A 144,179-nucleotide genomic window follows, 5' to 3' on the forward strand; every position below is an offset into this window, starting at 1 on the left:
TATGTGTTGCATAAATGAACAAATAAAGGTAACAGACATTGTAGGTACCATGCCAAACAACAATTTTCCCTTCTCTCTCTCTAAAAGAATCTGGATTTGGTTCAGATATTGGGCGGAGTCAGCTCAGGGTAGAAGGACCCAGTCCAATGGGTGTTGGAGATAATTCATTCTGGCTTGCAGGAGCCTATTGTGCATCACTCTTCCCAACTCTGCTTCAGTGAAGCCACATTGGTAGCCTGAAATCAGCCAGGATGGAAGTGTTTGCACTACAGAAATCAGCCAATACTATGATCAAAGAGTGTCCTTTTTTCCCCCTTTAGAGAACAGATTATTGCACATTTGCCACATACCACTGGCCCAGTCCTAAGTTCATGATTACTCTATGCCAATAATAGCAATCCCAAGTCTCCTTTGTCAGGAATTGGATAAGGAGTGGACCACTGGCTCAGTTCTACCACTGGGACCTGGGGCTTTCTGGAATTTTCTTCCCAAATAAAAAGGGAGGCACCTAAATTTCTTATCTTGGAATATTGTCTATTAAGAGTGTGATACTTGTAGTCAGTTTTCAGTCAGGAGGGGCAAGCTTAAAAATAAAAACTAACAGGCTTGAAACGAATGAAAGAAAATATCAAAGAAACCTAGTTCCTTGACAACACCATTGAATTATTGCACCAAACACGGAGCTTCCCTGCCCCGGGGTATCTTGTTATGAGTCAACAAATGACCATCTCTTAAGGCACTTTTAGGAGAATAATATGTAACTTGCAGCCAAAAGATTCTGATACAAGAGATGGATAAATTGATGGATGAATGGATGGATGAAGGGACAAATGGATGAATGAATGAATGAATGAATAAATGAGGTCATTTATTTAGGTGTGTACTGGGCAAAGAATCCCTGAGACAACTACAAGTATGCAACACAGATTTCTCTGTTGTATTTTTAGTATTGTCAAATATTATAAGCTTTCCTCATTCTTTTAAATCCTGGATGAACAGAGACCTTCCTACTAAAGCATGCACATTGCTCTTTTATATGGCTATATACATTTAGGAACATTATCAATGAAGAATATGTTGTTTTCTGTCACTCAATACACACTAGAAAATATTCTAACTTATTTATTTATTTATTTATTTATTTATTTATTTATTTATTTGAGACAGAGTCTCGCTCTGTCACCCAGGCTGGAGTGCAGTGGTGTGATCTTGACTCACTGCAACCTCCACCTTCCAGGTTCAAGTGATTCTCCTGCTTCAGCCTCCCAAGTAGCTGGGACTACAGGTGCACACCACCATGCCCAGCTAATTTTTATATTTTTAGTAGAAACAGGGTTTCACCATGTTGGCCGGGCTGATCTCAAACTCCTGACCTTGTTGAGAGACAGGACTAGCTGGATTTCCTAGGCCGACTAAGAATCCCTAAGCCTAGCTGGGAAGGTGACCATATCCACCTTTAAACATGGGGCTTGCAACTTAGCTCACACCTGACCAATCAGGTAGTAAAGAGAGCTCACTAAAATGCTAATTAGGCAAAAATAGGAGATAAAGAAATAGCCAATCATCTATTGCCTGAGAGCACAGCAGGAGGGACAATGATCAGGATATAAGCCCAGGCATTCGAGCCGGCAATGGCTACCCTCTTTGGGTCCCCTCCCTTTGTATGGGAGCTCTGTTTCCACTCTTTCACTCTATTAAATCTTGCAGTTGCACTCTTCTGGTCCATGTTTGTTACGGCTCAAACTGAGCTTTCGCCCACCGTCCACCACTGCTGTTTGCCACAGTCGCAGACCTGCTGCTGACTTCCATCCATCTGGATCCAGCAGGGTGTCCCCTGTGCTCCTGATCCAGTGAGGTGCCCATTGCCACTCCTGATCAGGCTAAAGGCTGGCCATTGTTGTTGCATGGCTAAGGGCCTTGGTTCGTCCTAATCGGGCTGAACACTAATCACTGGGTTCCACGGTTCTCTTCTGTGACCTACTGCTTCTAATAGAGCTATCATACTCACTGCATGGCCCAAGATTCTATTCCTTGGAATCTGTGAGGCCAAGAACCCCAGGTCAGAGAATATAAGGCTTGCCATCATCTTGGAAGTTACCTGCCGCCATTTTGGAAACAGCCTGCCACCATCTTGGGAGCTCTGGGAGCAAGGACCCCATGGCAACATTGTGATCCGCCTGCCTCAGCCTCCCAAAGTGCCGGGATTACAGGTGTGGGCCACCACGCCTGGCCTATTCTTTTAAATAAAAAGATATAAAATGTATGAGATCATTAATTTTCTATATTAGCAATTTAAACTCTATGGGACAATTTATGTATGTGTGTGCATGTATGTGCATGCGTGTTTGTTAAGGATGACAATGTTATTTCATTTTATATTCATTACACAATTTCATGTTATTGTAATGGTCAAGATAGAAATAAACATTACATGCATCGAGGATGCGTCATAGCATAATTTTTATTTTGACTTTTTTCTTCCTTTATTTTGAGTCTAAGAGATGGGCTCAGGCAGCACATCTTTGCTACTGGGAAGAGAGTTCACCTGCAAGGAATCATTGTTTTCATCCTATATTCGTGTCAATAAATCCAACTTCTCTCTAGAAACGCTATTGAGTTGTGATTCCAGAGAAGAGGAAAGGTATTCCAATATATACTTGACCAGGAATGTTACCTAAGAGGTGTCTAATGAAAGAAAATACATCAAAGCTGGCCACTTTATTCTTCTAGAAAACAAAACCAAAAAAAAGTCAGGTAGCTGAGGTGAAAGCCTCTTTTACCAAGAGCCATTTTTTTTCAGTCCCCTATTACCCTTCTGATGACTAGCTATATGCATAACAATAGCAAAAATGTTGTTCTGGATGTTACTTCTTTCAGTTTCTATTAACATTGTAATAGTGCCTGCTTCCATTATACATTTCCTTGTGTATTTCAATCAAAATGTCACTTAGCTGCTGTTCCTAGAGTGCACTTAATATTTTCATTAAAATCAATAAAACCAAGAAATGACAAGGGTGCAGGTGGGTGCAAGCAATTAAACTCCTCCTCTATGTATTGTGAAATAGCAGTTGGGGAAAGAAAGAAGCCCCATTGAACACCTGTCCCTTCTCCTGTGAATGGCAGCAAGCAGAAATCCACTTAGCTAGCTATTGTCTGCTTATTTTCCTGACAGATCATGTGAAGAAGCAGGCAGTTATGGGGCCAGTAATTCAGAATTAATTTTCCCTTCACTAAAGTGCTGTGGACACTGAGTGCAGTAATGATGCCCGATCAGGATTCAGGGGAGTAAACAAGACAATTTGAGATGATGGGCAGGAGATAAAAGCCCTGTAAGGGGCTGTTCCTCTTTCCAGTCTTATCTGTGGTTTTTGCTGGCAACTTTTATTATTATTATTTTTTTAAATCTGCCTCAATGAAAGTCTGAAGAGTTAACCATTAAACCATTTGTCTGGTGTGTTTGTGTGTGCGTGTGTGTGTGTGTGTGTTGAAAGATAAGACAAAAGAAAGAAAACTCTTAAGTGTTGCTCTCCATCTTTTCCCACCTTATTAAAAATGTTAGTGGCTGCAAAAGACAGCTGTTAAGCCACACATTGAGATTGTTTACGGAGCTTCCTCCTGTGAGCGTCTACCTCAATTGAGAAAACTACCACATTTCCTCTAATGAACTGAGACCTTTTGCTAACCCACTATTATTGCTTATTTCATTCTGATAGGAAACACCCACCCCTAACATGCACAACAAAAATTTGTTCTCACCAGACGGAATTAAAATTTTCTCTTGCTCATATTCTTTCTGCCTCTTTTCTGTTCCCTCCCTCCGTCTTCTCCATTCTCCCTCACGCTCTCTCCTCGTTTTTCTAACTCCCTGTTTCTGAATAGTAGCCACTCAAGTCATTTCACAGACCAGCTGAAAGCAGCCCCTCTGGGGATGAGCTAACAAGGAGGATTAGATACAACTGTTCTCTGGCCAGGTGTCAAGACCCTGTTGGCAGAGGAACGGCAGACAGATCTTGTGAATTATCTCCCAGTCACTGACGCAAACCACTCAGAATAAATCAGGATTGAAGATTGATTTCTACGAAATTGCTTTATTACTCAGGTAAAATTTATTGACCTGTTATAGAAAGAAAAAAAAAAACATAATCGAAAGAGGATAGTCCATGCCTAAATAGCAAACATAAAACCTCCCATAAATCCTTCCATTTCAGATATTTAGTGCAGAATATGTTCTTGAGGAAGTTCATCTTTGTGTAGATTATCTTGTCTGGGAGGAAACTTACAGAACCCAGGCATCTTAAAACCCATGAGTGAGTTATTAAAATACACACTGATAAGTATGGTGACCCTAATTTCCAAGCCCTAAATCAGGACACATAGTTACAAAACAGTTTTTTTCCCCTTCTCTTCTTAAAAAAATTATTCTGGCAATAGTTTCCCCCATGAAAACATTAAATCAGAATAAAATCACTTAAAGTTATGTCTACCCAGAATATCTGAGTTGTAGACTTTCTACTCATAGGGGCCACTCCACTCATTTCACAAACTTCTCAACACTATTTTTTCATACTCACTCATTTCATAAGCATCTCATTCATTCATTCATTCATTCATCCCCTCAACCTACAATACATGACTACTCAATACACGGACCTATGTTGCTACACTCCCACTTTTATACCCTACAAATCCCCAAATATTTTTAAAAGTTAATTCTGTATATGAATACAGCAGAGGAAAGTTGATGAGTTCTGCACCTGTGCATATCATAAATTCTTCTTCTTGTAACCACCCAGTGGGTTCTTCTTGCCCACTACCCAGATAGGGCCAATTTATCAGGGCAGGGGAATTGCAATAGAGAAAGACTTTTACATATGTAGAGCCAGCTAAATGTGAGACTGGAGTTTTATTATTACTCAAACCAGTCTCTCTGAAAATTCAAAAATTTGAGGGCTAGGGTTTTCCAAAGATAGTCTGGGAGAAGAGGAGGGCATGGCTAGGCAATGGGTGCTTGCTGCTGATCGCCTGGTTGTGCATTCACAGGGGTGTGGGAAATGATCCTTATGCATACTCAGTCACTTCTGGGTGGGGCCACAGGAGCAGTCTGTAGGTGGAACCATCAGTTGTCAGACATGCAAAAAACCTGAAAAGATATATTGAATGACCAATCTTAGGTTCTACAATAGTGATGCTATCTGCAGGAGTAATTGGGGAAGTTGCATACTTTGCAACCTCTGGAATAATGGCTACTAATAGTTTATGTCTACACCTTAGCCAAATTCAACGTGAATTTGGCTAAACTATTCTCATAAGACATAAACTATTCTCATTCTCCTAGTCTGGTGGCCTTTCATTAGCTTTACAAATGCAGTTGAGTTTTGGGTAAGAGCTATTACTACTATGATATTATTTAATATCATTTAAACTATAAACTAAATGTCTCCCAAAGTTAGCTTGGTCCAAGTCTAGGAATAATTAGGAGCAACTTAAAGGTTGAAGATAAGATGGGGGTTGGCCAGAAGAGATCACCCCCACTGTCAAAATTTTCTCACTGTTATAATTTTGGCAAAAGTGGTTTCATTCTTTGTGGTGTTCCTTGCAGAGCCATCCATGGGGCTGGACAATAGGTACTGGATAGATGCAGCTCTTCTTAACTGAATTACCCTAGAGTTCCTATTTTACAGTTGGTACTTTATTTTCTAGTCCCCAAATTAGTCATTGTTTCCTTTCTCCCATATCAAAATAAACCTACGTAGGTTGGTGTTCAAAATATATAGATTATGTCACTATTTAGGAGTATTATTTTATTAGGCTATCTATAGGGTTTTTAAATTTTTAATTCTTAATTTTAATACGTTTTTGGGGAACACATGGTGTTTGGTTACATAATTAAGTTCTTTAGTGGTGATTTCTGAGATTTTAGTGCACCCATCACCTGAGCAGCATACACTGTATCCAATGAATAGTATTTTATCCCCCACCCTGCTCTCACCCTTTTCCTCAAGTCCTTAAAGTCCATTGTATCATTCTTATGGCTTTGTGTTCTCATAGCTTAGCTCCCACTTATGAGTAAGAACATATGATATTTGGTTTTCTATTCCTGAGTTACTTCACTTACAAAAATGGCAACCAATTTCATCCAGGTTGCTGTGAATGCCATTATTTTGTTCCTTTTTATCGCCTAGTATTCCACGGTGTGTGTGTATGTATGTGTGTGAATATATATATATATATATATAACATATATATTATATATATATATTACATTTGCTTTATCCACTCATTGACTGATGGACATATGGGCTGTTTGCATATTTTGGCAATTGTAAATTTTGCTGTTATAAACATGCATGTGCAATTATAATTTTCATATAATGACTTATTTTTCTCTGGGTAGATACCCAGTAGTGAAATTGTGCTGGATCAAATGAAAATCTACTTTTCATTCTTTGAGGAATCTCCACACTTTTTTCCATAGTGGTTGTACTATGTTTTTAAAAATGTACTCGTATAAGTACAGACAGTCCCTGACTCACAATGGTTCAAATTATGATTTTTTTCAACTTTATGATGGTGTAAAGGCAATAGGCATTCATTAATAAGCATACTTTGAATTTTGAATTTTGATCCCTTAGGCTAGAGATATGTGATACAATACTCTCTCCCAATGCCGGGGAGCAGCAAAGAGCCACAGCTTCCAGACATGTGATCACAAAGGTAAACTGATACTTAACAGTGTACTATGCTGCCAGATGATTTTGTCTAACTGTAGGCTAATTTAACTGTTCTGAGCACATTTAAGGTAGGTCAGTAGGTTAGGTTTTCTATTGTTTGTTTTGAGACAGGGTCACACTCCATTGTCCAGGATGGAGTCCAGTGGCACAATCACAGCTCCCTGTAGGCTTGACCTTCTGGGCTCAAGTGATCTTCCCACCTCAGCCTCCCAAGCGGCTGGGACTATAGGCACTTGCCACCACGCCCTGCTAATTTTTGTATTTTTTTGTAGAGATGGGGTTGCCCAGACTGGTCTCGAACTGCAGAGTCCAAGCCATCTGCCCACTTCAGCCTCCCGAAGTGCTGGGATTACAGGTGTGAGCTACCACACCCAGTGAGGTTAGGTATACTTAGTGCATTTTTGACTTATGATATTTTCAATTTACTGTAGGTTTATCAGGATGTAGCCCCATACTAAGTCAAGGAGCATGTGTATAATGTACCTCAGATTTATCAAAGCATTCTTTAATTAGTAGGAGAAATTTTGCATATCAACTAACAGTACTATGAACATTAATGAACAATTGCCAAGTGTGCCCTGCAGACTGGCCAAGCAACGAATGACAGAGTACTCAGATACAGGTATCCAGTGAAAGAGTGGGCTAGGGGACTGCTGGCAATAGGGGCTGAAGAGAGTTAGCAGCCCCCCTAAGCCGGCAACACTCACATTTATTTAGTACAGATTTAATGACAAAGGTGTGGTGCAAACACAATTTGTGGGTAATAAATTTTGTCAACCCCCCAAGTGGAGAGCAGTCCTACATACGAATGATCAAAGGTTGGTTTCTGGAGACAGGAGTAAACAAATTTATCTAGATAAGTTCCTTTACATTCCCTTGTTATCTGCCCTTTGCTCTTAGGCTCCAGATAAGAGAATTTGGCTGCCTTCAGTCAAATTTTCTTTCAAAGCTTTTGCAAAACCTCCTGGCCTTCCAAGAAGGTTTGCATCTTTCCCTATAATTTCTCCCACCACCCTGACCAATGTCCTACAGAACATCACACATTTTTAGCAGTTGGCAATAAAACAGCAGATGTATGATAATGGCTAGTCCAGGGAATGTTTGGGTACTGTTTGCTTCTTAGATGCAAGAAGCTTTAACTTTGGAAAGAATGATGAAGTAGATCCATGAGTCAGTTACCCTCAAGCCTGACATGTTTTAGGATATCATTATCAAATACAAATATGTAAGCAGCTAATTTTATGTGTCATCAAACTGTGATGATATACATGTATCACAGCAATACTGCATAGTCAGTGGGGTATAGTAGATGGCAATCATCATAATGATAGAGATTTTATACCTATACCCCATCAACAACCACTACCCATCACTGATTTATTGATAAAAACTCACTCACCCCCTCATGCTTGCTGATGTATGAATGATATGATAAAAGGTAAAATGAATCAAAATGTTTCTACATAATTGTGATTACTTGTGGTGTTACTTTTATACTCATCATGAGAATCTTAAAATGACAGGTAAATAAAATGTGACATATCCGGATTAGAAGGAAATATATTATAAGGCATATTTCAAAAAGCAGTATCTGTTCCTCATTATTTTTGTTAGTTAAAAAATATACATTGAAGAAAATTCCTAAATGTAGGAAAACAAATTTTACACTCTTAGATAAAATTTATGGTAACATTCATTATTATGTAACATTGTCTGTTATTGGTTTATCACATCACTTTTAGATGTAGTATATAAATGTATTATTATAGAACTTGAAAATTTCTACTATCTGAAATTTTATCTAAAAATGGTAGATGAGAAAACTATACATTGTGAAATACTCATTGATTAAGCATACTTTAAGAAAAATTGCTAAAACATAAATGATATATTTTATGTTAACAGAATACTTTTACAGCTTCCTAAAATTAATGATGATAGAAAACTATCAACTTCTTCAATATGTCCTTCCAAGCATCGCATAGATTTTGGTAAAGAAGAAACAATAGGTTACATATCTTAAGACAATCTATCTTAATATGGGGATGAATCTTAACTTTAATTACACCTTTGTTTATAATATTTGTATGGGGGTTGAGTTTTGATGGACAAAATAAAAACATTCTATGTTAAAATCACTTCAGTTTTTCTTAATGGTCAAATATAATGTCTATGAATATTTAAATTTGTGTTAATCATAAGAAATAACTTTGCTTCCAGTTCTGAGGCCACATGTCTATTTCAAAATAGAGATATCCAAAAACAAAGTATCATACGATAATTGTATCTGATGAAGCTAGGAAAGATAGTAAGAGAATAGTAGAGTGCTGCCCAAAACTCATCATTCTAAGTGCAGTTATAGAAAAGATGTTAATTTGTTTGCTTTCTGTGTACGTGTGTCTGTGTGTGTGTTCATTTATCTGAGGGTATCCATTTGGGCTACTATAACAAAATATTATAGATTTGGTAGCTTGTAAACAACAGAAATTTATTTCCCACAGTTCCGGAAGCTGGGAAGTCTAAGATCAAAGCAAATTTGGTGTCTGGTGAAGGGCCAACTTTCTCACAGAAGGCAACTTTTGCTGTGTCCTCATCTGGTGGAAGGGAGAGGTCTCTGTGAGGCCTCTTTTATAAGGGCACTAATCCCTTACAATCCTCATGACCCAATCATCTCCCAAAGTCCCCACCACCTATTACCGTCATCTTGGGAGTTAAGATTTCAACATATACATTTTGCAGGGAACAAATATTCAGACCATAGCATTCCAAGCTTGTTCCCCCCAGATTCACATCCTTCTCCCACACAAAATACTTCCATTCCATCCCAATAGCCTCAAAAGTTCTAAGTAGTTTCAGCATCAACTCAAAAGTCCAAAGTCTCATTTAAATATCATGTAAATAAGATATGAGTGAGACTCAAATAGGATTCACCTTGAGGTAAATTGCTCTCCAGCTGTGAACCTGTGAAACACAATTCCAGCATCCTTCTCTAATTCATAGAAACCTCCAGAAGAATGGGCTCGATGCCCACTTCCATGTTTCCTTCACAGAGTTAGCAAGTTGCACAGGCAAATCAAAGTTGATCCAAAAGCATTTGGTTTATTTGTACCATTCACAAACATGCCAGTGGTAGAAAAACAAAATAGGCCAAAATATGCCTGTAAGCTTGCAGATTACTGTTTTCTCTTTTACCCCTAATATGCATTCACAATCATGATCGTGGAATTTTGATTATGTCTTCTCCTCAAACACTTCTGACTTGCCTGCCCAGTCCCCTTTCTCATGGCCCCAAGAATTCTCTCTTCTCCTTTCTCATTTTCTGGATCAACTGTCTTTCTCAACAGTGATTTTTCTTCTTATTGACCATGACACGTTTTTCTAAATCTATTGATTTGATGAAGCCTACTTCTACCAGTAAGATATAACATACAAAATATCTTCAAATGAATGATGAAATGCAGAAGCTTTTACTATAAAGGCCATTTCCTATATATGTACATATATATAATATATTTCCAATTTGTTGCATTAGGATATGGAAAACATTAATTACATACATAAATTAAATATATAAATTATATACATAATACATAATCACATACATAAATTAACAATTTTTCCATATTTTAATGCAATAAATTCAAGCTAGCTTTATGGCAAGTCCTCTCATGTATAGCCTTTATCTTTTCTTTTGCCTGAGGTGAAGCCTCCCATCCAGAAGCCCTTCCCATTTACAAAACTTTGATGTCACACTTCCCATTGTTTTAGTCTCACATATGAGTACTTAACCAGGTGTATTATTCAGAGTTGCAAAGGTATTCATCTGAAAGAAAAATAAAACTACCTAATACAACGATTATATATGTTATATTTAATAACATAATAATTATTTTAAAAGTAGAGGAAAGGAATTGAAACAGTGTGGGAGGTAGTAAAAGTAAGCTTAATTGCTCATCTTTTATAGTACAATTCAAAGAAAAATTATAAATGTATACATCAAATAATAGAGCTACATGTAAGCCTATTTTTTACAAGTATGGTGATAACCACCAAATTAACAAAGATAGTTAAAACAGTTAAAGTTTCAAAATAGGAATGAGCACGAGAGTGGGAAATTGAGATGGGGATATAATTAGTTTACATTTTACACCTTTCTGTACTATTTGGACTCTAAAAAGGAAAAAAGTACATATAATTATTCTATGATTCCCCCCCAAATTAAAGAAACGTGTACTCCCTGTAACTAAACTTTGTATTACCTGAAAATAAATCACTCGTCAAGACACACTGACTTCATTACTGATGTAAAGTTTGTCGCTGAATTTGCCTTCACTTTCATGAGTGGAAGGTCACCATATCTGTCGTTTCTGTTACACAGAGGAAAGATGAACCTTTCCACCAGCTTGTCTTGAATATACTTCCCTACCTGGCTTTCAAGGAGAATGAAGAACACACAAGGTTGTATCAGTAGCTGTGGGACAGTGGGAAGACACAAATTACAGATTCAGGTCTTGAACTCAAGCTCTGGCTGTGCTGTGTGATCCTCAGTGGGTCACTAAATGTCTCCTAACTTCAGTTTCTTTTGTGTAAAGCCAAAATAATATCACTCCAAGTTGTTGAGGGGATTAATGGAGGTAATAAGTAGGAGGGTATTTTCTTATTGTACATAATGAAATGCTGTTAAATATAGTGGCTCACATGTCATTTGTTTTCTTTGTAACCCGCCTCTTGGCAATCACTGCAGCTATTTGTTGGTGCCTCTGACCTCTTCCTTTTCCAGTATCAGCCTAACAAGCAGTTTTCTCAGCTTAACTATAGCACAGTTATTCTTTTTGTTTCCGGAATAGTGTAAAAGAAATGACTGCTTTTCTAACACACGCTGGTTCACCTGGGTACAGAGGTAAAATTTCTTTATCATGTTATATTTTCAATCTAAATGATTTACATTTGCCTGGATGAAGCATGGCTATAAGAACATGAAAGGTTAATTCCTTCTCCCTCATAAAGAAAGTTGAACACTGCTTTGAATTATTGACCGAGAATGGCTTCTAAGGGTCATCTAAACAGTAAGTTGTGAATTGTAGCCTCCTTGTCCGAACCTAAAGCCTGGCTGTCTTCTTAAAAGTGGTTAAGTGGAAGTTATTGATGACAGCTCTAGTGAGATTTGGCATTAGGCTTTAATTATACCTTGAAAGGCAAGGAAAATGGAAAATGAAGCCTAATTCAATTGAACAGTTAATCACTAAGCAATAATCACAAAAAAAAATTTCACCCAAGTGCAGCCCACACGGAAGATTGGTATCAGTAATTAGATTTATGCTGCTCTTCTTAAGATTTTTTGGACCAAGAGAGGGATGTTTTATTTAATCTATTTGAAAATCTGTATGCATGGACATATAAACCTGGGACTTCCTTAAAATGCAAAAATGGAACTAAAGATACTCATTATTTTAGGTCTCCTAAGCACGTTAATCTTGAGTTCCTGGTCAGTACCGACCATGTTAGAAATAGTCAAGGTGCAAAGCAGAGAGGCGTTACCAAAGACTCATATTTTGAAAATAACTCATATTAAAACTTTAGAATGTGATTACAATGACTGAACCCACTAAAGATACATTAAAATGTACTTAACACATCAACATTTCTGCAAAATTTTCTGGTGGTTTAGTTTATGCATTTTACTCATTGGGAAACATAGGGGTGTGCAGCTTGTTTATTTCCAGTCTCTGCCATTATCCAGTCAAATGGAGCTACTTACATCAAATATAGCATTGTTCTAAGACATTCCAAAATTCAAGAAACTCTTTGTAAGACTGCCACAACTTTACCATGTTGAACCATATGATATTGCTGATGTCCAAACACTTTTTTTTACCTAAAAATACAGTAGTGTAATACGGTTCAACCTATTAGAAACAGACAAATTATGATCAAGTTTCTCTAATTCTGGAATGGAGTTGGATACAGTTGTAGTCATGCCCTCCGTTGTTTAGGGAAACACTTTCTGGTTGAAAAAACTGAGTGGCACTTATCTTTGCCTATTAAAGTTGAACATTAAAAAGCTTCATTAATTCATGTGACTCTTCTCCTCCTCCTGAAGCAATTTCAAATGAAAAAGCAGTGACACTAAAAGATGTTAACAGAGTTATCTCTGCAAATATAGGTTAATTTTTCCTATTTATAATTTGCCATATTTTCCAAATTTCCATGATGAACAAGTATTTTAAAATCAGAAACATGTTGTTTTTAAAAATTAAAGGAAGTTGAATTTTAAATATCACATTAAAATCTGAAAAGAGCAATTTGTATAATAAATAGGACTATTCCTTTGGAAAAATACCTATGAATAATTCTAAGGAGTGACTTGTTTATTACCATCACCCACAACCCCAATTTCTCTTCCTGTTGACAAGTAGGGTAGTTGACACTTCCAGTTTCACTTGAGCTGATTTGTGACACTTATTAGTCAACCAATTTAGGAGTCCAATGTGCTTTGGTGGTCTAATGTCACCTCTGGTCACGTATTAACCTCATTTTGGCTTAAATGCTCCATTTAAATGGGAAACCCTATCCAGCTGGCAGGGGAATAGCACTTGCTTTAAATTGGATATTATTTTGAATTACAGTCAACTCTGTAATTCAGTGTGATGTGGCTGCTAAAAAGCCAAGGATCTTAGACTGCATTAATAAAAGTGTAATTTCTGGTTTATGGGAAGTAATCGTCTTTCTATATTCTGATCAAACCACATCTGGAGTATTATGTTCAATTACAGGTCAACATTTTAAGTACCATGGCAAATTAGAATATGACCTGAAGAGGAAAATCAGGATGGGAAAGGGTCTGAAAGCCACTGTCATTTTTAAGGAACAGGAAATGGACAGATGACTAGGTGGTATAGAGGATGTAATAGCTGGCTTCATATATTTAAACTGGCTGAATGTAAATGAGAGATGGAATCCTGCATTGTTCAGAAGCAACTTGAATATGGGTTTTACATGAATGCAAGAGGATATTAAAATGGAGCATCTTTTATCCCTCATTTGACTGAGACCACAAAAGGCTGGGGACAAGCCATTAAGTGGCAAGTGTTTCAACAACCTAATGTGAGGTGCCTGATCGTTTGAGCTCCATGTGCAAAAAAGGTGACCAATACAGTTTAATAGGTTACTATTGTAGTATTCAAGAGTGAAAGTTGTCTGAGAGAGTTGTTGGAGAGCAATAGCATTGTCCCTACCCTGAAGGAAGCAGGACCAGGGGTCCCAACCCTTCCCAGAAAGCAGAGTGAGACAGGTGGAAGCACTCAGAGAGCTTGATTCATGCCTCTGGAGTACATGGAGCACAAAGACTAATGCGAGACCCACACCAGCAAAAGCCCAGAGGTAGAGGCTGTGGTTAGCTAGCCACACTGACCTCGGACAATAGAACAAGGAGAGGAATCTCACCAGGAACAACCTGAAGCTGGCCTTCCATGTGTGCTACATAAAGCTGCTCAACTGAGGTGGCAAGTAGAGGCTGAAAGACACCCACTTCTCTGATCCACATGAATGGGGACACATCTACCCACTTGAACGGGATGCATATTCACTGGGCACTTATTTTTTGTCAACTACCGTGGTAGTTACTGGGGATAAACTCCTGAGCAAAACAGATGCAAACCTTGCTATTACAGAGCTTACAGTACAGCTGAAAACACAGACATCAAACAAGGAATCATAAGCATCATGAGGATAACAAGGTTAACTAGGGATTATAATAACACCAGATATCACCTAAAAACTGCTGTGTTCCAACCCTATAACAATACTGGGTGCAGATATGATAAGCAAGAACCCAAAATGAGAGAGAGATTGATGAGCTGTCCTCCTAGGTACTAGCCTGTTTGGACCAGTTTGGCCAACCTATGAAGAAGCAATACAGCAGTAGTGTTAAAAGTTTATAAAGTGAGGCTCACTCCATTACCATGCGTATGTATTTTATTTTATCTAGGTAATTGTAGGGAAGCACTGCAACATTTAACAAGAGATCTGAAAAGCATTCTGTTCCTTTCCTAGAAACTTTTATTGCTGCAAATGTTCGTCATTCTTATAGAAAGGTGAGTGAAGACAGAGGAACAAAATACCACAGACTGGATGACTTAAAGATATTCGTTTTCTCACAGTTCTGGAAGCTGAAAGTGCAAGATGAAGGGGCCAGCATGGTCAATTGCTGGTGAGGGCTCTTTTCCTGCCTTACAGATGGCTGCCTTCTTGCTGTGTTCTTACAGAGTGGAGAGAGAGAGAGAGAGCTCTCTTTTCTGGTATCTCTTTCTTTTCTTCTAAGGGCACCAGCCCTGTTAGGCTAGAGCCTCACCCATATGACCTCATTTAACCTTTATCACCTCCTCACAGGTCCTGTTTCCAAATACAGTCACACTGGTGGTTAGGGCTTCAATATATAAAATTTGGGGAGACACAGTTCAATTCATAGAATGTATTTTTAAAAAGACCAAAAAGACCTGGCTAGAATTTTCTGACAAAGAGCCCAGATAAGCAAACATTAATCAAAACTAAAATAAACAAGTGTCCTTGCCTTGCCCCGAGATATAGAGTGGGGCTGGAAAGCTGCTCTAGTAATCTTTTGTGACAGCAAAATAGAAGCCTTTGAGACCAAATTCAAACATTTGAACAAATGCTCCAGCTTTCACAATGACTTTTTGATGAGAGTATGAGGTGGAGGGAGAAGTTGGGCATAGTATCTCCTGATAAACTTTTTCCAGTCCATACCTGTGGAGACTTACCAGATCTCATTGCAAAGGCCTGGTATATACAGTCCACCTGTACCTCCTGCATTACTACTAGTGAGCTGTGAGTAACAACAGACTTTCTCTTTGAAAATAAGAGCAGAAGCTGAAGATATCTTCTTTTAAGCATGATCAGTGTGTGACAAAGCATTGCATTTCCCCATGAGGTTGGAGTCATTAATGCAAGTAGTGAACTGGGTAATAGACACAATTTGTAGTAAGATGTGTTGTCAACCTCTCCATAAGTGCTGTAAAGCCACTCTGAGTGTTTTTGTGATTGGCCAAATCTGGTGTGTACTAGGTTGGCAATATACAAAGCCATGGAAAGACTAAGAAAGACTCAAAGACTGTGACATTAATCTACAGGGGAATGCAGCATTTGAATGTTAAATAAATAATTTGTCAAGCATGCTTTTTAAAAGGTTTCCTTAAAAAATAATTACACATATAATACTACAACAACAATCAAAAGCAAAAAAAAATTGCTTCCAATCTCAGTCTCATAATACAACAAAACAATTCAGTGTCTCCTTTTCTCCTTGTCCATTTGAACAAGGAAATGTCATATACACAGAACAGAAAAAGGAACATGTTTTGGGACCGACAAAGTAAAGAACATCTGTGTACTGTAAAATAATGTAATAAGGAATTATAACATTGGAAACACAGAGCCAAAGCAGTAGTAGAGTGACTATAGACAGCTTAGTGGAACCACGTGGAAGACTGACTTTCACTTCTTTTAAACCTTAAGAAATTACTGCCAGGAAAGTGCTCTGTTCTCAGTCACTACTGTGTTGTGGCAGTGCATAAATACCGACTGGAGTGCCAGCTGGTTAGCCACATGTCCCCGGGTCACCACGATGCTTCTGCTCATTCAAAAGGACTTTACCAGGCTTCAGCTGACATATGTTCCACAGCGACACCAAATGGTAACAAGAGAAACAACAGCTGCATAAATTGTGACCCTCTTCAGATGATTATATTTCTTGGTTTTATTTCCTCCATGAACTTATCACCAATGAATATTATTCTCTGAACCAGATAAACATATTTGAAATTTTTGAAAGTAACTTACAGGTTGGGATTAAATACAGGAGAAAGATTTTCCTGGGATAAAAGTAATGGGGGAGAGAAGGAGGATAATAATGTTAAGTTGATTTGTTTGAATAAAACAGGGGAAGAAAAATATATAAAGAAGAAAAATAAAATGTGCACAAGATCTCTGCCCACATAAGACTTGTTGACATTTTAACAATTAAGAGTTTTACACATATATGATTGGAAGATTCAAACACTACAGGAAACTCGAATATGAAAATTAAGTGTCTCCTTTACCCTTCTGCTCTGCTAGTGCATTTAACCAAGGAAAGTGGGAAAATTCTGCCACTGTATTTAAACAACGAAAATGGGAAAATTCTGGGTCCTCCCAGAAGCAGACACTGAGCTAGAACTAGATGTGTGAAAAATTTATTAGGGGAAGTACTTGTGAAAGAAAATAGGAAGAGAGTTGAGAGAAGCTTGAAGAGCAGTCAAAACATGATGCAGTTCTGACCTGAGGGAAGGAGGTGTGGAAGGAAAGAGGCTAAGTCACAGCTTCTTAAACTTGTGTACAGTTTTAGGGAAATTATAGTAAGACAATTTAGGAGTCCTAAGTCCAAGATCACTTGTCCAAGAAGACCTCTGTCTCAGGAGCAGGCCTGTCTTAATATCCCTTCTGGGCTCAGTCACTAGCCAGGAGAAACCAGTGAGTGAGAAGCTTGGCCTTTAGCTCAATGCAGCAGTACGTTTTAAACTGCAGTAGTGGGGGTTTCCCGTCAGTTATGCTCTCCGCAGCCAAGATTTGAGGGGGTGCTTTCTCTTGGCTATTCTCTTAAGCATTTTTTGCCATTTCTCCCATAATATTGAAAATAAATATGGTTTCAATCATCAATTTTTTTTTTTTTTTTTGAGACGGAGTCTCGCTCTGTCCCCCAGGCTGGAGTGCAGTGGCCGGATCTCAGCTCACTGCAAGCTCCGCCTCCTGGGTTCACGCCATTCTCCTGCCTCAGCCTCCCGAGTAGCTGGGACTACAGGCGCTCGCCACCTCGCCCGGCTAGTTTTTTGTATTTTTAGTAGAGACGGGGTTTCACCATGTTAGCCAGGATGGTCTCGATCTCCTGACCTCGTGATCCGCCCGTCTCGGCCTCCCAAAGTGCTGGGATTACAGGCTTGAGCCACCGCGCCCGGCCCAATCATCAATTTTTATTTACAAAAATGACTCCAGTCTATAAACGGTTGTGCATTTTACTAACAATATAATACATCTTGATATTTCCCTATGGTTTCACATAGAACTACCTACCTATTTTTATTATTTGCCTAGTATTGTGTCCCATAGTTATAATTTTTATCTAATTCTGGACTGATAACACTTCCTTTTGACACACATTTTGCTACTAAAAACTCCTGTAATAAAAAATTATCAAATTCCACAGTGATAATTTACAATTATATTGATAAGGTATAATGATGGCATCACTGAGTGCCACTGTTGGGTTCCTGCAGACTCTGAGAGAAAAATTCGCATGCAGGAGGTTTATTAAGGAAAGCTCTTAGAATTGGCACCCAAGGAAGTTGGGGAAAGGGCGAAGGATCAGGTGGTAGGAGAAGGTGGCACAGTCTCAGTGACCCTGGGGGACTCTAAATCTGGATGGTCCTTCAGAGATGTCCCAAGTTAAATCAAGGGGATCTTCATATGCCCCAGTTGACTAATTCTTGGATATGAGTTGCTGCGAAAAGAGGCTATGATCTTTAACTAGGCAACTCTCTTCAGTTGGGGTATTTTCTAAGTGTGCTGACACCTGGGAGCTGTTGTCAGCTCTCCCAGCCCCTAGAGAAACAAGTCTTTCTCCACTGAAGGGATTCTGGGCAGCACATCACAGACTCCATCATCCATACACCAGGTTTAAGTGTATATGATTTTTTTTTTTTTAATTGCTAAATTCCCCTTCAGAAAATTCCAATTATAAAGGAATGCTTGCTTATTTCTCCAAATCCTTGGAAAATCAGCATATTATCATACTTTTATTAATAGTTTCACTGGTATAATAGATTAGAACTTGAGTATCATTGCCACCTTCATTTGAAACTTTTCAAAATTTATGAATGATATTGAGCTTCTTCATATTAGACGCTTGCTTTTCCCTTTTCTGTAAACTGCCAGTTCAGATCATTTCTATAGGGTTGTGTTAGTCTTTTTCTAATTGATTTGTAAAAATTCTATGTTAAACTAGCAAAACTGACTTTGTCACCATAAGTTCTGCAAATATGTTTCCTGCTTTATTCATGGTCTTTTTTGCCATCATGAAAATCTTAATTTCTATATGTACCATGTACAACTTTTCTTTATGAATTCTATAATTTTGTGCCTTCCTTTCTGCAAGTTAATATTTACCCAAGCTTTTATCTAGAAATCTCATGTTTTCTGCTTTTAAAACTTTTTTTATTGTAAAATAATATACATAGAAAAGATATAAAAGGCATAATTGTACAGTTTAATGAATTACCACTAAGGAAACATCTTACGTAACCAGATACAGGTCACTCAGAGCATTGTCAGCACCCCAGAAACCTTCTGTGTTTCTCCTTCCAATCATAGCCTCCTCTGCACCCCCAAACCACTACTTTGACTTTTATGATATTTATCCGCTTGTACCTTTAATAAGTTTCATAAACCAAACATGGTCAAAATGGAACCCTTGTCCCACGTCCACTTCCTGTTACCACAAGAAGACCCTGCTCCTTATCTGCTTTTTCCCATCTTAGTAAATAACACGCTGTCTAGCATAGCTCAAGTCATCCCTGATGGCTACCCTTCACTCCCACATTTGATCCTTCGCTTACCCTGGTACCACTACCTGAATACCATAGCCTAATCGGTATATTTCCATGGCTAACTCCCTGCATCAAGCCCCCACATCTCTTTCCTGGAGAATTTCAAAATTCCTTACTTGTCTCCCAGATCCTTTTGTCTGTCTATCAGCCATTTTCAGTAGTGTGCTGGCAAATGTTTACTAGGGAAGAAAACCTTGACTTTCTAGCATTTGCCCATTTCCACATTATAAATACTCCCAACATGGCTGATTTCAAGGATGCACTTGTTAAGCAGAGCGCCTGCAAAATTCCCGCAAATTTAACAATAGTTGCTTGGAGCCTATGAGGTCGGCTCCAGCATATTACTGTCTGGCCTTCATATCATACTCAGAGGGATCTTTGCAAAATGTGAACTAGATCTCCTTCCATGTCTTTCTACAATACTTAGCATGAGGATTTAGGATAGAGATTTACTGATTTTTATTTCTACTTATAAGCTTTCCTTCCATTTTATAATCCATATTAAAATAAATAAAATCTGGAAGAGAACCAAATTACAATTACAAATTATTTTTTACATATATGTGCTCTCTTCAGATTTATTTCGAAATTAAATCATATTTATAATTTTTGTAATTCTATTTTACTAGATTTTATTCCTCACCAGAAAAAAAAAGTATAGCAATACTTCCAGGTTCCTAAATTCTCCACATTGATTCTTCTCTTAATCAAATATTTTTATCTACATATTATAACTTCATAGATCATTTGTGGGTGATATATGGTATGTACACTATTTGCCTACTCCCCTCTGTTCTCACCTATGTCTAAGAATCTTTCTATCTCTTCCTTCCATATGGATAGCATGTGTAAAAAAATCTTGGGTTTGGTAGAGAGGTAGATATTATTGCTAGAGAAGAATGCATTCTAATAATCTTGTAAAATATATTTTCTTTGCAGTAGAAAGATAACCAACAATTTTTCTAGGTTGCATAAATTATAGATCTTGCCTGTTCAGTTCCAGAAATAGGCAGTATACAATTGACAAAAGATCTCCTTGTTGTCTTTCAAGATAGAAACTATGCAGCAGAAACCATCAATGTGTCTGTCAGTTCAGTTCCACAGAACTAGTTACAAGTGGACATCCCTACTACAGTAGGACTGTTGCTCTTAATTACAATAGTGGTGCAAATTTTCTTCTATTTTTCCCCCTGTGTTTTTAGGGGTGTTTTATTTAGAATTTTAGAGACTTTGTATCAATGACTGCTAACCTGGTACTCTTTTTCAATACAGAGTTTTAACCATCTTTGAATTCTGGTTGTCTAGTGGAATACCTGAAACTTCAGCCCTAACCTCCAAAATTGCAGAGGATGACAAAGCACCTACAGTTCTAGGCCTGAGCAATCTGGGTAAAGTGTCAAAGTACTAGATAAAAGGCTAAAATTAGATGTGTTGATTGTTGGTCAGTTTGAACCAGAATCTTTGAGTTAGAGTCAAAAGTTAGGAGTTAGAAGGAGTAAAAAACTTTTAAGATCACAGGGGCTTTTGAAAACTGGAAAGGAAACTGGATTTAAGAAAGACCAGATTAGAAACAAGCAAGTTCTGGGCAGTCTAGAATTATCATCATAAAAGTAATTAGAACTTCCTCATCTTAACTTCACTATTCAGTGGATGTCTGGTAAGTAGTATTTTCAGGTAGAGAGTTGGAGAGAAATTCCTGGCCTATGGCAATGTTTCAGTATTTTAGCTCAAGTTTTTAAATAGCTGTGACGAATGTGCAAGTGGTTTATTAAGCAAGTCACCCCAAGAAGTATCAGTGAGGATATGGAGCAACATTATAGATAGAGAAGCCAAGAAATAATAACTTTGGGTTATCTCCAGACCCAGCCTGATTCCATAAGAGATCTGAACATTCATGACATAACAGAGTTTGTCCTGTCTCAAAGCAAACTGATGGAATTTCAAAGCTGCCCCTAGTTAGTCATTGACTGAAGGCTGCCCCTGTAGGGTTATAAACTCCCCAACATTTTCAGCTCTGTCTGGGGGAAGCTGTCCCTGGGGTTCACAGATAACTTTGGAACAAAGTTGCAGGTACAAGTACTGATAAGTAATATGCAGTCAAGGACTGGGGGACAAGTATAGAGAACTGCAGGCATCTACTCTACTTCTTAAATGTTGGTAATTGTTGAATGGATGATGGATGACCAATCAGAAAACCTCAGGACTTCAAGCAACATGCAGTGTGGTTAGGAGGGAGCAGGCAAGGTTTGGACAGATAATAAAATAAAAAGTGAAAAAAAAGAGGTACAGAGATAAACCTTATCTTTCTCAAAATTATGCCATATCATGTACAAATTTACTTATAATTTACTTATACCTTCAATAGAAACATCCAATATGCTGGTTTCTTTCCTAACTCAAAAACCTGTCCTTGGTTCTTAGAATTCCTTTAAAACATTGTTAATATTGTTATAAAGGGTTTCCTCTGGTGAAATCCATTTCCTGTGTGATTTTTCTCTTCCCTTTTTTTTTTTTTTTTCTTTTCTTGCAAGCTACCCAATCAGAGTCCTTCCTACATAGACTTTTTTTTTCCTCTGTTAGGGCCTTGCATCAGCAAATCCATGTAGAGCAGAATATAGAAAATAATTTTCATTCAATTATTCATTTGCTTACTCACTCATTCAATGGTAAATATGTATTGGGTCCCTACCATAAGACAAGAACTAGGAATGGAACGGTGAATGAGGCAGTTCTTTCTCTCTAGCTTCCAGGGACACACTTGTTTGTCACGACTTTCTTGGTGATGGGCAGAACTTCACAACCTCCTCAACAAGGTAATTTTGTGAATGTATTCAAAACAGTTTATTGAGCATGCACTAGGTGAAGACTACGATACATGTTATGATGAATAAAAAAATCAGTCCTTTGTGGACATGGCTCTTCAGGTGGTTATAGCCACTGTGTAATTAAAGAAAGATCTCCTTGTTGTCTTTCAAGATGAAAACTATGCAGCAGGAGCCATGAATGTGTCTGTCAGTTCAGTTCCATAGACACGATTACAAGTGGACATCCCTACTGTAGTAAGTTGACTCTCATTCTTAATTAGACTAGTTGGAAGTCTGGGAGTGGTGGGTAAGAAGATTATTAGGCAGCCTCAGCTTAGTCTCTAACTAATAGATCAACTGAAAATAAAAGGAAATGGGGTGGCGGAATTGGTGTATCTTGACCATTTATTGTATGTCAGGTTATGTTAAAAAAAAAAGAAAAACCTTTATGTGTGTATTGTCATTTAATATTAAGAAAGTGAATTACATTATTTTTATCCACATTTAGTAAATAAGAGAACAAAAACTGAAAAGTTTTTTTTTGGTCCAACTTTACAATGTAAGTGGCTAAAATTGTCTTCAAACTAGGATATTTGACCATAAGCTCATGTTCTTCTAATACATCATGCTATAGGTATGAGCTGAGTGGAGTATTAAAAAAAAAAAAAAAAAAAAAAAGAAAAATAATACATCACGCTGGACCCTGTAGATTATTTGAAATAATATTTCTTACCCTCCCACACTAAGACAAAAAATCTATTTAAGAACTCTCTAGAACTCATTAGGCTGAAACGTCATAGAAGGGAATTTATAAATAAGCTAATTATGAGATTGTAGCTGGACAGAAGGGCTGGGAGAAAGGAAAACACATATCACGAAGAAAATAATTGAGGTATAAGGAAAAGGTCTTCAGTGCTTTCGCTAGTGAATGAACACTCTGAATGAGCATCTGGACTTCTGAACACTTGGAACACAACCAAAGCCCTGAACTTTCCAAAGCTCAAGCACGACTAATGATTAGTCAGCCTAATAAATATAAGGTTGGATTATCATGCCCCCACTATGTGTGGAAGAAAAATAAATAATATCAGCTTCATATTAAATAAAAGCCTTTTGGTTCTCAAACACAGCCTAAGGGCAGATACATTTATGAACTGAAAGTATGACAAACTCAGTGCTGGTCAAGGGGTCATCGGACTCAAGATATTCCTGAAACACCACATTGTCTATCATTTCTTACTAAGTATATTCTAGGTCATAGGTCATTAAAAAAGTATATCAGCAACAAACAATTTAGCAACTCTTCATGTAGAAATAGGTTAGAACCATGTGTCCTTTAAGTTTTCTGCTTAGCTTTTGAATTTCACATAGGCACATTTGAGTTTATCAAACAGCATTATTGAGCGTCTAATATATGCTCATCTCTGTGCTAAGTACTATGAGAGATAGAATGATGCATTATCATTAGAAGATTATACTATAATTGAGGAGATCAGTGTAAATATCAAATATCTTAGATTTTTCCAAAATAGATCCAATTTCAAGCATTTTACACCATTGGTAAAAATGTGTCTTCCTTTTTGGTTCAGAATATATGGGCAACATAGGAATTATTTCTAGATACATGAATAAAATTCTGAGCAATAGATGTTAAGTGACAAGTGGTCCTACCTGTTAAATACCTTTTGAATCCATCTATTTCTCTCCATCTTGATTGTCAGAATTCAGCCCTGGTCATCATCAATTGTTTCACCTGGATTGCAGTAATAGACATTTTTCTTATCTCCCCCCTCTTAAAAGACCTCAAAACCACTTTTTTCTTCACCCTGCAGAAAGATTTTCTATGAATAATAAATCTTTGCTGAAAAGACTTCCCTTTGCCTTTAGGATGAAGTTTGAACTTCACAGCATATTTTACAAATTATTCAAGAGCCCTGTTGCTTGTTACCCTCTTTAGCCTTACCCAGTAGCAACCTACCTTGCTCAGTGTACTCTCTAGCCTTTCTGAGCTCTTTCAGCTCTTTCATTACTGTCCTTTATGCCATATCTTAGTACCTTCTGTTACCTCTGACACTGTCACCCTCTCTCCTCTTGCCCCAACACACATTTTTCAGATAACGTAGACATTTTCTAGATCATTTCTACTCATCCTTCTAATCTCATCTTAAATGTTGTTTATTCAGGAAGGCCTTCCCTGTTTTCTATACTACATTAAACTACCATCAGTGTGCTTCCATAATACCTCCCTGCTGTCTCCCTGCCCTGCAATCATCATAGTTTATTTTTGTTATTTGTTAATACACTGTTTGCTCTCCACAGCGGTAAGAATCATAGCTATCTCATTCAACATAATAATAACAACACGGTTCATGAAACATTTTAGGAACTAATTCATTAGAGTGTTGATAAGGGTAGAAGATATTCAAAATACTGAATGACTAGTATGGTATATTAGTCCATTCTCACATTGTTATAAAGAAATACCTGAGACTGAGGAATTTATAAAGAAAAGAGATTTAATTGATTCACATTTCGGTACAGCTACAGAGGTGTCAAGAAACTTACAATCATGGCAGAAGGGGAAGCAAACATGTCCTTCTTCATAAGGCAGCAAGAGAGAGAAGTGCAGAATCAAGGGGGAAAAGGCCCTTATAAAACTATCAGATCTCATGAGGAGTCACTAACACAAGAACAGCAAGGGGGAACCACCCCATGATTTAATCACCTCCCATGAGGTCCCTCCCCCAACACATGGGGATTACAATTCAAGATGAGATTTGGGTGGGGACACACAGCCAGAACATGTCATTCTGCCCCTGGATCCTCCCAAATCTCATCCTTCTCACATTTCAAAAGACAATCATGCCTTCCCAACAGTCCCTCAAAGTCTTAACTCATTCCAGCATTAATTCAAAAGTCCACGTGCAAAGTTTCATCTGAGACAGAGCAAGTTCCTTCCATTTAGGAGCCTATAAAATCAAAAGCAAGTTAGTTACTTCCTAAATACAATGGGGATACAGGCATTGGATAAATGCTTCCATTCCAAATGGGAGAATTTGGCCAAAACAAAGGAGCTACAGGCCCCATGCAAGTCTGAAATCCAGTGGGGCAGTTGTTAAGTCTTAAAGCTCCAAAATGATCTCCTTTGACTTCATGTTTCACTCACATCATACTGATACAAGAGGTGGGCTCCCATGGTCTTGGGCAGCTCTGCCCATGTGGCTCTGTAGGGCACAGACCCTGTGGCTGCTTTCATGAACTGGCATTGAGTGTCTGTGATTTTTCCAGGTGCACAGTGCAAGATGTCAGTGGATCTACCATTCTGGGGTCTGGAGAATGGTGGCCCTCTTCTCATAGCTACACTAGGGAGTGCTCCAGCGGAGACTCTGTGTGTGGGCTCCAACCCCACATTTCCCTTCTGAAGTCTCCCAGCAGAGGTTCTCCATGAGGGCTCCATCCCTGCAGCAAACTTCTGCCTGGATAACCAGGTGTTTCCGTACATCATCTGAAATCTAGGCAGAGGTTCCCAAACCTCAATTCTTGATGTCTGTGTACCTGAAGGCCCAATAGCATGTGGAAGCCACCAAGGCTTGGGGCTTGCACCTTCTGAAGTGATGGCCTGAGTTATACATTGGCCCCTTTTAGCCACAGCTGGGTTGCAGGGCACCAAGTCCTGAGACTGTACAAAGCAGCAAGGTCCTGGGCCTGGCCCATGAAACCATTTTTCTCTGCTAGGCCTCTGGGCCTGTGATGGAAGGGGCTGCTGTAAAGCCCTCTGACATGCCCTGGAGACATTTTCCCCATTGTCTTGGTGATTAACATTTAGCTCTTCGTTTTGTACGCAAATTTCTGCAGCTGGCTTTAATTTCTCCCTGGAAAATGGATTTTTCTTTTCTACCACATTGTCAGGCTGTGAAATTTTTAAACTTTTATGCTCTGCTTCCCTTTTAAACATAAGTTCCAATTTCAGATCATCTCTCTCAAGTTTACAGTTCCACAGATCTGTAGCACCAGGGCAAAATGCCACCAGTCTCTTTGCTAAAGCATAGCAAGAGTGACCTTTGCTCCAATTCCCAATAAGTTTCTCATCTCCATCTGAGACCACCTCAGCCTGGACCTCATTGTCCAGATCACTATCAGCATTTTTGTCAAAACCATTCAAGTCTCTAGGAGGTTCCACACTTTCTCACGTCTTCCTGTTGTCTTCTGAGCCCTCCAAACTCTTCCAACTTCTGCCCATTACTCAGTTTCAAAGTGAATTCCACATTTTCAGGTATCTTTATAGCACCTCCCCCCTCCTGGTACCAATTTACTATATTAGTCTGTTTCCACACTGCTATAAAAATTATACCCGAGACTGGGCAATATATAAATATTATATATTGTGAAGTCCAATTAACTCACATTTCTGCATGGCTGGGGAGGCCTCAGGAAACATACAATAATGGTGAAAGGGGAAGCAAATACATCCGTCTTCATAAGGTGGGAGGAGAGAGAAGTGCAGAGCCAAGGGGGAAGATCCCCTTATAAAACCATCAGATCTCACGAGAACTCACTCACTATCATAAGAACAGGATGGGGGAAACCAGCCCCATGATTTCATCACCTCTCACCAGGTCCCACTCTCAACACATGGGGATTATGGGGGATTACAATTCAAGATGAGATTTAGGTGAGGACCCAGAGCCTAACCATATCATTCTGTCCCTGGTCCCTCCCAAATCTCATGTCCTCATATTTCAAAACCCATTATGCCTTCCCACAGTCCCCCAAAGTCTTATTTCAAAGTTCAGAGTCTCATCTGAGACAAGTCAAGTCCCTTCTGCCTAGTAGCCTGTAAAACGAAAGGCAAGTTAGTTGCTTCCAAGATAAAATGGGGGTACAGGCATTGGATAAATGTTACCATTCCAAATGGGAGAAACTGGCCAAAACAAAAGGGCTGCTGGTCCCATGCAAGTCCAAAATCCAATGGGGTAGTTATTAAATCTTAAAGCTCCAAAATAATTTCCTCTGACTCCATGTCTCACATCCAGGTCATGTTGATGTAAGAGGTGGGCTCCCACAGCCTTAGGCAGCTCTGCCCCTGTAGCTTTGCAGGGTACAGTGCCCCCACCTCAGCTGCTTTCATGGGCTGGTATGGAGTGTCTGTGATTTTTCCAGGTGTACAGTGCAAGCTGTCAGTTGATTTATCTGGAGTCTGGAGGATGGTAGCCCTCTTCTCACAGCTCCACTAGGCAGTGCTGCAGTGGAGACTCTGTGTAGGGGCTCCAACTCCACATGTCCCTTCTGCACTGCCCTTGCAGGGGTTCTTCATGAGAGCCTTGCCCCTGCAGCAAACCTCTGCCTGGACATCCAGGTGTTTCTATACATCCTCTGAAATCTAGGCAGAGGTTCCCAAACTTCAATTCTTGACTTCTGCTTGCCCGCAGGACCAACACCATGTGAAGGCCGCCAAGGCCTGGAGCTTGCATCCTCTGAAGCAATGGCCCAAGATGTCCATTGGCCCCTTTTAGTCATAGCTGGAGTGGCTGGGGTGCAGGGCACCAAGTCCCGAGGCTGCATACAGGAGGTGGGCCCTGGACCTGGCCCACGAAAGCATTTTTCCCTCCTAGGCCTCCAGACCTATGATAAGAGGGGCTGCTGAGAAGGTCTCTGAAAAGGTCAGAGACATTTTCCCCATTGTGTTGGTATATTAGTCTGTTTTGAGGCTGCTGACAAAGACATACCTGAGACTGGGAAGAAAAAGAGGTTTAATTCGACTTACAGTTCCACAAGGCTGGGGAGGCCTCAGAATCATGGCAGGAGGCAAAAGCACTTCTTATATGGTGGCAGCAAGAGAAAGGGAAGAAGCAGCAAAAGCAGAAACTCCTGAAAAATCCATCAGATCTCACAAGACTTACTATCAGAAGAATAGCACAGAAAAGACTGGCCCCCATGATGTAATTACCTCCCTCTGGGTCCCTCCCACAACATGTGGGAATTCTGGAAGATACAATTCAAGTTGAGATTTTGGTGGCGACACAGACAAACCATATCACTCAGTGATCAATATTTGGATCCTTGTTACTTACGGAAATTTCTGCAGCTGGCTTGAATTTCTCCCCAGAAAACAGGATTTTCTTTTCTACCACTTTGTCAGGCTGCAAATTTTCCAAACTTTTATGCTTTGTCACCTCTTGAATGCTTTGCTGGTTAGAAATTTCTTCTACCAGATACCCTAAATTATCTCTCTCAAGTTCAAAGTTCCACAGATCTCCAGGGTGGGGACAAAATACCACCAGTCTCTTTGCTAAAGCATAGCAAGAATCACCTTTATTCCAATTCCCAAGAAGTTATGTCAGAGGAGTTTGAACCAGAGCAACTTCATCTTGAATAGGAGCTGGTTAAAATAAGGCTGAAACCTACTGGGCTGCAATCCCAGATAGTTAGGCATTCTAACTCACAGGATGAAATAGGATGTCGGCACAAGATACAGGTCATGAAGACCTTGCTGATAAAAATAGGTTGCGGTAAAGAAGCTGGCTAAAACCTACCACATTCAAGATGGTGATGAGAGTGACTTCTGTTGTCCTCACTGGTACACTCACACAAGCATAGGAGGAGAGAGCCCTATGGAATGACTCTGGGTCACCAAAATTAACTGTAGTATACTCAGAAAACCAAGTATTTTTAATAAGTTTATCCATTAAAGTAATTTATCAGTTTACAAATGCCATGGCAACATTAAGAAGTTACCCTATATGGTGAAAAGGGGAGGCATGAATAATCCACCCTTGTTCAGCATGTAATCATTAAATAACCATAAAAATGGGCAACTATCAGCCCTTGGACTGCTCTGCCTGTAGAGTAGCAATTCTTTATTCTTTTACTTTCTTAATAAACTTTCTTTCACTTTATGGATTCACCTCAAATTTTTTCTTATGTGAGATCCAAGAAACCTCTCTTGGGGTCTGGATCAGGACCCCTTTCTGGTAACAGTTCCTCATCTCCATCTGACACCACTTCCATCTGGTCCTCATCTGGACTTCATTGTCCATATCACTATCAGCATTTTGGTGAAAGCCATTCAACAAGTCTCTAGGAAGTTCCAAACTTTCTCGTGTCTTCCAGTCTTTTTCTGAGCCCTGCAAACTGTTCCATCCTCTGCCCATTACCCAGTTCCAAAGTTGCTTCCACATTCTCAGGTATCTTATAACTATGCCCCACTACCTCGGTAACAATTTACTGTATTAGTTTGTTCGCACATTGCTATAATGAAATACCTGAGACTAGGTAATTTATAAAGGATAGTGGTTTAATTGACTCACAGTTCTGCATGGTGGGGAAGGCCTTAGGAAACTTACAATCATGGCAGAAGAGGAAGAGGCATGTTTTACATGGCAGCACGTGAGAGAATGCACAGTAGGAGGAACTGTCAAGCATGTATAAAACCATCAGATCTCATGAGAGCTACTCAGTATCATGAGAACAGCATGGGAGAAACCACCCCTAAGATTCAATCACCTCTCACCAGGTCCTGCCCTCAACATGTAGAGATTATGAAGATCAAAATTCAAGATGAGATTTGGGTGGGGACACATTGCTTAACCATATCATACGGTGTGGGCACCACCTGTTTGGTGCATGAGTGCATTGCAGTTGAAAGCCTGCCCTGAACACATGACCATAAAGAGTGATGACTACATCACTGCAGTTTAGGGTGGCTCAGCAAGATTTTATGTATAACAAAGAGTGTTTCTACTGCAAAAAATAAAACTGCATGAAAACATGAAAAGTGTGGGCCTTTTTTCCAGGTTATTAGTGCCAGATAAATTGTTTGAATAAGTAAATGATTAAATGCATGGGCTCTGGATACAGAAATATTGCCTGGAGAATAGCAAGGAGTCCATGGACACGGTGAAATATTCAGAGGAGAAACAGACACTTCCAGGAAAGAGGTCTAAGCAACTTTGCCCTGTTGCCTTTTCATCAGCACCTTATCAACTGGTACATACCTCTATCCCACATCCAATAATTTCCTCATCGTCCAGCAGTAAGCACAGAATATCTAGCCAAACTCATGACTACTCAGCTTTAAGAATTTGAAAATGTGGTTTGTATCTAACTTGTGCTGGTATTGAAGCAGCTGGTATACTTTACTGAAGACTTGTAAAAACAGGTTTTTCTCTGGGAGTCCCATTGACAGGTCTGGCTGTGATATCACCATCACTGAGGTGGAAGAGAAATGGGATGTGTGTCTTCAGGGAACTGAGAATGGGCAGACACCAACATTCAAAATAAAAGGTTCCTCCTAAATATTTAGTTATGTCTTGACAGAGTGAATTATGTGTGAATTTTTTTGAATATGAAACAGGAATTGACCCAAGACATCAAATGTTTAAGGGTTAAATAAAGGGCTTGTTATCTAATTATAAAGCTTACTTGATTATAAAAATCTATACAACATTAGGCCTTTAAGTGCAAACACAGAAAACAGTGCTTCTCTCAGTATTCATACAGTATGTCTATTTGCAGATGTTAAAGTGAATTTGACATAATGGTAAGTAGTTCAAACAATCTATATTGCTGGGAGCTTTTTCCTCACAGGAGATTGATTTTCCAGCACCATCAGCAGCAAGTCCAGAAATACCTTCAACTTTTGTTTACCATCCTGTAGGCCTGGGATTTTGTGTTTCACACTGTCTGCAGATATTAAGCAAACTTTTAAACATTTAACTGAAAAAGTTAATGAATTATTTTACTCTTAATTCTGAAATAACTTAAGACTCATTTTCCTAAATAACTGCTTATTAAGAAAAGTTTGTTTTGAGTAACCAGGAAAAGGAGAATAATGGAGATAACTATATTAAATTATCGATAAAAGTCTACTCAGAAAGATAATATATCCCAACAAGAATTTGAGGAGAGGGATTTTACTACTGGGGACTAGTTGCTAAAAAGCCAGGAGGCCCAGAGAGAAGACCTTATGATGAGACAAGTGACAGGATAGCAACAGCAGAAGTCTCTTGCTACCCCTAGGGCTGGAGAGACAACACGAGGAAATGTGGCTACCAGAGTTGATGATTTGAGGCCATCCAGTGGGCACAGGAACCATAGAAGAAAGTACCCAGCGGGAGCTTTGATCTCAAAAAGATGGCAGCCACCTGCAACAGAGAAAGAGAAGTACATATACCCATTCATCCCTTCCTTCAATGTCCTACCTCCTTCTCACATTAATGGATCCCAGATGGAAGCTGTTGACCATGGAGTCTGGCAAATGAAGTGGGCATAGCCCAGTTGTTTGCGATACAAAGTAGAGTGGAGAGATGTTGAGGAATGGATCTGACAGCAAACAAGCAGATGTTCTGTACACCACATGAGAAGAAAAAATGAGAAGACAGTTTCATGCTGGGAATTCAAAGCAGGTCCAAGGTAGTACGGGTCCATGGCTAAGGGGGGCGGTCCGTTAGTCCAGGTGGAACTTGAAGTTAGGCCACTGGTTGCATGCCATTTTGGGTTTGTTACTGATATTGCAGCAGGGTTCTGGATAACAGCCGTGGATAAAGTTCTTAATGAAAAACAGAAGAAAAGACATAAACTGGCTGAGAGTAAGAAGACAGATCCCTACGGAATGACTCAAGGTCTCCAAAATTAGCTGTAGTATATACAGGAAACCAGGTATTTTTAAGAAGTTTATCCATTAAAGTACTTTAACTGGAGAAGGGACATGAACATAGCTGGTTTTGGAAGGACAGTCTGCTGGCATCAATCTTTAGAAGGAAGGGGCCAGGGATTTTTCCAGTAAGAGCAGCTTCAGTATTTCTTCTTTTGAGAGCATATCTTGCTCCAGGTGCTCAGAGAAGAAAACCAGATCTGTTGTTAGTAGTGACAATGGAAAGTCCCATCTTTGATATAATTCCCTTTTTCCCTATAACTGACCCCAAAGTAAGCCCACTTCTAGAACTATCAGACTGGATCCAATAGACCCTTGTCAGTCAATCTCAGAACCTTCACACATTCTGAGGGTGGTTCCATGTAGCAAGGAGGCATTTCTCTGCACACCAGGCTCTGACATCTCTGTCTCATTAGAGAGCCTGTAGATTTAGGTCTTACACTGCATGTCATCTTAGCAAAAGGGCAAAAGAAAGAGCACCTCCAACTTCTACCATTAGACCTTAGAAAATAACTTGGATTTTTACTCAGAGGCACACTGTCTCAGAGTTCAGCCCCTAACTCTGGTCTTGGGACTGGATGATGTTTATCTTGTTTATGTTAGTACGAATTTAAGAAAACGTGTTTTTCTCTCTATGGTATCTGTTTAATAAGCTTTATATCCAATTATGGTGTGATGAATTTTATTTTCTGAGGAATTTTAGGGGTAGAAAGAGGAGACATTTTTGGAGGCAAAAGCTCTCAACGTTTAAGATGAGCTTCTTTCACATTTCCTGGTATGAAATTGCAGAGAACATTTACTGACATAATTTGTGTATTCTCAACTGACATTGTAACGATAATATTATATTAATCCACTCTTAATTCTCTAACTTTATATGAAATATAAATAAAAATGTGATATAATTAAAATTATAAAGAAAAATAAAAATGCATATTCAAAGGAAAGCTTTTTTTCTTAAATACTTTTTTTTATAACCTTGGAAACTTCAAACTATTTGCTGTCAGGATATGAAGACCTTTGGTGGAAGTAACTGATTTGCTGAATGCTGTTGCAGGCTTTTGTAATGGCTCTGAATTCATTTCAGAAAATATAAAAGTAAAAGAAAACCAAAAAAAGGGAAAGAATTTAAATAATAAGTTTGATCTTTTATGGTATTCCCAGGTTTGGGGTAATCACTCAATCTTCCATTGAATGATTCCTTCCAATAACAATACAGTCAAAATGTCCTGCAGACATTTCCAGGAGTGAAGACTGGGTAAAGGAGCTCACATATATACAGATACAGGTATTACTCATTGTTAATAGTACCCTGCACTATAGAGAAATATGATTTATTCACTTTGCTCCTAAGACATTTGGCCATATGGGACTCTACACTTGGACTAATTTCAAGATACTTAAAAGCTTTTCCTCTCCTTCATCTATCTTTCCTCTTTATTTCTCCCCCACCCCATTTCCTTCTTCAACCTTTTTCTTTTATACTTGTCTTCATTCTGAAACATATGTAAAGTGCATTTATAAATACATAATAATACATTCAGTTAGACTGTATATTATTTCAATATTAATACCTTTTAAAACATGAATAATGTAGCAAAACAAAAGGGAAATGGGAGTAAGGAACAAGTAATAGTAATAAATATATGAACTACATATTGAAAAATATTGTTCTTCTGCTAGAAGATGGCCATGAATTTGACTCTAGATTTTCTAGCCATCCATAAAAATGAGAAATCAAAACCACTTCTGAATAAACAGAAACACACAAAATCACAAGGAAATTTCTCTCACTGATTTTATAGGAAGGATGTGAATTTAGGTAATAAAGACAACATTCTTACAACAACCAGAGAAAAAAGAATCATTGAATTATTAGTAATGATATTCCTCAACCTAGGCACAATAGCAAAGACTTATTCTGAAAAGAGCAAATCTATACGAATAGTAAACTCATTAAAAGCATTCACTTTAACTTGAATTAAGCAGAACAAACTTTCCCAGACCTAGATCAGTACATAGTCCTAGAAATTGTTCTATAAAATGAATACTAAATGGTAAGAAAGTAAAAAGATGAATGATTGGAGATCAGCTCTTTCTTCACTTGTCAAATGTATTCAAGTAAGTCCTCAAAATTGAATGTCTCATAATTGCATACCAAAGATTTCAACGCTTTTGTAGACTGTTTATTTTCAGGGAAACATAATCTCATACTTTGCAACTAAAATCTAGATACTTTCATTGGTTTTAAGTGAATTTACATGGCTCTCTTCAGTTTTAGAGGGTCATTTTTACATATTGAAGATAAATATGTACTTATTCCAGTAGAATTGTCAGGCATATGCTGGATATATTATCTGTTTCCCTTCTTTAAAAATGAATATTGCAAACACAAATGAGATCCAAAATAATTAGGCAAATATCAACATCTGAGTAAAGATCCACTCATTCATTTTAACTCTGTTGCAGTGAAATTGCTCCCTTTCCAAGTACTATCACTATATTATATTGAATTTCCACATAAAATGTGATCTCAGTTGAAAAAGAAAATAATATTAATTATATAAAAATAATACTTGCAAACTATTATGTAGCATCTACTGTATGCTAGACACTGTCCTAAAAGATTTACATATATTAACTGCTTTAGTTCTCATGAGAGCCTACGAGGCAGGTATTATTATAATGCCAATTTACAGCTGAAGAAACAAAACCATAAGGCAGTTGAGTAAATTGCCCGGTGTCACATAGTTGGTAAGGACAAAACTGGAATACACGGAAGAATGTTTGATTCCACAGTACACTCATGACTATTGTTATTTACTTACAAAGCAAAATTTGCTAAACTGTTTCTGTCTGATGGCAGTACTAATATTTATGACAAAAACAATACAGGTAACTATAAAATATTCAAAGTGATTTTTATAAATATTTTAAATAACACAACCAAATTAGCATTATCCTTATTCCAACAATGTTATTGTTGAGAGATTTTTCAGAAGTAATTAATCCACAGCTAATTTATTCTGTAAAACCTAGTTACTTTTAGCCACATATGATTTTATTTTACCAAAAATTATTTGACACACTTTATCACCAATGCCATGTGTTAACATTTTTATTTTTTGAATAATTTATAGCTGTTTCCAGAAACATAAACTACCTTCAAAAAAGCAAAGGTTGGCAATTATCAATATCATCCAAAATGATAGCTTCATGTTTCACTCATGAGATATTTACTTAGCTCTTGAGATGTGACAAGACCACGAGGGTGCTGGGGATACTAATATATATAATGAATAATGACTTTCCCAAGTCATTATGTGATTACCACCTCCCTGCCTCCAAAGAGGTCACAGTTTATTGGTCTCAATAGGCCTACATGATTACCGTATATAGTGGAAGTGATATTTAAAAAAAGATAACAGCATGGAGCTATTAACTTAAATTGTGGAACAGAACAAGAACATGAGGAAAGGCTTCCCAGAGAGCTGAATTTTGAATGACACAAGGAAAACAGCTCACTTATCAGGATGCCACATGTACAAGAAGCATGGAGGTTAAAGACAGCTCGATTCTCTCAGGGACTCCTAAAGGGTTAAGGCACAAGACAGAGAGTAATGAGATGAGATGACGATAGGGAAGTGGAGACTGGCCAGATCACAGAAGGCCTCTCTGAGAAAAGTTTCCGCTTCCGAACACTGGAGAGGGTGAGACAGTATGTGAAAGTTGTAGGCAGAGGAATGAGATAAAGAGGCTTGCATTCTATAGAGGTAATTCTGCCAGGAGGATGAAAAAGAGAAAAAGATGGTGGGAAAACAAGACTGGAAAATGGAAGATGTGTTTGGAGGCTATTAAGGCAATCCAGCAAGAAATGATGAGAGTGATTCTGAAGGCACTTCAAAAAGAGCTACAAAGAATGCTTTGAGAAATGGCAGGTCCTGTTGATGCAAGTGTAGAGGCTCCCTGATGAGTACTTTTGAGAATCTGGAACTCATTTAGAAGTGTGTTCAGGCATTTTTGCATGTGTGACAAGGACAGTTTTCCAAACAATAGTCCTTGAATAGAAAATTTACTCCTTGGAATGTGCATGATACTCATCACCATAGAGATTGCTTTCGCTAAACCCTTCAAGAAACAAGCTGCTTCTCCCTGAAAATCCCTTTATAAGCTCTTCTGTCTCTTAACAAGACATGTAGAGCCCCAAAGGTTGGCAGAGAGGAATGTTCTCTTTTATCTCCATCCAGAATTCTCTCGAGTGGCACCTGAGATCGACCCTAGTGCAATGGCAAGAATCGAATTAAATTGACTTCCGCCCCACCCCACAGGACCATTCCAGTCAACCTGCAGCAGAAATTGACACTGCAAATTTACTCAGTTACTGAGATCCCTTGCTTCCAAGAGCTGGAGCTCCTCCAGCAGCTTGGGAGACTCATTAACATTCACATCTTTCCCAGCCTCATTATCTCGCCCAGATGTTTCTGTGACTGCCCCTTTAAAGCATCTCTGTCTATATTTTATTTACATTTGTTCAGCAATATTGATGCTTAATGAATAAATGCACTAAACTGTCAGTACTGGAGACTAATTAAATCTATGTATGAGCCTGAGAAGCTGATTGAAAAATTTGCAAGTAACTAAACTGGGTTTAAATAAACACTTTAGTGTAGTGCTTTAATTACACTTTAGTTTGTAATGTAATTTTTGGCTGTTTAAACTATGATTTAGGCTGAGCTAATTACAAATGATTTTCTACTCTGTAATTAATAATAACAAAATTGTAATTAGACAGCTGCTCTGGATCAGGACGACAGTTTGTATGTGCTGGCTCAGGGTGATGGGTCTGGCAGAGGCACAAAAAGAGCACTTGAGGATTGGGGCAGCCAGCCCCTCTCCAAGGTTCATTATTAAAGAACAAGGCCCGAGCATCTAGGTGAGTTTTATAATCCCAGTTGATGCTAGGGAAAAGGGTTTTTTATTTGTTATACACTAAGTGTCCCCAGACGTTCTCAGTCCTCTGGAAAAGCAATGATGACACCAAATTTCCTTTTATTCCTAACTGTAGCTTCCAACTCACTCACTTTTCCTTTCTGTCAGAGATTAAATCAACTGGTATTAATGTGTCCATCAATAAGTCAATTCATCATCATCATCATAGTAATGATTATCATACCTTAGAATTTTTTTTCTGGTTATGTTTGCTGCATAACACATCATCCCAAATTGTAGGTCATAAAACAGCTATTCCATTATGGTGTAAGATTCTATGGGTCAAGAACTTGGACTGGGTGCAGTCGGTGTGCTTTGTCTTTGCTCCATGAAGTTTGGAGCCTCAGCTGAAAAGACAAGAATGACTGATGAAACTGGAATCATCTAGAGGCATTTTTTAGTCAGCGCTTCCACCCCGACTCTCCATGTGGCCAGTGCTTCCTCGAAGTGTGGCAACCTAGGGGTAGTTGAACTTAGTACATGGGAGCTCAGGGACCTCATGAGTGAATTCTGGAAAACAAGGTGGAATCTGTATTGCCTTTCATGACCTAGCCTTGAAAGTCACATAGCATCACATCCACCATACTTTGTTGTTTGTATCAACAAGCCCCATCCAGATTCTAGGGGTGATATAGCAAGACGGGTGACTAGCAAGGTGCTATAGAATGAATGCTTGTGTCCCCTCAGAATTCCTATGTTAAATGCTAATGCCCAATTGGATGGCGTTATGAGATGGGGCTTTGGGAGGTGGAACCCTCATGAGTGGAATTGGTACTGTTAGAGACTTAAGAAAGCTTCCTTGACTCTTCCATTATGTGAGGGCACAGGAAGAAGATGGTTATCTACAAACCAGGAAGTGAACCCTCACCAGACACCTAATGTGTCAATACCTTGGTCTTGTGCTTCTCAGCCTCCAGAACTGTGAGAAATAAATACAGGTTGTTTACAAGCCCTCCTCCTCCCAGTCCCAGTTTATGATAGTTTGTTATAGCAGCCTGAACAGAGTAAGACACAAGGTCACATTGCCAAAGGGCATGTGGGATGAAGATGCTGCAGCCATCTTTGGAAAATGCCACCTGCTACAGATTTGCAGATTTTGTAGTTTTTGAAGTGCATTTGTCACATAATTGGATATTTAAAACCACATTGATGTAGGCAGGACAGTAAATGCTACCTTCATTTCACAAATTGTGTTCTGTGAAAGATAAATAATTACTCCTTTGGTATGTGGCAAAGGTGGATAAAACCTAAGATTCAAACACTTTATACGTCCAATTGCCAACCAGAATTATGTAAAAAGAAAGACCTGGTTCTTTGTCTCTTATCATAGACTTAATTCTGAACAGCTTACTTCAGCCCATTTGTCTCATTTGAAGCATTTCTGCTTCCATCACCTTGTTTCTTTGTTGTTCACTGCTCCATTTTTGTCCTCTGTCACCCTTTCTACTTGTAACCCATGACATTTTAAAAAGAACATCATCTTTGTCATTCACATAATGTTCTTGTTCAAATGTCAGTTGAGCTGACCAAAGTTAATTTAACAAGTAATCTTTGGAAACTTAATTCTAGGAATTGGGTGCAGTGATAGTCTTACATACAGAAGAAACCAGAACAAAATGTCTAAACCTCTCTGCCTAGCCCCCTTTCTCTCCCAACTCTCTCTGACACACATACACTCTGACACTCACACACACAAAGAACTTCCATAGGGGACGCCTGAAGTTCTCCAAACAGGGAATGAAGCTCGTCATGATGTTATGTTGTAGACCAAAATGGAGGTCCTGTAAGAAACCTAGCCCTTGTTTAGTAAATCTCACCAGCAACATCAGAAAATTTTAAATAATTGAAGGCCATATATAACTAAGCATCAAAATATGCAGGGAAAAATGGCTATGTAAATTCAGGTAGACAGATGTCAACAGGAGAGGAAAATGGACAGGTGTCATGAAGGAGTTAGTTCAGATTTGCATCTTATTCTGCTTTAATCGAATATGGGAGTCGAGGAAAATACTTTTTATGGGTAAGACATCAGCATCAGTAAGAATAAAAAGGAGAGAGTAAGCATGGCCCATGGAGATGAATGTTTTAACAATGTTTATAATGGAAAAAAAAAATGGGAAAAAAGCCCAAATGTTCAACCACGAGGAATTGTTTAAACAAATTAATGTATACCTATTTAATACAATATTTTCTAAATATCTCCTGGATAGAAAGAGGTGAGGTTATGTCATTTAATGAATCAAAAAGGGATGGAATTGAGTGTATACGTGGAAGTGTAGACTTTGGGGAGAATAAAATGTTCAGTTTCCCGAACTGAAAAGGATGGATGAAGGAATGGGTATAGAGAGTTTAGGGACAAAGATAAATATGAAAGAATGCTCCAATGGTTAACTTACCACTGAAATAAGATGAGAGGCCCTCTGCTTACAGAAGAAGGTCTAGAGATGCATTAGCTTTTTGAGAACACCTTTCTCTAAGTTACCTGTACTCATTGGTATACAAGTTTGACTGCCGTACCAAAGCCCTAAATATAAGATATAAATGTATTTCTCTTCCATTAAAGAATGTGAGTGTGTGAATAATTTGCAACTCAAGAATGTTGAGGAACCAGGTTCATACCATCTTATCGCTTTGCTCTCCCACCATGACACTGTCGTCTTCCATTTAGTCCAAGATGATTTACCACCAGGTTCTTGTCTCAATCAGTAGATATAGAAAGAAATTGTAATGGGAGAGCACAACTGTATTTTTCTTTAAAGACATTTTTAAAACCACTTTTACTTAGTTGTAGGACCATGCCTAGGCCTGAAGGAAGCTGGGGAAAGTAGTTTTTAAATGAACATTCATGTAATAAAAATATAATGCTATGGGAAAAGAAGGGAATATATACTGAGAGACAATGAGGAGTTTCTGACACAGTACTATTACCAGATAATTCAGTACAAGGAATAAAAAAAAAATCTATGAGATCCAGCCTCTGTCTAGCATCCAAACACTCATTGGAGTCACTACATAATCAGAATCCTCTCAGAATTAAATGTGAGTAAGACATATTTAATTTTAAAAGAAATATCACACACACACACACACACACACACACACACACACACACCCCTCTAAGAATCACCAAAGTGCTGGTCTAGTTACAGCAGTAAACTGAGTCATGAGAATAGTAAATGCAGAAGCATGTTGAATTATAATTATATAAGTAGCATGAATGACACACTCTAGCTAACGTTTTATGAGTAAAACCTCAGTTGAATATTGTTTACCTTCTACCCTGCAATGTTTACATGTTGCTTTAGAAGTTTCATGTCATTTTCTGAAAGTTCTCATTTTCATTCCTTTATTCCTTCACTCTGCAGCTCATGCAACCCTTTCAAAAATTTAACATTTAATTTTTTTCCTCAAACTTCTCACCTTGTTTTAGTATGCCCATATTTATTGTCTCTCAGCCAAACGCTGGATTTTTTTTTTCCTTTATTTTCTTTCAATATTATTAGTGATATTAGCATATCTCTAGATGTAATATGCCAGCATTTTCATTCAAGTATCATTTTTCACCATTCATAAGTGAACTCTGTTCACTTACCAATTTTGTAACAGAAATATCTTTCGCTTCATCTTGTGTTACAACTTTGGAATTTTTTATTGACTATCTCCTTTGCTTCAAATATATTTTATATGTCTCCAAATCCTATCAAGTCTTAAACTTCTCAGAAAATCATCCCTGCCTTCCTGAAGCTTTTGCTGCCTATTTTATGATTATTCCTAAAATTATAATTTATTTCATGGCAGTTCATCTAAATCCATCGATAACTGCTCCACTGTCTACATTTACAAATCAAACTCTTTGATCTGATCCTCAGTATCCTCCACAATTTGCTCTAACCTTATGTCACTCTAATTCACCATGTTAAGCATTTAGCCCCTCACTACTCAAAGTCTGTATTCTGATCAGAACAGATCCACCTCATCTTGAAGACTCACTGAATCAGAATTTGCCTTTGAACAAAACTCCTCCCTTTTCAGGTGGCAGATTAGCATTGGTTTTAGCATACAATTCTTGGCACAAATTAAGACCTTACTCAATGTTATTACTACAACCTTGTGTTCATTCTCCTGTTCTTTTGTTTTGTTCATGTGCCCTGGATAGACTATAATCCAACTTTGTCACAGGCCCCAGTTTGCTTTTCCTAAAAGCTAATTCAAGTTTTACCTCTAAGACTTTTTAATTTGGTAAATATCTGATTTCTGATGTGACAGTTTTCCAGTGTAATATTCGAGAAAAATGGCAAGCCGGGGTCTCTGGGCTCTCATGAATTTCCAGGTTCCTCCCTCCACACTGGCTCATGAGACCTTCAGGAATTGGGCTTGCCTCTGTGAAAACATTAGCTACAGTGTGTCATTCTAGAGCTGCATCCATTGACTTATAACCTTGAACTCTTGCCTGTCCTTTGCTTTGCTTATTTGCAGATTTGGTTGTAATTCAAAATAAAAACAACATTAATTTCATCCAATTTTTAATTCTATTGTTAGCTACTCATCATTACTCTCATCCTTGTAATTATTGTTATGATGATTATGATTTAAGACCAAGATGTCATCATCTTGAACAAAAGGGTGAAAGCTGACTTTACATCTGATAATTGATGTATCATGGCCAAGGCTGATGATCTGTTGACAATAAGGATCTGGTTTCCATAGTGAATAAGCTTCTTAGAGAGAGCCACTGACTCATTTTACTTGTATTATTTCTACAAGAAACATGGTATATCATCTCATTATAGCTAGATAATGGTGGCTAACTGTCTACCTATAGGAACAATACAGCCACAGAAGAGATGTCCTGCCTTTTTAGCAAAAGCACAAATTAGAATTATACAAGATTTTACCAAGAAGGCTTTGAACTCACAAGTGTACAATATACTTAAGTATTCCTAAGTTTTTTTAAATTAAATGTCACCACCTTTTATGAGTTTGCATGGTAACTTCAGTCCTCAGACTATACTCTCTGGGTCCACTTATTCTTTCTCCATGAGCTCCCACACTCACGCCAGTCATGCTTTCATTCCCAAAACTGCATGGAAACTACTATCACAAGAGTCTGCATATCTTCACATCCAAGATATGCAGACTTTTGTGAAAATTAATCATTAATTCTCATCTACTTGAAATTTGAATGGCAATTGATATCCTTAATCACTCCTTCCTTCCTGAGACTTTTTCCTCTCTTGGCTTTGTAAGATCAGGTTATCCTGATTTTCCTTCTACCCCACTGGCTTCTCCTTTTCAGACTTCTTTGTCAACTCTTTCTACTTTTTCTAACTTCTAAATGTTGATGTTCCTTGGGATTAGTGCTCAATTTATTTCTTCTCTATCAGATAAATTCAGCCAGTCCTATAATTTTCAATACCATTAAAACAAACATTGATAATCATTAATATTTACATTTTTAGCACAGGTATTTCCCATAGACTCTAAATTTTTGTAGCCAATAGCCTATCTGACTTTTACTTGAGTTTCTAACAAACATATTAAACTTCACACATCCAAAACAACTCTTAACTTCCTCCTGCTATGGTTTGAGTGTTTGTTCCCTCAAAAACTCATGTTGAAATGTAACTGTCATAGTATTGGGAGATGAGAACTTTATGCATGATTAGGTCATGAGAGTTCCATCTTCATGAAAGGATTAATGCCTTTATTGTGGGAGTGGGTTCATTATCATAGGAGTGGGCTTGTTACAAAAGGATGAGTTTGGCCCCTTCCCCTCTCTCTCTCACTCTCTTTTTGCCCTTCTGCCTTCCACCATGCTAAAAGGCACTCACCAGGTGCCAGCTCCTTGATCTTAGAATTTCCAGCCTCCAGAACTGTGAGCCAATACATTCTGGTCATTATAAATTACCTAGTCTGGTATTCTGTTACAGCAGTACAACAAAGACTAAGACACCCTCATCAGCTCTTTTAACATTTGCCTACTAAGCAAAAGGCAATACCAATTATCCGACTGTTCAGAGCAAAAACCTTGTAATGATCCTTGGCTCTTCTCTTTTTCACACACCTTGCTTCCCATCCATATGCAAATCCTGTTGGTTCTATATACAAAATATATTTCAATCCAATTACTTCTCACCAAATCCACCACACTACTGTGCAATACCCTCTGCTGAACTTCCACAATTTCTTTTAAATGGTCTTCTCATTTCCACTCTTGCCCTAATATAATCCATCCTCTTCCTGCAGGCAGAGGGATTCTATTAACATGAGTCAGATCCTGTCACACATAGCCTAATACTCTCCAGTGGCTTCTCTTTACACTTACAATAAAATCTAATCTCCTATCTTTACTACCGAGGTGCATTCCCTAAGATATTTCTGTGGTGTATTTCCTGCCTTGCATTGCAATGATGTGCCTAGGTGAGATGGGAGAAATTGTTTAGTGTATCTTAAGCTGGATTTCAGAGCTGGAGTGCTCTTTCTGGGGCAGCTATTAGAAACAATGTATCAGGGTGATCAACTTTTCCTAAGTTGACTGGGAAAATCCTGGTTTTAACATTAAAACCTTTGTATTCTTGGAAAATCCCCTCCGTTCCGGAGAAATTCAGACCATTGGTCACAACACAATGTGTTCACACCTGTGACTACTGAGTCCTTTCTCACAGTCGCTCAATAGAATCACTTTCTCTTATTAATCATGTATTTAAATAGGCTTTTATGGGATCTAATCATAAATTTGCTGTACATTATACACAACTACTCTAGATTGCACACAACCAGTTTTTAAGTTAAGAGAGAGGCTACAAATTGTTTAGAAATTTGTGTGTCTCCTGAATATGCATGAACACATAAAATCAAAAGGTATTTTTTGTATAAATTTATGGGATACGAGTATAATTGTCTCACACGGATACATTGCATAGTGGTGAAGTCAGGGCTTTTAGTGTATCCATCACTGGGGTAATGTACATTGTATCCCTTAAGTAATTCCCCCCTCCCACCCCACCCTTCTGAATATCTCTTGTCTATCATTCCCCACTCTACATCTATGGTATATATGTTATTTAGCTCTCACTTAGAAGTGAGAACACGTGATATTTGTCTTTCAGTATCTGGTTTGTTTCACTTAAGATAATGGCCTCCAGCTCCATCCATGCTGCTATAAAAGACATAATTTTACTCTTTTTTTATGGCTGAATAGTATTCAATCATGTATATATATATTCTACATTTTCTTTATCCAGTCATCCATTGATAGACACAGGTTGGTTCCATATCTTTGCTATTTTTAATAGTGCTATGATCAACATACAAGTGCAGATATATCTTTGATATAATGATTTCTTTTCCTGTGGGTAGATATCCAGTAGTGGATTATTCCATAGGTGTATCTTGCAGGAATCACATTTACTCACTGGGACCCACAAATAAGGAAAGCATACTTTTTAACAATGAGATGAGAAAACACTTTTCCCATTACTGCAATATTTAATATTGTTCTGTCAGTAGGAAGCTAGATATAGACTAAGTACAATAATATACTTTTAATAAATCTCCAAATAAAATAAATATAAAAATACACAAGAATAGAACTGCTATTTTAATTGTTTTCTACACATAAGAAGTACTTTTGTGTTGAAGAAAGCCAAGAAAGAAAAAGAACAGATCCCTTGGAACAGGGTCACCAACCCACAGGCCACTGACCCTTTCCGGGCCACACAGCAGGAGGTGAGTGGCAGATGCGCAAGTGAAGCTTCATTCATATTTATAGCTGCTCCCCATTGCTTGCATTACTGCCCAAGCTCCATCTGCTGGCAGATCAGGTGCAGCATTAGATTCTCACAGAAGCACTAACTCTATTGTGAACTGTGCATGCGAGGGATCTAGGCTGTGAGCTCCTTATGAGAATCTAATGCCAGATGATCTGTCACTGTCTCCTATCATCTCCAGATGAAACAGGAAAACAAGCTCAGGGATCCCACTGATTCTACATTATGGTGAGTTGTATAATTATTTCATTATATATTACAATGTAATAATAGAAATAAAGTGCACAATAAATGTAATGCACTTGAATCATCTGGAAACCATCTCCCCACCGATAGTCAGTGGAAAAATTGCCTTCCATGAAAGCAGTTCCTGGTGCCAAAAAGTTTGGGGACCGCTGCCTTAGAGGGTTGCAATTAAAAGTTTTATTATTTTATTTTTGGCAGCTAAACAACTGAACTGCATAAACACATTGATCCCCTATTTTCAGATTTGTAACAAAATAAAAACAATGCAAATTACATGACAATAGATATCTGTTTCTAATGAAAAGTGTTTCTATATTATTTATATTAAGTATCTACTTATAAAACATTTACTTTATTACCATTACATGTATAAAAATCATTGTTCATGGTCGTGTTCCATTATGCCAAAGCATTTTAAAATTATTCATTTTAAAATACTTTTATTTTAAAAATTTATTAAAAGTAGACTAATGCCTTCATAGCCCTGATTAGACAGTATTTTTATAAATAACATTCTGTTTTCTTTCTAAATATACATAGTATTTTTTCCTTAACTATTTACTGGTTCACAATAATTAAAATTCTTTCATCTTCACTTTTTTGAGGGATGCAACAAACACTTTTGGTTAAAAGTGCCACCTTAAAATATTTATTAAACAAATAATAAATGTCTAATTCCTTCTTCCATTTAAATAAGCAGGAGAAAGAATTAAATAATTCTGATGACACGATCTGTGGTTTTTGCTGATTTTCTCCTTGCCTTAGTGGCTTATCATCTTTAGCCAGTGAATTATTCTTTCATTTTGAGCTCATCTTGTCCCTGATGGCCCAATTATTGCTTCTGGGTAATGACCCAGTCAGATCTTATTTAGAAAGAAACTTACTCTTAAACAGCACACAGTGATGCCTTTTTGACCTCAAAGAAGCCACAAAAGACATCTGCATTATCATACAGAGTAAAATGGGTCCAGTAAAATTAGGTTCCAGCTGAGAAGAAAGCTTCCTGAAGGCATTTGGTGCCTCAGAGTCATGGACTAGATCAAATTTTCCATTAGAAATAGTAATTGGTTTCATTCTTCATTCTCCCAGATGTCATTCATAAAAAATTATTAGGCGGTCATGTTTGACCACAAGGTAGACCCTCTTATGCAATCCTGAATCTGCTGTTACTTAGCTAAACAATCCAGTTCTTTAAACAGTCCTCTTCAGATTTGTTTTCACCCCTTCATCATTACTGCGCATGGTATTTTTAGTCTGTTCTGTTTTTCATGTTTTAAAAAGCAAAGACCAAAACTGGTTATTGCAAAAACTGATTTCTCAGCGCACTAGGGAGAAATGCCCTCTAGTGTAGATGCACAAAGAAGGAAGTGCTTGATTCTTCTTTTTATAGTGAGAAAATCTTAACTGAGAAAGACAGATTACATGGAAACACGTAATTGTTCATTTTATGTTGAGACTTATCCTCTGTTTTTTGAAAATTCAGACAATTCAAAAAAAATTCAAGATAAAGTTGAAAGCAGGAAGCATCTGGTTTTTGGGGACAGCTGATACACTTAGGCTGTGAGGAGCATAGGATGGTAGGAGAGAATGAAGCAGTAACATTGATGGCAGTGGGAAGAAGCAGGGTGTCACACCAAGGCCAGCCAAGATCCATGCAGCATTAAGGCCATGGGCTTCCAAATGGGGACTTCCCTGCCAATCTTTTATTAATGTCACTTGAGTAGTTTTGTGTGTTCCTTGCCCCCTTGGCAAAAACTGAATCTATATCCTCCCCTGTCTTTTAGCTTTCTGCATCACTATTTCCACTCAAATGACAGTGGGATATTCTAAGGAAGTAATCAGTTAATAGCCAGATGTTATCACCAAATTATGAATCTTTCTCTGATGAAAGGTGATTGTAACTAATTTAATGCCAATAATTTTCTTTTTATCTTTTTGGTGCAGTAAGAGGTTGTCTTTTCATCCCTACATCATGAATGAGTAAGTACAAAGTCCCCTAGTTCTCTTTACTGAAGTATGGCTAATTACCCTGAAAGGACGAAACAAATCATAGTTACGAGCAAAGTGAAGACATTTCCCTCCAACTCTGATCAAATTCATTTCTCTTCCTCCTGTAACCTTATAACTCCAACTCAAGGTGTATGTTTCCAAGGAAGGTCATGTTTTAAAATATGACTTTAAGCCCACAGATTTTACGCAACGGTCTCATCCTGAGCAAGCATACTACATAAATCCAGGTATTATTGCTGTTGTCATTAAATCATGTTTGTGGCTTAAAGCAACATTTCTCAAAATGTTGTCACCTGACCAGTGCATTAGCATCATCTGGGAACTTGTTAGAAATGCAAATCCTTGGCCCCACTCAAAACCTGCTGAATTATAAACTCTAGGGGTGAGGCCCAGCAATCTGTTTTCACAAGCCTTCCAGGTGATTCTGATGTACAGTAATATTTTGGCAATCACTGTCTTAAGAAATAACACAAAATATTTGAGTCAGGTAACATAGATCATCGCTAAGAGCTGAAGAATTAACAAAGACCACCCCAATGGGAACAAACAGATGACACATATCAGAGCTTTCTAGGGCAAGGGAGTCAGCTACCACCAGTTGCATTTGGCAGAAACTCAAGGCAGGCAGGGGAGTGGAAAATCTTTATAGTTTAGTTTTTTAAAAAGGCAGGGGGAGGGCTTCAGATATGCTTGGAGAAGTTGAAGTTGGGCTAACTAGTAGTGGAACATCTTATGTGATAGATTTCAGAACATATGTGACTTTACTTGATTTCGAGTTGGAAGCAGGGTCAAAAATAGAGAAGCTGGCAATCATTGACTAAGTTCTGACCATTCTGGGCCAACTGTGGCAAAGGTATAGTCTGGCTTACTAGATTGGATGCTATAGGGGTTTGCGGGTGAGGGTCCTAGTTTACATAAGGAGGTCTGGCCATCGTCTATTGGTATGTTCAGTCTCACAGCCCCTCTTTTGGTCATTCTATCAGTTGAGTGAGGTTGACAAATTCAGAGAAAGCTAACAATCCAGATCTTCATTGCTTAAACATTGTCTGCTTGTCTCCATAGTTAATTGTATCATGAGGTCCTCTTGACCATTTTGTTGTTGCATCATTGTGGCAAGCAATTGCCAAGAAAGTTACTCCTCAGAATCACTTAAGACTCTGACTATAATGTAACAAGCCAGCATCACAACCACTATGACCAAAACAAAAACAAGTAAAAGTCCCTGTAAGATCTTTGGAGAAAAGAACCCCAATTGCTCAACTCAGGCCAAGAGAAGTAATCTTATAAGTCATGAGGACCAACCTTAGAAAGCCATGTAGCTGTATTCATAAGGCAATATATAAATAGCTGTTCTATCTTAGCAGTTTCATTGATCCAAGTTCAGCAAGAAATATCAGCAATGGCAGAAACACCAAAATGATTAGCCAACAAGAAATCTAAAGCAATGCAATTGTCTATCACTACTCATGCCCACAAGACTAATCTGTATTTAGGGCAAGGGGAGTAACATCAATGAAATCTGTTAGTTAGTGATACATTTCTTACTGTCTTTTCTCTTAGTACGATTGCTACCATTGGTAGCACTACTCTGATTGCTTGCATATACAGTGAGTCAGTCATTCTCCCAGGAGAACCACCTCACTAATTGAAGATAATCTCTTTTTGAAGCTCACACATAGTATAGAACTAGGTTCTCTGTGCACAGACAAACCTCAGCATATTATTCCTAAGATGCATGAAGTGCTGGTATGAAGCAAGGAGTACCAGACATCCAGGCCCTCAAGGAAGTAGTATCCAGCAGGAGTACGTGAAGATTTTTTTTTTTAAGGAGTTGTTTGTAACACAAGGTAAGAACCAAGGCCTTACAGTAGCTGGATTTGGAGTGCTATTAATATTTTTCAGGTGTCAGGTATTTAGCTTACTGCCTTATAAAGGTTGTTGAATTCAAATTTGGACTTCCCTAGGGTCCAATCAATAGATTTAAATAATTTGACCTTTTTCTGAAAGGGAGAAACACTAGCAAAGTAACAGTTTTATTTACTTAAGGTCATTGTGCTTAAGGTTGTTTGCTTAAGGTCATTTTCCATGTAGGTTCAAGTGGAAACACTGTCAGGTGTTATTTCCCATAGTTTCAGTTTATGAGACCAGAATTTCTCAGAGATTTTTATCATGGTGATCCAGTGATGGATGGCATGTGCAGCAGTTGGTGAGACTGAAGGCAATGAAAACAGTTTGGAAACCTAAGAAGGGCATTAGAATGAGCATGTTCTGAACTAATAATTATAATAAAAAGGAAAGAAAAGAGAAAAAGATTAGAGTCAACAACAAGAAAGGAAAATGAAAAGAGATATTACTATAAGCAAGCAGATGAAAACAAAACAGGAATTAGACAGGAATCTTGGTCTGATGTCTTGGGCAGAAGCTGCCTGCTTTCTAAAGTCATTGCCTTCCTCCATTGTTCTTACGTCAGCTCTCCTTCTGAAGATCTGAAGATCCTTCATTGGATTCCATTATTAGAGTAGACTCCTGATTGTGAGGAAATCTGTAGTGTTTTTTTCAGTTGTGAAACATGTACCTAGGGATTGACCTTCTAGAGTTTCACTTCTATATTTGTTCTTAATAGTACTTAATGTTTATTTCCTATGAATGTTCAAGAGCAGTTTTTCCATGATAGTTTCTCCAATAGACAAAAATCTCCTGGTTGAAAATTGTTAAGCAGTAAAATTCATAAAGATGTTGTGGGGAGGCAGCCTTAACCTGTTGATAATAAGATTGGGTATAGTGCCTGAGCCCCTTGAAATATTTTGCTATGTCTGTGTGCAGCAGAGTCTAGTATCAGAAGTGAAATCACTAAATGCAAAGGCCTTTCAATGACCAGTTCATAGGCAGACAACTGATGTGTTCCCAAGGGAGTGAACCATGTGGATATAAGGGGTAATGGGAGTACATTTGGCCAAAGAAACTCAAGGGTTCTGGAAAGATTTTCTAAGTGTACTTGACAGATGACATTAGTTCTTTTCATCTTTTCAGAAGATTGTGAGTAGTAAGAGTAGTGTAGTTGTTGAGTAAGGAGTAACACCTTACAGAGTTCTTTTATAATGTTTCCCATAAATTGATGCCTCAGTCATTGAATATAGAAATTGATAAACCTAGGTTGGACACACAAGATCAAACAGCATTTTAGAGAATGTAAAATGTGTACCTTTTGAGCAAAGAAAGGGTTTAACACATCCTAAAAATTGACATTTGATAATGAGAACATATTCAGATCTCATGGAGAATGAAAGCTGGGGGGAAAAAAGCCATCTGAGGTGGCCAAAGGACCCTTTATGCTTTGATTCATGTCCATGCTTTATCTTCAGTTTTTCTAGCATGATATTTTTGACATGACATGATTGGAAAGCAAGCTCTCCTGTTTTTTAAGCTTTCCAACTAATACTGATTTAAGATAATAAGCCATTTGTCTATAGCATGATTAGTAGTTTTATGAGAAAATAGCTAATATCTATTTGAAATAATCTGATGCTACCAACTAGTGACCTTGTGATCATCAGAGATTATTTGGATGAAGGGTAGAACCAGATTTTTTCCACTCTTGCTTTACAAAATAAGGAGCTACACAAAGATATTGCTTACTAGTCTCTTTGAACCCTTCCAGAGGCTTATGCTTTAAGACTCTATATAGGACTACAGTCTTGATTAAAGTTGCTGTTTGGCATAACCAACTTCCAGAGACTTTTCTTTTACCATCCATATTTTAATAGGCAGCTTCCTAGGAAGTAAGAGTTCATTTAAAAGTCCCCCAACTTGTCAATTTTGGTAGGTGTTTCAGTGGATGTAAAGATCCTCTTTTGTTTCCAAAACATCAGAAAGTCATGTATTACTCCAAAAACATGCTTGCTATCTGTATAAATGTTTATGTGCTTTGGCATAGTAAGTTTTAGTAAGTGCAATAAGTTTAGCAATCTAGGTTGATTTTACCCTAGGTAGAGCACAATTTCAATAAGACGAGCTTAATTTAATGAGACCATATCCTCATTGATAACCTCCATTTTCAGCTTTGAGATATGATTCATAAACAAATAATAGGTCTCAGTCATTAATGAGAGATTCTAATAAGTGTAAGCAAGGTACAGAAGTTTTCTTTCTGAGATGATACAGTCACGAGGATCTTTTTTACTGGCAGGGACACAAGAGTAGTGTCAGGATTCAGGGTGTTGCATCAGTGAATAGTAATGCAAGAAGTAGAGAGTAACAGAATTTCAAGAGGCTAATTGGATGACTGAGGGTGTGTGTTCTTAATCAATAGTGATGCTTTACTGTGTGAGAAACTATGAGGTCAAATGGGTTGCTAGAATTAGTTCAGCAAAGCATTAACAAGTTTGAAGTGACAGCTATTGTTCCAAGGCAAGGGAGGTAAGACTTTGCAACCAGGTCAAGGGTGAAACTATTCTAAATGATGGGGTTTTTTAAATGATTCCCACAATGTTGAGTTAAGATCCCAAAGACTTGTCCAGATTGCATGTATATAAACAGAGGGCTTTTTGCAGGTAGGGAAGACTTGTTCATGTTTGAGCTCCTGGAGAAAGGAATTTCTTTCATTGACAGTTTAGTCAATTTATAAACAGGTGTTGCAATCTCAGAAAAATTTGACACCCATTTCCTGCAGTATCCAAATAAGCTCAGAAATCTGCTCAACTGTCATTTTATTAAGAGTCTATGATAAGTTTGGATGCTCTTTAGTCCATTTGAAGAGAAGTTCTCCCTCTTCAAATAGGTCACACCATAAATAATGGACTGTGCTTTGGCAGATTGGTAGTTTATCTTTTGAAACTTTATGTCCATTTTCTGCTAAGACCAGATCAAGTAAATAGAATCTTTTTTTTACACGCTTCCTTGTTCTCTGAACAAAGTATTTTTTCTTTAAATAAATCATCTATGTATTGTTTGAGAACTGAGTCACACAGAAAATTTATGTCTTTTTAGTTTTGAATGAAAACCTAGGATAAATAGAAGAGAGCTTCAGTAAACACCTGGAGCATAACTTTCCACAAATATCATTGTCCTCCATAAGTTTAGGCAAAATGGTATTGATTGTCCTGAGCTAGGGGAATACTGAAATGGACAGAAAAGAAGACCATTATGGTGAAAGAGGGTGCTTTAGGAATTGATGCCAGGATTGTATGTGGGTTAGGTACCACTGGGAAGAAAGAAAGAATTTTGTGAAATAGCTTGATTTCATGAACGAATTGACATCATTGTTCATTTGGTTTATTCGCTGATGGAAGAGTTATAAGGACTACTGCAGACTATGAAATGGCTTTTAGATAGAACATCTTCAACTCTAGCTTTGAGTCTACTTTAACTGGCTTCAAGGGGTATTGTGGAAGTAGACAGTTTGGTAGGACCTTTCTGAACTTTAATAGGTTCTTCACTAATTATTTTTCCTACTTCAATAGAAATTTTCGTCCATAAAGCGTCAAGTATGGTGTCAAGATCTTTAACTGGGGTACACAACAAATATAATGGAGATAGCAAAGGTATATCCAGAGCAGACACACTATGATTCTGAATATTGGAGTTCTCTGGGATCTCAAGAAATAGTCCCTCTGTACACTTAATATTATAATTCCATTTGCAAAGTAAATATCTTTCTTTTAAATTTTCAGGGTGGTGTCACAGAGCAAAAAGTAGTGTTGCTTAATTGAAGGTCTATCGGTTATGTTTAAGGGCCAGAAGATGGGAAATATCTGTGGGTTATTATAAATACCTAGTACCTGTGTGCTATGTTTACTCCAAGGAAGAAGCTGAACAAAGACAAGAAAGTTTAATGAAGGAAGAACAGTGCCCATAGCTACCAGGAATTGATGAGGTTGACCACCTATATTAATAGATAATTCACCTTGACTTTTTAAAGTTAAGGCATGATACTGGGTGCTTTTTTCGTTCCCTGGAGTTACTCCCTTTGATCTGAGTTGAGATATGTCTTTTGTCTTGGTGTATATTTTGTAAGATTGAAAACTATTTTGCTTAAACTATCTCTTCTATTTAAAATATCTACAAGTAACTGAGCATGGTAGCTCATGCCTGTAATCCCAGCACTTTAGGAGACTCAGGTAGGAGGATCACTTGAGGTCAGAAGTTTGAGGCCAGCCTGGGCAACATAGTAAGATCCTGTCTCTACGATTTTTTTTAATTAGCCAGGCATGCTGGCACATGCCTGTAGACACAGCTACTCAGAAGGCTGAGGAAGGAGGATCCCTTGAGGCCAGGAGTTCGAGGCTGCAGTGAGCCATGATTGTGCCACTGCACTACAGACTGGGTGACAAAGCAAAACCCTGTCTGTAAAAATACATATATACAGAAAGAATTATATCATATATATCTCTATCTATCTACCTACATAGATATTGTTACAGATAGATAAATCTGTATATAGAGATATCTATATCTTGTGTGTCTGTGTGTGTACATATATATAGAGAGAGGTAGAATTATGTCATATGTATCTACCTACCTATCTACCTATATAGATATTGCTATAGATAGATCTGTATATAGAGATATCTGTATCTTGTATATACATACATATGTGTGTATATATGTGTGTGTATATATAAAGAGAGAGCGAGAGAGAGATCTATATATAGCCATAAGTGTCTTTGTCAATGGTGATCTGTTGGGAAATGTGCCACCAGCTCTTCAATCTACAGAGTCAGAAGTTTATTTTGACTTCTGTGTCATAGTGTTCAAGAACAATTTGTAGAACAAAATGTTCTACAAACTGTTAAAACACTTGTAATTCAGGTACAAGGGTTACTTTCCATTCATATTTCATCTTTTCTCTAGTTACATGATGCAATTATGGCCTGATTTATTTTTATTGGAAATGTTTCAATTATGGCTTTTAGAAAATGTTCTCCTGCTTTTGGACCTTTAAAAAAAACTTTGGGTTTATTGTAGAAAAGAAATATCTCTAGGTTAGTTCAATCACCTGTAGCCATCCAAGATTCCACATCTGACCTTCTGATCAGTATGTGTATAAGCTGATACAGGTCAGGCAACTCTGGGTCATATGGATAAAAAAACATTTAAGTTCTTATACAAGTAATTTATGGTTTCCTTTGAGTTTAGGGAAAATTTTTGAATTTATATACAGCTTTTTATGTAGCATGGGTAAGGCTTAAATTCTACAGCTGCGTATAAACTTAACTCATGGGAAAGATGGATCTTTAGAGGCAACTGATATTCTTGAGTCTTAGAAGAAGCGTTGGGAAAAGGTAAAGGGTCTGGACAAGAAGGGAAAGGAGTCAGTGGAGGTATAGATGGAGAGAAATTAGAAGGACAAGGGGAAGAAGAGCGTCAGACACAAGGAATCAAATGAAGAATAAGAAGTCTGAAGATTTACTGGAGAAATAAATCTACAAGTGCTGCTTGCTTTACGATGCGGTTACATCCTGATAAACCCATCCTGAGTTTAAAATATTGTAAATCCGGAAAGCACTTAGTACACCTAACCTACCACATTTAGGTCTAGCCTACCTTAAATGTGCTCAGAACAATTATATTAGCCCACAGTTGGGCAATATCATCTAACACTAAGTTTACTTTATAATAAAGTACTAGATATCTCATGTAAGAGTATTGTGCTACATATTGCTAGCACAGGAAAATATCAAAATTCAAAATTTAAAGTTTATTTTCTACTGAATGCTTAATCACTTTCATACCATCATAACATCAGAAAATTTTAAGTTGAAACCATCGTAAGTTGGAGGCTGTCTGTAGTTTGTACTGCCTAAGTTTGTCAAATTGCCCATTGGATTTGGCCAAAGAACCTTTTAGTGAAGAAATCTTTGAATCAGAATTTTATGTGGTGGTCTCTATATACCAATAAAAAAAATGCCGCTCATGTTCTCTTTGTTTTCTAAGGTGTTTCTCAAATAAATAATGTTATTCCAGTTAAATATTCCCCAGCATGGACACTGAAAGCCCAGATTATAACTTGGGAAAAGTTATGCCATTCAGGGAGACACACATAAGAATTAAAATTTTAATGAGAATATATATAAGAGGCAGGAATGTCTGCTGGAGGATGACAGGATTTAGGCTTAGATGGTCTCATAAGATTTGGCAATAGCTGGTCAAAAAGTGATGCTTGTCCATTTCCTGTCTCAGGCACCAAATCTAATAGTTGGCCATTTTTAAATTCAGACTAGACAATCTTCACTCCACATCAGAAAGAAAACCAGAAATATTGTTCTTTCTGTGTCAAAGCCAAAACATCAGGACCGAAAATCTAGATGGAAAAAGAGCTTTGTCTAATATTACTGGTGACCCAGAGCAAAGTTTGTCCAAAATGATGCCTGTCCAGTGAGAACAACACTCACCTGTTTGTGTGGCTGACTTATGTAACAGGGTTATAAGGCATGGTTGTGTTCTAATCTGTGATTCTCCCTTTGACTAACAACAATTTTAGATAGCACAAAACAGAAGCACAAAAGGGAGGCGAACAGGATGAAAATGAATGGCCTGATTCTAACAAGAATGCCAAAATCTGGGAAGCAATAACAAAACCTGGGTGCCAAGCAGAATAAATAGCTGTGGAGCTCAACAAAAAGACAGCAGAGTTCAGACCAGGTGCTGGTTTACTATGTCAGCACAGCCTCCACTCATTGTGATCAACAAGATTCAGGGCACTCCATGGGTAATTTTACACCAAAGTGTGGGCCCCATAGTGATGAACAGTTCAGGTTATATCTTGGTGGATCCTCCAGGAAAACTGCAAAAATACAGGAAGACCACCCAAGTGGGAACAAACAGAGGCTATATGTTTTAGAGCTTTCTATAGTAATGGAGTCACCATGATTTCAATTTGACAGAGATTCAAAGGCAGGCAAAAGAGTGAAAAAGCTTTGTAGTAAAAAAAAATGTGGAGGGAGGATTCAGGTATACGCTAAAGAGGTTGTTGGGATGGAGAAGCTACAGGTGGACTAATTAGAAGTAGGATATCTTATATGATTGCTTTCAGGAACATGCTTGTATTTCTCTGGTTGAGTGAATAAGAAACCGAGAAGTTGGTAGTCATTAGCCAAGTTTTGAGTATTCTGGTATGATTGCTACAGAAGTTGTGGTTTTGATTCATCAGCTGGTTGCTACAGAGGATTTGGATTAGAGTTCTGTTGTCATATATGATCTGGTTTATAACCTAATTTTGTATCTTTGCTTTACTTACCTTTTTTTTTAGGATAGCAGGGGAAATGAGAGCAGGAAGTTGTAATAAAGAAGGATAATCGTTCTATTGCAATAGACTCAGGAGATCATTCAGTGTATGTGCCTGTCTTCTGTTAGAATGGGTAGCTATTAACTAAAAAGAGGAAAAGTGATGAGAGCAATAATTCTAAAGTTAAATAATAAAAACTACAGATTTACTAATGGTTTATCCCTTATTTTGATCTTTGGACCTTCTTTCTGTCATATACCAATAATCTTTGGAACACAGATATACCTTAGAGTGGGAAATATATAAGAGCCCTACTCTTTACCCTTCTGACTCTATTCTTGTTCAGGGGGCTTTGCACCCAACTCATATATTCCACTCAAGTGTGTACACACAAGGACTTGGGCTCATTTACATTCTGATTCCAGCTTTATATCTGTAAATTCCATTTTATTTGGATCTGTTATCTCATGCTTCCACACACTGGGGTCATTATCTTGAAGCATCTAGAATTATTTTGCAAAATGATCTCACGTATTTCTCCAAGAGCCTAAGCAGGTTTTGTTCCCAGGTCAGTCCCCTCAAGGGAGGGTAGGGGTGCAGGTGTGAAGGGTAGCCAGAAGGGTATTTGCATTTGGTAAAAACAGGGATTGTAGGTGCAGGTTAGGATGTCCTCACATGTGCACATAAAGCTTTTTCAGCATGTTAGTGTGAATATGTCTTGCTCTTGTCTCTTACATACTGTTTTAGTCCATCTTTACACCTCTATAAAGAACTACCTGAGACTGGGTAATTTATAAAGAAAAAAAGGTTTAATCATAGTGGAATGTAAAGGGGAAGAAAGGCATGCCTTCCATGGTGGCAGGAGAGAGAGAGAGCAAGGAGAGAACTACCAAACACTTGTAAACCATCAGATCTTCTGAGAACTCACTCACTATCATGAGACCAACATGGGAAAAACCACCTCCATGATCCAATCACCTCCCACCAGGTCTCTTCCTTGACACATGGGGATTACAATTCGAGATGAGATTTAGGTGGGGACACAGAGCCAAAACATACTGGTCCACCCCTGGAACATTTTTACTCCAAATCTCATATCCTTCTCACATTTCAAAACAGAACCATGCCTTCCCAACAGTCCCCCAAAGTCTTAACTCATTCCAGCATTAACTCTAAAGTCCAAGTCCAAAGTCTTATCTGAGACAAGGCAAGTCCTTTCCATCTATGAGCCTGTAAAATCAAAAGTAAGTTAGGTATAATGGGGGTACAGGTATTGGATAAATGCTGCCACTCCAAATTGGAGAAATTGGTCAAAATAAAGGGCCCACAGGCCCCATGCAAGTCCAAAACCTGGCAGGGCATACATTAAATCTTAAAGCTCCAAAATAATCTCCTTTGACCCCGTGTCTCACATCCAGGGCACGCTGATGCAAGAGGTGGGCTCCCATGGTTTGGACAGCTCTGCCTATGTAGGTCTGCAACATACAGCCCCTGTGGCTGCTTTCACAGGCTAGCATTGCATGCCTAGGCTTTTCCAGGCACATGGAACAAGCTGTCAGTGGATCTACCATTCTGGGGTCTGCAGGACAGTGGCCCTCTTCTCACAGCTCCACTAGGCAGTGCCCCAGAGGAGACTCTGTATCTCCAATCCCACATTTTCCCTCTGCATTGCCCTAGTATAGGTTCTTTATGAGGGCTCCACCCCTGCAGAAAACTTCTGCCTAGACATTCAGGCATTTCCATATACCCTCTGAAATCTAGGTGGAGACTCCCAAAGCCTAATTCTTGTCTTCTGCATACCCACAGACCCAACACCATGTGGAAGCCACCAAGGCTTGGGGCTTGCAACCTCTGAAGCAATGGCCCAAGCTGTACAATGTCTCCTCTTAGCCACAGTTGGAGCTGGAGTGGCTGGGATACAGGGCACCATGTTCCAAAGCTGCACAGAACAGCAGGACCCTGTGCCTGGCCCACGAAACCATTTTTCCCTCCTAGACCTCTGGGCCTGTGATGCAAGGGGCTGCCATGATGATCTCTGAAATGCCCTAGAGACATTCTCCCCATTGTCTTGGCTATTAACATTTGGCTCCTTGTTACTTATGCAAATTTCTGCAGCTGGCTTGAATTTCTCCCCCAGAAAATGGGGTTTTCTTTTCTACCACATGGTCAGGCTGCAAATTTTCCAAACTTTTACATTCTGCTTCCCTTTTAAACATGAGTTCCAATTTCAGATCATCTCTCTGTGAATACATATGACTATATGCTTTTAGAAACAGCCAGGTCAAACCTTGAATGCTTTGCTGCCTAGAAATTTTCTTCACCAGACACCCTAAATCATTTGAACTCTCAAGTTCAAAGTTCCACAGATCTCTATGGCAAGGGCAAAATGCTGCCCTTTAGTCTCTTTGCTAAAGTATGACCTTTACTACAAGAGTGACCTTTACTACAGTTCCCAATAAGTTCCTCATCTCCATCTGAGACCACTTCAGCCTGGACTTATTGTCCATATCACGAACAGAATTTTGGTCAAAACCATTCAACAAGTCTTTAGGAAGTTCAAAACTTTCCTACATCTTCCTATCTTCTTCTGAACTCTTCAAACTATTCCAACCTCTGCCCATTACCCAGGTCCCTGGTTGCGTCTACATTTTTAGGTTATCTTTATAGTAGTACCCCACTATCCCAGTACCAATTTTCTGTATTAATCAGTGTTCATACTGCTATAAAGAACTACCTGAGACTGGGCAATTTATAAAGAAAAAAGGTTTAATTGACTCACAGTTCTGCATGACTGCGGAAGCCTCAGGAAACTTAAAATCATGGTAAATGGCAAAGAGCAAGCAAGGCACATCTTCCATGGCAGCAGGAGAGAGAGTGAGGGAGGAATCACCATTTTTAAACCATCAGATCTTGTGAGAACTCACTCATTATAATGAGAACAGCATGAGGGAAACTTCCCCCATGATCAAATCACCTCCCACCACGCCCTTTCCTGGACACATGGGGATTACAACTCAAAATGAGATTTGGAAAGGGACACAAAGCCAAACTTTATCGCGTACATTCAAACAACTGAGTAGTTCAGTTTGGAAATCCACAGGCCTCCTTTTTTCTGTTCTATATGGCCTTGTTATTTGTGGTGTGTTCCAAGAATCATCAGTATCACCTGGGAGCTTGTTAGAAATGCAGAATATTAGTCCCCATTCCAGACATATTTAATCAATTATTTTACCAAGACCACCATGAGTCCAAAGTGACTCATATACTCCTTAAAATGTAAGAAACACTTCTATAATATGTTAGCTTTCTTCTTTCTTATATTCACTTAAGACTTATCCACCCAGGGAGGGCAGGTTCCATGCCAGCTTACTCATTTGTCTTAAATGCTTAGGGCAGTCTGACTCACAGTATGCATTTTGTAATTTAAATGAATTAATTGATGAATTATTGAAGGAGACAGAGAGTGAATGAGTTCCACGTTTTTATAAAGTTGATACACTAATCTTCAAATTTGTTCTGTTAAGAAATGTATAAATTACCCACCTAAATATCAAAATGCAACCATAGCATCATAACTAGACTAAGGGGCTAGACTTGACTACTCCAAGACCCTCCGAATAGTTTTCTGTACAGGATTTGGTGAATTGAGGCCATGTCCAGATTTTTCCTATACTACTCATAATAAAACATGCCTATGAACACCTGCCAGTATTCATAACTGCTTTATGCTTTAAGAACTTCAGTAGGATACTGATATATAAGCAAAATTCACCTGGACATGGTGATAGTGTCTAAGCACTTTTCCCTATAATATCTCCAGTTTTATATAGTTCTCCTGTACTAAATTGGCAATGTAATTTCTTTTATATAATAAATAGTGTTTTTGTCCTTGAGCCTCATGCAGTATTTCAGACAATAACATGATTTGTTTCTTCACACTGGTGTTACTTTATAATCAGATTGCTATAAAGCTAATTAAATGCTCCTCAACTATCTAGTTAGAACTTAGAAGGGGATGCTAATGTCTTCAAGTCCTAAAGTTACATTTAAAAAATCAGGCATATTCAGTCACACATTTGAATTTTTTTTTAAGTAGTGCCCATAACAAAATACTGGTTTGGAAAAATAAGGTAACAAACCTAAAGAATTTCTCGGTTTTAGCATATTTCATTAATTCAGCAATTAATTCATTAATTCATTCAGTGAATATTAACCAAAAGGCTTCTCTTTATAAAACTCAGTTCTAATCAAAGTGAAAAATCGAAAGCAAAATACAATAACTACTACCTTTCAGTGGGTCTCCAACATTTTCCTATACAATTCTTCCAGGATGATGGTAACTTTATTTTTTCATATGTTTAGGAATTCCTAAAAATGATTAAATATATGATGTGGTTTAATATTTTAATGCCTTTACTTCACCATTCCCTAATAATTCATGCATTTATTCATTCAACAAATATTTTTTGGAATACAGCAAATACCAATACGTTGGCCACATAGTGGTGAATGAGAACAACAATATTGCTAACCTCTTGGAACTTATAGTCTAGTGGAGAGAGACAGAAAATAAATAACTAAACTGTATATGAGATCACTGCAGAGAGTGATAAATTCTATTAAAAAAGAAATAAGGACAATATAAATAAAAATAATTGGGGGATATGGGCTCTTTTCGGCAGGGGAGCTAAGCTTTACCAGATGAAGTGATTTAATTAGAGATATAAGTAGTAACAAGGAGCCAGGCATGTGTTCATCCAGGAGAAAGATGATCCAAGCAGAGAAAGCAGCAAATATAAAGATATTAAAGTGAAAACAAGCGTAGTACAAAAATGTTCAAAACTGCATTCCCAAGTGAACTAGTTTCACAATGAAATATACTACAGTCTTTAAATGACAGACTCTGCAGAAATTACTTAAGATTTCTAAAACATAAATGGTCCTTCAATTTATATTATGAAGCTCTTATGATTTATTACCAAACTAGACAAATGAAGTACAAAAAAGATAGAATTATAATCATTATAGAAGAAGATAAAGAAAATTTCTCTGCATTCCAACTATCACATTTACCAACATATTTGCATCTGTATTTGTACACTCACTTTCTCTACCCCAATGTAAATTACTCCACTTACATGCTAATTAGATCTAAAATTTCTTGCTCATTCAATGATTTAGTTCCAGCAACCCTATCTCTCTCTCAATTTCCGACTTTCTCCTGAATTATTCCCAGCCACATACAAAAATGATGTTTTCTTCCATCTTTTAAAAAATGTAAAACCTCTTGATTGCACTCTTATATTTAATTCCTCTCCTATTTTTCTGTTTCCCCTTATGCAAAACTCAGGAAATGTTTTTGCGCTCACCATCTCTAATTCCTCCTCTTCTATTCTTTCTTGAACCCATTCTAATCAGACTTGACATTCATATCACTTCATGAAAATACCTCTTGTCAAGATTGTGAATAGTCCCCCTGACACCATTGTCAAGTCCAATGGCCAATTCTGTGTTCTCATCTTACCTGAGTAGTGGACAGCATGGTGTGATAGCTCACTCCCTTGCTCTTGGAGCATATATTTTACTTGCCCCCCAGAAGAGTGCTCACCCCTGATTCACTTCTAAATGTAGCCTATTTCACCAATTTTTAACTTTTAAATAATTTAATTCTTTTTTCTTTTTTCACCACCCTTACTCCTGAGGTTAATTCAAGTTTTATGGCTTTATATATTATCCACATACCAACAACTCGCTACATGTATCTTCAGCCCACTGAATTTTATACTGACATACGATCAATTCAACTGCATTTGACTCTCATAGGTGTCTCTAACTCAGCATGCTCAGATGGATATCTTGCTTCTCCCCAGTTCAAACCTATTCCTCTTTAGGCCTCCCCATTTCAGTAAAAATGGCAACTGCATTCTTAAAATTTAAAATGTATTTCTCAAAAGATGCTTACTAGCTAATTAGCAGTCATATATAGGCTGAAAATGCCATGAGGCTTTGTATTTGTTTGATTTTTATAACTTACTGAATTTCAGTATACTTATTGAACTTTTGAAACCATAAGAATTGTTACCAAACTAGATGAAAAAAAAAGTATAAGGACTATTAGTTCTTACAGTTTTGTTGATTATTTGGGGTTTTTTAGGTTGACAATCATTTTCTTCCCAAAATTCACATGCTAGTTTTAGTCTTCCTTTCCAATATTAAAACTCATTTCTTTTAAATTTCAAATTATTAAAATAAAACTTTCAGCAATGTTAAACGATAGCACTCCTGTCAACCTTCTAGCTTTTAAAGACAATACTTCCGATGTACTTTAAAATATAATGCTGACTATTAATTGAAGACAAATACTGTTTATTATATTCAAGAAATATTCTATTCTTAGTTTTCTAAGAATTTTATTAGACACAGCTTAATTTTATTAATGGGCATTGTTTCAATGATGATCATGTTAATTTTATTAATGGGTTGAATTTTATAACTGGATTAATTCTTTCTTGGTCACTGTACAGTTTTCTTGTACCAACATGCCTAAATTGATTCAATTTAGGATTTTTTATGCATGTAAGTTGGTTGATAAGTGAATCTTTTATTTATTTATTTAGAGATGGGGTCTTGCTCTCTTGCCCAGGCTGGAGTGCAGTGGCATGATCACAGCTCACTTCATCCTTAAATTCCTGGGCTCAAGGGATCCTCCTGCCTCAGCCTCCCAAGTAGTTGGGACTACAGGCATGCAGCAGCTAAGTTTTAAGAATTATTTTATTTATAGAGATGGCGGGGGGGTCTCACTGTCTTGCCCAGGCTGCTCTTGAACTCCTGGCGTCAAGCAATCCTCCTGTCTTGGCCTCCGAAAACACTGAGATTACAGATGTGAGCAACCATGTGCCCAGCCTATGCACCTTTCGAGCTGTCTTTGTTTTGAGTAGGGTTATATTAGCTTTACAGATTGAATTGAATTAAGCCTTTTTAAATGTGTACAGTGGTGGTGTAAATCTCACCTATAAAATCACATGGGCTGCAGCCTTTGAGGGGAGCTATTTATTGCTAACTTTTTCAATCTCCTATTGTTCTGTTTCTTTTATCTACTTCTTGTTGAGACAATTTGGTTTACTTTATATTATTCCTAAATTTCTTCATTTTATCAAAACTGTTAAACTTATTGATATCAGCTTTAAAAGACATCTTCCTACAAGTATTTCAATGTATCTCCTACATGTGGCTCTATCTTCCCCCCACTTTAATATATTTTTGTTTTCTCACTGTTTCCCCAAGCAAACATCCTGTGAGGTTGAGTATTTTTATTAACTTTTCAATTATTTATCAATGTATGTTTTTCATTTCCTTAATCATTAACTTCTGGTTTTAGGTTTTGCCCACTTTTTCTTTTCCTTTTCAATGTTTCAAAATTTTAGGTATTCTTTTTCTGCCACTTGCACTTGAATGTTTTATTTTCTCCTGTTTTATAATAAAACGATTCCAGACTATGGGTTTATCACTGAGTAGAGCTTAATGTGTTGTTATTCTTTTTTTAATAGTGTACAATTACAGTTTTGATGTCATTTTATTATGAGTTAATCTGGATAGTAACTTTTATTTCTAAATGGTTGTTTTTTATTGTTGTGATTTTTTTCATTTGTGATTTCCAAAGGTAGATCACACAATTATATGTCATTGTAATTGTGAACACACAGACACACACAAACACACATCCCATAGACTTGATCATTAACCTGGGAGTAATTAAGAAGACCACAAGAGAGCTTAACTATGGGCAGAATCAATCATATTTTTACTATAGAAAGCCTTTCTAATTTCCATGTGAAGAAGGAAGTTCAGAAGGGCAGAGAGACTTGTTAGGAATATGTAGAGTAATCCAGGCAAAAGATCATGGTATCCTGAAATAAAGGACTGTGGATATAGAGAAATATGGATACATTTATGAGATATATATCCTGTCAGTAGTATTGGTTAATGAAGGATAGAGAGTAAAAAAAGATGACACTGGGGATCCTGGCTTGAGCAACAGTTGATGCCATCCACTGAGATAAGGAAGAGTGAGGAGGAGCAAAGGTGGAGGGAGGAAAGAGTTGAGACACGTAGTTTCCAATGCCTATAAATCTCTAAATTGAGATGATAATAAAGAAAAAGAAATCTGGCTATTTTATTGCATTTTTTTAAAGGAGAAGAAAGAGATAAAAGGTCTAGGTAAGAGATGAAGATTTGGCGGTCATCATTGTATGTCCGATAATAGAACTCGTTGAATAAGTGAGATTATGTGGAAATAATCTCTAGGCTGAAAGAATAGCCTACAACTGAACCTTGAATTCTGAGAAAAATCTTTATTTCTTCTTTCTCATTTTTAAAAAAGTAAACTCTAAAAATATTAATATATGTAATCTCATACATAATTCTGTTTACTGTATTTCAAAATGGAGTCATTTTATGCATACCTCTCTTAATTTCAACTTTCTTCCTCTAATTCACATCTTGTAATAATCCTTTAAAATGAGTTGGTCTGGCTCCATTTCATTCCTTTTATATTCCATGGGGGAATTATATTCCATAGGGGAGAGAACAATAAATTATTGAACTATTTTCTTAGTTAAGCATTTTCTTTGTGTTCTATTTTGCGCCAAAACAAATAAGACTGCAATAAACATCTTTGAAAATTAGTCCTTATATATTAGTAGTTGGGCATGGTTTGTTAGCAATATCACATGGTGAAAACTTGACTGCAGCCTTTTTTTTTTTTTTCAGCTCTACATTAGCTTAAAAGATAGCAGCTTTTTCCCTGGTGTGATGAGAGTGCTAGCAGCCAAGCTTTATAATTTTGTTTCTAGGATGTGGCAAGTGGGTAACATGACCCCTTTATTCTGCATTCACAATGGGGAAGAGCGTGGTAGATTAGGCCATATTCTGGCTTGACTGAAAAGGCTGAGTTCAAATATTCAGGTTGACCAGGATTAATCGCCTTATGCACTCAGTTGTCACCAGTTTCCAGAGACTTTTCAGGAAACCACCTTCTTTTCTAGGAGGCTGGTCTACAAGAGATCAGTCTTGGGCAGAATAATCCCTAACTCTTAATATCTTTGGCTAGTTTTCTTTTAATTTCTACTCTTTCGCTCCTCTCTCTCTCTCTCTCTCTCTCTCTCTGTCTCTGTCTTCCCTTCTCCATAAATCATTTCAAACACTCATACATAATTGGTAGTTGAAGTGATTCAACCACTTCGGGAAACAGTTTGTCAGTTTCTTTAAAAGCTAAACATATGCTTACTACCCAGCCTGGGAATTTCATCCTAGGCATCTACCCAAGAAAAATAAAAATGTATGCCCACAAAAAGATATTTACATGAAAGTTCAAAGTACATTAATCATGGTAGCCTGAAACTGGAATCAATCCAAATGCCCATAAGGTAGTGAATGAATGAATGAATGAATGAAAAAATATATATAAATATATATATAATGTATCATATATAATATATAATATATATGTATCATATATAATATATATGATACATACTATATATAATATATAAGACCATTAATATGTTTCTACTAGATAGTGCCAGTCTAATTCAAGAATTCCATTTCCTTCTATCTATATATAATGCATGAAATAGGAAACTGCTCAGGAAAAGAAAGAAAGAAACTATGACACACAACACAGATGAACCTCAAAAATATTATACTCTATTTAAAAATATTATACTCCATTTAAAAAGCCAGACATTAGCCACTATAAACTATATTGTTTCTGTTACATAAAATTGTAGAAAAAGCAACATAATAGAAATTGAAAGCAGATCATTGGTTGTCTGACACCCAGGGATGACAGCAGGGATTGACTGCAAAGGGCCCAGACAAACACTTGAGAATTTTATCAGTTTCCTGTAGCTGCCGTAACAAATTACCACAAACTCAGTGGCTTACAACAAACAAACACAGCAATGTTCTTCCAGTTCTAAAGACCAGAAGTCCAAAATGAGTCTTAAAGGGTTAAAATGATGCAGAGCCACGCTCCATTGGAGGCTTAAGGGAGAATGTTTTCTTGCCTTTTCCAGAGTTTAGAGCTGAGTTCCTTGCATCCCTTGGCTCATGGCCCCTTCCACCATCTTCAAAGCTAGTGGCATAAAATTTCTCTCTCTGACTCTGCTTCCATTGTTTCTGTCACATGGTCTTAATCTGTTTTATCAAATCTCCTTATGTCTCCCTTGCCAAATTCAAAACAAACAAGAACCAATAAGGAAGAAGCCAATGTCAGAAAGACCGACAAGAAGAAATATACAATGCTTGCAGTAACACACCAATTAGTTCATAAAAGCTCTTGGATCTGCCAGTCATATGCCACATGACCCCTGACACTCACTATCCATTACATTCTATAAATATATTGACCCAAGGCTCCCTTGAAAGAGAAATACATAAAGAGATTTAATAGACAGAAGGGCTAAAGATGTAAAAGATTTCATAGACAGAAGAGATAAAGTTGTATCTACAGAGGAGATAAACATGTAATAGCATTTGTTACAGTCAGCTGCTATCACAAACCAACCTGAAAATTTAGTGGCTAATGCAGTACATGTTTTTGGTTTTTCTTTTTCTTATCTAGAAGACTATTAATATGTTTCTACTAGATAGCGCCAGTCTAATTCAAGAACTCAATTTCCTTCTGTCTTGAAAAAACACACCTCATAACTATTAGCATCGCCTGGCTCAAAACTGGAAAACTCACTTCTGTTCTCATTCCATTGGTAAGAACTAGACACATGCCCATACTTAGTTTGCAAGAGGTGCTCAGAATTGAAGTCCTTGGATGGAAAGCTGCTCCCCAGGACATTTCAACACTGTGGAGTACAATAGTGCCAGTGCTACATTTAAAGCAAATGAGAACCAGGAAGGAAGAAGCCAAAGTCAGAGAGACCTAAAGAAGAAATATACAATTTTTGCAGTAACACACCAATTAGTCCATAAAAGCTCTTGGATCTGTCAGTCATATTACATATGACCCCTGACATTCACTCTCAATTGCATTTTATAAATATATTGCTCCAAGACTGACTTAGAGCAAGAAAGTTTTACAAAGACCTGACAATCCAATATCTCATCTTAATTTCATGCAGTTCATATTCTTCATCATATGATGGTCCACAGTCCATTACTGAAGGATCAGGTATTCCTAGTCTGTGAACAAGGAGATCAAAAAATATACTCCCAGTCTGTCTTTAATTTCTTCTTCTAGTTCTAAGGTTTTTCTTATACCACTTAGGACGATTTTCCAGTGCCAAATGCATCATGAAGTCATAGCAGAATCTATGTTATCTAAATTTTACTATCAGGGTTCTGATTTTTTTCTATCCAAAGGGTACGCAAAAGCCTGCCCATTCTGCCATATGGAGATAAATCAAGATTTCTAACATGTAATGAAGGAGTGACCAGACTCAAAGCTTTTGCCCATCTGACTTTATTCTAATTCTTGAGGAGAAACATGAATCTTCTACAAACTGAATTTATTAGCACGAAAGACAACAGTAGAATAACAAAAATAAAGGTTTTTGTAATTGTTTCATACCTAAATGGAAGTTACATAAATAGAATGTCATTGTGTACAATTACTCTAGATTTGTGCCCAATTGGGGAGTACAAATCTAAGCTCTCATCTGTTCATACTTTTTCAAGTATGCAGGCACCACAAAAAATGTCCAAGCAGAAAGTGAATTGAGCACTTCTCTGGGATCATGTGGATTTCTTCAATCTGAGATGAAGTATAACTTCTAGAAAACATGCAGAAGGGAGAAGCCAATTTTTAACCTACATTTTAGGCATCACAGGCAGCTTCAAAATTAATTCAGATACATAGCAGGCAAAGTTTTGACTAAATATATCATCACATAAAATGAGTTAAACATACTCTTTGCCTTCAAATATATAGTTTAGCTGTGAGGGGTGGATACTCCAAATATATATATACATACACACACACGTACATATACATGTACATATACACATATATATGTGTATATATATGCACTCACATATACACATATGTGTGTATATACCTTCGAACTAAAAATGTATACATGCTCATTCATAACACATCTTTATGAAAACTGTGAATGGACATTTTGAATATTTATGATTTGAAGATTACCAAAATACATGTTCATTTATGTTAACATACTCTGCAATGTCAAAATGTATACCAATAAATAACTTACAGTTTGATTAGGTCACTCTCCATTACTCCCTTTTTTGTTACTGTTTTTTGGTTTTTGTTTTGTTTTGTTTCTGTTTGTTTGCATCTTTTTTTCTTTCCTTGTTCCCTTTATTCTGTAGTATAGACAGGTCAGAGTGCAAGAAGCGTCATTCTTACCGTATTCTTTGTGATTGGTGCTCCTCAGAGTTGTATAGTCCATCAGTGTCAAGCTCAAGGCCAGCATTGAGCACCATGGTAAGATGGACTGAGAAAGGAAAACTTCCTCTCTGCTACACTCATGATAGCTCATTTATTTATATGGCAACTATGATGTGTTCATTGGGTATTTAGTTAAAACATTTGTGCTCAAACACGTTTTGGCCACAGGCTAGATATTACAAAACTTACTTCAACTCTCTGAAGTTTTAACTCAGTTTTTACACAGGAATAATGATACCTTCCATACACACAGTTATGAGGCTTGGATTAGACTAATGTTGTCAAGCTAACCATGCTCAAGTGCTCAGAATTGATAGAGCCTACTATAGAATTGAGGGTGTATTCTCATGAGAAGAATAGAAACATATGGGATGTCTCAAACAAAAAGGGATGTCTTAAGGTCATTTTTATTTACAGACTAGCCCTGAGGAATGCAATCTCTCATGAATATATTAAGTTTGCAAATCAGCAAGTGAGTGGGAATCTATCCATTCTGATTAGTGTCTCTACCCCCACAGACAGGAGATTTCGAATATCTCAAATGTCAGTGTTCCAGCACTGAGCAAGCTGCTCTCAACTTCTATTCTGTCTGCCTTACTATTAATTAAGGCCTGTCTACTATTAATTAAAAAACCTGTCTCATGTCTTGCTATCCATGCACACATCTTTTGCCTTCCCAGATCGAAAGTGGCTTTCAATCTTTGATCACATCTTTCTTATCTTTGCATGCTTCCAATTTTCAGCACACATCCTGTGAGCATAGTAAGTGCTCAATAAATGTTAGTTGAACTGAGGAGTGCTAAGAAGCAAAGTAAGTAACATGTTGGTGAACGAAATATGTATTATAAGGCATTCTATACTTTGAAGGACTTGGAAGTAAAAAAAAGAATCTAGGGACTTTTAGTAATTGAGTTGGGGCTGTAGCTACGAGAGGGTTGCATACACAGAATCAAATCACATAGGTGAGTGTTGGCAGCAGCCTGGCGGGAAAGAACAGTTTGTGCTCTCCAGATACACACCAAATAAGTTTGGAGAAATATGGTAATTGTGACTAATATGAAATTGACAAAAGAACGGGGAACCAGCTTGCCATCTGATTACTACTTAGTCAATATTCAAGCTTATAAGAAAGTGAACAGATGTTAGCCAAAGCAGATGTGAAAATACACATAATAAAGACTAAAGGGATTTTGCCACCTGCTTATAAAAGTCTATATTTTGGATGAAAAAACATTCAAATTAATTCAACAAAATGAGGTACATTTGGCTCATGTATTCCATTTTTGCTCATTTATTTCGTTTCCAACAAAGTTTATCAAAAGTTTGAGATTAGGCAGTTGACAAAAATCTCTCATCAATTGTGCAGCTCAGCAATCCAAAACCATTCCTCTTTTCCTTGGCAGGGTCCAGCAAAGGACCTGAGTGGGGATTTCTTTCTTATAACAAGGAGTGTTACCAAAACAGGTAGGATCAGAGTTGAAAATACCAAGAACCTGAAGTTCAGAAGTCAGAAGGCTACAAAATCATGTGAGGCCCAAGCGTCAATATTTGTTTTTAAGGATTCAGGTAATTCTAATATATAGCTAATGTTTGAGAAATACTCGGTTAGAGATAAGACAGACCTTCCCAAAAGCTAATAATGGGACTTGACAACCAAATTCTCAGCCATTCTCTGGAACCTAACCTGAGGGGGAAGAAAGTAGCAGCAAATACTTCATGATATCAGCTCCAGTCAAACACATTTGATTTCACAACTCTGGGCAAGAAAGGACAAGAAGAAGTTGTATAACATGGTGATACAGTTAATAACAATGTATTGTATTCTTGAAAATTGCTAAAATTAGATATTAAGTGTTCTCAACACACACAAAAATTATGTCTGTGCAGTAATGCATATGTTAATTAGCTCAATTTAGCCATTCCAGAATGTATACATATTGCAAAACATGTTGTATACTAGATCTATGCAATTTTTATTTATCAATTAAATACATAAGTAAAAAAGGAGAAAAAAGAGGAGGAAGAGGAGGAGGAAGAAAGGGAAAGGGAATGAGAAGTAGGAGGAAGAGAAAGAGCAGGAAGAGAAATAGGAAGAGGAAGAGGAAATATATTAATAACAGCAGCAAACACAAACTCTGTGCCAGGCACTGTGCTAAGTGCTTTGAACTCAAAGCTCAGAATAACCGTGTGTGGTTCATGGCTACACTCTCCGGAAGGAGCTACATTTTCCAATTTTCTCCTTCGCTACATTTGAGATAGATGTTGGTATCCTTGGGAACTGAGCAAATTTTATAACCTGTTTCTTGCCTGTAGGATGTTGGGGCTCCTGAGTCATTTTAAGTTTCCATTGGCCTGAGACACTCGAGTCCTGGCTCGTGGTTTCTTTGACAACACAACAGTCTCAAAAGTTGAGTAGACTTCTTACCTGTTTAATGGTAGTCAACTCATAAGCCAAAAGTCATAGCCATTGATTGTTTTTTTCTAGAGATCATTCTTGATCTGCTCCATTTCTTCACTCTTTCAACCCCTTATTGCTAGACTTAGTGGTGAATAACTTGGGCTCATCTGGCTTCCTGGGTAGACCTGTACTTCCAGCCTTCTTTTCCTAAGAGGCTTTGTCCAATTGATATAATGTGTGGGTCATCACTTAACCCACTCAGAGTTTTGAACAGTGAATGGGACAGCTGTACTCTTGCTTTGATCACTACTATAAGTATTAACTTTAATCCACTTGGTACCTTGAAGAATTTCTAGATCTTATATTTTTATTTGTTGTAAAGAAATAAATAAGAGTGCCTTTCCACTCTACATATTGCCAAATTTGTGGATATTTTCTAATCCCTTTCATTCATGTTTGCAAATCAGGGTGTTCTCTTCTGAGGTCATCTCTTTGACTAATACATTGTGAAATGCAGCCAACATCACCAAACACACTGCTAATATTTATATTTCCAATGTCTTTCCCTGGGACCATATGTTCATTAGTTACCTGATCTGCTTTCCATGTTACCAAAGATTTTACCAAATAACTTTCACTGAAAAGTAATGGAATATCATCCCTCTAAATTCTGATAATAGGCTTGCTGTCTACATCCAATTTTTTAAGGCAATGCCATATATTTACATTGTTACGGCAGCATCTTACTTTGAGTTACCAATTAACCACCTTAAATACTCAGTGCTGTAAAGTAGTATGGTTTATTTCTCACTCTCATTTTATGTCCATTGCAGGTCAGTCAGGGCCTCTGCTCCATGTGGTCTTTACTCCTGATGATAGAGGAGTCACTATCTGGATTCTTGTAAGTTGCTGTGGTGAAGTAAAAATGCAGCTTTTCGTTTCTGTTTCACAACAGAAATCTGATTCTCCATCTGAAAGTGAATGGTGTTCCTATCTTTTATAACCCCTTGGCTAATATTAGTCACACAGTCCCACCTACAGGAGGGCTAGACAACACAATCCTACCATTAGCCGAACAGTACTATTGAGGACCAATCTTGTCTCCACACTATTGCTAGAGTGACCCAAGTAAATTATGTCAGATTGTGCCATTCAGAGCACCTCCAATTGCTTCCCACACCACTCAGCAAAAGAGCCAAAGTTCAAACAATGGCCTCCATAGTCCTCCATCATCTGGCCTCCTGCTACCTTCTGGCTGCATCTCCCATCCTTTCCCCTCCTCTCCGCTCCAGCTGCACCAGTCTTTTTAAAATACAAGGTTCTTAAAAATTACTTTTATCTATTTTATTTACTGGAAGATCTTAAGAGCCTGGTACTACTAGTTGCTCAATGAGTACTTCCTGGACGGAGAAATGAATGAATCCATGAACACAATGCTGGTTCCAGGGCAGCAAAGCACTGACTGGGACACAACATACCAGGAAGAGCCTTGGATTTTTTGGAGGAAAAGAAGAAAAGGAAAAAGAGAAAGATGAAAAGGAAATTAGCAAAAACAAAAAGGAAGTTTTTCTTTTTCCTGATTTTCCCTGTAACTTGTTCACGTTTGTGAAAGGATCAATATTTAAGAGGACACAATATACTGAAGACAATATTTGAACCTAAATTTCTTATTTCTTCACTCCATTTTCCTCCCATGACTCTTGATCTCCCACTGATCTGAAAATCTGTCATGCTTACATTATTAGCACTGAAAAAAATGTGGTTAAGGAAAATAGAAATTTCCCAAAATTGTAAACCAAGGGAAGAGTCTGTGAACTCACAGGAAAGAAAGTGAAATATGAACTTCCTATTTCATATTTCAAAATATGAACTTCCTATTTCATATTTCAAAATATGAACAGGATATACTTTTACCTTGGAGATCTATCATGATACCTCCCACATGTAGGATGGAGAGACCTAGAAGAGTCATAAATCTCCTTGACATAACAGGTGGTCTTTTCTCAGTTCAACAAAATAGAAAACTAAGGCAGAGAGCAGTGTAATGAATTGTCTAGAGTCACAGAAATTATAAGCAGCAGAAGCTAAGCCTCTACTACAATTGCTGAGCCCTGAATTATTTGTTTCTTTTCTGCCCTATAGTGCCCACAAGAAGGTCTTATTCTAAATTCAACGGGAGGCAAGATTCAGTAATTTTTGGTTAGCACAGCAAACCTGAGTCAGATAGCAGAATTTGAATTTGAGAAATTAACCTCACATTCTGAAATAATAGATTAAAATATTTAACATAAATCTTTGCAAAAATTTACATATGAGAGAAGTTTGATGGACGTTTGTGAATAAATAGTTTTATATCTTTTTTTCCTAAGAGAGTAAAAACAGCTATGATTTTGTGTATTGCTCATCTTCGTTTTACAACTCCTGGAACATAGGCTAAGTTTTCTGCTGAGCCAAAAACTGGCCCTAAGTATACACCCACATAAAGACTTAGAGACTGCCTGGCCCAGTATTTTCTGGACATTTTTGACTTGCAAACCCCGTTCACATAACCTTTCAAAACATGAATTTTAAGTTATTTCAATTGTTTTTGTATCCAAAAAGATGCAAATTTAGGTTAGAAATTTCACTTTGTATATCAGTAAAAGTTCTTTCACTTAATATATTATTCAGTAGTAGTAACAATATATCATAGAGGCCCAACAACATCAGAATACACATTCTTGAATACACATTCTTCTTAGAGCATTTGCAAAGATTGGCCATAGGCCATAAGACAAGCCCTAATATAAATAAAATAATTAAAATTATACAAAGTAAGACCACAATAAAATTAAAAATGAAATAAATAACAGAAGGATTTGAGAAAGTCACAATTATTTAGAAAGTAAATGATGCATTCCTAATAACCAATGGGTCACGAAGAAATCACACGGGTAATTAGAAAATACCTTGAGATGAAAGAAAATAAAAGCACAACATACCAAAACTTGTAGCTATAGAAAAATCAGTACTCAGATGTCACATATGCAGTGGCAGAAATTTTGAGCTACTGATGAACTAAGTCATGAGCACACCTAATTAAGTGCAACTAACTATTCCCAGAACGTGCACATGAACAGTATCAGACTGCCCTATTTAAAAGGAGCCTATCATCAACTTTGACTTGAACTACTTCTTACCTTCATCTTCTAAGCATTTGCAAGCAGTTGATTTTGGCCAACCAAGCTGTTATGCAGATAAAGAATCTGAGTTCTAGAAAGGATGACATTTGTTCACTGTCACACAGACAAGTAGTGACAGAGCCAGTAGGTAAAGAGAGTCTTTTGGTGACTTTTGCATCCAACCATGCTGACACCAGCCACTTTTCACACATCCATGGCTGCCAACTCATGAGTTTGGTGCTGTTATTAATAAAGCAAGATGGCATATGTTTTGTTTCCATGCCACATCATAAACAAACCATACCATGAAGGCACTCAAATTACATATAAATCATGTTTATCTTTCTGAGGTTAGTAAGTCACAATTTGTTTTCTTCTTGTATGATGAAATCATCTTCTTGATTTTAGAAATTGCTTTGCTTTGGTCCAGCCTCTTGGGGTAAATACTTGCATAATTGTATGCAGTGGTACAGATAAAATACGTCCTGAAATTTGTGCAGCTGCTCTTTTTTGAAGTTACCTCTGGAGCTGATTATCTGGTATCACGACTACATAAGGACTGCAGGATAAAAATAGGTGTCCCCTTTTGTTAATAAATACAGCAATTGTGTCTTTGGCAGGAAATCCATATAGTTTCTTGCTCTCTTCTATGGACTATAGATCATGATGCTTGCCATACTGGAATTTATCTTTCAAGGAATGTTCAAAGGACTTATAATAAGCTTAGATCTCATTCAAATCAGGATCAAATTCTTTTTGTCACACACATATGGAAAACAGTAAATTGTTTGGAACTTTTTGGAGTTTGGTATGTTCTAACAGGAAGACTCTGTCCCCTGTTCTCCTCCCTTCTTATAGGGCAGGTGCGAAAACACACACACGTCAGTGGGGAAGTAGCAGAATACTTGGGTGTCTGGCAGCCTTAGTCTATATGTTAGGTGTTTAGAGGAATTGCTGATAAGACTGGCTACTCAGAATATAGAAAACTTGGGGCCGAGAGAAAGTTGCACTCATCCTGCTAGGAATAAAAATCTTTCTCACCTATTGCAGTCAAACTCAAGAGCAACTCCACCACCAGGAAAGGGGGAATGGCTGCATTTGAACATATCATCTAGTACGCGCTCACAGAATCACTATAATCCTGTATGCTGAAACATGGGGTCTTTTAAAGGCTTCAGTAGTAATACCACTCATCCTCACCTAGGTTTTGAGTAAAATGAGAAACAAAACAAAAAGTTAAGTCCAATGGGAGACCCAATCATGACATCATTTCTGCTAAAGACTACGTGGGAAGATACAACTCAGGATGAGGCCATATGTGTTTCCTAATACTGAACTCTAGAATCAAATAGACTTTCCCACCCTGTCAGCAGCAATTCTGGACCTAGGAAGACTCTATAGGGAAGACCCATAGCACTGAGGGGCTGAGGATGTATGACCTCTAGGACCAGATCTGATCATAAGAGACAGAAAGGGGAGCTGGGTCAAGCACGTTCCACTTTTTCTTCTCATTATTACCAATTTGAAAAATGATCATACCTTCCTTGAAGGAGAGTGAGTGAAGCAGGTGGAGGCAGCTCAGGAGTGTCATACAAGTGGAGCTCATTCCCATGAAAGGTGACATCAGGGGTGAGAAACAAGCGGCCCATGCCAGGAGTATCCGATTTATTATTAATCTTTATTAAAGTATCCTACACCACAAGAGCATATTTGCTAGACAAATTCCACATGTTTAAATGTGTGTGTAAGTTTACATCCAGTCAAGTCTGGGTTCTGCGCTGATGATAACACATTCCTTGACAGGCTGTTCACTCAGCCATGGCACACTTGCACACAGGCTCTGATCATCCTTCCATAGGAAGTCATAGTCAGGAGCTTGTCTCCCAGTGATAACGTCTTGGTTCCTTATCACCATGTCCTTGGTATTTGAACCCATCTCCCTTTAAAGAGCTAATCAAAATAGGAAGTCAGTTACATTGTGTCATCTTCGCCATGCCAGATCAAAGATAGGGGCTAAGGGCACAGCCAGAGCTAAGGTAATTAGGAAATGTCTATATAATGCTAATATCTTTGTTCCAGCCAATGGACAGAGATGACATAAAGCACAGGCCCTTTTTGCAGATATATAAAGGTGTAGTGTACAGGCATTTAGAAACAGGTGATTCAGTTCAACAATGTCAACAATTATAACAATAGATTTTTCACTTTTAAGAACTATCATTTCTCTAAAATTATTGCTCTTGAATCTGCTCCCTCTTTTTGTCACGTCAGTTCTGGCTTCCTCATCATTTGGGAATTGTCTTTAAGACTACTACATCTTTTTAGGTGTTTCCTTAGGATGTCAAACTGCATGTCTAATTTTTCTGAAACAAAAGGAATTCTTTTCCACTTTTACTGATCCACTGGATCAGTAAAATAGTTCCACAACTGTCCCTCAAGATGATTTTTCCATAATGGTGTTGGTGTTTTCTTGATGTAATTAGCAAAATACCAATTCTGAATTGGTAATAAAAAAAAAAAAAAACCACTTTTAAAATTAAAAAAAAAGTCAGGGTTAGAAGAGGTCATTATCTATTTTTCTAGTATGAGTTGATCATAGAAGGATAAGGTTTATATTGGTATCAACAGTACATTTTTCTTTTCTTTCCACTTATCTGAATTACTTGGGTAAGTATTACAAAGATGATTCATCAGGAACCAAGAAAAATGTCACATTCAAGATCACTCAATGAATAATACTTTTGGGACTTACATTTTTATCAACTAAAAAAAAGGTCTCACAAGGTAAAAATTTCACTACCACCAAGAAAGCCACATCACATTCAGCAACTTTTAAAATGTGCACAACTTAACTTGTATAGAGTCATGGATTGGTAAAAATTGAAGGTTTTATTGTGTTACCTTGTCCATCCTGTGTCTCATATTCAGAAGACTTGCAACAACATCCCTGGTAGGTTTGAAACAATAGAGATATTACAGTCTGAAGCCCTCAATCTATTATGTTAGAAAAGGCAAATCGAAAATTTATGTTACTATTATCTGATTCGTTCTATTATCTACTAACTGTCATAATGTGACTTCTGAAACAAAAGCAACTCAACCCTTTCATTACATGATTGGTGTCCTGTCTTCCTTAAACCTTTTCTTCTCCAAGGCAAATGCTCTGCATCTTTAATTGCTCATGGGACTCATATGGTAGCCATAATCAGTCTGACAATGCTTTTTTAAAATTTCAATTAATAACTATTTAACTGAATAAAATGCCCCCTGGGAAAAACTTTTTCCAAAAATTTAGTTTCTCAGAAGCCAACTCCAGTTTCTCATCATTTTGTCTTATTTCTCCAAAGTGTATGTGAAGTAGACACTCATTTTTCTGGCATTCCCTGGAATCTTTACCATAATTTGGGAAATAACCATTTTGATTTTTCCAATTGTCCCTTGGCAATGTAACACAATCACACTGTAACTCAATCACACTGTAACTCAATACTGTTCAGATAAGGTCTGGTCAAACAGATTGAGAAGTTCACACCAGAGTCAAACCAGGTCAATGAAATGAAGACATGAGAATTTTCCTGGCATTCTGTTTAAGCTGGTCAATCAGAAGCCTGGAGCTGGCCCTCTTTGGGACAGCCTGCTTGAGAATGAAACCAATACCATCAAGAAATAGAGAAGAGACTGAGCGAAGCAATGTTCCAATGATCAGTATTTGAAGTTCTGGCTGAAGTTAGACTTGCTGTGTTAGCTTCTCAGTTACAAATACACATCTGTCTTCTTTCCTGTTTAAACCAGATTGAGTAGCATTTTGACCAATGTCTTCCAAAAGCTTCCTAATTAATATACTAGATATACAGATATATATGTTAAGATATATACATGTATGTGTATAATATATACAGAGAGTTTATTGAGAGAGAGAGAGAGATCCTTTTTATAGAGATGTAGATATAACATTTGACTTATGGTACATAGAATAAGATTTATCTTCTTCATCTGAAACATTGTGTTATTACTATATTATCATTGGTTCAAACATGTCTTCTGTTTATGTTTTATTTTATCAGATGTTTCCCCCTTCAAGTCAGCCTTTTTGCATGCTTCTGCTCCCAATCCACCCCTTACAAGTTTTACTTTTTATGTATATGTATGTCAACATACAATACCTAGCAACACTTTTAATGTATTTTTTATTTGCATAGATAGCATTAAGCTATATGACCCTTCAGCTTATCGTTAATAGCATTTTGATTCATTCATATTATTACATGTACAACTAGTTCATGTATTTTGGGTCCAGTGTAGTAGGCCCTCATATGAAAATTTCACACTTTGTTTTCCCATTTATGTATTTCTAGATTGTTTTCAAGTCTTTGCTACTTCAAACAATGCTATTATTAACATTCTCATATGTGTTTCTTTCAGTATCTGGGCAAGTCATTTTCTGAAGTGCACACTTAAAGGTGCAGTTTCTGGGTGTTACAATATGCACATATTCAATTTCCCTCAATCCTGCCAAATTGTTCTCCAAAATAGCTGTACCATTTTCCCTTCTACAGATGTGCATAAAGGTTTCTTTTTCTCCATATCCTCCTGACCCCTTCGTTTATCTTATCTGGATATTCTTTCTCTCCCCTTGGTCACATATTAGTCATTGAAATCATTTGCAGAACTTGGGTTTTGTTTTCTGATTTGTTGGTCATGACTATAATTATAATTTGTCTCCTCAGAAAGCAATTTTCCCCAACCAGTCTCAGGCCGTGACTGACAGCCTGCATTATTTCTTAATTCTATTTGAAATGTATTACTATCTTTTCAAGGAAGAGAAGAACAATTGTACAAATTGTGCAATTTCCTGTGATAGCATTTCCTAAAAACCTATGAAACAAAGATCTTCATCCTTCTCAAACTCTTCCTAACGGCATTTTCTCTAAATAATCTTTTATGATTTATCATTTTTTATTGAATGATTCCCTCACACCTCATTTCCGTCATTGTACATAGTGCTGTTTGACCAAGTGTAACATAAATTCCCCTTGCAAAAGAAAAATAGAAGAATCAGAAAAAATTAATTTTATTTTTCCAGCAATCACTTTGAAACTTCCTATGTTGCAAACATGGATAAGAATCCTAATATCCCCAGACTGTCTGAGGGTCTGGGCCATGTTCCCCTTTTTTCCTGGAAGTGAAACAAAGGAAATAGACCATCTTGTAAAACACTCATTCAAATTCCACTCTCTATGTGATGGGCTTCCTACAACTGCTACATAAAGTGTCAATTGAAACCAGCCTTGTCATAGAGACTTTTACAAAATATGAACAGTGCTAAATACCTCAAAGTGAATCGATTTCTACTAAAAGTGTTTTAACCTCCCTTTAGGTCAAGAAATAGCAATTTTCTGAGCTTCACTGTAACCTGAGAATTAATCCTAAGAGGCAGGTGTGCACTGCATACATCATTTGTTTCATGAAATTTATTGAAGATGCCTTTGTATAGGACTGTCCTAGTAACGCTTTTCCCTTCCTTCAGGCGGAGGTGCGGTTCTGGAGCAATGGAGTGGTGACACTTGGAGGGTATTCTTTCTACTAGAGATTGTTTCTTTGTTACTTTCTTTTCTTTTTTTTTTTTTGGAACAGTGTCTCGTTCTGTCACCCAGGTTGGAGTGCAGTGGCGTCATCTCAGCTCACTGCAACCTCCGCGTCCTGGGTTCACGCCATTCTCCTGCCTCAGCCTCCCGAGTAGCTGGGATTACAGGCAACCACCACCATGCCCAGCTAATTTTTGTATTTTTAGTAGAGACAGGGTTTCACCATGTTGGTCAGGCTGGTCTGGAACTCCTGATCTCATGATCGGCCCGCCTCAGCCTCCCAAAGTGCTGGGATTACAGGTGTGAGCCACCACACCCAGCCAATTTGTTACTTTCTTTAAAAACAAAATTAGGTTCGACTACTTAAGATGTGAGCCTCTTTTAAATTCGTAAAGGTGGAATGGGCATTGGGTAAATTTTACAGATGAACGAACTGAGGCTCTGAGAGGTTAAAGACTTTAGCAAGGATTCACAGCTGGGGTTATGACGTGCTAGACCCGAGCACAGGGCATACTCATGAACTGGAAGAGAAAGTACTGGCAAAGAACAAAGTGACACACACAATGGATAATGGAGATTGCTTCCGTATGGCCTATGCTCTGTAGGACTGACATCTCAGAGTAGGGGCTCATATGTATGGGATAATAACAATGATGATAATTATTGGCTCTTTGGCTCTAACAGTGACTGCTCACTATGTTCTAGACACTATTACTAGTCCAGATACTTTATTAACTTATTGAACCCTTCCAACAGCTCTATGAATAACTGTTACTATCTCCACTGTAATGCTAAAGAAACTCAGAGAACTTAAGCCAGCAACTCAGAATTACACAGCAAGAAGCCAAGCCGAGTGGATAATCACAGCTGCGCACCAGCACCCGTATGCTTAAAAACTGCATGTCTTGCCTCTGCAACCTAAACAGTACCACACAGAAACTCTACACACGTGCTTTCTTGGATGGAAAAATACCTATCCAAATACAGGCAGTATAAAATCATCGTTTCCTACAACCTAGCCTGTCTAGAAGCTGTGCTCTCTTACCCAGAGTCGAGAGACTCTTTATATCTAGATCTCTTAAGCATCCACGGTTCAGTTTTTCTTTTCTTTGCCTGTGCAAGACATGGAAAGGCAACCCATATTCTTCTCTTATTTCACTCTTCACTAAATAATATTGCACAGCCATTTCAGAAGCTAGACAGGACTCATTCTGTAGGAAAATTATCTTGGCTTCTTTCTGCCCTGGGCCCTGAAACACTGTTACTAATAAAAGCCTGTCTTTCTAGTACTGAGATGCCCAGTAGAGAGTGTGAATCAGCCCAGGAAATGAGTATTGGTCCTATGAAATCAGTCAGTCCCTTGACCCTCTTCAATTCTCAGATGACTTCTCTTCTCTCTGGCACATTATATCATTTTTTCCCCTCTAAATGGTGATGCATTTACTGATCACTAATATAATTCTTCATTCCTGGGTCAAGGGAGACTTTATGCTGACATATAGATTGGAAGAAGGAATGGAAACAATTATTTATGTAGAAGAATGACTCAAACGCTCACTCGTGTTTTCATTTTTTTCTACGGCTCTAGCGAAAAGTCCAAAATGATGTCCTAAGAAGGCTATAGGGGAAAACAGACATGAGTTATCTCTGCTGTTTGCTGTCAGTTGTATCTGTCTTCTTCCATTTATTCATTAAAGAATAACTTATCCCTGGTCCGTAAGGAGGAATTCCGCAGAATGAGGAATATGTGTTGTCCCAGGGAAAAAACAGAATGGGAAAAGCAATGAACCAAGACAATAAGACGCTGCTTCTCCAAAGCAACTGGGGAGAGAAAGCATTGCAAGTTTAAATAAATAATGGCTATCTTCATATGGTAGATGACAGTGGTGTATTATAATTTTTAAGGAACAAAAGACAAAGTATTGCTATCAATGCAGACTTCCTTCCTAAGACCCAGAAGTATGGCTCATTCCAGTCATGACACAAGATATTGAAAGTCTCTGGAATGATGCTGCTACTGCATGTGTAAATCTAGCCCTAATGCAACTTCTAAGCACTTAAAGTGAATAATAGGTACTATAAGTACCAGGTTTGGATAAAGCTAGGCACCAACATGAAGATACGTGCTTGGTAATGGCAGTATTTGATGGAACACAGCAGGTTCCCCCTCCTGAGTTCCTGAAGGAAAACAACACAGTGTTTAAGGTTAAAGGCTCAGATTCTGTAATGCCTAGGATCAACTCTTGGTCCCAACTTGTATTTGTGATCCTCATCCTCCTAACCCTAAAGTATCTGATCCATAGATTTTTTAGATATTTATCTCCAAATCACCAATCCTCAGTATTACTTAATAATTATATGTATTGCTACCATTTATTACATGTTTATTTAATAAATTCTAGATATTTTAAGAACCTTTCACACACTGGTAACTTTAGTCCTCCCAGAAACCCTATGAGATAGCTACTGTTATTTTCATACCATTTTTCAAATGAGGAACTGAGGAACAATATGGCTAAATAACTGCACATAGCATTTCCTCAGAAATTCTGAGGAAAGCCCGGATATTCTAACACAGTCTTCACTTCCCTCAAATGAGTTCTTCTGCTATGCCACAGAGAAAGTAGTTACTTGCTTTCAAGAGCTATTAAATGATCATCCTTTTAAATAGGTTTTATTCTAGATTTAAATTGGCTTTGTAATATTCATCCTATTTAACAACAATGTTGTGTGTTGTAGATTTATTTTCCCAACAAACATATGAGATGAATAGCATTGCCAAATCCATCTCCTTCAAAATTCTCTTTGTAATAATCTAGGAGGGCTTCCAGACTAAAGAAAGTTGCTTTTACTGTAGGAGTACTTATTTAATTCAGCTAGACTTTTGTTGGTGTTGTTAACACAATCGTACTGGATGGCTTGTACATTCATTTTAGTTGCTGTTCCTACTTATTGCCCCAAAGCTGGAAACAGGGAAAATCTAGCATGAGTACTTCCTAGTTTTTGCACATTTGTAACATTATCCTCAGCCTGTCTGAGGGTCTGGGGTATGTTCCCCTTTTGTCCTGGAAGTGAAACAAAGGAAACGGCCCAATAGTTAGGTTGGAGAAGAAAGTTTGATAAGGTCCATAGACTATTTCTAAAGTCAAGGCACTTACAGAAGGTAGAAAGTCAAGATATCACAGATAAGGTGAATAATCTGAGGAACCAAGGGCAGTACAAGGCTCTGTGTTACAAAAGGTAAACAAAGACCTACTAGTGATCCTGGAATTTAGTTCTTATCAGCCCAGAACCTCCTACTCCACATGCCCAATCCAGAACTGCTAGAGCATGCAGGAAGCCTTACTGTTCACAGAAGATTGAAAGCAAGGATTACTAGAAGTTTCAATGTGAGGGTTATGTTAGATAATGATTTAGCAAGAAATTCAGAATATACCTAAACAAGTCCAATCTGTTTCTTCATCAATTTTGATGTTGGCTTGCATCACCCAAGCAATAAAGGAAGCATTCTTTGTTTCCTGTTAGCATTTGTTTTTCTGCAAGTCAAGAGAGGAAAAGAAATATTTCAACAGAAACAGAGCCCTGAAGCCACATTTGAACTGTCAATCATCCTCTTCCAGATTTCTAGCATGGACCCTGGTTTTCTAGTGCCCATTAGCAGACGCTTCCTCATCAGGGCCAAGCTAGAGGTGAGAAATAGTGTTGGAGACTGCTTTCAGCTCTGAGAATAAGATTCTTCAGATAGGAACTCATTTTTCCCTACTTTTCACAGAAGACCACAGCTCATCTTCTCACCACGCCTTACAATATTTCCAGGCCTTTCTCCCCATCTTCTTATACCTACATATCCTTCAAGACCCAACTCAACTCAGGCTTCTTCTCTGCCATGGAGGCAGGCAGTTCAGATTTTGGCTTTATCAGTTCCTAGGTATAAAACTGGACAAGTTACTCAACGTCTCTGACCATTGTAAGTTGTGGATCTATAATGCTCACCTTTTAATGCTGCTGGGAGGATTAAATGAGAAAAATGTGTATTGGTGCTTGGCATTTTGGAGGTGTCCACTAAATGCTTTCTTTAGCCTGATATATGTGACTTTCCACATATTCAAGTCAAGTACTCATCTCATCTGTTGTTAAAGATAAAAACTGCAGGTCAGCAAGGATTTTAGATCTCTAAATTACTTAAGAGAGGTCAGATTTCCCATTAGACAAAACTACAGTATGTTTATTTTTATTAGTATTATCACCATTATTATTAAAGCAGCATTAAAAGCTACTATTTAATGAGCACTTTTATTATTCCACTCAATCTTTTCAACAGCTTTGCTCTAGGTGTTTTTGTTATTTGTTGGAATTACTCCAAAGTTTAGCAGCTTAAAATAGCAACTAACTGGGCTGGGCGTGGTGGCTCACACCTGTAATCCCAGCACTTTGGGAGGCTGAAGCAGGCAAATCACGAGGTCAGGAGATCAAGACCATCCTGGCTAACACGGTAAACCCGTCTCTACTAAAAAAAAAAAAAAAAAAAAAAAATTAGCCGGGCGTGGTGGTGGGCACCTGTAGCTACTTGGGAGGCTGAGGCAGGAGAATGGCATGAACCTGGGAGGTGGAACTTGCAGTGAGCCGAGATCGCACAACTACACGCTAGCCTGGGAGACAGAGCGAGAATTTGTCTTAAAAAAAAAAAACAAAAACAACTAACTGAATATACCTCATGGATTTGTGGGTAAGAAATGTGAACAGGGCTCAGCAGGACAGTTCTTCTCCTCCACATGGTATCAGCTGAAGTCACGTGGGACATTCAGCTGCTGGGTAGGCTTATTTGGAGGATCAAAGATGTCTTCATTACCATGTCTGGTGTGGTGCCAGGGATGGCTGGAAGAATGTGCCCTGCTAAGGAAGTCAGTTGAAATGCTGACATAGCCTCTCCAGCTTTGTAGTTTTAGCATAGTCAGCCTTCTTAAGTGGCAGCTTAGAACTCTTAAGCAGGAAACTTAAAAGACCAGTACAATATGGGATGATATGTTGAGGGACTTTATGAAGTTCTTGTTTCTTTTCTTGTGGTTATTTTCGAAAAATACCAAAGCTGTGCTAATTTACAGACATTATCTGCCAGTGTAACTTGGATGGCATTAATTCCCTCTTCCAACAGTCCAACTCTCTTTGCTCTTTCTCTCTTAGTCTCATCACAAGGTTACCATTTGGTGAAATTTAGAGCAATCTGCATCCTAGTCAGGAAGTAAAAGCTTCCAGTTCCTTAAGGCCTATGTCCAGACACTGCATTTGGCAAATGCAATTCATGATTCATAACAGCATGGTGACTTACCCAAGATCACACATCTAGTGGTAGAAGAATCTTTCAGAAAGGTCTGACACCATGCATACTATCAAGTCTTAGTCATTTGCATTAGATAGTCTCTCTCTCTCTCTCTCTCTCACACACACACACACACACACACACACACACACACACACTCACACCAGCAGAGCTGGAAATGATTGCTTATTCAAGCAGTTCTGTTACCTCTGTGGAGAAGTGCCATGGGAATTATAAAGGCAATCAGCTTCCCTGCTGCAACTGAAAAGTTGGTTAATGTATTGGCACTAATACAGCACCTCTTCCCATCACAGCAGAATTGGCTGTTACAGTTATAGCTGGATTATGGCCACTTCTCCTTCCTTTGCAAAATTTAAGTCTGTGATGTTCTCGTCAAGGGAAATGATGATAGAGGTACAGCAGGCTGGTGATTAAATTTGCTCGGCAACAATCCGTAAATAACCTACACATTCCATTTGCTGGCTTTGATTTGGTCCCTCACTTATACAAAGGGCAGACTTCTGGGTATTGCAAGGGAAAACAGGTTGGGGCATGGGCAGGGGGCCACATGGCAGATGGAGGGGAGGAAAAGCATAATGTGAGAGTCAGGTCGGTCTCACTTCAAATGAGAAGTTATAGGCCAGGCATGATGGCTCATGCCTGTAATCCCAGCACTTTGGGAGGCCAAGGCAGGCAAATCACGTGAGGTCAGGAGTTCGAGACCAGCCTGACCAACATGGCTTAATCCCATCTCTACTAAAAATACAAAAATTAGCCGGGCGTGGTAGCAGTCACCTGTAATCCCAGCTACTCGGGAGGCTCAGGCAGAAGAATCAACTGAACCTGGGAGATGGAGGTTGCAATGAACCAAGATTACACCACTGCACTCCAGCCTGGGTGACAAGAGTGAAACTCCATCTCAAAAAAAAAAAAAATTATAAGCAGACTGGCATCTTAAGCAACCTCAGGAAAAGAAAATTGAAACTGGTCAGCCTTTCTTGCCCTTTTTAACTGTCTACTCTAAATCTCTTTCCTCCTTTGCTCATGTTTTGCCTGTGGCAGGTGGGCTAGTAGCATTCACTTCTATTTAGCTGGAGTCTGACAGTGGAATCCAGTCTCTGCTCTCCCTCATTGCAGGTGATTACACTGAAGGGAGCAGAAGAAATGGGAGGCCATTATGCCTGGGTGATAAGATTCCATGAATCTCATTATAAGGGTCCTCCTCAATTTTTGTTCTTTCATTGTGCAGAGGCCCCAAACTCTGTTAAAACTTATGTACAGAAAATGCATTTATCTACAGCCATACCACCCTGAACATGCCCAATCTCATCTGATCTCGGAAAATGCATTTGCACTCTTGCTTTAAATGCCATCAAATGATAACCTGATAAGAGAGAAAGAACCAAGAAATCTGGCCTGTGGACAGAGGGAATGGATGCAATCCAAATTGCACTGGTGGAGAATTTCTATAAATTAGCACAGATTTGATTCTTTTTATGAATTACAACCACGAGGAAAGAAACAAGGACATCATGAAGTCTCTCCATTCACAATCTCACATTGTATTGGTCTTTTAAGCTAAGTTGTCCTTTTTGCCTCTATGTTGTTTCAAGGAAAGTAAACAGAAGGAAAAGTACTTTCTTTTTCAAAAAGTAGCTTTATGAGGCATACTGTTTTTGTTCCAAGCCATATGATTCAACTATTTTAAGAGCACACTTTAACAATTTTTACTACATTTGCAGAGTTGGGCAACTGTCACCACAATCTAATTTTAGAACATGTCCATCACCCAAAAAGAGATGCTGTATGCACTTACAGTCACTCCATATTCACACCTCCAGCTTCAGGCAACCAGCAATCTTCTTTCTGACTCTCTGGTTTCGCCTTTTCTGGACATTTCATATAAATGGGATTACATGGTTTAATATACAAATTTATTAAATATAAATAGGATAAATGTAATCTCTTATGTTTAGTTTCTCACTTAATTAAATCTTTTTCAGGTTCAACAATATCATATCATATACTAATAGTTCAATCCCTTTTATTGCCAACCATATTCCATTGTATGGATACACCATATTTTGTTTATCATTCATTAGCTGATGGACATTTGTGTCATTCCCACCTTTTAGATACTCTGAACAACGTTGCTATGAATGTGCATGTTCAAGTCTTCATATCGATACACATCTTAATTTCTCTTGGTTGAACATCTAGGAATAGAATTGCTAGATGATATAAAATATCTACAAATATATAAATATAGTTCACATTTTAAGAAACTGCCAAACAATTTTCCAAAGCAGCCGAGCCACTTCACAATTCCAGCAGCAATATATGAGGGTTCAAATCTCTCCATATCTTTACCAAGAATTGTTACAGTCTGACTTTTAAAATTACAGCCATTCTATTGTCTGTGAAGTGGCATCTCATTGTGAGGTGAGCATTCTTAGGATTCTTATGTATTACTTCTAAGATTACTGCTGTTAATGAAGAAAATGAAATTCTTTCATATTTCAGGAACAAAATCTGTCTCTTTTCTAGGCACTTAGAGACTCAAAGTAGAATTTTACAAATTTTGTCTGAGGATTAATTCAAGTTATCTTGGCAAATAGATCCAATCATCTCAAAGACATGCATATTAATAGACTGAAATTTTATTCTTAGTGTTATTGTGGAACATGTCAAATTAAAAATGTTTGTTCATTACTGAAAGCACAGCTCCTATATATGGGAGATGTTTTAGTAAAAATGTTTATCTCCTACCACTTCCTACTAAACATGCCCAGGAACCCTTGTATGATTTGCTTACATCTTATAAAACACTGATTGTAGCTGGGCATTGTGGCTTATGCCTATAATACCAACACTTTGGGAGGCTGAAGGGGAGGAATGCTTGTGGTCAGGAGTTTGAAAGCAGCCTGGACAACATAGTGAGATCCCATCTCCACACATACAAAAAAATTAACTGAGCATGGTGGCTCACATGTGCAGTCCCAGTTACTCAGGAGGCTGAGGTGGTAGGATTGCTTGAACCCAGGAGTTCGAGGTTATAGTAAGGTCCAGCAATTTACATATGCGAAAAACAAGGTTAAAAATAAAATACTGATATAGCTTAATTCCATTTAAACACAGAAGTGTAAGGTATGAAATGCAGCTAATGAAAAAGAACAACCTTCCCAAGTAAAAACAAGCATGCACACACACGCACACACACACCACCAGTGGCACCACCAGGACTACCACCCCACCATGTAATTGTTTAAGGAAGAATTGTATTCAAACTTGAAAACTGACTCATAAGATTGGTTCTCTGCTTTTTAAAGCAAATGGCACTTATTTTGTTAGATCCCAGGATTTCTCAACCTCTGCACTGTTGACATTTTGGCTGGATACTTCTTTGTTGTAGGGGGCTGCCTGTGCATTATAAGATGTTTAGCAGCATCCCTGGTCCCCATCTACTAGACACCAGAAATAACCACCCCCAATCCCACATTGTGACAACCAAAAAAAAAAAAAAAAAGTCTTCAGACATTGCCAAATGTCCCCCAGGTTGAATCACCCCTGTTCAGAACAACTGATGTAAACTGAAGGTATATGAACTAGATGGGAGAAACTTAATAAATAAACATTGAAATACTTATATAAAAATCACATTGCAACCATTCTGCAATAGCTTACACACTTAACCACAATTATCACTCATCGCATAAGGTATCTTTGCCCTTGAACAAAACAGAGATTTTCTGCCAGCTCCATCCCTATTTCTTGGAAGTAATGCTGTTTCTTTGACCCTTGTTCTCTCTTGTAGTTCAAATGCAGCTTTGTTTACCAAAGTCACATTTGGAAAGGCATCCATCTGTAACAAGCAGTCAGGCCTTTTGTTAATGTTTGCTATTTCAAAAGGTTTAGCTTGTCAAATCTTAAAAAATTCTCTGATATCAAAACCCCCCATCACTGTATGTTAGTTTCATTCATTCAAACATAGTTTCCACTAACAAAGCAACACTTATTTCTTGCAATAAACAGAAGTACATATTTTATTTGCAGCATTTTTGATAAAATACATCATGAGAAACTGAGGCAAAGACATTTCAAGAGCTTCTCGAAAGAAACAAGAATTGGAAGAAGCAAGCATTTTCCGAAACATCATAAAGATTTGTGACTGTTTATCCTCCAAGAAACTCTTTTCTTTCTATGCATGATTGATTGATGTCCACTTACAAGAAGAAACTCAATGGAATTATTTAAAATATTAAATATAAGTGCTAAAGTATTACATAGCTTCATATTCACATAGCCAAATACTCACTAGATAAACTCTCAAAAATCTTACAGAGTCTAAAACTCAATCTAGCCAAAGCTGAATTAATAATATGTCTCCCCCCGCAAAAAAAAATTATCTGTCACAGTGAATGTATCACTTATTTCTTCTTACACTATCTGAAAACCTCAAAATTATATAGACCCAGCTAGTTTCTCATATTCAATTTTTTCATCTCACTGCCATGACCTTTGTGCAGTCCTCATATTTCATTTCTGTAATATTAAAATAAATTAATAGTGTCCTTTTATGGGCTTGTATTTCCCCCAAATTCCTACTTTGAAGCCCCAAACCCCTAGTACCTTGGAATGTGACTGTATTTGGAATACGGCCTTTAAAGGGATAATTAAGTTAAAATAAGGTCTTTGAGGTTGGCCCTAATTCAATGACTGGTGTCCTAATAAGGAGATATTAGGACACACAAAGGGACATGTGAGGTCACAGCAAGAAGGGGGTCATGTGTAAGCCAAGGTGAGAGGCCTCAAGAGAAACCAAACCTGCCAACACCTTGGCCTCGAACTTCCAGCCCTCAGAACTATGAGAAATAAATTTCAGTGTAAGCCACCCAGACTGTGGTATTCTGCTATGGAAGCCCCAGCAAACTAACACATGTAACCATTCTCTTTGGTGCTAGTTTACCTCCCTCTAGTTCTCCCTCCACAGCACAAAAGTAGTGAGACTTTTTTTTTTTTCTGTCTAAACTTCATACCTGGCAGCTCCACATCCAAGCTTGAAACCCTCCAAAGACTCCCAAGTTCTTAGAACAGTGATGTCAAGTTTCATCAGATATGCAAACATCAACAGATTGGTAGTGGTGCCAAGATATCCATGCCCAGAGGATTCAGAGAACACCATTGAACTTGGCAAGAAGAATACCATATGATTGACAAGCAGGCTGTGCATGTGGATGAAGAATGTGATTGCATGCTTGCTTCCATTGCAATCTCCAGCTAGGGGCTAAAATATCTCCTTAGCTTGGCACACCAACAACAACCCTCTGACCTTCTGAATCTCTACCCCTCTTCTCATGCTTCCAGCTCTTGTACACTACACTCTCACCCTAGTCACAGGTCTCTAGAATGTTATGTGATTCCCTGGTTCCATAGTTCAGTTTCTGTTTCATTTCCTGATGGGAATATCTTTTCTACATTACTCACCTTTAGTATATCTACTTCTATTTCTAACCCCAATTATGCAATTTTTTAAATAAAAAATATTTAATCATTTCCAGCATGGAAAAGTACTCTCACATTTTTGTCTCATTGTACTTCATCTACCCTAGCCCCAGAAACACTTTATTGTACTTTGTTTTTACATGGCTACCTTTACCACTAGACAGTGGCCTCCTTAAGATCAGGGATCAGGCCAGGAACAGTGGCTCATGCCTGTAATCCCAGCACCTTGGGAGGCCGAGGGGGGTGGATCACGAGGTCAAGAGATCGAGACCATCCTGGCCAACATGGTGAAACCCTGTCTCTACTAAAAATGCAAAACTTAGCTGGGCATGGTGGTGAGCACCTGTAGTCCCAATTACTCAGGAGGCTGAGGCAAGGGAATCGCTGGAACCTGGGAGGCAGAGGTTGCAGTGAACTGAGGTCACTCACTGCACTCCAGCCTGGGCAACACAGTGAGACTCCATCTCAGAAAAAAAAAAAAAAAATCAGGGATCATGTTTTATTCATCTCTGTATTCTCATGTGCTCACATATTGTGTTTAAATAAATAAAATGAAAGAATAACTGAATAAATGAACATGTAGCTTTGGGCTGAAAGTATTTCTGGTAAATATTTCCAAAAAGTTTTTGTTGTACCCATTCAGAAGGGTCTTCATACTTATGAAGTGCAAGAAAAGCTCCATAGAAAAGTGGGTTTAATCCATAGCTAGAATACAGAAAATATCAAAATTAGGACTGCCATCCTTTGGGCAAGATATACTCAAACATAGTTGCATTCTTTGATCATAACAAGATGGAAATTTTAGAACTTCAAGAAAAAAGTGACCAATCAAAATGGTTTTTATTAGTCCTACATGACAGCTTTCTGCTGAAAGAGAATTTCTTCTAACATCCAAACAAAGTAGGAAATGTAGGCTGACTTTCCTTACTTGACTCTGTATGTGAACAATGAAGGGGCTTGTTTTAAGACTAACTTCCTGGCATAACAAGGAGACTGCTTCAAAAAGGAGAAGATATTCTAAACCATTGTATTACTCCTCTGGAGCATGCACTGCCACATCCAGCCATGATATTATTACCTCATTTGGGGATCTGACACACACACACACACACACACACACACAAATTTCAAAATGAGAATTTTCATGGAAATTTCACAAACATGACATTTTCTTTTCTCTTGTTATATTATGTATAATTTATCTTCATGGAAAGAGGCCCAAATATCTTAGCAAACTTGCTTAATACTCAGTTTGTTATTTTTATATTCTTAAGAAAAATGAAAAGAGAGATTGTAACATGGTGATGTTAAAAACCTTCCCTGGGCAAACAAATCCTCTAATTTCTTCAAGTTTCACCTCCTATATTCACGCACTGAAAGCAGCTACATAAGGTAATAGGGATAATGGATAATACTTTGCTATAAAGCTATGTGTTTCCATTGCCTTCACTCCTATCTTTCTCCTTCCCATTCAAGCAGCGATGTTAGCTTCATATAAGTATTGTCCTCTGAGGGAGGGCAGACACCATCCAGGACCAAAATCCATGTTCAGTTCTTAAATATATTTCTTAAAACCATAGCAGATAAAGTGTGAAGAGTATACACTTCATCTGGGTAATAGCTGGGCTTTACTGAGAAAAAAGGAGGACTGATGTTTCCAAAGATGGTATTAAGTATCAATAACCAAGCTTAGAATACCAAGCAGAGAGTACACACTAGAAACCATAGAGAAGAGTGCACAGTGAATGGAGAAATTATCTCCTCCACCCTAAAAGGTAATAAGTGCTCAACCAGCAGACTTCGAAAGAAAACTTCAGTGGGGAGACTGAAATAAAGCAACTCGTGCTTGCCTTAAGAGCCGCAGATCAATTCCTTACCCAAACTCTTCTTAGACCCATAAATCAAAGATGGCGAAATGAGAGAGAAATCCAGTGTGGGTAGGAGACGTCCCAGAACAGTGGAGTTACTGCTGTGTGTTCCCCAAAGCTTATCTCAGGCAGATTTCACACCTCCGAGCAAATCCCTGAGATGTGTACGGTGCTGGAGGCAACCAAATGTACAGGGAGCAACTTGATAATGATTGAGGCAAGTGTTCCAGAAGATTCCCTTGAAGGGAAGGAAACTCCAGAAAGTCCCTCATACCCCAGAGATGCACAGGACAGTAGCTGAGAATCCTAACCCTCTGAAGGGCTGATAGGGGCTCTGAGGACCATCAACTAGGAAAGTCCTGCGTTTGAACAACAAAATGCAGAGCACATGAGCCTCACAGCCAGAGCCACAGCAGAGTTCAGGCAGATCAAGCCATCCTTCCCTGGAAGCTACTGGGGTCAGAGGCAACCCAAGAAGCAACCAGACCCTACTCTTTCAATGCCCTGTGGGGAAACTGATCGTGTCTTGGGACAAAAAAAAATGCTGAAATGGAGGGGCAAGTTTTTAAATTAACTGAACATTTACACAAAAGAGACAGGGGTTTAAAACTAAACAGATAGTGGAAATAGTTTTTCAACAACAGTGAGGATGTTGACTTGAGAGCAAATATAGACTAGTAGAGAAAATTGCCTTTTTGCACATCTGGGTTGATATTATAAAATTTAAGCAACTATAATATAAAATTCTATACACATATGGGCAGTGAGAAGCAGCTTTTATGGTCTGAAACAATTTTCATGCCATATGTCATAATAGAAGGTCTTCTAGAATCCATGTGTGCCCAACAATAGCCACTGAAGGGAAGCTTACCAGAGTGCCATCGTGTTCCTTCCCCTAAGGATCAGACTTCCTGACTCAAGGTACACCTTAGGTTTTGTTTCTACTATCCCTCTGCTTACTGATCCATCTGTGCTATTAGGCCTGAAAATAATCTGGAAACCTAATCAAAAACCATCATTGTGCTCAGTGCTCTGAACGTTGAGGTAAACAAGGAAACAACAATGTTCGCAAGGACCTCAAAAACTGCCAGCAGCTACACACCCACCAGAATGATACAAAGGCAAAGGGGGGCATATGAATCTGGTGAGATGTAAAACAACTGGAACTTCATTTAGTGCTGGCAGGGGTCGGAATAACCACCACTCTGGATATCTGTTTGGGAATGTTTACTCAAGATGAACTTATCCATACCCTTTGACCCAGCAATTCCACTCCAAAGTATATACCCAACAAAATATGTATCTATGTTTCTTCAAATGATCCATACGTGAGTGTTCAAAGTAACATTACTCATAGTAGTGAAAAACAGCCTACGTTCCCATCAAAAAGGGCTAAACTACACAATTGTGTAATGAAAAAATATTCAACAGTAAGGAAGAATGAATTAAACTGAAATATACTAGTTATGAGTGGATCTTATAAACATGATGTTGAGTCTAGGACACCAGACTCAAATGAGTACAAATAGTATAATTCACTATTTGCAAACTGCACAAAAGACAAAACAAATCTAGAAGACAGGAGAGTGACTAGAGGCTGAAAGGGGGAATGAGAAAGGCATATGGGTTTTATTTCTTGATCTCAGGGCTTTTACTCAGGTGTGTGTTCAGTTTGTAAAAATTCACTGACTTGTGCATTTATGATAGGCATGCTTATTTGTATCATATAATGCTTTACATTGTGTTATATATTTCATTATATTAACATATATTTTATTATATTCCAGTGAAAAGTTTATAAAAATTAAAATTCCAAAAAACAAATATAAATTAGTATAGGATCCCAGATCTATTTCCACCACTTATTAATGCAGAAACTGAGTTTGCTTCTCCCTGATATTTCCACAGCTTCCAACTAAAACTGTCAAAGTTCTCTACAGCCAACCACATGAATATACAAAGGTTCTTGGAAGCAAAATTAGGCAGGAAATGTCAGAATACTCATATTGCGCTTCCTACCTTCCCGTTTTACTGAAAAGAACTCTGAGAACCCCAAACTGAATTTTTTCTTTTCCATCTCACAAGCTCTAAATTCATAGTCTTAAAAAGCATCATTTCAGAGAGAGACAGGCATACCAGCAGGTGCCATTTCTAATTCCTCCTGGCTACCGTCTGCACAGGCTGCTGAGGGATAAAAGCTGTGATGAGAGCATTCTTTCCACAATTTCATATTCATGGAATTTGTTGTTACTTAACTTTTCACAAATCATTAGGCTGAAGTACCTCTCCATTTTTCCCCCAAATAGTGTCGTTTGACCTGGTATCCAGCTTAATACAGCCTTTGCTTTTGAATAGATTTCCTTACAAGTGGCAATCTCTAATAGGGTCATGTCGAGAGGCAACCCGACTGCATACTACCTATTGCACGTTAACGTGATGAAGGTAATTTCAAATGGCATTCAATCAAAAAATCTGAAAATTTTATTAGTGAGGTTGGGGGCTTTCTCTGTTCAGATGAGGCTCATTGCAACTCAACTCCGATATTTTCAACTAAGATTTCAGAGGATGAAATTTTTTAAACTGTGCACGTACTCAATGGTCCACATTGCTTTACAGACCAAATAGTTGGCTGTGCTTTTAGAATATTGAATGCAAATTACTTTTCTTCATCCAAAGAAATACAGCAGACCACTTGTCATTTAATCATCAATGTGGATGATCTCCGAATATGTGAGATAAATTACATGTTAAACCATGAACATCAAAACATGTGTCTTGGTGGAAAACAATACTACACCTGGAATGTTGTAAAAATATGTGCTCATATTTTGTTACTGCGTACCTCCTTTTTTCAGGATAGAACTGCTTGTGTGAGAAATTGGTTGCAGAAAGGGTTTGGGGAACTGGGATGGACCTGTTTGCCTTTTCCAATCTTTTCAAAGTTAAAAAGGATTTTGGGTAGAATCCAGACTTACTCGGAAAATATGCTGAAATAAACAAGCAATGATGCTATGTTTGAAGTAAGGGCAATGATGGCAAATATTTGCCTTCCCTGAGTACAATGAAGTTCAACCAAACATCAGTTATGTTTTAAGAAATTCATGAACCTAAGTAGATTAGACAAAAACAAAAATGATGTAAAATTGAAATTAGGTTATTATTCAGGCATTTTACAGATCAAGATCCCCTGAGAAGTGTGAGTCATTCTGAACTAAGTAGAGTAAGATCATTTAGGTACTGGATTTAGTCTGTTTGTATCTTTACTCTTAAGTGACCTAGCACTGAGCCAGGCTGAGAAGCCTTGCTAGAACTCGGGACAGGAATTCAGATTTCCAATGGTCTTGCTTCTACAACATCAATATCTTTTTAAAAAACTTATTCTTTATTGATACATAATGGATGTACATATTTTCAGGGTGTGTGATAATTTAATATATTTATATAATGTGTAAAGATCAAATCAAGGTAATTGAGATATTCATCACCTTAAATATTTATCTTTTCTTTATACTAGAAACATTCAGGTATTCCCCTTCAGTTATTTAGAAATGTACAATATATTGGTGTAAACCGTAGTCACCCTTCCCTGTATAGGAAGAAAGGACAGGGACATCATACAACCTCAGTACCATTTTAACCTCTACTACAGTTTTTATGTTCGCTGAATATTCTGCCAAATGTTGACTCTGTTTTCTTGTGAGCTAAGCCATGTGCAGCTAAGATGTGGTTCATCTCACCTTTAGACTTTATTCTTCAGACATTCATACATATTTGTTTTCCTAGTTCTTTTTATTATAAAAGATAAAACTTGAGTAACTGGGGGAAAATGTGAAATTTTTTTCTTCCATTTTCAACAAACATTTATCATCATCATTTTGGTTCCTGCTTTATCATTACTTTTCACATGCATGTATAATTTTACATTATAGTAATTACATAAATTATATAAAATTGTATCCAATATGCAGATATATATTTAAGGGCATTTCTAGACTATGCAAAAATATGGAAGCTTAACACTGAAATCTCAACGATGGCCCCTAAATTTTGTAGGCTTGGTATGATAATATACTGGAACCCTTATTCTTTAATGAGCCTGTAATCAGTGGCTTTCACGCTTTGGTGTAAAATATCTCCACGGCCCTTTCCCCCTTAGTTGAATTCTAGAAGCAGATAGACATTTGAAGAAAGCAGCTCCAAAAGGCACAGCCTGGCTGAAAAATAGGTGCTAGACAGCTTTTCCCTCTGTTTGTCCTGCCAATTTTTCTTCTTTACACGTAGAGGAATAATACTGGACCAGGAACATTCAATTTTCCCTTCTGGGGGATTTATTCATTCCTAAGCTCTGAGCACATACTGTTCTGGAATGTCTACTTTGCTGAAACTGATTTCCTCCCTCTTCCTAACCTACTGTGTTAGCCAGTTTTGCATCACTAATGAAGAAATACCTGAGGCTGGATAATTTATGAAGAAAAGAGATTTATTTGCTTCATGGTTTTGTAGGCTGTACAAGAAGCATGGCGCCAGCATCTGCTTCTGGTCAGGACCTCAGGAAGCTTTAAATCATGGTGGAAGGGGAAGGGGAAGCAGATGTATCATATGGTGAGGTGGAAGGAAGCAAGAGAGAGGAGGAGGTGGCAAGCTATTTATTTATTTATTTATTTATTTATTTTGAGACAGAGTCTTGCTCTGTCACCCAGGCTGGAGTGCACTGGTGCTATGTCAGCTCATTGCAACCTCCACTTCCAAAGTTCAAGAGATTCTCGTGCCTCAGCCTCCCGAATAGCTGGGACTACAGGCGTGTGCCACCATGTCTGTCTAATTTTTTGTAGTTTCAGTAGAGACAGGGTTTCACCATGTTGGCCAGGCTGGTCTTAAACTCCTGACCGACGTCAGGTGATCTTCCCACCTCCGCCTGGAGGTGTTGGATGCTGGATGACAGACGTAAGCCACCATGCCTGGCCTTAAGCTCTTTTAAACAACCAGCTCTCCCATTAATTAATAGAGTAACAATGCATTCATTACCACAGGGAGAGCACTAAGGGACTCATGAGGGATCTGCCCCATGACCCAAACACCTCCCACTGGGCTCCACCTCCCATATGAGAGGTCAAATTTCAACAAGAGATTTGGAAGAGACAAATATTCAAACCATATCACTACCTTTGATTTTCCCCCTGCAAAGCCCAAAAATCACACAAAAATAAAAAATGGCAAGGGCTCAATACGGAAGGAATAAAGGAACAAGGAGGCTGGGACAAGAGGTTGGTACTGAGAAAGTCCAGTCTGGAAATTTTTGAGTCTTAGGAAAACCCGTCTTTATGTTCAAGAGTAAAATTATCCCCATTCATTTAACTAGGTCTTGTCTTAACAGAAAGGGAGTCTATCTTCTCAAATAACTGGGCCGAGCCAGCAATTCATATCTATCTTGTGTTTTTTAATTGAAAATTATTATTAGTATCACTTGATTTACTTTTACTGTTCATAACCAACATCGTGAAAAAGCTCAAATTTGAACAGTTAATGAAAATAATTAGGAAACGACTTCAGATTTTTTTTAAGTTGCTTGCACCCTATTAAGCAAGTAGTGATATTGTGAAATATTGGAGTCTATCACTGTTGTTTGTTTAATAGACCATGGCTCCATTTTGTTTGATTGTTTATGCAGAACATTTTGACTTTCAGAGAGAAGAGATTTTCACAAATGCTATTTAAAATGCTTTGAAAGGAGAGTTTCTTTGGAGCTGCCAAACCAAGTTTGACTTGGAGAGTCAGTTAAGTATGCCTGGAAGAAACTGAAATAAGTATTGCCGTCACTCCAGGCATGGCCATGGTCTCTAGAGGAAAATCCCTTAACAAGATGAATTTTAAAATAATTAAGCCAGTTGTGTAATGGAAATAAAGAAAATTTGCCCAAGGTCAAAACATCGTTTTTTTCCAAAATAATATGTCATGTGTCAAATAACTCTAAACCTTATTTTTAACGTCTTTTTTTTTTTAAAACAAAGTCTCGCTCTTGTCCCTGAGGCTGGAGTGCTATGACGCAATCTCGGCTCCCTGCAACCTCAGCCTCCTGGGTTCAAACGATTCTCCTGCCTCAGCCTCTCGAGTAGCTGGCATTACAGGCATGCGCCACCACGCCCGGCTAATTTTCGTATTTTTAGTAGGGACAGGGTTTCACCATGTTGGTCACGCTGGTCTGGAATTCCTGACCTCCTGATTCACCTGCCTCAGCCTCCCAAAGTGCTGAGATTACAGGCATGTGCCACCACGCCCGGCTAATTTTTGTATTTTCAGTAGAGACAGGGTTTCACCATGTTGGCCAGGCTGGTCTGGAACTCCTGACCTCGTGATCCACCTGCCTCAGCCTCCCAAAGTGCTGGGATTACAGGTGATGGGCACCATGCCCGGCCTGCATATATTTTTATATGATGTCTGTTTCAGTGTAAAGACCATGTGAAAGCTCAAAGCACTTGGAAATTTTCTCATTGAATGTCTTCACACATTCTTTTGTAAAGCCAAGAAGTAAATAACAGGGCTGAGATGATGAAATCTTGAGGTCAATTAATTGTTCTCAGATCTCACAGCAAAATCGTAACAGAATTGACTTTGCTTCAAACCTCAGTTTTCTCTTGCCCATCCTGTGTTACCACTGGGGACCTGTAATAAAAGCTTAGGTATTTAATTGGTAGGTAGCATTTCTCCTACATACTAACCAGTGCTGCCCACAATGCTCACCCCATTCTCATGCCTACAATAAAGAAGAACTGACAGTATTATCATACTATCAGCACAAAAGGATCAAGAATTTTTTTTCATATTTTGCCCCACTGAATCACCAAAAAACGCTATAGTAGGAATTATGATTCCCTTCTTATAAGTGAGCTGAGACTGAAATGTAGAATAGTCTAATGTGATTAAAAATTACTGGGCAAGAATTCAAATATTTATTTGCCTGATTCAAAACCTGTGCTCCCTCATCAGGCTATGGAAAGAAGCTTATTATCTTCCCTTTGCCAAAGAAGTGTTTATAACACTTGCAGAATAACTCTCAGAGGATCTCACAACATATGGAAATTTCCCAGCAAGGTGGTTCCACATTTGCTTCCATGGCCTCAAGCTTTAGGACACATTCATTCTCACTAGGAAGAAAGAGATCTCTGTAGGTTGGTGTGGGGGATTTGAGGGTGCTACTTACAGAACTTATATTCTTCCTCTTCTAAGTGTTCTAAACAGTTAACAAGAAGATTAAGATGTAACATCATCTTCATTATCTGTTGTTTACACTGCCAGTTGGGAATCCATTATCTATTCTCTTCATTCTTCCTAACAGAACCCCAGTTTTGTTCAGTTATCTATGTCTCCTTTGCTACCGAAATCCATAGTTTCTACATCAATTGGCTTTATAGTCCTCCATTAAGACTTCAGTGCTGTGCAGCTATTGAAACTGAAGCCAGTTTTCCACACCAACTTCCACTGAGTATGTTGTCAAGGTGAACTTGTAGCCTTTTTAAGCTTCAGATAAGGCTCCATATGCCTCTTGGGGCTAAATGCTGGTTGTGAGCCAAACAGAAATCAGAAATAGAAATGGTTCTCTATGCTACATTCAGACTTTGCGATTATTAGTTGCAATCAATGATTAAGGAGAAAAGGCCAGGGCACAAGATGGTCAGGATGGGAACTTCCTGATACAGGAGAGGGAACATTATCCCTGCGATTGAGAGAACAGGAGATGCCTTTGAAAAAAAATCACTGGGGTTTGCCAGTATTGAAGGCAGAAGAGCTGTATGATATAACTGAAAAGTACTGTGAAATTGGCTTCAAATGACCTGAGGCAGAGTCCTAGGTATGCCATTTACTGGTTGTGCAACTTTGGTAGATTACTTTTCCTGACCCTCAGTCTTTGAAAGTGTTCATGAAGATTATCAATATTCAGCAGGATCATGAGAGAGCCTAGATGGTCAATCATCTTCCATTCAAGTTCTGTTTTGTCTGTATCCCTTTTATCTCCTATTTTGACACCAGTGACCTTGTGCTTATGTTCATCATAAGTGCCATCTGGACCAGGGCTTCCATAGATTTATGGGCCACCACCCCCTGGCAGCCCCTGAGCCTGGAATGTTAGGCATGCCAATAACAACCCCACATACATCATTCATGTTCTGTTTTAGTTTATAAAATGCATTCATATACATTCTCATTTGTCCAACATAATAATCCCATGGGACTAGCAGTATTAAGACTTTCATAGATGACGATAATGAGACTTAGAACATAGAAGCAACATTCCCAAAGCCACCAGGCCAGGAAATGGCAGAACAGGATAAAAATCTAGCCTGCTTGACAAAAGTCCTGTGTTCTTCATGGTAGCTTAGAAGTGAAGTTCAACACTATGGAACCAGGTTCTGTAGTACACGCTACTGGTGCCTTGCTTTGATCTGCTGTACCTGGCTGGCATCCCCACTCTCTCTCCTTCTGCGAGGGTTGGCTGCAACAGCAACCTTGTCCAGGTAACAGGTCTCCACAAAGTGAGCTACCTCCCACCAGAACACACCTGTGAGGTTATGTCTTCTACTTCAGGGGCAGTCAACAGCCCATGAGAGATAGATTCTGGGGTACAAATTTCTGCCCCCATGCCTTAAGTTGGGACTACCCTGTAATATTACTTACATTCCAGAGCTCCTTGTAGGATCAGACTGAGGCTAGACTTTAACTGAACTTCAATTGAATAATTGCCTAATTTATTTCATTACTTTACATTTCTTGGCTCACTCCCTCACAGGTCTCTCCTGAGCACACGCCTTCATAAACCAGCTGCACAAGTAACTGCATCTGGGGATCTGCTTCAAGAGAAACTTACCTAAAGCAAGAACGGGCTCTGACTTCAGGATACCTAGGATTCTAACCTTGTTCCATTACTTATCAACCATACGACCTGGAGAAAATTATATACCTGCTCTAAGCCTCAATGTCCTCATTTGAAATACATAGATAATAGTAGGATCTCCCTTATAAGATTATTGAAAATCTAAACTGTGGTTATCAATGGAAAAAGCTTCTCTCACTGCTTGGCAAATAGGAAGCACTTAATAAGTGTTTTCCAGTATTTTTATGATTATCATCATTACTCTAATTCCCAAGGCACCCACAACCCATGCTAGTCCTCTGGAGACATAATTTCTCCAGCTCAACTCAATCAGGCTGCTGGCTGCTGAGAAAAATAGCAGAGCTGCATTTGTAGAGATGGCAGCCAGGAGCTTGTGATAGAATGGGGAGAAACAGGATTCGAATGAGCAGAATCAGGAACTCTGTATATTTCTGGACGTTTTCTGTTCATTCAAATAAATTTTGTAGACGTTTCTGGAGTTCCATGTGCCAGGAACTGTGATAGGTTCTAGATATCCAAGAAGGAATTGTATTTTATTCTTTGCAAGGGGGGGGTTCATTTTGTGATGTAATAGTAACTCCCTCAAGCATTGGATACATAAAAGTATAAATGCTGGCTGTTAAATTATGACACACTGGAAATTCTCAGGTAAGTTTCTAGGAAGTGAAATACATAGGCTTGGGGATACATCTAGCTGTGATATAATTAAGTTAGTTATATAAGCTTGTAATGGATTATATTTTTAGAAGTACCAATACTTCTAAAATTTTTGCTTTTAGCAAACTAGGTATCATCTGAATACACTGGCTGATACTTAATAAGAATTAGAACTATATTTTGCTTGTTGTATAAGTAAATATCTTGTTACATGCTTGTTTAATGCTTGTGAAAACCATTCCAAACAATCTCTTTAGAATAAGAGTCTAATTACACATTTATCATTAAAATTACAGTGAGCTAATTGCCTTGGAGATATCTTTATCTCTCTTGCAGCTTGCTTAATCCTAATGCATGTTTTCAATAATCATTTGTTATTTAATTAACTAATTAACAAACAATACCTGTCCTATGGAAAATCCTAAATTAAACACTTGAGACTTTTTAATTGAATGCTCAATAACCCAATATAGCCCTTAATATTAGACCTTTTAAATATTGCAAAGATTCTATTGAATCACACATTAGTTTGCTCCTGTTATCTTTGGGGCTTAATTGGTAGAAACAAAAAGGGGCAGTTGATAATACACAAGGGGTAGCCAGCACAGCAAGGCTCTCATGAAATAGAAAATATCCATTAATGGCTGCCAAGAAACAAAGTGGGCCAGCCTTCCTGGCCAGCAACAAAGGCAGGCCATTCATTTAGGATACTCATGGCCTTGTCCCATGATATTAAAAAGCACAGTTTGAAAGATAAACACAAATAGGCCCCAAAATCCATAGTGTGTGATGCAAAGCAGACACCGGTGCTATCCTGTCCCCACAGTATTCTGTGCTGCTTTGAGCATACCTGGAGGGAGGTATTTCCTCCTATGGTAATAGCATTTACAGATGGACTGAAGAGTATTCCTTTGTATCATATCCCTCCAGATTGACTGTTTTCCAAGTCTCCGGTCTAGCCCCCTCCATTTCAACTTTGAAAATGCTGCTAGAAAGAATTTCCTAAAAAGCAGATCTAATTACCAACTTCTCATTATCACTTTCCCATCACTTTCCAAGGGTTGCTTTCTAACCTCTTTGGTGTTTTCAGCATTCCATATTCTGAGCCCTGGTTTCCTAACGACTTCCTGACATCTCCAGTCATTTTTCCCTGTACCTTTTATTCCATTAGTGTCATTACCTTAAGTTTTCATGCTCATCTATTTTGTACATTACATGCTTCTCTCTCTGGTTGTCCTACGCTTTTTTCAAGGGTATATTCTATTCTCTGCTCTTGAAACCTGGAGTCAGACGTACAGCCATCTTTTTCTATGTTTCCTAAATTATCTCCATTGTATAGTGCATACCAAATTGTATTATAATTTTTCATATGTCTATCTCCCAATTTAGACTATGGATATTAGGATTTACTTTCTCCTACCTTCAGTATTTGCATACGTAAAGTGGGTGGAATAATTATACTTCACTGATAAGATTATTGTGAGACTTATATGGTATACTGCATATAAAATGCCAATAACAATGCCCGAGATATGGTAATTTCTAAATCATTGTGGGTTTATTCTATTTTATTTATTTATTATACTTTAAATTCTAGGTTACATGTGCACAATGTGCAGGTTTGTTACATATGTATACATGTGCCATGCTGGTTTGCTACACCCATTAACTCGTCATTTACATTAGCATTACATTCCTAATGCTATCCCTCCCGCCTCCCCCCACCCCACAACAGGCCCCGGTGTGTGATGTTCCCCTTCCTATGTCCAAGTGTTCTCATTGTTCAATTCCCACCTATGAGTGAGAACACACGGTGTTTGGTTTTCTGTCCCTGTGATAGTTTGCTCAGAACGATGGTTTCCAGCTGCATCCATGTCCCTACAAAGGATATGAACTCATCCTTTTTTATGGTTGCATATTATTCCATGGTGTATATGTGCCACATTTTCTTAATCCAGTCTATCATTGATGGACATTTGGGTTGGTTCCAAGTCTTTGCTATTGTGAATAGTGCTGCAATAAACATACGTGTGCATGTGTCTTTATAGCAGCATGATTTATAATCCTTTGGGCATATACCCAGTAATGGGATGGCTGGGTCAAATGGTATTTCTAGTTCTAGATCCTTGACGAATCGCCACACTGTCTTTCACAATGGTTGAACTAGTTTACAGTCCCACCAACAGTGTAAAAGTGTTCCTATTTCTCCACATCCTCTCCAGCACCTGTTGTTTCCTGACTTTTTAATGACTGCCATTCTAACTGGTGTGAGATGGTATCTCATTGTGGTTTTGATTTGCATTTCCCTGATGGCCAGTGATGATGAGCATTTTTTCATGTGTCTGTTGGCTGTATGAATGTCTTCTTTTGAGAAGTGTCTGTTCATATCCTTTGCCCACTTTTTGATGGGGTTTTTTTCTTGTAAATTTTTTCAGTTCTTTGTAGGTTCTGGATATTAGCCCTTTGTCAGATGAGTAGATTGCAAAAATTTTCTCCCATTCTGTAGGTTGCCTGTTCACTCTGATGGTAGTTTCTTTTGCTCTACAGAAGCTCTTTAGTTTAATTAGATCCCATTTGTCAATTTTGGCTTTTGATGCCATTGCTTTTGGTGTTTTAGACATGAAGTCCTTGCCCATGCCTATGTCCTGAATGGTATTGCCTAGGTTTTCTTCCAGGGTTTTCATGGTTTTAGGGCTAACATTTAAGTCTTTAATCCATCTTGAATTAATTTTTGTGTAAGGTGTAAGGAAGGGATCCAGTTTCAGCTTTCTACATATGGCTAGTCAGTTTTCCTAGCACCATTTATTAAATAGGGAATCCTTTCCCCATTTCTTGTTTTTGTCAGGTTTATCAAAGATCAGATGGTTGTAGATGTGTGGTGTTATTTCTGAGGCCTCTGTTCTGTTCCATTGGTTTATATCTCTGTTTTGGTACCAGTACCATGCTGTTTTGGTTACTGTAGCCTTAGTATAGTTTGAAGTCAGGTAGTGTGATGCCTCCAGCTTTCTTCTTTTGGCTTAGCATTGCCTTGGCAATGCGGGCTCTTTTTTGGTTCCATATGAACTTTAAAGTAGTTTTTTCCAATTCTGTGAAGAAAGTCATTGGTAGCTTAATGTGGATGGCATTGAATCTATAAATTACCTTGGGCAGTATGGCCATTTTCACGATATTGATTCTTCCTATTCATGAGCATGGAATGTTCTTCCATTTGTTTATGTCCTCTTTTATGTTATCTTTTATGTCATTTTATGCGAGAGATCTGCTGTTAGTCTGATGGGCTTCCCTTTGTGGGTAACCCGACCTTTCTCTCTGGCTGCCCTCACCATTTTTTCCTTCATTTCAACTTTGGTGAATCTGACAATTATGTGTCTTGGAGTTGCTCTTCTCAAGGAGTATCTCTGTGGTGTTCTCTGTATTTCCTGAATTTGAATGTTGGCCTGCCTTGCTAGGTTGGGGAAGTTCTCCTGGATAATATCCTGCAGAGTGTTTTCCAACTTGGTTTCATACTCCCCATCACTTTCAGATACACCAATCAGACGTAGATTTGGTCTTTTCACATAGTCCCATATTTCTTGGAGGCTTTGTTTGTTTCTTTTTACTTTTTTTTCCTCTAAACATCTCTTCTCGCTTCATTTCATTCATTTGATCTTCAATCACTAATACCCTTTCTTCCAGTTGATCGAATTGGTTACTGAAGCTTGTGCATTCATCACGTAGTTCTCATGCCATGGTTTTCAGCTCTATCAGGTCGTTTAAAGACTTCTCTACATTGGTTATTCTAGTTAGCCATTTGTCTAATCTTTTTTCAAGGTTTTTAGCTTCTTTGCAATGGGTTCGAACTTCCTCTTTTAGCTCGGAGAAGTTTGATCGTCTGAAGCCTTCTTCTCTCAACTCGTCAAAGTCATTCTCTGTCTAGCTTTGTTCCGCTTGTGAGGAGCTGTGTTCCTTGGAGGGGGAGAGGCGCTCTGATTTTTAGAATTTCCAGCTTTTCTGCTCTGTTTTTTCCCCATCTTTGTAGTTTTATCTACCTTTGGCCTTTGATGATGGTGATGTACAGATGGGGTTTTGGTGTGGATGTTCTTTCTGTTAGTTTTCCTTCTAACAGTCAGGACCCTCAGCTGCAGGTCTGTTGGAGTTTGCTTGAGGTCCACTCCAGACCCTGTTTGCCTGGGTATCTGTAGCAGAGGCTGCAGAACAGCAAATGTTGCTGAACAGCAATTGTTGCTGCCTGATCGTTCCTCTGGAAGCTTGGTCTCAGAGGGGTACCCAGCCATGTGGGGTATCAGTCTGCCCCTACTAGGGTATGCCTCCCAGTTAGGGTACTTGGGGGGTCAGGGACCCACTTGAGGAGGTAGTCTGTCCGTTCTCAGATCTCAAACTCCATGCTGGGAGAACCACTACTCTCTTCAAAGCTGTCAGACAGGGACATTTAAATCTGCAGAGGTTTCTGCTGCCTTTTGTTCAGCTATGCCCTGCCCCCAGACGTGGAGTCTACAGAGGCAGGCAGGCCTCCTTGAGCTGCAGTGGGCTCCACCCAGTTTGAGCTTCCTGTCTGCTTTGTTTACCTACTCAAGCCTCAGCAATGGTGGGCGCCCCTCCCCCAGCTTCGCTGCCGCCTTGCAGTTAGATCTCAAACTGCTGTGCTAGCAATGAGGGAGGCTCTGTGGGCGTGGGACCCTCCAAGCCAGGCATGGGATATAATCTCCTGGTGTGCCATTTGCTAAGACCCTTGTAAAAGTGCAGTATTAGGGTGGGAGTGACCTGATTTTCCAGGTGCCGTCTGTCATGGCTTCCCTTGGCTAGGAAAGGGAATTCCCTGACCCCTTGCACTTCCCTTCGGCTCTCACTTGTTGGGCTGCACCCACTGTCCTGCACCCACTGTCCGACATGCCCCAGTGAGATGAACCTGGTACCTCAGTTGGAAATGCAGAAATCACCCATCTTCTGCGTTGCTCACACTGGGAGCTGTAGACTGGAGCTGCTCCTATCCCAGGGGACACATCAGCCATCTTGGAACCGTCCCCTGTGAGTTTATTTTAATGTTCTTATCTTATGTATACTTAATATTGTATTTCTTGTGTCCAATACAGTTTATGGCCATTATAGACATATGCACTCAGTAAATGTTACTAAATGGCTGGCTACATGAGTGATTGCATGAATAATTAACTGTATGAATAGCCTGAAGCAGAAAGAGAAAGTCTTCGGGGTAATATAGAACATTTTATGTATTTATAAAATTATGTCCTGTAGCAAAGGGATCAGAATGTTTCCATGAGACTCTAGAGGGAGATCCATGACCATAAAGTAAATCAATAGAGAAAGGGAGGTTGGTTCAATAAAATTTTCTAAAAATTGGTATATATTCAAAATAGAGTGGGCTTTCTGAGTTCCCTTTATTTTGTGTGTTCAAGCAGAGATTGAACAATATAATTGTTGAGGTGTTATAGAGCTATAGGGCTGGATTATGTAACATCAAATGCTGTTTTATCTTTAATCAGTGTATGACTCCATTTAGAGTTTCTAGATACCATATATATGGGGGTGTGTGTGTGTATGTATGTGTGTATGTGTGTGTGTGTGTATATATATATATAATTTTGTTTTATTTTATTTTATTTTTTTGAGACAGTCTCTCGCTCTGTCTCCCAGGCTGAAGTGCCACAGCACAATCTCAGCTCACTGCAACCTCCGCCTCTCAGGTTACATATTTTACAATAGTGCATGCTTTCACTGTTCTATTACATATAGAATTTTTTCATCCATCCTCTACTGTGGTCAATGTTTAAACATATTAAAACATTGCTAACATTCCAAAGAACCTCTTTTTAAATTTGCTCAGTGACTCATTTCAATGAGTAATAGCTACAGTGACACCAGATTTAAGCCTTCCTTGCATGCTCTGTAGATAAGAAATTCCTGGGAAGAGTCTGAGCTTCTTGACTTTGTAAAGCAAGCAACAGAAATGATGCATTCCAAGACACTGCCTTTGGGTCCATCTTTTCCCTTGCAAAATATTTCCAATGACTGTTTTCAAGTTTTCATATTGAAGTTGGCATCACTGGGCAATTTTTGATATTGCAGTTTGCATTATTGGGCAGTTTTTTTTCCCCAGCAAGTGAAATTCAAAATCTCCTAAGTTTGGTGCAGCAATGATTTGAAGCGACTGTTCTAACTTTATGCTGAATTATTGACTAACAGGTTAGAAAATCTTATCAGTTTGAAATGTCATGCTTGGAAAGTGATGTATAGAGTAAGTTAAGTAAGTGAAAATCATCCACCCCACCTTGAAAGCTTTAAGGGAGATAGAGTTCTGAGAAAGGCTGTTCATATAGGGCTTTTTCCAGGCAGCACCATGTCCTAATCGGACTTTCTCTACTTTGTATTACTTATCACTACCTACAAGATAAATGCTAAAGTCATCGCCTTTCAGAAGAAGCAGTAGTTTCCCTCCTTCCCAATAGCTCAATGCTTATTTATAAAAATAAAAGCCCCAGAGACAGTCTGAACCTATTTCAAATTAATATTATACAGCAAAGTTTTACTGCAACTGTTCATAATTTACCTGTCAGAGATTGTGAAAGACATCATTATAATTCCAATCAAAGAATTTTCTTTTGCTTGTGTGTAGAATGATTTCTTCTAGTTTCAATAATGTTTTTGTTAAATCACACAGGGTGAGAAATAATAATAGGATATCGCTTAATTGAATATGTCATCATGACAGGAGGCACAATACTCCATTTTAAACACAACGGTTGCTTGCTGGCTACCAAGTTGGATTGATTGCCCTCATTATGTACATAGCCCGCATTTCCCTTTGCCTGCTCCACCCTCTCCAGCGCCCAGCTCCATTGAGCTGTTGAAATCCTGTATTTCAAATTAGCTGTGAACTTGCTCTTCTTAAGCACTGCTACATTTGCATTGTGTTGGTACTATTTCAAATGCTGAGAGATTGGACAAAGTTCTGAACACTTACATTGAAAGCTATTTTTTAAATAATTTAGCATAAGAATCACAGCCTTTTCACCAAGGTAGCAATTAAGTCATCACCACTACTGGCCCTATAAAAATTGATTAGGGCTGTTTTTATCACCCATACTTTCTCAACTGCTTTCCTGTACAATCTGACACCCAAGTCAAAAATCACACAGGGAAAACTGTACCAGGAAAAGAGAGAAAAGGTCATTAAATAAAACTTGTATTCCACTAATATTAACCCTGCAGAAAATGACCAGGCAGGTAATGTTTCAGGTACCCATGTAATTATCATTGCTGAAGACATTTGTCCAATCAAACATATTTTTACTGTTCAACTGGGAAAAATATACCAACTTGTACTTCAGAGATAGCTCATATTTCAGGACAGCTCAGTTGGGAAGACCTTCCCTTGACTATTTTAAAAAATACTTAATTTACTTATAAGTAATATTTATACATATAGCATTTCTGACATGTCACGTCTCCCATCTCCCAATTATCTGTCCTTCTTTCTCTTGCATGGATGTCTCCATCCTATGATTTAACAAACTTTTACTGTAAAACCTGCTTATTATCCTGGCAGGTGTTTTGCTCTTCATAGACCATGACTGCAATTCTCCATTTTTTAAGCTAAGTTCTGTGACTTGCAGGCAGCAGTCAGCAAAGAACATCAGCTGAGGCAGGCCTAGAACTTGTTCCTCATGCTTGGGTAACTTGAAGACATAGCTCCAACTCTGGCCTGACATTTACAATCTCCTTGCAGTGCTGGTGCAGTTATAGGAGGCCTGGGTTCTACTTGCGGAGTGTTTAGGATTGTTAATGGCTTGCATTTTGCCACTGAATAAAATTAGACTGTCCCATTGCTTGAGAATACTTCTATGGATAGCAGCTATCACCTGGCTGGACAGCAATCATTCATCTAGAATCACTGTAGTTGTTTTATTTATATTGTATATTTTAATCCTTATTACAACCTTGCAAAGTGCATATTGTTAACCTCATTTTTCAGATTGGGAAACTGAGACTGAGAGATGAAAGATCATTTTCCCAAATACTCTAGCAGAAGGAAATGGCCTTTAATCTACAACTGCACAACTCAGCACTCTCAAAATACAATGAGCACAGGAATCAGCTGGAGATTGTGCTGAAATGCAGATTTTGAAGGTCTGGGGTGGGGCCTGAGATTCTGCATTCCCCAGTGATGTCTTGCTGCTGGGTCCCTAGACCACACTTTGCTTTGCAAGGGTATAGGTTAGCTTTTATTAGTAAAGGGAAACCTCTAGCGATGAATACCAGAAGAACTGTGAAGGGATGCCATGCATTGGCCCAGGGGACACATCAAATCTTGAATCTCTGATGCCAAACAAGGTACAGGTGGGTTGTGCTGGGAATCATGCCAACCTCCCTGTCCAACAGACATTTTGCTCTCTGCCAGCAAGTTCCTTGGCTAAAATGGGAAATGCACATTTTTCTGGCTAGAATTTGAGATTTTTTCTCTTTATTTTTGTCCCCAGGAATGCCTTACAAGTCCCTCTTCTGCTTACAGATAACACAGTATTTTAAAAGTAGTTATTATATAAAGAAGCTATGACAGAGAAAGTACTGTCCTTGAAGTCAAAAGACCTGGGTCTCCCCCTCATTGATGACATTTTCTAACTGTGAAATATATACTTACACCAAACTTCTCTGGCATCAGTTTCTTCATTTGTAAAGTTGGAGTGAGAAACCTTATTTCATTTAGTGGTAGGTTTGTGGATACTTTTTACATTATTAAAAATTAATTAATTATTTAATTAAAAGTATGCTGCATGGACAAAACCACTTGGGGAAACATTTTGACAGTGTCTATGGGCCGGGCATGGTGGCTCAACCCTGCAATCCTAGCACTTTGGGAGGCCGAGGCAGGCGGATCACCTGAGGTCAGGAGTTCGAGACCAGCATGGTGGTCAACATAGTGAAATTCCGTCTGTACTAAAAATACAAAATTTATAGGGGTGGCGACAGGCGCCTGTAATCCCAGCTACTTGAGAGGCTGAGGCAGGAGAATTGCTTGAACCTAGGAGGCGGAGGATGCAGTGAGCAGAGATGGCGCTATTGCACTCCAACCTGGTGACAGAGTGAGAGAGACAGTATCTATGAAAGCTAAACCTGTGCCTCATGCCATATACCCCAAGAACTCCACCCCTGTGTATATTCTTAAGAAAAACTGAGTGCTTATCATGTTCAAGAACCTCCACAGATGCTTCATTCACAGTAGCCAAAACAATGGAAACAACCCAACGCCCACCAGTATCCAAATGGTACCACATGGCAGTAAAATAAAACACACCCCCGCTCCATGCAATGACTTGGATAAATTTTATGCACATAAGTTAAGCAAAAAAAAGCCTGGCTCAAAAGAGTATGTACTATGTAATTCAATTTATACAAAGTTTAAGAAAACTTGAGACTAATGTGTGCTGATAGAAGTCAGAACAGTGGTTATCCCTGAGTATTGATGGAGAAAGGCATGAAGGAACGTTACGAGGTGTTTAGAAACATTCTGCATCTTGATTTGTATGGTGGTTCTAGGAGTATATACAAAGTTAATCAAGTCTACATTTATGATTTGTACATGTTAGTGGCGTACAAAGGGCAGGGCCTAGACCTAGGCAATATGGGACCCAGGTAATAACACCACCCAAAAGTCAAGTCTTCTTTTTATTAATCACCATGTCTTTCTAATTCCAAACAATGCCAGTGGTACAATGCTTCCTATGGGAGCCAGACAGTTCCCTCTGCCCTGTTTCAGGCATATCACTAGGGCAATTTACTGTAGGCATGCGGCTTTAACAACAAGAAAACGTAGAAAGAGAAGTCACCCATGGATGGATTAATAATAATAGTGTGTCAGGAGCCCAGGATCATGATTTCTCTAATTCTGTGCACGTGAAGTACAACTGAGAAACAAAATAAATAAAATATTACCAACTTAAGGATTTATGATCATTGGAAGACATACTATATGTATTTTAAATAGTAAACTGCTTATCGATTTTTTGAAAACCAGGAGATTAAAGCTACACTGGTATTTTACAAAAGTCTCCTATACCAATCATTTTCTCTCTTTTTTTATAGACGTGATAAGCATACTTGGAAAGGAGTAGGTCAGGTAAAAGTCTGCATCGAATGCCCCACTTTATTTACATATGGAGTCTCATTTGAGGAATAAGTCATGGACCCCCTCCCTAAATAACTTATCTTGGTTGTATTAACAATTCATACAGATGTGGACAGAGAGAGAATAAGGCAATTTTTGGATTCATTTCTGGGATGCTATTGGCAGACTACCAATACAAGCAGATACATATTGAGTGCTTATTATAAGCACGAACTAACTCAAGCCTTGCATAAACCCCTTAAGGCAGGGACCATTATTAGCCCATTTTACAGTTGAGGAAACTGAGACACAAAGAGGTAAAGAAGGTGTAACTTTCCCAAAGCCACATAGCTAGCAAGTGCCATAGGCAAGGTTTGAACCCAAACGGTATGACTCCAGAATCTCTCTTGCTTCACCATTAGATGTCTCCAAAGTCTTCAGGCAGAGGCAACAACCACCACGCAAACTTGAAGAGTTCTTGAACTAATTTTGGGACTCCTCCTCAATTTCACAGATACACCCTCCTCAGACTCCAGCCCCCAGTATCTACGCCTGGAGCCTGAGTAGCAGGACGGGATTAAGTGATTTCTTGACTTGTCACCAAGATAAATGGAAGGTTCTGCTCAGAGGCTCTCAACTATTTTGTACTTGCAAAATATTAAACATGTTGTTAGCATATGTGAAAGGATTCATTTGCATGTGGTTCACCTTCAGGTTGAGCCGCTCATTTCCTGAATTGGCTGTCAGCCACCCAGGACAGAGTTTAACAAGAGAAGTCAACCTGCAGGGTGAGGAGGAGCAGGGACTTTGGTGAGAATGCTGGGTTCAAATCTGGGCTTCTGTAGTTATCTGCTATACGATCTCACAGAAGTAACCTAATGCCTCTGTTCTTCAATTTCCACATCAGCAAAACATACTTAATTATAACACCTTCCCTGTGGGGAATACTGGAATTAATTCATTAATGTTTGTAAAACATTTGGATAAATGCCTGGTACATGGTAACCAATATTTTTTTAATGTTGTAACATATGTACCATCTTCTTTGGTATCAGCTTGATATGATGATATTCATCTATTGCTCTTGATAAATCATATCCTACCTCACAGAATCTATACAATGTAAAGACAATCTATTCAACTGAACATTTTCCCCTGACAGAACAGACATCATAGCAATGGTATTAAAACTCCAGGGGAGGGAGAAATAATTTTATATATTTATCAAAATTCCATAGCAAACCATCAAGTTTCAGATGCCAGCTGAGCTGGACACAGACTGACAAGTCCACAGTGGAGTATTTAGGGGTGATAATTGTGATAAGTCCCACAAGGTTTCTCCTGTCCCAATGTCTGGCTGGACTGTTTAATGCCTCATAGACGTTTGATTTCAGCTGTCACAATCTCCCTGTAGACATGCCATGCCATTTCTACTTTACCCAAGTCACACCCCAACGCATTCGCAGTCTCTCTCACTCCACTTAGCCTCCACATCCCATTGAGCACATGGGTTCACCCCAGAGTGGTCTCTGGAGTATGTGTGCTCTTTTGCATTCCTGAAGATATATTTTTGCTTCAGTCCTTCCTGTCATCCTTTTCCTGATCTATTTCATCTGGTCTCCTTGCCATTAGTATCTAGACCATTCTCCACTAGTTACGTTCCTTTTTAAAAAAAAAAAAAAAAAATCTCATTATAACATTTTCTAGTAATGTCTAGCATCCTCATTCTTTTGTTTTTCCACTCATTCATTAAACATTTCTTTCTTGAGTCACTATCATGTGCCAGTTATGACACAAGTTTTGGTGGTAAAGTGGATGCAGGCATGTCCGGGACCTCATGCAAGATCTCTTCTAGACTAACTGCCCTCTTCCTCACTAGTGATGCTCCTCAGGATGCCTGAGCCACGGCCAGGTGTTCACTAAAAAAGGAGTACCCTCTCACTTCCACAGCTTTGCACATACTCTTTCCTCTGCCAAGAATTCCCTTCCATCCCATCTTCATCTGGTAAACACCTCCTCATTCATCAGGGACACAGGGATAGCATTCCTCAGCTATCAAAGCAGAATTCAGATTCCTTCTTCTGTTCCCACAGCACCCCTAAGGGTTCCTATTACCTTATTTTTGATCTTGAAGTAATTGTAATTATTGATCTTGAAGTTGGGAAAGTCTGCAGTCTGGATATTGTCATCTCTTTGTTTTCTCTATCATTCAGCATGACATTTCCCAACTGAGATATGGAGAAGGGAGGAAAAGTAAATTGCTTTGCTGTTATCATTGTAATCAAGGAGAGTACAATGTTGAAGATAGCAGGTGCCCATCTCCTAGGGATTAGGCCCTTCTGAAGCCCAGGGCCACTTTTGGATACAGGTACATGTGTCCCTAATCTTTCAGCTTCCTGAGGAATTCTTAGGCCAGGTAACTAGAATATTCCCAGTCTTAGAGCAGCCAGTCTCTGAGAACAATGGGTTTGGGAAGGAGACCTTGTAAGTTAGAATGGTGTATCCTCTACATCTAACACACTCTGTAGTGGAAAGTAGGTGTGTTCAAGGAAATAAGCAACAATTTGAAGCAATATCCATTTTTCACCAGGCAGGTAGTACACATGTGGTACAAGCCACAGAAGCTCCCTTTGGCTATGCGGATAGCACACATGGAAGGACTAGGGCATTCAAAGCATGTACTTAAGTCCTATGAGTAACAACAAGGCCTCATTCTTATATGGGGGAATAATGCCATATTACAAAAAAAAAAAAAGAAACAAAACCAATAGAAAAAAAGTCTAGCTATATTTAGGCTTCTCTTAAACCATAAGTGATAGCTATAAACATAAATCACATCAGGTATTCTAGGTTTTGGTATTATTCCAGGTGCAGGTGACTGATAAGTTTAAAAAGAGAAGGTAAGCTCCAAGTGTAGAAAGAGGAAGAGGAGGAGGAGCAGAAACACTAATTTACCTTCTTTAAAAGAACAAACCTTATACACCAGTCCCCTGGCTGCTTCTGACCCATCTCTCTACAACCTTTCTCCCTTCCATCTAGCCTTATTTTCCCCAAAAACAATACAATAAAGGGAAAAAGTCATATGTTAGTTGCTAATACAGCTTTTAGAGACAGAAAAGCTTATCTCCCTAACCACAATTTTAAGTCCAAAAACTCTCTACAATCAACAAAATGTCACACAGTTAATCAAACAAGATGGAATGAATGCACTTGTGCTCTGGCCTGAGGGCACCTTCCTTTTAGCCAGTCAGGAAAAGATGTTGGGATGGGGAGAAGAAAGAGGGTCCAGTTGGCCACCTCTGAGCTCCCCATACATCAGGGAAATCCCTGATACCCACAGGAGCTTTGCCTGGCTTGCCTGTAGCATGAAGCACAGGCAACTAGACAGAGCCAATGCCAGAAACAGCCAATCTTCCTGTGGTTTGGCCTCTGCCCTGCCGGGCCCTCCTCTTCCACCTAATTCCCATAGGCACATCACCTCGTGCCCTGAAATCCCCACTCCTCAAATGAACAACCAAATTGCCCTGACACTGTGTCTTTGTAGAAGCTGTCCCTCCCGGAAGCACGCCTCTGTGTGAGTGGGCTATGGAGAGTTGGGGGGCAAGAAAGGGCGACGGGGTTCAAAAGTAAAGTCATCAGAAATAATGAGGCTGTTCCGCCCAGCTCCCCGCCAGTCAGGGGAGCGGAGTGCCCTCTCCAACGGGGTGTCCCAGCTCTGCCACTGAAATAACTGGTCACAGAGAGCGGAAAGCAAATTGCTTTGACAAGGCCGTTGCTGTTGTAAGGGTTCAAGGGTGCCGGCCACTAGGTCAGCGGCTGCCAATCAAGCGGACAGAAAAAGCCGCTCATTGAGCCTGTGATTTCTACCTAGGCCGCAATTATCTCTGACTATTCCTGTACCTCAGCAGCTCCTCTGATTAAACCTGCCTCCCTTTTACATCTCTTTCAGAGTGCGCTTCACACACTAATTAGTTGCCTGCTCTCCACTGAGATGTCAGACCCTCCGTCAATTTATCTCTATTTCAGCCGGCTCAGAGTGACTTCCCCAGTTATCAAAATTTAATCATGCCTTCAAAAATGTTGAAAAGTGGTCATTAGAGGCAAAAGGCCACAGGATACAATATTCATTTTTCTCTATCTTCCAGCCATCCAGCTGGCATCTATAATGGATATCCTGGGGGCTGTGAGAACACGTTGATTTATGCAACCTCGGCCCTCCTCTCACTGTGCTCCACTGGCTGCTTGAGAGAACAGGTTTTAACAAGGTCTGAGGTGGGAGGACATTAATCACGGCAGCATTGTATGTGGAAAAGGGTGCTGTGTAGTCAAAGAACCCCCTACAGTAGGGCAGTTAGAGGTGTTTTTTTTTTTTTTCTTACCACCTTCTCGGTGATAAAAGAGAGTTTGACAATTGATTAGACCTTTCTGTAACCTTGCAGCCCAGCGAAATGATGAGAGAGAGAAAAGAGGGAGAGAATGATTCTCATACCGACGGTTTTAAATGTGCAATAACTTTATGATTCTTGACTGAAACTGACTATCAAAATCAGTCCCAACTCAATACCATCTAAAAAAGAAGATCATTCGTGGAATAAGAGCCCTTTCGGCCGGATGTGTCAGAGCCAATCACAGGCTCCGGGGTCCCGTGGTGACTGCCGGCCGCCACATACGGTGGGTTCTGATAAAAATCACATCTGATAAATTCACCTCTGCTTGCCTGCTTGGCTGGAAAGAAGGTTTTAGTCCAAAATCAACAATGATGAACTGAAATCTATCGGCAGCTGGGAATTGCTTTTAGCCCTCCCTCTGGGCTCCCCCACTTCACTACTTTGCTTCTCCTTTTGCCTTCCTATATTGTCCCCAAGCCCAAGGAAGCTAAAGGTAGACACTGGGCGGGGCCCTTCCCTCTCTCTGCAGCAGTGGCAGAAGGAGCATGTCTCCTGGCCCCTGACATGCCTGGCCACAGGCTACCTGCAGCCCCTTTATGGGCTTTTCCTGCCCTGGCTATTGAAAGCAACGTCTCCCGGCACTGCCAAACATGCAAGGTGATTTCTCTGCCTTTTCACTTATGGCAGAAACTCCTTATGATAACACCTTTTTGATTGTCATTCCTGTCTTTTTTTTGCTGCATGTAGTGAGGGAGAACAGTCAAATAAGAAGCCTTTGGAGAAACTTACAAAGGAACTGTGTGTCATGGCAGAGATGGCTCATTGCGATGATTCAACTGTGAGCCTTCGTACCCACCCTCATGCTCTTACTCACTCTCACATCCTCACACTTCTACATCCTGAGCCCCAAAATGACTTTCTTTTTTCTCTGGGAATGGAGCCTGGGTCTGGACGAGGGAGTGGCCAGCCACATAGAGAATAATTTGAAGGCGTATCTGGACCTCACAGTGGTAGGCTGGGCAGCCAAAGCAGTGAAAGAATGTCTTCTGTTGATGCTGGGGTGGGAGGGAAGATGAACCATTTGAAATGAGGCACAGTTACAGAGTTCATGCCCTGGCCAGATTTTTCCCAGTCTCATTCTAGCATCAAAGAGGATCAGATTTATAAGCAAACCTAGAAGCAGGGCAGACTTAGAAACAGGGAGGCCAATGGGAAGAAGGAATCCTGATGTTGTTTCACTTATTGTGCTGATTTTCCGCCCACCTTCAGCTGTCCCATTAAGGAATGAATATATTCCAAAGAGAAAGGCAAGAACATGGACCTGCTAATGATCATTTTGGATACAGAAAACTGATAGGAAAGACTTGTACAAGTCTGGCTTGAAATAGTACTGGATCCTGGCACCATTGTCTTTAGGAACCAATCATGATGAACCCTGTATTCCTGCAGCCGCATTTGTTATCAAGCATGGAGCCTGTGCCCTGGTTCCTGCATTAGGCTTCACTTTCCAACCTCTAATTGCATTCATCCAGATACTTATTTTTAATTCCACATTTAATGTGGATCAGGAGCTCTCTTCTTTTGGTAACATGGAATATCTATCCTTGCTACTTCTGGTTCTTCAGGAACTTGAGAACACACCCTCTAGTGCTATACAGTGTGGCTAGTATTTACTCTAGGGGTAACCCTGACTCTGAGAATGAGAAAAATATACATTAGTTTATAAACAAACCTCTATGAACCACTGATCCAATAAATTACCAAAATGATTAGCTGAATGATGTAATCTGTTACGATGTGACAATAGAGGGTCTGTCAAGTTTGTGAATCCAGTGAGATACAAATGGAGAGAATAGCATCATGGAGTAAAATGAAAAGAGGATCGTCTTATATATTTTCTTTTGCTGAGATCATCGTTCTATATAGACGTGGAGGACATTTTACATAAGCTGCAATGTATGTGATATAAAAACATAAATTGTAAATTTCAATGCATATGAAGAAAAGCTTTTTTTAAATAATACTATCTGATTTTATATACTCCACCAAGAGACATGCTTCTACTTTCTTTGGGCTGTTTTACTGTGACAGCCTTTAAAAGGTATGAAAAATGATCTACCTTTCTCAAATTTAGTTACTATTGTTTTAGAGTAGGGATACTTACTGAGACTCATAGACACCCCACCCACCCAGAGGTTCTTTGACATAATTCAGAGGGTCTGAGAATCTGAGTAGTAAAGTAATACATTTTCATTTTCACTACTCTCCAGCTGCAATTTAACATTTAATTCAATTATGAATGTAAATCAAAAAGTACACTAGTTTTGTCAATATCTGTGACTTTGTCACCAATAGACATTACAGGTGTTCTCACATCACATTACAGTTATTCTAGATATCTCAAAATATCATTTATGTTATTTTATGTTATCTCTTCTTTCAACTTATAGCTGTTATTAGAGCTGCTGTTAGATTTTGCTATTAAATGCATAGAGAAGGACACACATTATTGCTATATCACACACTTTTAATATTCATAATGGCATTTCAATATAACTGATTTCCTTTGAAGTCCTATATATTTTCCTGCGTATATTTACAGCTTTATTTTTAAAAGGGCTCCATGGGCTCTGTAGACTGTTAAATGGGTTAATGACACCAATTAACAAGTTAAGAATACTGGTAGTAAATAAATTCTAGTATTAGCCTGTCTCTCATTTCATTTAGGCAGTATGAGGGATAGATTCTAGGGACTCTTCATCTATAAATGTGCTTTACAAACGCTTCTCATTCCACATACCAGCCAAGAGATTAAAGCATATAATTTTTTTTTTTCATCTCATGGTACACATCAGTGCTAGAATGATGAGAAGCTCATTATAAGTCTCATTATCCAAATGTTGAATGTTTTTCATGGGATCTGCAGCTGTCAAAACAAACACAAAACACACAAAAAAATACACCAACAAAGTATAATAACTAGGGTGACCATAAAATTTATTCTCTAAACCAGTAACATTGAGAGTGAAAAGGACATTATTAATAATTATGCCAAGACAATAGTTGTAAACTGGAACTGTCTCCGTGAACTGTGAGGTATGCCTAGTCACCCTAACAATAATTTAATTTCATGTAGTACTAATAACTTTTTTTGCGTATTTCCATCTTTGGGTCATTCAGCCAAGCTCACTCACCATAAAATACATTAAGAGAAGAAGTGGGAAAAGTCTACTGTTTACCCATGCAGAGCTCTCAAGTGAATAAATCTTAATTGAAGGATTCCAGATCTGAGTTAGGTGGAGTCAAGAAGACAGAGGATAGTACTTATGTTTTAGACTCCAGTAGCTACATTTTAATCTAGTCCAGCTGAACATATCCACTGATTCACCTCAATTCAGAGGAAGTTACACAGGATATTTTAAAATACATGGCATCAAAGATTCCTTAGTAGTGGCTGATCTATAATGATTCTAGTATGCCATTTTTTGTTCACCTTATTTAAACAAGCATGACTATTTAATACTACATTAATATTACATTAAAATCCTCAGCTTTTCTATCAGGTCGCTGTTGGCAAGAATTATGCCTCAGTAAGTCATACAATTAATTATATAGCATGCCAGTTGTTTGTATGTAATATACTTGATGTTTCATTACTGTCAACTGTATTAAAAAATATGAAGAAGGTAGGCAACACTGGTGAACAGAGTTACAATATATTCAAGCCACTTGCCAACAAATCATTGTATAACATACAAATAATTGAATAGTAAAATAGTAAAGGGTGTATAAAGTACTACCAATCATATCTATAGCTATTAGATTACATGGTCATCACCTGTGTGTGGATTACCTTTGCATATATTCTTTATCCCAGACCAATCTGCAACTATTCCCACCTAACCACTTTGGCCTACCTGATTACTGTAGGTCCTTGTTACTTATATGGATGTCAAAAGAATATTCTAAAGTGTCTAAGCAATACATGAATCTTCACCTGCCCAGGATGTGAAATAAGTGGGACACCCAGTTAGATAATTGCCAAGGTTCCTTGAAACTTAAAGATTCCATTATTTTGAAACCAATACAATAAATATGCTTATGAAAACATCTTTGAACACATTTCAGGATCTAATCCCAGCCTGTTAGGCTAGCCATGACATTGATTCTTCCACATCAATGCCTCCACTCACCAGTGCTTTCAATCAAGAGATAGCTCTTTTAAGGAATCTGTGAGTTGAAGGTGGTATATCAAGACTCCTAGCATTGTTCAAGAAAGCCATATCCTTCCATCTGAAAACATTGAGCTTTCAAAATAAATGAGGAAGAGTTACTGAAAAAAAACACTTTGTTCAAAAATTAATCCAAGATTCTATACGAACTATAGGAAGATGAAAAGAAATGTTTGCCAGAGTTTCAGGAATGCTCGCCACTAGGAAGATATAGGTGTACCTTGGCCCATACCTTCTACCAAGTACAACTAAAAACACTGGACGTTACATATGAAACAAACGTAAGAAGACTATGAAAGTTACAGACAAGATAAACTGGCTAGGAACCTCAGCGCCTGGGTAACAACATGGGGGTGAGTTCCCTGGGTTTTCTTTTCTTTGCCCCATATATTCAGTACTTGAAGCAGAAAAAGCTGGCAACCCAGAAATGTCAAAGGATGCAGACAAAATGAATGACTCATTGAAAACCTGCTGGTTCTAGCCAAAAGACCAGGAAATGGACATCCTAATAAGACAGAGAACTTTGAGACAATGATTACTCTATACCAGCCAAACATCACAGGGTAAAAAACAAAAACAAGTGTAGTCCCATCTTTCATTTATACTGACAAAGGCCAAATGAGGGGACATCCACCCTTGCAAGGCTTTCACAATAACCCTTAACACCCCTACTAGGATAGTTTCAGACGCCAAGTAGAAAGTCAACACTTTCACCACTACCAGCTGGTAACAACCCAGCCCCACCATGGTGACAGTGAAGACCACTTTCAGTGCCTGCACTTTAACCCTCATCTGTTAGTAACAAGGCACATGGCTACCTCCCCACTCAGGTGGCATCAGAGGGGGCCTAGAAGAGACCTAAATATTTTCCCATCTCCTGTTGGCCACTCTCACAGCAGTCTCCGTAGATACCACATGGGAGACAGAACACCCACTCCTACTTAGAAGAAATAAGGAGTCCCATCCCCACCCCTCAGGTGTTAACAGACTCTCGGAGTGGGGAACTTGGACTTCTACCTCCACCTGGAAGTAACAAAGTGATGTTCCTATTTCTCATGCCGTACCAGTGTCTGAGAAAGCTACCTAAAACAGAAACCTTAAATAAGATCCAAGGTGTCATCATGTAATATGAAAATATCTAGGTTTCCATAAAAAAGTCACTACTCATACCAAGTGCCAGGAAGATCTCAAACTGAATTTAAAAAAATAGATTCCAACACTGAGAAGACAGAGATGTTAGAATTATCAGAGGTTTTAAAGGAGTCATTGTAAAAATGCTTTAATAAGCAATTAAAAGGAAATAACAGAAAAATTAGAAAGTCTCAACAAATCTTGTATATCTGTGGGTTCTGCATCTACAGATCTGACCAACCACAGATCAAAAATATTTGGAAAAAAACAATAAAATATAAAAATACAACAATAAAAATAATACAAGTTTTAAAATATAGTATAAGAACTATTTACATAGTATTTACATTGTATTAGCTATTATAAGTAATCTAGAGATGATTTAAAATACATGGGAGGATTTGCACAGGTTATATGCAAATACTATACCATGTTGAATAAGGGTTTTAAACATCCATAGATTTTGGTATATGAAGGTGGTCCTGGAATCAATCCCTCATGAATACCAAGGGATAAATCTACTAGTAAAAAATTAAAAGATATAAAGAAGAAACAAATGGAAATGTTAGAACTAAGGAACAAAATAACCAAAATAAACAGTTCAATGAATGGGCTGAAGAACAGAATAAAAGAAATAGAAGCAAGTATCATTGAATTAGAAGACAGAAAAGAGAAATTATCCAGTCTATACAATGGAGAGAGCAGACTGGAGGAAAACATGAACAGAGGCTCAGGCACCTGTGAGATTATAACAAAAGATCTAACATTCATGCCATCAAGTTCTAGAACAAGAAAAAGAGGGCAGGGATAAAAATATACTCAAAGAAATAATAGCTAAAACTTTTCAAATTTTTTCAAGAGACACAAACCTACAGATACAGGCTTACCAAATCAAAACAGGATAAATCAAAAGAAAGCCATGCCAAGACACTTCATAATTGAACTTCTAAAAACTAAACACTAAGAAAAAATCTTGAAAGCAACCAGAGAAAATTAATACCCTACTTATGGAAGAAAATTTTGAATAATTTCAGAAACTATGGAAGCCAGAAAGAAGTGGCACAATATTTTTTAAACGCCAAAAGAAAAGAACTGCCAGTCCAGAATCCCATACTGAATATCCCTCAGGAATAAAGGATACATCAAAACACTCTCAGATGAAGAAAAAGTAAGAGAATTTGTCATCATTAGACAAACCCTATAGGAATAGGTACATGAAGTTCTCCAAAGAGGGAGAAAATGATACAAGAAGAAACTTTGGAATGTCAGGAAGGAAGAAGGAACACAATAGGTAAAAATCATGGGTAAATACAAAAGATTTTTCATCTCCTCTTGAGTTTTCTAAAGTATCTTTGATAATTGAAGCAAAAATGATAATACTGTATAATATGGTTTTAAATGTAAGACAATCATAGCATAAATGTGAGAAAAACCAAGAATAAGCAGCAAACTACAACAACAACAAAAAGGCAAACTAAAGCTTTAGCATATCAATAATTATATTAAATGTAAAAGGTCTACATACAATTAAAAGACAGAGATTGAGAGAGTGAATTAAAAAACATAACCCATTTATATGTTGTCTCAGGAAATTCACTTTTAATATAATGATATATTCAAGTTGAAAGTAAAAGTTTAAAAAAGACATATTATGCAAACGTTAGTCAAAGGAAACCAGGCATGACTACATTAATATCAGATAAAGTAGATTTGTCAGCAATAAAAATTTCCTGAGACACAGAGAAACATTATATAATGATAAAAGGGTCAGTGTATCAGGAAAACATAACAATGCTAAATGTTTATGTACCCAAACAACAAAGGTGTAATATATGTCAAATAAAAATAGATAAAAATCAAAGGAGCAGTAAAAAAAATACCAAAATTATAGTCAGAGATTTTAACATGCCTCTCTTAACAATTCATAAAGCAACTAGACAGAAAATCAGTAAGAATACAAAGAAACTCAACAACACCTTCAACCAGCAGAATCTAATTGGCACTAATAGAGCCCTGCATCCCAAAACAACAGAATATGCATTCTTTTCAAGTGCCCATGACACATATACTATGACAGAACATACCCTGGGCCACAAAACAAACCTCAACAAATGTAAGATAACTGAAATCATACATAGTATGTTCTTTGATCACAATGGAAACAAAACAGAAATCAATAACCAAAACATAATAGGAAAATCTCCAAGCACTTAGTAAACAACATACTTCTAAGCAATTCATAAGTTAAAGAGAAAGTTTCAAAGTAACTTTAGAAATACATGAAACTGAATAAAAATGAAAAAACATTTAAAAATGTGTCAGATACAACTAAAACACTGCTGAGAGGAAAATGTATAATAATAAATGCATACATTAGAAAAGAGGAAAAGTCTCAAATCAGTAATCTAAACTTCCTTGCCAACAACCTAGACAAAGAAAAGCAAAATGAACACAAAACAAACCGAGGAAAAGAAATAGTAAAGAAAAGAGAAGAAATCAATGAAACTAAAAACAGAAAAATGATAGAGAAATAATGAAATAAAGAGCTGGTTCTTGAAAAAAATCAATAAAATTGACCATCCTCTAGCACAACTAACAAAGAAAAAGGAAGATACAAATAAGGCAGTTCTGGTAGAAGGAAACATTACCTCAGACAGACATAAAGAGATGCAGGAAGAAATAAAGAGCAACTGAAAGGTTATATATGTGGATGAATCTAAATTAATGTTTATTTTTAAAATCAATAATAATATCTTACAGGATCTGAAATGTAAGAACAATTTAAAACTACAACAACAATAACACCAAAGTCAGTAGGGGATTAACCGGGGTGTGTTATTTTAAAAGACAGCCACAAATCCTTTGATGCTCCTCTATCAAGGGGACTCCATTGCCTTTCCTTGAGTCTAGGTGGACTTGTGATTGCTTAAATCGATAGATACCATTAGAGTGGTAGAAGTGACAATAAGTGTCTTTCCAAGCTAAGTCGTCAAAGGCTATACAGTTTCTGCTTTGCTCTTTTGTTCTTTGAGTGCTGAATCACCATATAAAACTTCTGACTACTCAGGCTACCATGTTGGAAAGGCCACATAGGGGGTCTCTAATTAATCACTGCAGCTGAGCCTATCCTTCAGCCTTCCCAGCCCAGATACCATGCATGTGCGCAAAGATGCCATCTCTTAGGGTTATCCCTAGCCATTCAAGTTATCCCAGCTGAAGCCCCAGACATCATGGAGTAGAATTAAGCCATCCCCATGGTGCCTTTTCAAAATTCCTAACACAGAAGCCACAAACATAACAAGTTCACCATTGCTCAATGCTACTAGATTTTAGGGTAGCTTGTTACATTGCAGAAATAACCAGAACACAGAGATAAAGTCATCTAATGCTCTAGAATTGTCTGGGAACTAGAACTCATTTATATTAGAGTATGAAAAGTCAAAGAAGCATCTTATATTCTTTAGATATAATCTCTAAAGACATGGGGAAAGTAGATACAATTAAGATGCATATACAAATAGTTTTCATCAAACTCTTCACAAATTGCATTTGCTACTTAGGTTTTTGTTTGGGTTTTGAAGGTAGCCCCTTGAGAAGCTTTCCAGGATATATTAGTGCAGTATTTTAGAGAAGGTTTGTGAAATTGCCAGTGTCAGTTTCCTGTACCACCTTCATATCATCACCATCACCAAACTAGCACAGTTTCTCACTATGGAAAGCTGTAACCAGCATGCATGATGTAAGTGGTGTGGAAATGTCCAATGGTAAATATATTTCTAGATCTTATGGAAATGTAAGATTCTAAAATAAATATTGAAAAATCTCTTTTTCAGTTTTAGGTCCAGTAAAAGGGAAAGTTTGACATAGGAAGCTCAGTTCTAGCTCTACCTCTGCCACTATCTTTGTGACCTGAAATGAAAAATCCTTTAAAATTTAAGATTCAGCTTTATAGAACTGAGAATTTTCCAACAAAAAGGGATAAACTTTTCCAATCCATTACACATTATAAACCATAAAATAAAGGAGTAGTACAGGATCATCACTAAAGCTCTTCAGATTCTAAAATGCAGTAGGAAAACTTTTGCCTGTGAAAAGAATCTAGGTTCTAGTCTCTAGACATAAAGCACTGAGAATTACAGTTAGGCATTTAAATAAAAAGGGGGTTTTCCACCACTTTTACCAACTACTCTCTCTTACTCCTCTACATTCTCTCTCCCTTACCCCACAACTACAGATACATATGAAAGCTATAATATTTATTAAAAGACTCATGTAGATTCATAGAAGAAGTTATACAGATTCCACAATTAAAGTACAACCAGCAGAGGGGTGGAGCAAGATGGTCAAATAGAAGCCTCCACTGATCATCCCTGATGACAAGGACACCAGGTTAACCACTATCTAACCCTACCCTATCCCCGACCCCCAACAACAAAAAAAAGCCATTTTCATAAGAACCAAAAATCAGGTGAGCACTCATAGTACCTTGATTTAAGTTCATATTGCTGAAAAAGGACCTGAAGAGAGTAGGAAAGACAGTCTTGATTTGCTGACATCATCCCTCCCCCATCTCCTGGCGCTAGCTATGTGGTGTGAAGAGAAAATCTTTGTGCTTAGAAAAGGGAAAGCACAAGAATTGGCATACATTGCATTAAACTCAGTGCTGCCCTATCACAGCAGAAAGCAAAACCAGAACAAACTCAGCTGATGCCCCCCACACAGAGGGAGCATTTAAACCAGCCCCAGTCAGGGGAGCTTGAGTGCTGGCAAGCTTGCCCATCCTAGTGGTCGCAGATTGAGTTCCAGCAAGCCTCACCACCTTGGGGTAAAGAGCTCTGGGTCTCTAAGTAAACTTGAAAGGCAGGCTAGGCCACAATGACTGCAACTCCTAGGTAAGTCCAAGTGCTGAATTGAGCTCAGAGTCAGTGAACTTGAAGGGCACTTAATCTGCTGAGACACCAGCTGGGGCAGGTAAGGGAGCACTTATGCCACCCATCCTCCAACCTCAGACTGTATAGCTTACGGCTCCAAAAGAGACTCTCTTCTTCTGCTTAAGAGTAAAAAGGACTTTGTCTGGCACGTTGGATACTGGCTCAGCCACAGCAGGATAGGGCACTCGTCGGAGTCATAAGGTTCCCTTTCCAGGCCCTAGTTCCTGGGCTACATTTCTACACACACCCTGGGCCAGAGGGGAAACTGCTGCCTTGAAGGGAAGGACCCAATCCCGGCAGTATCCATCACCTGCTGACTAAGAAGTCCCTGGGCCTTGAATAACCAGCAGTGATACCAAGGCAGTGATCACTGTGGGCCTTGGGTGACACTCTAAGACTAACTGGCTTCAGGTGAGACTCAGCACATTCTCAGCTGTGGTGGCTAGAGGGACAGACTCCTTCTGCTCAAGAAAAGCTGAGAGAAAAGTTCAGGGGACTTTGTCTTGCACCTTAGGTAGCCACTTGGCCACGGAAAGTTAGAGCACTTAGTGGACTCTTAAGGTCCCCAACCAGGCTTTGGCTCTTTAATGGTAAGTCTGGACCTGCCCTGAGACAGAGAAGAACTATCTGCCCTTCAGGGTGAGTCCCAGGACGGGTAGCATTCACCACAAGCTGACTGAAGAGCCCTTGAGCCTTAAGGGAACATCAGTGGTAGTCCAGCAGTACTCCCTGTGGGCCTATGATTATCACGGCCATAGGATGAGGCTCCTCTGCCTGTGGAAAGGGGAGGGAAGAGGAGGAAGAACTGCATCTCATGGTTTGAGTGTCAGCTCAGCCACAGTATAACAGAACACCACCAGGTAAATTTCTAAGGTTTGTGACAGTAGTCCCTGGCCCCCCATGGCACCTCCAGACCCACTCAGGCCATGGGGGAACTCACCTCCCTGAAGGTGGGTGGCTTTGCCACCTGCTGATTGACCAGGGCCTTGAGTGAACATAGGTGGTATGTAGGGAGTGGTTACAGCAGGCCTTGAATGGTTCAACATATGTAAATCAATCAGTGTGACACACCATATTAACAGAATGAAGATTAAAAACTATATGATCATTTCAACTGATGCTGAAAAAGCATTTGATAAAATTAAAAATTGCTTCATGATTTTAAAAAAGCCTCAAAAAACTGGGTATAGAAGAAACATACCTTAACATAATAAAAGCCATATATGACAGACCCACAGCTAATATCATACTAAGTGTGGAAAACCCAAAAGCCTTCCTCTAAGATTGAATACATGACAAGGATGCCCACTTTCGCCACTGTTATTCAACATAGTACTGGATATCCTAGCTAGAGTAATCCGACAAGAGAAACAAATAAAGGGCATCTGAATCAGAAAGAAAGAAGTCAAATTATCCCTGTTTGAAGATGATATGATCTTATATTTGGAAAAACCCAAAGACTCTACCAGAAAACTATTAGAACTGATAAACAAATTCAGTAGTTACACGACACAAAATCAACATACAAAAATGAGTAGCATGTCTAAATGCCAACAGTGAACAATCTGAAAAAGAAATCAAGAAAGTAATCATATTTACAATAGCCACAAATGAAATAAAATACCAAGGAATTTACCAAATAAGTGAAAGATCTCTACAATAAAAACTATAAAACACTGATGCAAGAAATTAAAGAAGACACAAAAAATGAAGAATATTTCATGTTAATGGATTGCAAGGATCAATATTGTTAAAATGTCCACAGTACCCAAAGCAATCTACATACTTAATGCAATTTCTATCAAAATACCAATGACATTCTTCACAAAAATAAAAAAAAAAAAATCCTAAAGTTTATGTGGAACCACAAATGACCCAGAATAGCCAAAGCTATATTAAGCAAAAAGAACAAAACTGGAAGAATCCCAATACCTGACTTTAAATTATACTACAGAGTTGTAGTAATCAGAACAGCATGGTACTGGCATAAAAACAGACACATAGATCAGTGGAACAGAAGAGAGAACCCAGATAACTTCATATATCCACAGTGAACTCATTTTTGACAAAGGTGCCAAGAACATACATTGGGGAAAGAACAGTCTCTTCAATAAATGGTGACGGGAAAATTGGACATCTATATGCAAAAGAATGAGACTAGACTAATATCTCTCACCATATATAAAAATCAAACACAAATGAATTAAAGACTTAAATCTAAGGCCTCAAACTATGAAACTACTACAAGAAAACATTGAAGAAGCTCTCCAGAATATTGAACTGGGCAAAGATTTCTCGAGTAATATCTCACAAGCACAGGCAACCAAAGCAAAAATGGGCAAATGGGATCCATATCAAGTTTAAAAGCTTCTGTACAACTCAGGAAACAGTCAGCAATGTGAAAAGGCAACTCACTGAATGGGAGAAAATATTTGCGAACTACCCATCTGACAAGGGATTAATAACCAGAATATATAAGCAGCTCAAACAACTCTATAGGAAAATGCCTAATAATCTGATTGAAAAATGGGCAAAAAACCTGAATAGACATTTCTCAAAATAAGACATACAAATGGCAAACAGATTTATAAATATTCAACATCTATTTGATGATCATCAAATAAATGCTAATCAAAACTAATGAGATATCATCTCAACCCAGTTAGTATGGCTTTTATCCAAAAGTCAGGCAATAACAAATGCTGGTGAGGATGTGGAGAAAAAGGAATCCTTGTATACTGTTGGTGGGAATGCAAATTTGTAAAACCATTATAGAGAACGGTTTAGAGGTTCCTCAAAAAACTAAAAATGGAGCTACCATACAAGCTAGCGGTTGTGCTTCTAGGTATGTACCCAAAAGAAAGGAAATTAGTATATTAAAGAGACATCTGCACTTCCATGTTATTGCAGCACTAGTCACAATAGCCAAGATATGGAAGCAAACTAAGTATCCATCAATAGATGAAAGGATAAAGAAAATGTGGTATACATACACAATGGAGTACTATTCAGCCATAAAAAAGAATGAGATCCTGTCATTTGCAACAACATGGATAGAAATGGATTTTATTATGTTAAGTGAAATAAGCCAGGCACAAAAAGACACATTTTGCATGTTCTCACTTATCTGTGGGAGCTAAAAATGAAAATAGTTGAACTCATGGAGCTAGAAAGTAGAAGAATGGTTACCAGAGGCTGCAAAGTGTAGTGGAGGGTGTGGGATGGGTATGGTTAATGCATACAAAAAAAGTAGTTAGAAAGAATGAATAAGACCTAGCATTTGCTAGTACAACAGGGTGACTATAGTCAAAAATAATTTAATTGTTCATTTTTAAATAACTGAAGAGTATAACTGGATTATTTGTAACACAAAGAATAAATGTTTGAGGTGCTGGATACCCCATTTACCATAATGGGATTATTACACATTGCATGCCTGTATGAAAATATCCCATGTAACCCATAAATATATATACCTATTATGTACCCACAAAAAATAAAAATTAAAAAATTAAAGTAGAAACAATTAACCCACAAAATAAAGCTCATATATTTTTTCTAGTTTCTAGCTATATGTCAGCAAAATAAAACTGTGACAAGACTGAATAATACATGCTTGAAAGAAATTTGGTGCATGCAGGAAAACTATCATTTCTACATCTCATTCTTTTTACTCAATGCACAGCAAATATGAAGATTCAAAATTGACTATAAAATATCCAGTGAAGATTAAGATTGGGGGGAATAAAAACACTGAAGAAAGAGCATGACCATTTGAATAAATTACATTCTTTGAAAATACACAGCTCAATGTGACAGGATATTAAGAGGTCTTCCTGCCTCCGTTTCATCCAAGGTGTAAAAATAACAGCAGATGTCAATAGGAGTTGAAAGGCTGTAGGGGACTTTCAGGGGAGAAAGACCGAGGATGTCTTGGATGATTCTTTAACCCCTCACCCATAATGATGGTATGAAAACTGTCAGAATCATGCAGACAGTTTGACTGGTGCTCTGACAGGTGAACTCAAGCTGGCAGGTGAACTTGAGGAGTGCATATTGACTTAGCAAGTAGCCTCATCTGAGTTTGTTGGAAGCAGAAAAAACTTGGGACTTTCTCATGGACTACATGTAGGCTCTTGCATGAAATAATGTTGTGTTGGGTTGTTTTAGACTCAGTACAGAGAAGGCTGGCTTAAGGAAATCTCAGAAAATAGAAGCCAAAAAATGTTTAAGGGCTTTGGAAGGAGCAAGCAACCAGACAGAATAGAGGTAGATCAATGAAATAGCAAGCAGGAGGAGCATGTTTCCCAAACTACTCACGAAAGCACCCATGAGAAAAAGCTCTTCGTAACTGTCTAGGAGTGTAAAGCAATATCCCACAAATATCAGTCAAATATGAACTTTCTGGCATCTCTTAAGTATCTTTTCTTCTATTTCTCCAAATCTAGAGGGATCAGAAACCTCAGGAAACAAGCTGGGGAAAGAACAAAGAACGAAAAAAAACGCCCTAGCTCGGATTGGAGAGAAAATAATTTTAATCAAGTTTGGAATTATAATTATTATATGGACTGGATTTTTAATAACCTAAGAGTAATGAGAAATGTTATGAGAACTCAGTGTCCTCATCCAGGGAAGGAAAAGAAATTGCCACGCTCAATATATTTTTGAAGAGCAGTGAGAGTCAAAATTAAGATGCCTCATGATCATATCCCAATAATTCAGTTTGTCCAACCTACCAGTGCCATTAGTTATCTATATATTGTAAGCCTTTTTGCCTGAATTACCCAAATTATTGTCTCAATTCCTCCTCACTTTACCCATTGAAATGTAAACTGAAGGTTTTGTTATTTCATTTTTTTAGTTCTAGGAATTTTTTTAATAACAGTATATAATAAGTTGGTGTACAAGAATAGTGCAAAAAAAAAAAGTAAGAGAAATCAAGCCTTAGACATAGCTTATCTTTAAGGATTAGCAATTTCCTATTTAGCAATGTTTATCAACATTTGTGAATAAATCAATTCACAGTATGTATCTAGTACATGCTGAGTGTTATGTTAGGCCTTTGAAGAAAATGTAAAAGTACAGGCTATTTGCTGTGCTCAAGTGTTCGCCCATCTGTTTCTAAAATCATTGTTTAATAATATGCTGGTTTCACTATATGAGGGTAATGTACTGACCACTCGGTGTCATTTCTCTGGTTGCTGTAATGGCTTTGTGCTTCAGACATCCTCTGCAGATCTTCCAGTCCACCCTAAAAATCAGCAAGATGCACTGCACAAAGATCAGCTGGGATTGGCTAACCCCTGCTGCCAGGGCTGGAATAGGAAAGGAACCCTTCACCCACACAGGGGCGATATGTTATTAAAAAAATCAGGATCCATCAAGGTCTATCCTAAGGATTTTGCTTAAGTTATCTGGTGTTGTTTGTTTGTTTGTTTGTTTTTTGGCAAATAATGTAAATCTCCCAGAGAAGGAAGAAGCGTACATATTGATGTATTATTGTGGGCAAACAGAACCTGTTTTGACTACACACATATTATATTGACTAAATGTATCATTTTAGCTACAGAAGAATAAATTAATTTGAGTGCTGTATATCTGGGTATATCTGTAACCCTTTAATGCTAATATGTAGTATTTCCCAGTTTGTATCAGGATACTTTCATTTTCATTAAGTGGATGGGCTAGAATTCACTGGTCAAATGCAATGATACCTGGTTATAATACTGTATTTTATTTCCAGATAATGGAAAACATATCTCATTAATTTTATATTAGTTCCACTGCTTATATTCCTGGAATCCGACAGAATGCCCTATTTTTCCTCTTCTTCCCATAAGAAGTGCATTTTAAATAAGCGGATCTACATAAAATTCCACCATGGAGCACACATAGTGGGTATTCAGTTAATGCTCACTGGACTGTGAAGAGCACTTACAAACTCCATCAGTAAGTAAAGTGATGTGTACGCTATACATAGGAGGGAATAGAGTCATTTTTGATTATGCATTTGTTGGTGGCAAGCAAATGATCCATATGTATTTTTTATCAAGCTGATTACTCTCTGATGCATTTTTTCCTGATGGAGGTAAGAAAGAGCATCCTGGACATATTTATGCTACAGATGAACAAAACTACACTCATCTCTACTTATGAATACTGCACACCCATGAAGTAAGGACCAATTTGTATATGTGGAAAGCGTATTTTAAAGTATCTCCCTAAGCCACATCATCAGAACAGTGCAAGTCAAAGTCTGTATATCACATATATAGGGACATTACAACAGAAAACTTGTGACCTGGGCTTAACTAGTTTTTTTTTTTTTTTTAAGTTCTGTGTGGTTCAGGTTAGGATTTTGAATCAAGCAGCAGTTCAGCAAACTGAAATATCCAGGTGCACATTTTAGACGCACCTCACTCACAATCCTCCTCTGCCAGGTTTACTTCCTCCTGAGTAAACAGAAATAAGAAGATGCAACTTCAATGCCTTCCCAACTCCCAAGTAAAATAAAAGGACACTTGAGTCAAGAGAGACAGGATAACATCACCTGCAACAAAGAAAACCCTCAAGAAAGATAAAATAAGCCACATATTCTAAAGTGATCCACGTACGGCAAAATTATGACCCTGCTATATTTATACACATGGGTACAGTTTTCATACACTATTATGGTCTCATATTATATATCTTTAAATCATCCAGCAAAAGTTTCTGCCTCCGCCTAATGCTGGCTCTAATTTAGGATGAACAACTACTCTCATAAAGAAAAACTGCTGCTGCTGCTGTTTATTAGGCTGCAGAAAAGGTCTCACTGACTAATGTCCCTGGATTAAATGAATGTGGAATAATAAGAGCTGATTTATTTGTGCTCTGCTAGGATAAAGCTGCCACTGATTTTACAAGAAACTATTCATCTGAGGCCCACTATAGCTAGTAAATTGTGGCTGTTGCTGAAATTAGTCTCCAGGCCTTCATGTAATCTACAGTGTGAAGTAGCAGTGTGGTAATAAAGACATTGTGGGCACTTCGTTTATTTAAAAGGTTCCCCCTTTTATCCCCATCTTCAGGGATTCTAAAAGTCCACCTCTGAGATCTCTTTTGGAAATTCACCCATTCCTTGCCCACAAACTGCATTTCTAGCTGCAGAATTTAAAGCCAGAATTAAAAGTATATAGCCCCCAATAAATAAGCACCAAGCAGTCACATTTCTCACCTCAGATTTTTCTTTTTGGTCCAGCATTCAAGCATTCCTCAGGCTCTGGGCATATACACAGAGGCAATGAGAATGAGGACATTCCAAGACAAAAAGAGAGTAGCAAGAGAGAATGGTTGTTCCATCTCTCAAGAGTGTTTGGATCTTCTACTCTCCAAGCTCATCTCTCCAAACTTACTGACAGCCAATTTATGCAGGGCTTTGATTTAGGCACTTCCATTAAATGAAACATTAAAACAAACTAAAGGAAAAGTCCAGCAAACGGAAATCAGCAATTGCTGAAACCATGACACCACAATGAATGCTACAGAAAACTCTGGAGCCAGCAGTGACCACCCTGTATCCCCTCTGGAAGAAAAGCTTTTCAAGAGCAAGGCTCATATTTTAGACACTGCTGTCTAACTTATTCTGGCTCACTGTAGTTATTCAGTTGCTGAACTGAGAAAACAAACAGTAAGATTAAGAACCAATCGAAATAGCAATTGCTTCTCTGGGGAATGGTTTTCTCTGTGTTATAATTAACAGTGTTATCAGAAATCATTTTCAAGTTGCTCTTCATTTTATCCAGCCTTGTCAGATTGTTTATGTAAGCATCATCTCTGCAGGTCTTATCCTCAAGATGATAAAAAGAGTAATAATAACAATAACAGTAACAGCTAACCTGAATAGTACCTACCCTGTGCCCGGCATTGTTTTTAGCACTTTATCTAATACTATCTTACTGGCTTTTCATAACAACCCTATTAAGAAGGGGCCATGATTATCTTCATTATACAATGAGGAGATTGAAGCATAAGAATTTAGGAAATGTATCTAAGATGCTTCAGCTGATAAGTGTCAGAAATAGCATTTTAACCCAGAAAGCCTAGCTCTCAAGTCAGTGCGCCTAACCACTAGGCTACAAAAAAGCAAAAAAAAAAAAAAAAAAAAAAAAGAGAGAGAAAGAAAAAAAGCATGGAAAATATAAGCAAGTGGCCCTTATAGGGTTTCTGAAATATTCTTTGATCAGAAGTAATCTTTGATTATTCTTTGATCAGTTAATGCTTACCTATCTTGGTTTCCCCACCACGTTTCCTAACTTACCTTCCTCCTCCCACAATTGCTCACCTGGCCTCATGATCCAGGATCTAAGGGTGTAAGGTAATTTGTAATTCCTAAACAAGTGCTGGCCCAGTCACACACTGAACGACTTCTCTGAGGAAAGAGAGGGGATGGGGAAAATCCAGCATCCTAGTCCCGGGGTGTGGCTACATCCCCTTACCCATTCTGACATCTTAACTCGAGCCACTGTTTTAGGAAAGGATGATGTGCTGGTATCCACTCTGACTACATACGGAGTTTTTCCTTCTTAGGTAGACTGAAATGGACGTAGGTCTCAATGTGCTTTTCTCCAAGGCGTATAACAAATTTATCCTCACTCTTCATGGGTGAGATTATTTATTTATTTTATGGTGGTTCATTCTGGTTTGGCTAAGTGCTACAATTTTATTATCAGCTTTGGAAGGATGGGGTTAGGAGAGGACGTGGAATCCATTTAACAACTGCTAGGAACTTCAGCCTGGGACTTACCTGTGACTATCTTAGGTGCAAAGTGTTTACGTGCTTCATGATATCCTCCCTCCCTAACATCAATTCTGAATCCCATAGATAACATTTCTCACCCACTATGGAATTTCTTTCTTAGCTTTAGCTATTGAAAAAAAACTACAAGTAAATAGCAGTTTTGTGTTTATTGTTGTTGTTTTCCTTTTTCTCACCAATTCTGTCTTTACTAACTCATAAACGAAGGCTGTGTTTCCAAGACCCACTTTTCCAACTCCTCCTGAATTTCAGAATCTCAATACAAACACTTTGTTTTGAAGTGAGAGCTAGTGCCTAAATCCCTACTACTAAAATGTGACTGGCCCTCAGATCATCAGCATTGGCATCACCTAAGAGCACAATGGAAGGCCTCAAATTAGATTACACCTACTGAATCAGAATATCTATATAAACAATATCTCCAGGAGATTCTTATGCAGACTGGAGTTCTGGAAGTACATGGAAATAACAGGAAGTTTTAAGTCCCTCATAAGAGACTGGGCAGGGCAGTGCTTTAGGTTAAACAACATCAGTCCTATTATAGAGCTGAGTACTAGCTTGGAAATAACCAGGTTTGCAAACGTTGCAGGAAGCACAAAAATAGTAGACTACTTCCCTAAATGTCATCACCTCCACTCAGGAGGGCTTCTGCAAAAGAAGCACAAGGAAAGATAGTTTTATGTTGTGCATCCTCTCTTCTAAAAGATACCAACTCATACTTTACAATGTGATGTTTTTTTTAATTCGGAGATGATAATTTAAAGGAGCAAGATGACCCTTTGATTCTCTCCCATGTGTCGCTGCGGGGTGTTGTAGCCTGTGAGCATCTCCAAAGCTTTTCTCCATTCTAGAAAGAAGAATGGCAACGCACACTACCTGTACAATCAACTGTTCCTAAGGTTTTTAAGAGTGTCTGGGAGACCTGCCAGTTCACCTAGAGAAAATTCTGTCTCTTTTGACAGCGCCACATGCATACCTAATTCAGTTTTTCTTGGTAATATTTTATGCTTCTCTGGGTCTTCAATTTTATTATAATTTGACCATCTTTCTTAAAGTCACTTTGAGTTAGTATGCCTCTCCTATGTTTCTCACTTAGCTATGCCAGTCTTTTAAGTAAGCCCTCCCAAAGATATTATGAAAAATGCTATTATTTAAGAAAGTTATAACGTTTTTATACAGTTAAAACTGACTGAGGAAAGGACAATGAATACTTTCTTTGAGTTTGGTATTAGAGTCAATCTATCGAGTCACAGAATGCTACAATTTGTCTTGAAGCCTCCAAGCTAAGAAAATGTATTAGATAAACATACCTATTAATCAGCATTTCCATAACCTCTCTTGAAAACTAATCCACAACTATGACATAGTCCTTCTAGTAAACATTCAGTTTATTCCAAAACATTTTACTGAGCACAACAGACATGAGTGGCTTAATATTTACTTTGTTCTTAATAATCAAGCATAAGGTTAAGAGGGCAATCTTCCCAGTAAGATAGACCTACCCTTTTACCCCAACTTTAACACGCTCCTACCTCCCTGACTCTGAGTCAGTTGCAGGAGAAGCTTGTCTAGCCAATGAGATTGTGACTTGGAGTTAGTCAAATAAAATTTTGATTAAAGGTATATATATATACATGTATGTATATATGTATATATATGTGTGTATATATAATTATATATTAAATGTTTTATTCCATTTTATTTTAAATAATATAAATTCAATTTTTGTTCTTTATTGTAGAGCACAGTCTTTTCTTGGAATAAGTCACTAATTGGAGTTTCACATTGATTTTCTTGCATAAATCTTATCCATAATGAATCAGTAATTTTCAATTCCTAAATTTGATAAAGAACATTTGGCAATCAAGCCGAATGTAGGAAATTTTTGTATTTTTATCTCTTCCAACATTTTAATATACTTTTCCTACATCCAATATAATAATCATGTTTTAGCTACTTGTATCTAGACTCTCCATTTCTAACATAATTTTCATAGAAATAATAAACATGTCTCTGCATGCTAATAAGTAATCACTATACATAACTGAATGAAAATCATCATCAATACCTCCTTTAGATACAGGAACAGTGGATCCTGTTCTGGACCCATGCTTTAGGAGTCCAAATTTTGGTCTTGCTTTTGCCATGTTCCTCTCAATGGAGCCACACAACATATCCATCCAGAGCTCACATGCCCCTTTCTAAATCATGTTCCAGGTACAAAGTCCCTAAAATTCTCTGCCCAAATAGCAGTCAACATTAGCAAAGTTTGGAAGCATGGGTTAGGGTGTTTGAATCCTACATGAGACCCTTTTGGTGGGAGACACATTTGAGGTTGGAAGAGAGAGAGAGAGAGGCTGCAGAGCAAAGACTACATGCTCTAGACGAGATGGTGCCTCTTTCTGGGCCACCATGTTTTACATGGAGCGCCAAAGATTTTGAGAACTGGAAATTTGAACTTGGCCTTCTCAACCATTTTGAAAATTTATTTTTCAAGTAAGGAGAATAAAACATACTTTCTTTAAGAGTTTGTTATTTTGAATTATGTCTTTCAATATTTACATGCAAGGAATATGGACCTCCATTTGTACTGTGTCCATGGCCCCATTAATGGTAGGGGTAGGCCTGATTACAAGAAGAGATGTAAGTAGTTTGGGACACACAAAACTGACTCTTGGCAGGTCCATTACACAGCTGGTAGGAGCAGTAGTGACCAAAACATATACTAGAGCCTCCTTTTAGCCACAGACCTTCGGAAGCCATGGGGCCAGCTACAGGTGGAATGGAAAGGTGGCAAAGTGGAAGTTGGTAAAAAGAGTTTTGACTGTACTCGTACCTCACTGGACCCTGGTCTTGAATCTGTAAAACGAAAATAGCCATGTCTAACCCACAGGCGTATTGTGAGAAATAAGTAGATCAATATAGAGAGTGTTTCAAATGAAGGCCAAGCACATAACACAGTAACAATCACAATTTTTTTCCACTAAGTTTTCCTAGTTAGAATATTAAACATATTATGTACTAATTATATAGTACCTCCATGTGCCCTTGAGGATCCTCTTGTCTTCCTAGTAAATGGTGGAGCCAGAATTCAAGCCTAGGCGTCTGGCTCCAGAATCCATGTTTTTTTTTTTTTTTCTTTTTGGTGAGTCCTTTCTCATTTTTTAAATCTCTCCTACTTGGATAAGACCCTCTTTTTATTTTTTATACCTCCTTGAAATGGTATTGTACCTTAGCTGAGTCTATTAGGAAAACATGCTGGTTACATCAAATACACTGATTATATGATATGAGTGCTTCATAAACTTACAGTATTACAGCCTATATGGTAAAGATAAAGACATTTCCTGACCTCTTCCTATACCCAAACTTTCCTTGGGTCACACAATTTATAAAAGATGACATTTAACTTTCAAGTCATTATGACTTCAAGGATATTTCTGGCCATTGTTTTTACATACATCAGTTATTTTATGTTTACATTATAGGATGTGTTTCCTTTTTTGATTCCTAAATGAGCAGTTCTACTTCTAGCACTGGACCCTCAACTCATTTATTTCAGCTAACTTCCACATTTATTATGGCAAACTCTGAATTGCTTACTACCCTCATCTAAGTCAAGGTTATCAAGAAATTTATAAGGTACCCTACAACTTCCAAATATAGTACCTATGAGAATTACAAATAACTATATCAAATTCACTGGCTCCAAGTCACTATTTTATATATATCCAAACTGGACCTGCAGGAGACAATCATGAAGAAATGTTCACCCCAATGAAAGACAAGCATAAAATAAAGTATCAGCATCAGCATGATTAAATGAATTTTCCACTGTAAGTATCTAGTTCAAAGATTTCAAGATTGTGGTCCTTAAGTTGAAATCAATACAGACAGCTGGCTAGTCCACCGTGTTTCAAACTTGTTAGGTTAGGAGATTTTGCATAAAAACCCAGATTTCCAATTTCTCCTGAAAATGGTAAAATCTGTTCAACCAACTCAGATTCCTACATGGCAGCCATCAGCTGGAATGGAGCAGTTGCATGAATTCTCTTGTTCTCTGCAGTCACCAGCAGTCCCTAAAGTTTATGCCTTCTGGTTCAATTATTTAATTACCTACCTGCACCCAGCAGACATTTGAGAATGAACTTCTAATCCAGATGGCTTGGTGTAATATTGATAAAACTAAAGTTTGATGTTTCAAGAAACTTTTTTTTTTCCTTTGGCAGAGTCTCGCTCTGTCGTCCTGCCCAGGCTGGAGTACAGTGGTGTGATCTCAGTTCACTGCAACCTCCACCTCTCAGGTTCAAGTGATTCTCCTGCTTCAGCCTCCCGAGTAGCTGAGATTACAGGCATGCCCAGCATGCCCAGCTAATTTTTGTATTTTTAGTAGAGACAGGGTTTCACCACCTCAGCCTCCCGAAGTGCTGGGATTACAGGCGTGAGCCACCAAGCATGGCCTCAAGAAACTCTTTATCTCCTACAGATGTATGTGCTAGCCAAGATTTACTGATGACAAAATTATGTGATTTAAATTCAAAAGTTTTACTAAAGTTATATTAAATTATATCAATTTCATTCCCCTTTATCTTTTTAAGTCACAGTGTTTCTTACTAGATCATAGCAAGAAGTTACATTTATCTAACAAAATTTATTCTTTACATTGATTATTACAATACAACTCATGCCTATGGAGTGCCCCAGCCCATTACTATATTTTTCCAACTCAGTAAGTTAAGATGACGTGTGATGATTTTCAGAATTGCTCAGACCTGCCAGAGTGAACACATTCTTCCTTTACATGATCCTGGTAATTTAAATGAGTTACTTCCATCATTATTTCAGCATTCAGAACAGATTTTACACAAGTGAGCAAAACTCAAGCAAATTTGCCATGAAGGTAGCATATCATGACCAAGGTTTCTTTGCATTGCAAATTATTTAAGCAACTATAAAATCTTAACAAATGGGCATTGTGACTTCTAACAGTAATAAACAGTAAAAGACTAAAATCTGATATTTTCTTCTATGATCATTCATAAGTCATAAATCAATTAATAACATGCATTCTTAGAATCACTGGGTTTTAAACCCAGCTCTAAAATTACGTTTAAGTCACTTAACAGAAGAATGTCTTATATGGGAATTCTCTGGCAAAAATTCTAGCTTGTTAAATGGACCCTTTGTATAAATATACGCTAAATGAGAGGTACAATAACTTGCTTGGGCAGAAAAATGAATAGAACAGGGTGAGACAAAATTTCACAAGAAAGCATATTAAGGTTTTATTCCTCTGCAGAGTCTTCTTTTTTGATTAAGACACTTAAAAAAACCAGCTTTCTGGCTTTAACTAAGTCATTCAGATGAACCACGTATTATTATCACTAATTTTTCTGTTAACTTGCTGAGATGAGAAAAACACGCTACCAATAGTGCTTTTAGTCTCCAAGATGTTAAAACAACTAATGCAGTCAGTTGTCTGATTCAGTTGGTGTCATCCAAACAGCTGTCGACATATCCTGATCTGACCTTCTGTGGAAAGAGCAAGGGAGCTGGCTAAATTTTCCATTATTTTGCCAAGGAAATGGATGCTATGTGTAGTGGTGGAGAAGGGAGGTCCAGATTGGATCTGTTTCACCCATTAGGAAGTGAGTTTGGCAAAGGGAACACAGGAAAATAGTCCACCGATTTCTACTCCATTTCAAGACAATAAATGAACCATCAAATGACCAACGGGAAAAGTAAAAATCCTAGTCTCCCCCACAGAATGCCTACTGTGTCCTCACTTTTCTCTAGCTACAGTTTGTTTTCTCTCTCCACTGTGTAAAATCTACCTACTTTGCAGGGTATCAGCTCCTTAGAAAAGTTCTATATGCCTTGAGAATGTGCCAGAGCCACATTTTCTAAACATTCAGACCTTTACTCTGGGCTTACATTCAACTATGAAGTGGAACCAAGTGAAGAAAATAGGGCTGTGCAAAGAGCAATTGGACTTATTTTCATACCTAAATAGGCCTCCAAAATTCTTCTTAAAACACACATGACTGTTAAGCCCTGGGAGTCTTTTTGGAATGTTGATCATACAGAGTTTGGTTTTGTATAAGGCAAAATCACTTCCCTTGGATGCATAAAACAGGCCTCATGATATAAAGTAGACTACTGGGTTGAAGGAACAAGTTCTAGGTACAGTCTAGACTTCAAAGACTCTATGTTCACTGTTGTCTGATGAGTTTAGGAGACCAAGAATTAAAAAAAAAAAAAGAGTGTAAAGCAAGTACAGCACTAAATCTCACAATCAGCATGGGATCAGCCTCTCTCCTGTCCTCCAGTCTAAGAGAAGATAAAAATCAATTAAAATGTGATGCTGGCTGGGTGCAGTGGCTCACACCTGGAATCCCTGCCCTCTGGGAGGCTGAGGTCAAGGGATTGCTTGAGTCTAGGAGTTCAAGGCCAACCTGGGCAACATAGAGAGATCCTGTCTCTAAAAATAATTTAAAAATTAGCTGAGTGTGGTGGAGTGTTCCTAAAGTCCCAGCAACTCAGGAGGCTGAAGTGGGAGGATTGCCTGAGCCCAAAAGTTTGAGGCTATGGTAGGCCATGATCAGTGAGCAAAAACTAAGCCTGGAAAGAGGATATCTAACGCTAAAAGTTATCTATCACAGGACAACCTGTGATAATACAGAGACTCCACAATACAATGGCTTAATTAATATAGTTGGCTTATTTCTCATGTAATGGTTCAGAGACAGCGAGTCATCATCAATATGTGGTTTCTGTCCTTGGGTCCAAAATGACTACTTCAGGAAGTTGTCACCTTTCCTAAGCCAGCAGGGTAGAAAAGGAAGTAGATGGAAAATAGCTTCTTAATTAACAACATGACAAAGAAGTTGTAACCATTACCTTTGCTCATATCCCTTCAGTCAAAGCTTAGTACATGGTCATCATACTGAGCTGCAAGAGAGGCTGGCAATAATTGATAGGCATTAAATGTTAATTATATCAAAAGCTACTCTGTGAGGGAGGACCTGCATTAGTCAGAATATGCAAGGTTTTAGGCTTGATCTAAGCCAGGATGGGATGGTAGGAATTCCTTTATTAAAGTTAGAAGGAAAAATGGATACTGGGAGATAATTAGCCATGTCTGCTAACACAAGTAAGGATTCAGATTCCTTTGGTTTTTTCTTCAGATTCCTAAAGGCACACATATATGTGAATATATTGTCAATCACCAAGGGAAATAAAGATCCCCCAAAGGAAAAACAATATCAAATACACAAATTCAATGAATTTTCTGGCTTTTCTGGGTATATTTTCTCAAGTATATAATAGATATGCTAAAGCTAGCTCTCCCCTCTTTTAGCACATCTTATAACTGGCCACAGTGTTACAATTATTTCACATCCTCCCATTGGATCTTACCTTGCCAGATAAAATAAATGTACTTCCATGAAAATCTCAGAGAGCTGCTTCCCCGCACCTACATCTTTGTTGTCTCGTGCTCCTTCCCAACACCAGAAAGAAACGTGAAACTAAGAATCGTTGCCTTCTCTTATCATTTCCCTGAGTACATTAAAATGAAGTCCTATTGTTCCATTCTATGAAAATAAAAAGTTTTCTTCTGTGTTCCACTTGAAAAATAACAATAAGGAGCAAACACGTAGGATATATTAAACAAGATAGAGAAAATGATTATATATTACAATGAAAAGAAGAAAACATAGAGTAGCACTTTGATGTATAGAACAGGCACATTAACAGAGCCTGCTCTGTAGATGTTGCAGAAATCAATAGTGCTAATTGCTAATTGCCAAATATTCTCGGTTTCCCTGTTTGGGGGGAAAAAGAAAAGATTTACTCATGGGCTCATTAGTGACTAGGAGAAGCCATGTGACTAGTTCTAGGCGGTGAGTTCTAAGCAGAAAGGATGTGTGTTATTTCCAAACAGATCATTTAATTGCAGTTACAAATCTCTTCAGAGCTTTCCTTTCTGCCACCATGATTTCCACACGGTGGTTTCCCACTGGGCTTGAACCCCAGATTGAGGATCACATAAAGCATAACCATGTCTGAGTGACAACTGACCTCAGTGGACATGGAGTTTGATAGAGAAATAAACCTTTGCTCTTTAAGGCCACTGAGATTTAGGGCTTGAATGTTACCACAGAGAAACCTCACCTATGCTGACTGATGCAAACTCTCTGACAAAGGTACTCTTTTGAACTTTATAAATATTTAATGACTATCCATGATATGCCAAACACTACTCATTTCATTTTCATACAACTCTATTGTATAGAGGAAACTGAGGCAAGTTTATACAGCAAGCCAATGATGGATTTAAGATCTGAATTCTGACTCCATGTTCAGCTCCCATTGAATTACACCCATGACTCCATTTATTCAATCATCAAAATTTTATAATCAGTCTTAGGCCACCACATTCAATATCCAGAAAAGTCTGTGATTCCCAGTATTCCTGTGCATTAGAGACATTTTCTTCTGCAAATTGGCGCATACTGGCAAAATCTAACCTTTTAAAATTGCTGTCCTCACACAGCACAGAAAGAGTTCAAAAGTAGGAGTTAAAAGAACATTTTCCTCTTAGTAATGTCTTTCCTCCCAGACAAGAGCCACAAAGGCAGCAATCTGAGTGATCAGCTCTCCTGGACTCCTTAGTAGCTGTCCACGATGATCCCTGGCA

General features: G+C 38.1%; 1 long non-coding RNA gene across 2 annotated transcripts; it reads right to left on the reverse strand.

The window, feature by feature from the left end:
* Positions 1–28,411: 28,411 nt before the first annotated feature.
* LOC116269996 lies at positions 28,412–70,559 on the reverse strand. 2 transcript variants are annotated; one of them, XR_004177823.1, is made up of 4 exons: positions 64,540–70,559; positions 60,365–60,445; positions 37,014–37,176; positions 28,412–31,735 (listed from the first exon to the last, which is right to left on the reverse strand). It is a non-coding gene; the product is annotated as an uncharacterized LOC116269996 (long non-coding RNA). The 2 variants fall into 2 exon arrangements; XR_004177822.1 differs by having other exon boundaries at positions 28,412–37,176.
* Positions 70,560–144,179: the final 73,620 nt, after the last annotated feature.

The sequence above is a fragment of the Papio anubis genome, chromosome 13 (genome assembly GCF_008728515.1).
Source record: "Papio anubis isolate 15944 chromosome 13, Panubis1.0, whole genome shotgun sequence".
Classification (NCBI taxonomy): domain Eukaryota; kingdom Metazoa; phylum Chordata; class Mammalia; order Primates; family Cercopithecidae; genus Papio; species Papio anubis.